General features: G+C 43.2%; 1 protein-coding gene across 3 annotated transcripts; it reads left to right on the forward strand.

The window, feature by feature from the left end:
- The first annotated feature begins 40,874 nt into the window (after nucleotides 1–40,874).
- LOC137518356 (tight junction protein ZO-2-like) lies at nucleotides 40,875–95,336 on the forward strand. Of its 3 annotated transcripts, XM_068236093.1 has the most exons (10): nucleotides 40,875–41,014; nucleotides 41,236–41,346; nucleotides 56,160–56,216; nucleotides 67,428–67,552; nucleotides 75,925–76,027; nucleotides 82,687–83,347; nucleotides 84,534–84,637; nucleotides 90,341–90,494; nucleotides 93,278–93,333; nucleotides 95,201–95,336. In XM_068236093.1, exons 2-9 carry the CDS (start codon nucleotides 41,323–41,325, stop codon nucleotides 93,328–93,330), a joined length of 1,281 nt encoding a protein of 426 aa, XP_068092194.1. In that variant the 5' UTR covers nucleotides 40,875–41,014; nucleotides 41,236–41,322; the 3' UTR covers nucleotides 93,331–93,333; nucleotides 95,201–95,336. The 3 variants fall into 3 exon arrangements, with proteins under 3 accessions (XP_068092194.1, XP_068092203.1, XP_068092185.1); XM_068236102.1 differs by lacking the exon at nucleotides 40,875–41,014 and having other exon boundaries at nucleotides 41,070–41,346; nucleotides 56,163–56,216; XM_068236084.1 differs by lacking the exon at nucleotides 40,875–41,014 and having other exon boundaries at nucleotides 41,071–41,346.
- Nucleotides 95,337–144,179: the final 48,843 nt, after the last annotated feature.

A 144,179-nucleotide genomic window follows, 5' to 3' on the forward strand; every position in this document is an offset into this window, starting at 1 on the left:
TCAAAGGTGTGTTCAACTGCTAATTCCAGGGGAGCTGAATCAGGGGTCATGGCCTTAAAGGGAACCTGAAGGGGGAGGTATATGGAGGCTGCCATATTTATTTCTTTTTAAGCAATACCAGTTACTTGGCAGTCCTGCTGATCCTTTGCCATGCAGCAGATCAGGTGTTTCTGACATTAAAGTCAGATCTGGCAAGATTAGCTGCATGCTTCTTGTTTCTGGTGTGAATTAGCCGCTCCTCTCCTCTATTCATTGCCGATGATCAGCTGTTTTGCACTGACGCACAAGCGCAGTGCAGTAGGACCGGCAAATTTTTATTTAGACCCATTTAAAATAAAATATTTATTCAGCAAATAAAATATTCGCATCTTGACTTGCAACATAAAATTTAAAAAATTTGCCGGTCCTACTGCACTGCGCTTGTGCGTCAGTGCAAAACAGCTGATCATCGGCAATGAATGGAGGAGAGGATCGGCTAATTAGCAGAGCTGCGGCGATAGAGGGCAGAGCGAGGTAGATGTCACACACCGCACGTCATCACTGGTAGACCTGCGGCGAATAGAAGGAGAGGGAGAGCAGCTCATTGCGCAGCAAAGTCTGCACTGACAGCTGCCTCCCTCAGTGCCTGCAGGATGCCTGAGTGCGGGCAGAGGGAAGGGGGCAGGGCCTTATTGGGTAACGGCACATAATGGGGGAAGAAAGACAGCATGTGAGCGTGCAATACACAGTTCTGACAGGGAGAGCTGGGCAAAACCATCTGTTTAATTTTTTTTTCAATAGCTGACAAGCCTCCCCCCTGCTATAAGTTTTTAGTTACAAAAGTCCATCAGCGTTAGTTCAGGGACTGACGGGACACAAGCTACAGTGGTATATGGAAAATTAAAGGGCCATGACAAATATTTAAAAAAAAGACACAGTAAGGCTTCTGCATATGTGATATATCTACTGTGGGGTAATTAAAAATGAAGTAATTCGCGATAGTGGTCCTTTAAAAGGAAACTCCAGTGAAAATAATGTAATAAAAAAGTGCTTCATTTTTACAATAATTGTGTATAAATGATTTACCGGTAGTCAGTGTTTGCCCATTGTAAAAGCTTTCCTCTCCCTGATTTACATTCTGACAGTTATCACATGGTGATATTTTTACTACTGGCAGGTGATGTCAGTGGAACTCGATGGTTGAACTCGATGGACGTATGTCTTTTTTCAACCAAAATAACTATGTAACTATGAAGTAGTTGCTGCTTGCTTTTTTGGCAGTTGGAAATAGTTGTAAACAGCTATTTCCCACAATGCAACGAGGTTCACAGATAGGAAACTTCCAGGACCATGGTCCTTACAGATTCCTGTTGGAGGGTTTTCACCATAATATCAGCCATACAGGGCCCTCTGATGATCAGTTTGTGAAAAGGAAAAGATTTCTCATGGGAAAGCGGGTATCAGCTACTGAATGGGATGAAGTTCAATTCTTGGTCACGGTTTCTCTTTAAAGGAAACTTTTAGGCCTCTTTCACAGTGGGACGTTAAAGTCGCACGTTATAAAAAATTATAACGCAGACTAACGCACAGCAATACAAAGTCTGTGTGACATTTACAGTGCACACATTGTGTTGTGTGCAACGTGTAGCAATATTTCGAAAGTGCTGCATGCTGTGCGTTTAGCAATACATTTGCTGCGTTATGTTTGTTGCACATGCTCAGTAATGTTTTTATTTTAAATGTAACGCATGCGCCGTTTTTGTTCCTTCAGTATGCGACGAAAACGGCGCACCAAGAGACACATAATGCAGTGCAAAATAACGTCCAATTTCATAACCTTCATGCGCTGTGTTAGGGGCACGTTGTGCGACTTTAACGTTGCATCAAACACAACGTCCCACTGTGAAAGAGGCCTTAAGGAAAAAAGAGCCCCAAAAGGTACTCACCTTGGGAGAGGGAAGCTTTCTGATCCTCCAGAGTCTTACCCTGTTCTCCTCCACCGGGCTGTTCCAGCACTGTCAATGATTGTCAATGGCTCACGCATGCTGCCCCTGCACAGTAGCACAGACCCAATCGGGCTCTGCTTTTTCCGCCAAAGTCTGAGTGGATCCGTACTACTACTCAGGCACAGTGTGGCCATGCTTTATGGGTCTCCGCGCTGAAACACACCGGCAAAGGAGGCCGGGGGAAGCCTCTGGTGGGTATAGAGGCTTCCCAGACCAGAGGTAATTATCTAAATGTGTGCTTCACACAGGTTTGCTTAAGGCTGCTTACACACCAAGACGTTACAGGCGCACGTTAGTGCGCCTGTAACGCTCCCCCAACGCACAGCAATGTAACACAAGTGGGCTGTTCACACAGTCCACGTTGCGTTACATGTAACGCTGCACGTTCTGCGCAAAGTGCAGCATGCTACGGCGTTGGAGCGGCTATAGCCGCGTTAGACTGTTTGCACATGCGCAGTGGGGGGCGGAGAGGAGGCGGGGAGAGCCAGCTACAGTAGCCGCGCACATGGCTACTTAATATTCACTGCACTGGCGGGCGCTGATTGGCCGGCGGGACCACGTGATGCGGAGTGTCTCGCTCCGCATCACGTGGTCCCGCTGGCCAATCAGCGCCACTCTGGGAGACATTATAGGAATCGAGCCGCCTAACGCGGCTCACTCTACCGTCGGCTCTTGCAGCACCATACATTGTGTTAGGTGCACGTTATGCGACCTTAACGTGGCACCTAATGCAACGTCTTGGTGTGCAAGAAGCCTTAAAGTAAATTGACTAATTTAGATAAAAAACAAAGTTGCCCATATTCCCTGAGAAATATTTATTTTTGATTATAAGAGATTTATTTCTTTCCCATTCTAATTTGCTTGAGCAATGTAGGTGTTAAAACAGATTTACAACTCTCTGTGCCGTTTCCTTTCTATTTGAGGGAAGCAGTGTGTAAAATTAATGAGGCTTAGCACTAATTATTTCATGTATTTCAATTTAAAGAAAAATGAGAATCAGAGTGGAAGGGCTTTGAACTTTTATATTATAATGAAAAATAGATTACTTTGCTGTTAATGACTAAACTCCAGAGAAGAGCGTCTCTGTCTGTGTCCTTCAGCTGCCAATGCATAATTGCAACAGGCCAGTGCAGGAAGCTGGCGGGCAGAAATTGTGAGCAGTAACAGACCAGACACCAGGATCTCAGCCAAGACAAACTGGCTTTATTCTGTGTGCTACTCCAAATATTCCACACTGTACTGAAGTTTAGTGACAACAAACAATCCAGTGTATATAGTTTGTAGAAAGTATCCAAAATAATAATTATGTACGTGATAAACAATCAGTAGGCACAGGAAAGATTACCCCTAAACAAACTTTTGTGCTATTTCTTCAAATACCCCAATACACACACAAAAAAGAAATTAACTAAATTTAAAGGGAACCTAAACTGAGAAGGATATGGATTTTTCCTTTTAAAATAATACCAGTTGCCTGACTCTCCTGCTGATCCTGTGTCTCTAATACTTTTAGCCACAGCCCCTGAGCAAGCATGCAGATCAGGTGCTCTGACTGAAGTCAGACTGGATTAGCTGCATGCTTGTTTCAGTTGTGTGATTCAGCCACCACTGCAACCAAAGACATCAGCAGGGCTGCCAGGCAACTGGTATTGTTTAAAAGGAAACACCCAAATCCCTCTCAGTTTAGGTTCCCTTTAAGAATGACATCAGACTCAGTTGTGAGGAAAATGTGACTGTTGGAGCTCTGAGAAGAGTCAAGTGATTGTTTGAGCAGCAATGAAAACAATAGGAAGAAGAAGGGAAATGTTATTTACCTCAGAAAGCAGAAGGATGATTGCGTAGTCCTTCTCCAAAACCTCATGACAGGCAGTGACCTTAGCTACAAAAATATGGTCCACACTTGAGGCTTTTTTAGTGTCCCCGTAAACTGTGGCCCTTTAGCTTTGCCTGCCTCTCCTCTGTATTGGAGCTGTGCCCCCTCATTCACAGCTAAAAGGCAAGTGCATTATCTACTCTGCACGCCCTCTTCATGCGTGCTACCCCATTGCTATGTGCAGGAGCCTCGCTTGGGAGCACCCTGAGCACGCATGCTTACAAAGTTTTCCAAACTGCCTATGACCAAAAGGCTCCCAGCTGAAGCACATCAGTTTGAGAGTGCAACTGAAGGGAGTGCATGGAATGGACAGAGGATGTGCCCTGTCCAGTTGAAGCTGTGAACGAGGGCATAGCTCCAACATGGAGGAGAGGGTAGCCAAGCTGGGGGGTCATACAGTTTATGGGGACACTGAGGATGTTCCAGGTATGGCCACTTCATCAATTTAAGGTACCCTTTAAAATAAGAAGTGCATCTATACTGTAGTGTGTTGTAAGCTTACTCTTTGCAGTGAACTATAGTTTAAGTGGTCAGTGCGCTCCTCTGGAATGACCTCCTATTCAGCAATCAGGTGGATCGCTATGCACTATGGGGGGTATTAATACCATATAAGCAATTGTATGTTCTGTGCAGAGCGCTAACACCTAAGTTTGCATAAATAGACCAAGCTCAAAGCAAGCAATTAGAGCCAGCCTAGAAAACATCAATACATGAATAAAAAATGTAAATATAAAAACATATAGTTCATATAAAAGTTCATATATAAGTTCAATCAACTCTGGGTAGGCTCTTCCACAGCCGAACGAACAATATATGCAAGTACGCTCACCAACAGCACAACAAAAAGACAGCAGATATGTCTAAAGCTATGACAAGATGTCAATACATATTATTTTGCTTTCTTTTACCTCCGTTGTCCAGACCAATCACTAGTGATCCATCTGGGCGACTTTTGCATTGCTAGTGGTACAGAAATTCTGCTCGTTCACAATTAAACAACCAGTTCTGTTCTATGGTGGGAGGAGGGGTAGAACGAGTGAACAGCAACTGCTGTGGCAGAACGAAAAATGTGAGACAATAGTGCCGCACTCCCTGCGCACGACAACTTTACCATAATTTAGTGCATCAGGCTCATAGCTTCTTGCCTCTCAGAAATGCTATTTGTCTGGCTGTCATGCTGATATCTTGACTTCAGCACAATCTAAAGCTACGTACACACATGTGAGAATTGTTGTCCATCGGGGATCAGGAAACGATGCTGTACTAACACATCCCTTACCTTGAGGTTAGCGATGTGTTCTGTTGCTATGGAGGGGGCAGAAGGACAACGCATGATGGAGCAGCTTCAATCGGTTGGTGGTGGTGGAAATAGCATTGTGATTAGTAAAGATCCGAGAGGAGGAACCCTCGATTGCCGAGCAATATCAACTGCGTGCTGCTGTATGCACATAACGATTGTCAGCTGAAACGGTCGTTATCGGCCATTTCAGTGGACACTTATCGCATGTGTGTATGTAGCTTGACTCGATAAGCATGCAGCCAGTAGAATCAGAGCTAGAGATGTGAAGGCTTGTTGTGTGTCAGTGATGTAGAGAATCAACACAACAGGCAGATGTGTCCGTTTTTAAAATCAGCGCCAGCACCTTCCATACTCTTCTCTTTTCGGTTTCCTTTGATTTGCTTCCGCTATTTGTTATACAAGCACCATAAAGTGTATGCAAACTAAGTATAGACGCAGGAACTTATTATTATTACAGAAATAAATCAACCATCCTCCTCATAAAACAAAACAGTGTAATTAACTGTCTTACATCTTGCCATGTGTAATACTTCATAAAAATATGCAAAAGGTCTATTTCATACATTGCATGATTAAAATAAAATAGGAATGTGCGATGATCAATTATTATAACGTACTAAATATTATATTGTGCTTGCTTACAGTGGTCATGTGCGTCTCTCCCCCGAGCATCTGCCATCTGCAAAATAAAAACTTAACCGCGAAAGCTGCAAACTTGCTGCAGCTGACCTAGTTTACTAAACATGATGCATTAAAAATTAAGTAATACAAAAGATGGTTTGATATACAGTCCACTACAAACTAACTGTAGGCATCTCAGAAATGCTGACATGAGTCATTTACACCTTCTTCGTCATATCTTGTCTCACTGCTAAGAAATTTAGTAGATTTACAAAGGACAGAGGATAAAAGTGATAAGTAAAATATACTTTTACCTGTATTTACTTTTCTTCCTAGGCTCTATTTCCACTGGCAAGCGCTGTCAGCTTTGCGATTTGACTATTTTATTATTATTTATTGTATTTATAAAGCGCCAACATATTACACAGCGCTTACGGAGCAGCTGCAATCGGTTGGTGGGGGTGGAAATAGCACTAACAATATAGATGCGAATATGCGTTTAACCACTTCACCCCAAACTGTTTTTTACCCTAACGGACAAGAACGATTTTCACCTTTCACTACTCATCCCTTTAATTTGCTAATAGCTTAATCACTACTAATCACAATGAAAATTATCTATATCTTGTTTTTTTCAACACCAATTAGGCTTTTTGGGGTTGATATTTGTTTTCAGTAATTACTTTATTTCCTATGCATTTTAAATAGAAAAACAAGGAAAAAAATGAAAAAATACACAATTTCTCCAATTTCATCCCCTAGTTTTAATATAAACACTGCTACTGTACACAAAACCTACACATTTTATCTGCCTATTTGCCCTGGTTATCACAAGATTTTAATTATGTCCCTAGTACAAAGTATGGTGACAATATAGTATTTGGAAATAAAGGTGTATTTTTTCTACAGTGTTTTTTTCCCACTAATCTCACGTGCACGCGCGGGAGCGTGCACGAGCACAGCGGCAAAAGCACTGTTTGACTTATAAAAACATCCTGGAGCCGTTAAGAGGCTCTAGAAGGACGTTTTTATAAGTCTGCTTGTCATTAAGTGGATAAAATGCGAATTTATAAAAATGCACACATTTTTCTGTGCATTTTTGAATGCAAATATTTGCATCTGTTTCCTGAATAGTCACAGTGATGTCATGTTGCTGTGGAGATAACATAGCAACATGACATCACTGTGACTAATCAGGAAACAGGAAGAAGCAAGTTTAATGGGAAACTTTATAAAATGCATGTTTTTTTGCATCAAAAACACACAAAAAAGCATGTACAATGTGGAACCAATTACTTTCATTGTATGCGAATCCAGGTGGAACACTGCATAATGTGAAAAAAACAGCAAGATATCAATTTCTTTATTCTCTGAACAGATCTGCATCACAAAACAGGTAATGGATACTGTTCTATAGGTTAACAATGCTCACATTTCTCATACGAATTTCCAAAATGTGGATCTACATGCAATGGAAATGGGCCCTAAGTATACCAAAGACAGACAGCATCTGAATAGCATCTCAACCTTGGAGTGATAGTTATATAGTTAATTGGGTTGAAAAAAGACATATATCCATCCAGTTCAACCAGAAAATAAAGTACAGCACTAGCCTGTACCCTCACATACAGTATCTCTGTTGATAGAGAGGAAGGGGAAAAACCCTTACAAGCAGGCCCTGATTTACCTCACAGGAGCCTATACGCACAGATGTCCCAGCACCTTAGACTTTGCCCTCCATGAACCTACAAACCTCGCCAACCTGCACCACAAGTGTGCTGGCTGACCCTGCTGTCACTTCTCCCTTACTTCCCTTGCCCATCACAGGTAGCTATAGGTGGCCCTTAGTATTAGGTAGCCAGATGTACCCACAATATTAAGTAGCCAGGAGTACCCTCAGTATTAGGTAGCTAGAGGTGCCCCTGACTGAAGGGAGATCTCATCAGTGAAGTGCCAAGAGCTGTGTGAGTAACCTCTCATTTACACTCTCATCAAAACTCTCCACAGGGAAGGAGGGATGGAGGTGCTCAGGGAAGGAAATGAGCCTTTCCATCATCAGGTGCCTACAGTGCCTTATAGTAAATCCGGCCCTGCTTACAAGGCATGGGCCAATTAGCCCCACAAGGGGCTGACTCCATATGACAATCAGATAAAATCCTTGGATCAAAACAGTGGAGATGTCTCTATCTCTTTTTGCTTTCACAGTGTTCTGGTTATTAAATGGCAAATGGAAAGACATTGCACATGGAAAGACATAACCAATTGAATGTCTTTCCATGTGCCATATAATAACCAGAACACTGTGAAAACAAAAAGACATATAGACCTCGCCACCATCACTGCAAGGTTGAGATGCTATCCAGATGAATCAGTATATTGATTTTTATAGCGCCATCATCTTTTTTGGTCCTGTAGAAAATAAAAAAGAAACATGGGTGCAAAATGCAAGTTTGGTAAGTAAGAAGAGACTGACAAATACAAGCAGCAATTACAAGAAACAATAGGAAAGAGAACCCTGCCCTTGTAAGTTATGACACAACCAGCTCGGCAGAGCAATTATCAAATGCATCTTGATAGCAATTTGAGTGTAAAGACAAGAGACTGTTAGGTAAAACAACAGCAGACGTATGACAAATATTGGTCATTTTCTGATCACATCCTAATTAGCAGACAAGAGAGTAAGGTAAGACAGATCCATTTTGGGTAAGCACACATCAGAGTGTTTTTTCAACAATATAAGTTGCATATGACAGAAGGTGTTAAATCTGCATTTGGCACTACAGTTAAAAAGCATAGGGTCTCCAAATTCAGTACTAAAAATCTCCTCCCATGTAAACCAGTAATTATGGGTATTGCAGAAAACTAAAATTACATGCACTTCTGTATAATTTCTTTAAATGTTACAGCTGGCTGGATAAAACATAATGAAATCATAGATTTGTTGTCCTGAAACCCATTATTATCTGCGACCCAATATTAGTGCCACGACAGCTATGTTAGCTAGAGATATGCTAGCTTTAGGCTTCTGAATCCCAGCATGAAAATTCTGGGCACAGGAACTTGGCACTGACCACGTGTGAAAATGAAGTGTGAAGGTCACCTAACATAACCTTCAAACCAGGGATGTTATTAGAAATCATCGGGCCACATATTATAATAGGGCACCTGACAAAAAAAGGAATTACACAACAGCATTCTTGTATACATAATAAAACCAGCAACCAAAGCACATGTGTCCAGGCACCCTTTCGAGCATTCACATCCCCCTAACAACAAAAAATACAGCACATTATACCGTTTGCATCCTCCCACAGAGCTCTTCCACAGCCTATAAAATACAAGCTTTACAGCATGTAGATGTCCACAGCCCCCCTGTATCCTTATTTCCTGAGGATCTGCCTAGCCTGCAGCAATGCAAAGAGACAAGGCCCACATCCACAGAACCCACCTTCTCTGAAGACAGCCACTTCAGTCATTTAGAGACCATTCTCTGAAGCCATTTAAAGACTCTTCACTACTCCTGCCTAAGATCATTTCAATTCTTTACATAACAATATATTCTTCTATAGTCAGTTGTCTGTCTAGGGAAAATACCCCCCATGGCAAACGCTGAGACTGGGCCCTAGACAAGTGAGGGGGTGCAGCAGTGTGTAAATTAAGGAGGGAGGGGGTGCAGTGGTATGTGTAAATTAAGGCTGTGTGGCCAGCTCTTCAACTGGGCATGGCTAAGATGAGGCAAGGCCAGTATGAATGAGGTGGAGCAAATGGTCATTTATACAGTGAAATATGAACAGGTCAGCAGTTACATGTTCCTCCAAATAACTATTAGGCAGTATGTTCTCAATATAAAAATAGGCACATTGTAGCCCAAATAGCATAATAAGGAGCAATGTCCCTGCACAACAGGCCCTGGTAGACCTGATACACCTCCCTGACAAATTAGTGATGGTCATGTCAAGGAGAATTCATGGAGAAGCATGTGATCAGTTTGGACAGGTGATAGATATGTAAGTCTCTGATTTGCTAGTCATGATCATGTACTAAAGCAGGATGTAATCACAGCAAATCAGAGCTTTGCAAATCCATCAGCTGATCAAACAAATCACATGCTTCTCCATGATTTCTCCTAGACATGATCATCACAACAAACAATACATGAGAGCCTCCTATCTAAAGGTTAAGTAAATGTGCACTGACATCTGTAAGAGTGTGTGTGGGTGTGTGTAACGATTGTGGGATATCTCCGTGTTCAGCGCACAAAGATGTGCGCTGACACTGCGGAGGTCCTCCACAAGCGTGTCAAGATACTAGAACCCAGCTTTTGGTGCAAGCACCAGTAGAGGGAAAATTCCTGTCGGCAGATGGCGCTGGGGAGTGCAGAGGAACCAATCCTCTGTACCTCCACAAATGCCAGACAGGAATTTGTACGAAGCGCAGAACGCAATCGCAAGAGAGGCGATTGCGAATGAGAACGAGCAAAGGGACAGATTGTATGTGTGTGCGCCAATCTAGTCGCCACCCCGCGACCGCGCATACACAACAGCAGATATGAAATAGGAACGCGATCGCGAGAGGTGCGATCGCCAGACGTGACACAAGGCAGATCAGAACAGAATACGAGGTTAGCAAAGGCACAGCAAATAATACAATGAGAATATACGGAAAATAATAAACGCTAGCTAACCGCGAACACCGCACTCATTCGCAACAGTGCACGCGGTTATGCGCGGTCTCCACGTGATAAGCACAATAGAGACAAACACGCCTAACTAACCATCAACAGACAAACACGAAACAAAGAACGTGAACGCTTGCTTAACGGTTACCTCACCGAGCCTACAGCAAGCGCCCATATCAGACAAGACAGACAAACGAGAAACAGGAACTAGGCAGAAAGGATCCACCGCTCTTCCGCCAGAGCAAGTGTGATCCAAGCAGGAACACAGATCAGAAAGATCCACAGCCGCTAACGCTAGCGGCTAGTGCGATCTAAACAAGACAGATCAGATGAGGTAGCCGGTAGCAACCGCTGCTCCAGCTTACACTCCAGGAACTCAGATCAGAAGGATCCACAGCCGCTACCGCTAGAGGCTAGTGAGATCCAAACAAGACAGAGCGATTCGCTATCAACCGCCGCTGGTGACAGCGCAATCGCGACAGACAAGACAAGACAGAATAGGCAGTACAAATTATACACAAACTGACTGCACTAACTAGGAATGCAAGGAGCACTCCCCAAGAATTAACTATACTAAGATAGCAGTGGCTGACACTCCAGGTGAGTCCAGCAGGAACAAACCTCTATGAGCAGCGAAGCATTGTGGGACACACATACTACTTATAGTACACGCCTCCAATGAATGTGGCCAGGCAATTTGCATGACAACGTATGCAAATTCCTCAGCAAGCACAAGCTGCAAAACTGACAGAAGGTCTACTTTCCAGAGTCCTGCAGCATGCAGACCTGAATAATGATCAAAAGGCTGCCTGCCTGCGCAGGCAGCTGAGCGGATCGTTACAGTACCCCCCCCTCTAGAGACGAATTCCAGACATCTTTCAAAACTGGCGTTACCAAAAAACTCTAACTGAAGACTCATGAAGGTCGGGGCAGCCCGACAAGGTCCAATTCCAGAGTCAGTCCACCCGAAACCGACCTCATCGGAAACAGAAGCCACCGAAACATGCCCATCAGTACTACCAGTCTTAGCGTAACACCCATCAGGACTGTGGATACCAGAGAAAAAGCCATCGACACCCTCCAGACAATACCCACCACCTTCCAAGGAGCGTCCGAAAATACCAAACCTGCCACAATACCTGTTCGAAGTGTCCCTTACAACACAAAAGCCACCATTGATCTTATCCAGGGGACCAAGCAAAATCTCTCCCGGAATCTCCCAGAACCTTTTGAAGCTCCACAGAGATCCCAAGAGGGCAGAACAATCACCAGGCTCACATGGAGAATTACCAAGAACCCCCATGGAACCAATGACAATTCCGGATTCAGAATTACGAGGACACCCATCAAGATCAAGACTTTCAGGGACCACTTCTGGGCATGCAAGCAGGCAGGCTAAATCAGAGCATGTCTCCACCGAGGAAGCATCTGAGTATGCTGGTAACCGAGGCACACTTGGGCTTTCTGGGTCACAGAGCACACTGGGGTACACCAGCACAGGAGAAACCTCAGTACATGTCGGGGAACTGCCAGCCTCAGAGTCCGGCACGACAAGACCAAAACCAGTACCGGACAGAGAATCATCATGAGTGGAGGTCACAGGCACTGGACTTTCACAAGAAGACTCGGATACAAATTCAGAAATTTCTGTGACAATAATATCATCATTGACTACATATGAGTGAAGCTCCATCAGAGCTGAAAAGGTAGCCAGCAAGGCAGCAATGCCTACGGAAGAGGGTAACACCTCAGAAGGACTTGGGGGGCAGGAGACATCTCCTACAAGTTCTGCACCCTTTGGGAGGAACTCGGAGACCTCCAGAACATCTTTTTTCAAGTTTTCTCGGAAGGATTCTGAACTATCCATGTTACAGGGCAAAACTGGAACTTTATTTTGTGGACAGGGCAGATGTCCCAGGAATGGTTCCACCATAACCTGAGACTGGATCTCATCATCATGAGGGGAATGTGCAGGTATATTTACTGGAACACACACTGACTCCCTAAATTCATTCTCACTGTACCCAGAATTCTGTGTGGCAGTCAAACTAGCTTGTAACTCCAAAACTGCAGAAAAACAGGTGAGTATAGTGGCAATACCTAGACGAGCCTCTAGGGACACTGCAGGAGACTCTAAACAAGGCCATCTTAACTCATCCAGAGTACAGGGTGCAGAATCAGCACTTTCCTCAGAACAAGAAAGGGACTCACAAATGTCAGTGTGATTGGACATCATATTGTTATTCATGGTACAGGGCAGGCTCAGAGAAACTTTCTCTGGACCCAGCAGAGATGTTTCAGAGTCAGATTCGCAAAACCGAAGCGCTGTCTCACTCTTAGATTCGGCTAACAATGTCAAATCCGAGGAGCCAGAACGCAAAACCTGCGAATCCAAGATCGCTTTAGGTTGTGAAACTGACGCTTCCATAGCACAAATCTCCGCGATCTGCGGAGCAGACTGCAAGGCATCTAGGGTCGAAACACTGGAGCAATTGTCCCCAGGCAACGGACCCTTACAGGTGTGAACAGGGTGAGACAGAGACTCATCTGCAGAAGAAATAGCGACATCAACAGAATAAACTTTATTAGGCATATTAATTTCACTTTTGATGCTGCATAGTTTAGGAATTTTTCCTATAGCAGGATCATAGATGGAAGATCTTAAAGATCTGTTCTTAGATGACAAGGGATCCCACATCTCTTTGAGAAAACTGGCACATTCATGTTGATCACAATCTGCAGGAACATCTGAGAAACAGGCATTACATCGCATAGATTCAAACTTCACGCAATCAGGAGAGAATCTTTCAAGATTCGCACAAGAATCAACCACAGTAGTGCACCCATTCATGTCAGGTCGCACAATATCTAGACTCACATGCTTTACCCCAGAAAGGCAGGAACAATCATCCGATAACGATGTCTCTTTATTGAAGTCAATTGATTGGTGTGTGTGCAATTCATCCAAAATCGTCTGCCACACATAAGTCACCGGATTCACAAAACATTCATCACACTCATCAGAGTCAATCAAAGCGTACACCGAATCAAGACAAGCATAAAGAATCTCTGCGCTTTTTGCGATGTAAAAATCGCAAAACGCCTTCCAATCAATCTCGAACTCCTCAATTAATGCTCCAATATCCCCTGGAGCAAATGGGGGTTCAAACAACTCTGTTTCCAAGAAACCCTCATAAGGGTTGGGGTCAGGAACATGCAAAGACTTTCTCACTCCTTTAATATAGAAAATAATTCTGCCTATCAAAGGATCCACAAATGCCCTTTCTTGGGGTAATGAAACCTGAGACTGAGAAATTTCAGACTTTACAGACACAATTTTTTTATTTGTAGTTGCTATGGGCAACGGATTTTTCAGCTGAGAAGTCTTCCTTTTTTTCCTGCTTTTAGTCCTTGCTGCTTTAGGTGGCTGCTGTTTAGACACAGGGGAATAGTTACTGCATTCATTTTCAAACTGAATGGTTTTGCATGAAGTAGGTAGAGCAGCTGACTCATTAGCAACTACACACTCATACAGGGCAGGTGGCAAGCAAGGCAACTCAAACCAGTAGGAGAATGTAAATGTAAGAAACTGATATAGATTATCATTCCAAGAATTGTCTTGCAAGATTTCATGAGCCCATACAAACAGATCATCTTTCAAAAGCACATAAGCTAATTGGAGAGCAGACGTGGACGGATCAGTAATTTGAAAAGTAGGATTCAGACAAAATTTTACGCATTCAGAGAGAAAATCCTCTTTCGTCTCTGAATTTAATATTTTGAAACTCTTAAAGACACAGGAACCATACTCAGCAAAATCGTACAAATCAGAAATTCCGTCTACACTGGGGTTTTGGGTTGGGCTGCTCATAATGTAACGATTGTGGGATATCTCCGTGTTCAGCGCACAAAGATGTGCGCTGACACTGCGGAGGTCCTCCACAAGCGTGTCAAGATACTAGAACCCAGCTTTTGGTGCAAGCACCAGTAGAGGGAAAATTCCTGTCGGCAGATGGCGCTGGGGAGTGCAGAGGAACCAATCCTCTGTACCTCCACAAATGCCAGACAGGAATTTGTACGAAGCGCAGAACGCAATCGCAAGAGAGGCGATTGCGAATGAGAACGAGCAAAGGGACAGATTGTATGTGTGTGCGCCAATCTAGTCGCCACCCCGCGACCGCGCATACACAACAGCAGATATGAAATAGGAACGCGATCGCGAGAGGTGCGATCGCCAGACGTGACACAAGGCAGATCAGAACAGAATACGAGGTTAGCAAAGGCACAGCAAATAATACAATGAGAATATACGGAAAATAATAAACGCTAGCTAACCGCGAACACCGCACTCATTCGCAACAGTGCACGCGGTTATGCGCGGTCTCCACGTGATAAGCACAATAGAGACAAACACGCCTAACTAACCATCAACAGACAAACACGAAACAAAGAACGTGAACGCTTGCTTAACGGTTACCTCACCGAGCCTACAGCAAGCGCCCATATCAGACAAGACAGACAAACGAGAAACAGGAACTAGGCAGAAAGGATCCACCGCTCTTCCACCAGAGCAAGTGTGATCCAAGCAGGAACACAGATCAGAAAGATCCACAGCCGCTAACGCTAGCGGCTAGTGCGATCTAAACAAGACAGATCAGATGAGGTAGCCGGTAGCAACCGCTGCTCCAGCTTACACTCCAGGAACTCAGATCAGAAGGATCCACAGCCGCTACCGCTAGAGGCTAGTGAGATCCAAACAAGACAGAGCGATTCGCTATCAACCGCCGCTGGTGACAGCGCAATCGCGACAGACAAGACAAGACAGAATAGGCAGTACAAATTATACACAAACTGACTGCACTAACTAGGAATGCAAGGAGCACTCCCCAAGAATTAACTATACTAAGATAGCAGTGGCTGACACTCCAGGTGAGTCCAGCAGGAACAAACCTCTATGAGCAGCGAAGCATTGTGGGACACACATACTACTTATAGTACACGCCTCCAATGAATGTGGCCAGGCAATTTGCATGACAACGTATGCAAATTCCTCAGCAAGCACAAGCTGCAAAACTGACAGAAGGTCTACTTTCCAGAGTCCTGCAGCATGCAGACCTGAATAATGATCAAAAGGCTGCCTGCCTGCGCAGGCAGCTGAGCGGATCGTTACAGTGTGTGTGTGCGTGCGTGCGTGCGTGTGTCAGTCATTGTTTGTAGCATGGCGTTTCCTGCTGCAGTTTTTATTTTAAACTAATTTTCACTTACAAAATAAACTTAAAACTTAATTTGGTCAGAGGTGTTCAAATATGATATCTGCCAACAAATATTTATGAAATTAAACATCCTGACCAAGAGTACTATAATCTTCTTGCAGTCATAGTGCTGCACAGTTTCCTTCGTTTTTCCACTGACTGTTCAGCTTTACAACACTTAATTATTAGCTGCTATGATAAACACACCCTGTTTTCATAACATTGCTAATAAGAACTGCACTAACAGGTTAATCATGAGCTGGCCTTTGCAGTCTTTGCATATTTTCATGAGATAAATCTCTCAATAGATAAAATCCTGGCAGGTTTATCAAAAGAACATAGCATAAAATAAACAGGCTGTCTGCAACAACTTGGCCAATGTGATCCTTACAGGAAACTTGCACTAAAATATGACAGCTGCTTTTGCTGACCGCCTGAAAATACTGCTTGCCAAGAGCATAACTATTAGTATTAATTAATGTTTGAATTCAGTATTGTAAATTCGAATACCCAAATACTCCCAGCCACCGCTGTTCAGCACCTGAACAAGCAGACAGGGTCGGGGAGGAGGAGCATGAGAAGTTGCCCACTTCTCAGCGTCCGGCGATGGGAGCTTTGTATTAGCTGCGCACCCAGCGTCCTTTTTATAGCTACACGTGTCTCTGACCATTTGACATGCCAGTATGTGCCAACAATGACACCTGTAGGCGTGCAAACAGGATGCTGGACAAGCAGCTAGTAGAGCTTTCCCTTTGCTGGAAGCCGGCAGGTGAATAATATCACACCGCCGGAAGGTACAGGGTGTGCTGCCTAAACCCATGACTATGTGATGGCCTGGGCAACTGCTCAAGTCAAGGGCCATCTCTGGCTATAACTATAGCAGACCAAGCAAATGCTATGGGGCCCAGAAGCAAGACTGCTGGAAAACATCCCACCTTGCTCCATGTGTAGAGTAGGAGACTTCTCATTTACACCAATCCACTGACAGGCAGCAAACCTGAACACTTACCTATTATAGTCTCTGTTACAAACAATGTGAAATAACTTTTTCTCACACGTTTCAGGAGTTAACATATAAGCAGGAATGGTTAATCAGATGCTCATAATACAACTTGCATGCAAATATAATACAAACTGTATGCAGCTGGGAATTGGCTCAACCAAATGTATTTCCTGCCTTATTTGATTGCCCTAGTACCAAGCTGCATACAATTTGAATTTTCTTAGCATTAGTGGAGTTTCACTTCTGTGATCTTAGTAAATTTGGCTCAAAATGTACTGCTTCCTATTGTTTAAACTACAAAATGTGTCCAGAAGACCTTTTGATTCCATGTCATGTTGTTGTCATATGACTAATGATATAAATTCCTGCCATCCTGGCTCTCTTGTTCTCTTCTCTTATCAATAAAATTCCATTGAAGCCACCAGCAAGCAACAACATTTTTTTCAACAGAAGATGAAAAATGATCTCCTAGGAGAGACTTAGGAGAAAAAGTGAACTGGATCAGACCCATTATAGTTTAAGTGTAAGGCTTGGTGGTGTATTCTCCACAGTCAGCATGCAACGCATGAGCTGGCGTGGAGGAGGTACACACACTAGCACCAGGAAACAGGCTATCCCTAGTATAGTGGAGGGGAGGACTGACTCCAATAGGAGATTGTGGCGCACAGGGCCGGTGCAGATCTGACAGCCACAAACAATGCTTTCGTTATAACGTCTCAGCGCAAAGTAGCGCTGAGCGCACAAACCAGAACTGAGGAGATCAGGACAGGTAGACAGAATGAACGCTTGCTAGTTAGCGGCTACTTAGCGATAGCAAGCGTCCAAAACAAGACAGACTGGAATGAGGCAGCCAATGCGATTGCAGCGATGGCGTGCCTCACAAACACAGGACAGGATAGTCAGAAAATAGCAGGATTAAGATAGATGAACGTAACACAGATAAATATACAATAAGTATGTTTTCCTAGCGTATTACAATTACAGCTATCAATGAAACTATTTGTAACGTCTGACTAACATATGTATATATCGGCAATGAACCGATATATGACATAAGCAGGAACGCTGACTAGGAATGGAGTAACACAGGGAACAGGACTCAGAAGGATTCGCTATCTCTTCGCAGAGATGAACGCAATCCACAAACGGTAACAGAACAGGATTCAGAAGGATTCGTTATCTCTTCGCAGAGATGAACGCAATCCACAAACAGAACCAGGAGCAGGGTAACTACCTCAGCACGGGTGGTCACGGTACGCGCAACCTACCAAAACGTGCTGGAAAGCTGACTAACTGCACACAGGATATAAACAGTTCGTGTACGTATACATCAGCGACACTGATGTATCAACGTAACACAAATACAAGGAAAATAATAAACGTGCTGGTATGCATATATATTGGCAATGAACCAATATATGATGCAAAGACCAGCAAAGTATCTTTATAACAAGAAACACGATCGGGGGCTAAAGCGACAGCAAGACTGGCTTAAGCTGAAGCTATGAAAACCCAAGGAAACTCTGCAGGAAGCAGATCTTTATACTGAGGTCATCCAATGGGAGCAGACATGCAGATTTCCACACAGGTGAATGATAATCAGTCACAAGCTGACAGCAGGGAAAGACAGACAAAGCTATGCAGCTTGCATGGAAATAGATCAGAACTGCCTGAGCTGCAGCACTACTACTTCCAGGAATAGCTGCTGCAGCAGCGATCATTACATTAAGGTTTAATAAGGCAAGGTTCACACGTGTATGAGACAAAAATGTGCATTTTTTTTTTGCATACAAATTTTTGGAGACTATGGGTTCGATTCACAAAGGCGGGCTAACTGTTTAGCACAGGTGTGCTAAACAGTTAGCACGTGAAGTGCCGTTCGCGGACTTTTGCGCGCGCAATTCGGCAAATTGCACGCGCAAAAGTCTGTGACCGCGCAAATCGTGGCACTTTGCGCGCGCAAAAGTCCGCGAACTGCACTTCACGTGCTAACTGTTTAGCACACCCGTGCTAAACAGTTAGCACGGCTTTGTGAATCAAGCCCTATGAGCTCTATGAGCTTATACAGCAGTAGCTAATGATTATCACAAAGAAAACACACACAGTGTGAGAGATTATGCTGCAGGTAGTGAGGTTTTTTTTCATGCAAAAAAGGCATACAAGTACGAACTAGTCCATTGATTAACATGGGCTCTCAGTTTAAATGTGCTTTCCTATGTAGAAAACGCATGCAAAAACAAGCAAGTGCAAATCCTGCCTAATCAACAAAAATGAAACACAGTAGGATGTTTATGCTTTGAGAGCGATGGAGCAGATTCCCGCAGCTGGGGGAGCGCTGAGAACAAAGCGATTGTTGCTCATATGACATCAGGGATCGCTAAAAATCCAGCATGTTGGATCTCTAGCAGACGCTGTACACATGCTGCATTGATTAACGATTCTCGGCCGAGGAGGTCTTTATCGTTTGCCGTGGCTGAGTTCAAACCAGCATGTATACATAGCTTTACACATTTCAAGCTTAGCACAAACTATAATTTATAGTGCAGGTCTTACAGTAATCAAATATAAATACAGATTACCAACAGCAGTTAAAGATAGGAGTAATAGTTTGAATAAAATATTTGTCCGGAGTCCGACTTCAAAAAGGAACTGCAGTCATGTTTTTCTTTTGGATCAATTAGGGAGGAGTTAAAACCTCTTCCATACCTTTACTACTGTTCCATGTTCCTTCCTGTCTCTATTAAATGAAAGGAAATGTCTCCAGCAGGTAGATATGCATTAGATGCATGTACCTATGCCCAAGAGACACAACAGAGCTATCGGAACACAGCTTCTGTGTTGCCCTGGGGAGTGGAGGATGCCCAGGGTCGGAACAAAGCGGAAGCACCAAAGGCACTGGATCCAGGTTCTGGAGTGAGGTGGTGAGCAGTGGAGTAGCAATAGGGGATGCAGAAGTAGGGACTACTACACCAGGGCCCCTGGACCAGAGGGGTCCAAAAGGGGCACTCTTTTAACCACTTTATTAGCTCTTAATTTGTGCTAAGCTGTCAATGATCTCCATTGTAACTATTAAAGCACTACTCCAGAAAAAAAGTAAGAAGTTGAAATCTGACAGAACCAACAGGTTTTGGACTAGTCCATCTCCTCATGAGGGATTCTCAGGCATTTCCTTAATGGCAGTTGCAAAGTCTGATAAAATAGTGTGCAAGTGAGTTGGGAGGCTGGCTGGCATCTTACTGTTTTGGCAGTTAAACTACCATTCAGGAAAAGAAAATCCTGAGAATCCCCCATGAGGAGATGGATGAGCCCAAAACTTGTCGGTTCTGTCAGATTTTAACTGCTTACTTATTTCCTATACCTCTCTGACACTGGAGCTGTCCTTGACAGGCTTTGGTGCTCCATATAAATTGTTATATATAGAGCGCTTGAGGGGGCCCAATGTGAGACTTGCACTGGGGTCTAGAGCTTTTAAGCTACGTTATTGGTGGTGAGTATGACAGATCATCGTACTTGAGGATGGAAAATAGCTTTCTGTGGGAGTGTGGTTAAAACGTAGAAAAGGACTGCACAGAAAAAGAGACATGTATAGAAGGTTAATTTATGGGAACCTTTTCAATTGTTTAATCTTATATTTCCCCTTAGTGATGCTTTATTGCAAGCTTGGCATAAACAATCTGGCACTAAATGTCACATACAATAAATGTTTTCTGACCTACTTATATCTTAAAATGAACAAATCCCACACTTATGAAAGATTTATTCTATCTTCTACATTGAGTGCACATGCCGAATGTTCCCAACACAATTAGAATTTAACTATATCAACCCTTATGACTCGGGGGTAGCTACAGTGGCTGTGCAGTAAATATTACTTTTGACTGAAGCACTCAGAGGAACATTAGGCCGGTTTTACACTTATTTTTTGCGTTGAAATGGGGATGCGTTGCTTTTGCCACCTCTCACCAAAGTGCAAAAAATGACAAACATATGACCATGCAGGAGAGTGCCCCAGCTGTGTCATATTCATAGCACCACCCTCGGCTCAGTGATGTCCTCCCTGCTGGGCAGGAAATACATCACTGGGATTCCCAAGCACCGTGCAATAAGTGCAGTGCTTGTGGTAACACGCCGTTGCCTTTGCGTCGGATCGGATTCTTCTGGCGTGCCGCAAGGGACCGCAATAAGTGTGAAAGCCTCCAAAGACTTTCATTGCTTTTGCGGCCCCATTAGGCAAAATAGGGTAACACAATTCAGGTTTAACCTACATGTGTAAAAGGGGCCTCAATCTAAGGCCTCTTTTCCACGGGTGGCTGAGCTGCTCGCTCGTCGGGCAGTTCACTCTCCGGCCACAAGCGGCTTTCGGCTGTAATTGTCTACAGTCAAATGGTAGTGTTTGGTAGCACCACACTGTGGCATTATGCGGTGGCCACAAAAACGTATCATGTCGTATGTGAGGTTGGTAACTCCAGAGGGGGCTGCCAGTCCACTGCCTGTGCTGAACGCAAGCAAGCACCCAGCTGGTGAATTAGAGCAGCTGGCTGGCTGTGAATTCACTGTCTTCAGCTGCCCATGAAAAAAAGGCCTTGCATGATAGTATCAGATTAAAAAATGGAATGTTCATCAAGGAATTCACTACTGCTGTCTATGCTGCCAACAGACAGACTGCCTATTAGGGCTAACATTAAAGGAGTACAATGGAAACTTCACTTTGTTACATAGTTATTTTGGTTGAAAAAAGACATACGTCCATCGAGTTCAACCAGAGAACAAAATACAACACCAGCCTGCTCCCTCACATATCCCTGTTGATCCAGAGGAAGGCGAAAAAACCCTTACAAGGCATGGTCCAATTAGCCCCAAAAGGGGGAAAAAAAATCCTTCCCGACTCCAAATGGCAACCAGATAAAATCAGATAAAATCCCTGGATCAACATCATTAGGCATTACCTAGTAATTGTAGCCATGGATGTCTTTTAATGCAACCTCCTTTAAATGCAGGTATAGAGTTTGCCATAACGACTTCCTGTGGCAATGCATTCCACATCTTAATCACTCTTACTGTAAAGAACCCTTTCCTAAATAAATGGCTAAAACGTTTTTCCTCCATGCGCAGATCATGTCCTCTAGTCCTTTGAGAAGGCCTAGGGACAAAAAGCTCATCCGCCAAGCTATTATATTGCCCTCTGATGTATTTATACATGGTAATTAGATCCCCTCTAAGGCGTCTTTTCTCTAGACTAAATAAACCCAGTTTATCTAACCTTTCTTGGTAAGTGAGACCTTCCATCGCACGTATCAATTTTGTTGCTCGTCTCTGCACCTGCTCTAAAACTGCAATATCTTTTTTGTAATGTGGTGCCGAGAACTGAATTCCATATTCCAGATGTGGCCTTACTAGAGAGTTAAACAGGGGCAATATTATGCTAGCATCTCGAGTTTTCATTTCCCTTTTAATGCATCCCAAAATTTTGTTCGCTTTAGCTGCAGCGGCTTGGCATTGAGTACGATTATTTAACTTGTTGTCAATGAGCACTCCTAAGTCCTTCTCCAAGTTTGATGTCCCCAACTGTATCCCATTTATTTTGTATGGTGCTAGCCCGATTGGTACGACCAAAATGCACGACTTTACATTTTTCAACAATGAATTTCATCTGCCATGTATGTGCCCATATAGCCATCCTATCCAGATCCTGTTGCAATATGACACTGTCTTCCTGAGAGTTGATGATTCTGCACAATTTTGTATCATCTGCAAAAATAGCAACATTGCTTTCTACTGCATTTACTAGTTCAATAATAAATAAATGGAAGTGAAAATTTGGTGAAATTAAACATAGGGTCCATCTGACTGTGCGACAGGTTAATGGTAATTAGTCTATACATCAACTCTACTGCAAAACAGAGCCAGTTCCAAGTACATAATAAGTGATTTAACATTCCCGCAATACTTTCAGCAATATTTGGGAGTGAGGGCCGTCTCCTGTACTATACATAAATTGGAATAGACCTGTATAGGGATTTTAAAATGCTTTATTTATTATGCTCAGTTCTATACTATAAAAAATAGAAAACTTTAGTAAATGATTGTAAACGTTACTCAAAGAGTAATCAGACTGTAAATATATGCGTGAAAGAGCCCTTATTGAAAAGCTCTGTGTTAGAGCTGCAAGAATCGGCGGGTGTCAGTGGCAGTAACTCACATACTCACCTGTAAATCATTGAGTCTAAAACTCCACCTTTCCCCCTCCATTGGCTAGCCTGCTGTGACCATTTTTATCTGAAGTCATCTTATGCCTATGCAGTGTGGCCGTACTTGTTCACGAATGGGAGTGCGGTCACAAGAACCCCTTCAATCAGCTCTTGTCGAGGGGCTCCTAGTGCTGGACTGGCGAAGGGTAAGGGGGCAGGGGAAGTATCTGGATTATCCAGAGGCTTCCCTTTACTGAGGTAAGTATCTATTAATCTATCTATTAATACTTTCACTCACACTTTAAAACAACTTAGAGTGCTAAAAGTAATACTGCAAGGGATGCCTCCGCCGGGGGCCCAGAAGCCACTGGGGGCCCCGTGGGGGGAAGAGTTTGAGAGACTGACAACTAAGGGCATGGAGAGAAAACGTATTCTGCTCTCGTACCATTGTTATATTGACTGCATGTATTCACCACACAGATAAGGAATCATACACACTTTGGAATTTGTACACTGTCCCTGCTCCCTAGGGTTCGTAAAAAACATCTGTCTCACACTGCAGCAAAGTTCTGATGACTTTGTGTACAACGTTACAAACAAAGGAGTCACAGGTTAAAAAAAAGTTGTAGACTGGCCCTCAATCCCTCAGAAGAGATTCTTAGATTCTTATCACACACAGGCTAGTGACCTTATGGTGTCTGATTACCGACACAATGAAGTGGGTAAGATTGATGTTTGACTGTCGCTGCCTCATTGAGAGCTTGTTGTCTCATACTGAGTCCAAGATCCTATAATAACAGTATCAATCAGTGACATTCTAAGTGTTTTGCCAAGGTTACAGTGAATACTATATCTTATGTTCAGTATGTCATTGTTGTTCCTCCATATAGCATGTGCTCTCATGTAGTAAAATAATACGGCTGTGTGTACTGGGAGTGGAGCTGCGACGAGGGACTTGTAGGCTGCAAGGGGCTGGAGGACGCCCCCGGCAAGTAGATCTGGGGGTAGCATAGATTGCCTGACGTTTTCTTTAAGTCTAATTTAGTTAGTTACGCAACTGTTCAGAATGTAACAATGCCAATTTTAGATTTAGTTGGGCTTTAAATGCTTATAAGAATACTTTTGAACTGACTTTGTATATCTGTGTTTGCATCTTTACTCCTTCCGTCTTCTACATTCTAACTTTACTCAATCCCACAGAAATCTGTTCTCTATTATCAGGCAGGATTAAGTACCCCTGCAGGGGCTTGGTGAATTCTTACTTCCATGGATACCTCAGGCTGTACATAGGAATTCATGGCATGCAAGTTCCAGCATTCCATTTGCCAGACCAGCTTGCCTCAACCCCATAAGCAGGGACGGTAAATGAGATGCATATAATTCTGAGTTGATGCCGGATTCACCTCATTTTGTAAGTAAATAAGCAGCTTGAAAATTGACCAATTGAAGTCCACCTCAGCAGTATTTGATTGGTCTATTTTCAAGCTGCATAAATTTGCATTCCAAATTTGCATAATCCCGCATCAATTCAGAATTGTAAGCATGTCATTGACCATCCCTTCCCACAAGACTTATACCACTATAAATATTAATTTATTTACTTATGGCTTCACTTATGCCTCATTCCCCAATGTCAGATAAGGGATCATTCTGGTCTTAGCACGTGCAATTTATAGTAGCTATTTCTCATCCACTATTCCAGGCTTAGTATCACCTTCAGCTTCAGATGGTTGTGAAAATAAAGCTGTGAGAATAGTGAAAAAATGTAATTCTGAAATAAATATGAGTGATTACTTACAAAATGAAAATATTGGTATTTATATAGAGCAGTGATGGCTAACCTTGGCACCCCAGCTGTGGTGGAACTACAAATCCCATGAGGCATTGCAATACTCTGACAGCTCTAAGCATAACTCGGGGAGGCTGAGGCATGATGGGATTGGTAGTTTTGTCACAGCTGGAGTGCCAAGGTTAGCCATCACTGATATAGAGGATATGGTTAGTGGATTTATTTATTCTTTAAATAATATGTAGAGACATTTGATGATGAGGAAATAGACATGAAACGATAATGAGACTCTGAAGAGCTGTAGGGATGTCATGCTGGCCACAAAGAGTCAAGCTCTATGCAGCATAAGGAGAAAGTGGGCAGTGTCAGGTGATTAGCTCTTTGTTCACAGTAAAAGACTGGCTGGTGCACCCATTCAGCCATTCAGCTAATCCCTGACTCTCCTTTTCCGAAGAGGATAGGAGGCGCCCGTGTAGTGTATAGGGTGTTCTCTTTATACAAAGAGACTCCACTTGATAAAAAGTTTAAGAAGGTTTATTAAGCACAATAGACAACGCGTTTCGCGGTCCAAGCCGCTTCCTCAGGTCAGTGACAGGTGCTTTTAAAAAAACAGACAATAGAAATCAAAAAAAGGGCGCTCGGGGTCGTAAAACATAAAACATAAGACCAAAAAACATAAAACCAAACATATCGTTGTATAACATTAACATTATATGTGGGGATTACTGTCACATACCAGTTAGGAACTATGTAGTTTCGCCTTCCATTATGATAATATGCATATATAAGGGAAGTAAATAGTAAAACAATTCACGATGAAGAATAAACAAATAAAAGCAGAATCATAAGACATAAACCTTAAAAAACAATTATAAAAGAAACACACATATGAAATAACAAATATGTGGCAACATGAAAATAATACACTATATGTATAGGTTAGATAGGATCTGTGGGGTCCCACCCTAGGTTGGGGGGTATGTATATGGAAAAATGAGAGGGAGATAGCTTTGGGATAGGATCTTAACAATGCCCTAGTAGTTGTGATAATGGATGTAGATGGAAGTGGAATAGTGTATTGGAGGGGTCTGCATCTATAGTAGGATGGATGCAAGGCTAAAGAATTAGGTAGTACCAGACTGAATTATGTGAGGGGGGACGGGGGGGGGGGGGGGGGCTGGCGGGGGAGGAAAGGAGAGGACTGATAAGCAGTGTAGGTGGGCGCCAGGAGTGGTTAGATCCTGGTGGATTCAAAAAGGACCCAGGAGGGGTCCTAGGTATATAATAGACTAGGGACAATGTGTCCTGAGTGGGAGGGTAACAGAGGAGAGATCATAGCAGGGTCTATGGAAAGGTAGGGTGATAGGAGGAATGGTCCTGGGAGATCATGGAGTCTGGGTGGACCCTATGAGACAATGTGAGGAGGTCTCTTACCTTAGGTTAGAGTCTGGAGAGCCTGAGCGCCAAGCTGAGGGCTCTGCTGAGAGCGGTTTAAATGTACGTGGTTTGCGGAGGTGGGGAGGGCGGGGGTCGTGGGTAATGGAAAGGCCTGTCAGTCGAGGCAGGGGGCGTGGTTGGGGTTTATGCCGCACATCAATAGGCGTACCGGCCAGGAGGAGGGAGTGTATAGCGAGTCAGAGCTCGTATCAATGCGAGAGAGGACGGGGCCTCTGACAATGCGGAACTACGTCAGGGCAGCCGGCGCGCGCATGCGCGTAGGTCCGATTCCGCCATGTTGGTATATGGCAAAGTAGGGAAAAGTAACGAGGGGGGTCGTGGGACACCAGAGGGAGTGGCAAGGTGGGGGGGGGGGAAGAGAACAGATATATCACGACACTGATGGGGGCGCCTAAGTATGTGTTAAACATACTGGAAGACGCAGGATCGTGTATAGGCAGAGGATCAGTGAGATCAGTCGGATCCACTGTATTACTGCCCTCTAGTGGGCGAATAGGGGATTGTGTGCAGAGCCAATACATAGACTCTTGGTTAAGTAGCTAAAGTAAGGATGGCATTAATAATTCAGCAAAGAGGTTATTATATTCCAGTTACATCTGTACCCTATATTGTTGACATAAAAATTACACATATGTAATATGATAGACATCATCATAGATAATTTCCCCATATTGTTTCTGAGATCTGTGGGGTCTGAGCGATCTGCTCTGTGGTTGCGTGCTCATGTACAATTTGGGAGCTGAATGACAAGCTAGAAAATTATCTAGAGGTTGGGTCGTAGGAATAAGGTTAACGGGAAACATCAGTATAGAGGCTATTATCGTGCGCAAGTATAAATTCCACCTATGTTGGAAGCATTATTTGGACTAGATAATATATATGCTACCAAATATATATATGTATATATGTAATATAATTGCACCCAGGGTCAATAGGCTAGAACGATAATGTAATAGATTTAGGTTACAGTCTAATTCTGAATTTCAGTGTCTAGTGAGATCTTATATGTAGCTGTGTTATTGGATTTTTCAGATTTTGTTGTTACTTATTTCTCCTTTCATTTCATCTGGGGGGGGGGGGGGGTGTAGGGGGGTAGGGCGGGGGGGAGGGGGAGGGGGGGAGAGATAGGGAGGGTAAATTGAGGGCCGGGGAAGGGTGTGAAGGATAGGAGAGGTGAGGGAAGGATAGAAGTGCAAAGGATAGGAGAGATGAGAGAGGAGTGGGAACAGGTGGAGAGGGAGGGAGGGAGGGAGGGAAGGATGGGGAAGGAGGGGAGAAGGGTGGAAGGGAAGTCAGGAGGTAGTATTATAAGTTATGTTCGAGGCAGATGTTGAGCCCCTCTGGATGTAAGGTCCTAAGTTTGAAAACCCAGTACATTTCTCGTGATTTTAGTCTTTCTTTCCTATTCGGGATATCTGGGGGTATATGCTCAATCGGACAGACTCTGATTCCTTTATGATCTTGATTGTGCATTTCTTTGCAGTGTCTAGATAGTCCATGTTTAGTGAATCCCTTGTCGATGTTTCGCCGGTGTTGTCCCCATCTTGCTCTCAGCTGTTGTGTAGTTCGCCCTATGTATTGCAGGCCACATCCGCATGTTAGTAGATAGATGATGTAGTCTGATGAGCAGTCCATCCTCTGTGTGATGTTGTAGATATCACCTGTAGCCGTAGATTCAAAAGTTTTTTGGTGGTTGCATATCATCTGGCAGCACAGGCACATCTTTTGTTTACATTTTTGGACACCTGGATTCTCTTGTTGTTTCTGGGGCCCTTTAGATTGTGTGTTTTTGAGTTTGCTTGGGGCCAATTCATTTTTCAGGGTTTTTGCCCTTCTAAAGATGCAATGTGGTTCCTCATCTATTTCCTTCTTGAGATATGGATCGTCTTGTAGTAATGGCCAGTGTTTTTTTAGGATATTTCTCACTGATGTATGGTTATTGGAAAATTTCGTGATGAAATTGGTTTGATTCTGTATCTTTTTTGTGTCTGACGATTTTTCTTTTTCCACTAAAAGCGATGATCTCTCTATATTTCTCGCTCTTTTCCTAGCAGCTGTAATTAGTCTTGTTGGAAAAAGTTTTTCTTTAAATTTGTCTGTGAGTACTTTCGCTTGTGAGTCGAAAGATTTCAGGTCTGTGCAATTCTTACGAATCCTTAGGAACTGCCCAAAGGGAATATTGTTTTTCCATGGTTTGTGGTGATTGCTCTTATAGTTAATGTATGCGTTAGAATCCACCGATTTAAAGTAGTTCATAGATTTTATTTTCTCGTTCTCAGTGTAGAGAGTTACATCCAAGTATGCAATCTTTTTCTCATCGTAATTTGAGGTGAAGGATATTCCCCAATCATTGTTATTTAGATAATTGACAAAATTATCTATAGATGCTTTGTCGCCTCTCCAAATTAGGATCAGATCATCTATGTATCTTCTGTAGTATACAATGTTGGGTGTAAAGGAGTTTTCTTGTTCTATTAATAGAAGTTCCAGGAGGCCCATTGTCAAGTTTGCGTAGCTGGGGGCCATGCTCGATCCCATGGCTGTTCCCCGCCTCTGTATGTATGTGGTATCCATGAATGTAAAATAATTATGTGTTAGTATGAACTTGATGCCTTCAATAAGAAAGATTTTTTGTTTCATCGGAATCTTTTCGTTCATCATCAGAAAGTACCAAACTGCTTTAAGGCCGATTTTATGGTGTATGTTGGAATAAAGGGCTGACACGTCTAAGGTCAGCCACTTATAATCGGTTGTCCAGGGTATCTCCGTGAGTTCTCTGAGTAGTTGTGTAGAGTCCTTTAAGAACGAGGGTAGCTCTCTTACCATTGGTTGCAGATGATGATCTATTAGTTCTGACAGGTGTGAGGATAATGAATTTATGCCGGCTATAATTGGTCTGCCTGGTGGGTTGATGGTGGATTTGTGGATTTTTGGTAAATGATAGAAATGAGCTATTGTAGGATCTTGTATGAGTATGAAGTCTTTTTCGGATTTGTTGAGGATTCCTTCTTCTAGGGCGTCCATCACTAGGTTTTTGAGTTCATTGTTGTAGTTCTCGGTGGGGTCTTGGTCTAGTTTACCATAATATTCCGTGTCCTTCAATATCCTCTCTGCTTCTGTAATATAATCCCCTTTATTCATTACAACGATTCCACCCCCCTTATCTGCTGGTTTCACGATGATTGCGGTGTTGTTCTTGAGGCTTTTTATCGCTTGTTGTTCTTGTTTGGTCAGATTGGATGTGGGGCTCTTTTTGTCCAGTTTCCTGAAGTCTTCTAGAACTTGATTGTAGAAGCCCTCTATATGGGGGCCTCTATACATAGTAGGATAAAAATTCGACTTGTTTTTGAGTTGGGTATGTATATATTTTTCCATTTCCAGTTCTTCCGGGTTATAGAAGAGGTTCGGTGTGTCGTCGTTGTTTAGGATTATTGGTAGTTCTCCATTCTTGTTATGGTCTTTTATGTTTTGACCCTTTGATTTTTTTAGGGCGAAATATCTTTTTAAGGTCAGTTTTCGAGTGAATTGATTCAGATCTATAAATAGCTGTGAATTCACTGTCTTCAGCTGCCCATGAAAAAAAGGCCTTGCATGATAGTATCAGATTAAAAAATGGAATGTTCATCAAGGAATTCACTACTGCTGTCTATGCTGCCAACAGACAGACTGTCTATTAGGGCTAACATTAAAGGAGTACAATGGAAACTTCACTTTGTTACATAGTTATTTTGGTTGAAAAAAGACATACGTCCATCGAGTTCAACCAGAGAACAAAATACAACACCAGCCTGCTCCCTCACATATCCCTGTTGATCCAGAGGAAGGCGAAAAAACCCTTACAAGGCATGGTCCAATTAGCCCCAAAAGGGGGAAAAAAATCCTTCCCGACTCCAAATGGCAACCAGATAAAATCAGATAAAATCCCTGGATCAACATCATTAGGCATTACCTAGTAATTGTAGCCATGGATGTCTTTTAATGCAACCTCCTTTAAATGCAGGTATAGAGTTTGCCATAACGACTTCCTGTGGCAATGCATTCCACATCTTAATCACTCTTACTGTAAAGAACCCTTTCCTAAATAAATGGCTAAAACGTTTTTCCTCCATGCGCAGATCATGTCCTCTAGTCCTTTGAGAAGGCCTAGGGACAAAAAGCTCATCCGCCAAGCTATTATATTGCCCTCTGATGTATTTATACATGGTAATTAGATCCCCTCTAAGGCGTCTTTTCTCTAGACTAAATAAACCCAGTTTATCTAACCTTTCTTGGTAAGTGAGACCTTCCATCGCACGTATCAATTTTGTTGCTCGTCTCTGCACCTGCTCTAAAACTGCAATATCTTTTTTGTAATGTGGTGCCGAGAACTGAATTCCATATTCCAGATGTGGCCTTACTAGAGAGTTAAACAGGGGCAATATTATGCTAGCATCTCGAGTTTTCATTTCCCTTTTAATGCATCCCAAAATTTTGTTCGCTTTAGCTGCAGCGGCTTGGCATTGAGTACGATTATTTAACTTGTTGTCAATGAGCACTCCTAAGTCCTTCTCCAAGTTTGATGTCCCCAACTGTATCCCATTTATTTTGTATGGTGCTAGCCCGATTGGTACGACCAAAATGCACGACTTTACATTTTTCAACAATGAATTTCATCTGCCATGTATGTGCCCATATAGCCATCCTATCCAGATCCTGTTGCAATATGACACTGTCTTCCTGAGAGTTGATGATTCTGCACAATTTTGTATCATCTGCAAAAATAGCAACATTGCTTTCTACTGCATTTACTAGTTCAATAATAAATAAATGGAAGTGAAAATTTGGTGAAATTAAACATAGGGTCCATCTGACTGTGCGACAGGTTAATGGTAATTAGTCTATACATCAACTCTACTGCAAAACAGAGCCAGTTCCAAGTACATAATAAGTGATTTAACATTACCGCAATACTTTCAGCAATATTTGGGAGTGAGGGCCGTCTCCTGTACTATACATAAATTGGAATAGACCTGTATAGGGATTTTAAAATGCTTTATTTATTATGCTCAGTTCTATACTATAAAAAATAGAAAACTTTAGTAAATGATTGTAAACGTTACTCAAAGAGTAATCAGACTGTAAATATATGCGTGAAAGAGCCCTTATTGAAAAGCTCTGTGTTAGAGCTGCAAGAATCGGCGGGTGTCAGTGGCAGTAACTCACATACTCACCTGTAAATCTTTGAGTCTAAAACTCCACCTTTCCCCCTCCATTGGCTAGCCTGCTGTGACCATTTTTATCTGAAGTCATCTTATGCCTATGCAGTGTGGCCGTACTTGTTCACGAATGGGAGTGCGGTCACAAGAACCCCTTCAATCAGCTCTTGTCGAGGGGCTCCTAGTGCTGGACTGGCGAAGGGTAAGGGGGCAGGGGAAGTATCTGGATTATCCAGAGGCTTCCCTTTACTGAGGTAAGTATCTATTAATCTATCTATTAATACTTTCACTCACACTTTAAAACAACTTAGAGTGCTAAAAGTAATACTGCAAGGGATGCCTCCGCCGGGGGCCCAGAAGCCACTGGGGGCCCCGTGGGGGGAAGAGTTTGAGAGACTGACAACTAAGGGCATGGAGAGAAAACGTATTCTGCTCTCGTACCATTGCTATATTGACTGCATGTATTCACCACACAGATAAGGAATCATACACACTTTGGAATTTGTACACTGTCCCTGCTCCCTAGGGTTCGTAAAAAACATCTGTCTCACACTGCAGCAAAGTTCTGATGACTTTGTGTACAACGTTACAAACAAAGGAGTCACAGGTTAAAAAAAAGTTGTAGACTGGCCCTCAATCCCTCAGAAGAGATTCTTAGATTCTTATCACACACAGGCTAGTGACCTTATGGTGTCTGATTACCGACACAATGAAGTGGGTAAGATTGATGTTTGACTGTCGCTGCCTCATTGAGAGCTTGTTGTCTCATACTGAGTCCAAGATCCTATAATAACAGTATCAATCAGTGACATTCTAAGTGTTTTGCCAAGGTTACAGTGAATACTATATCTTATGTTCAGTATGTCATTGTTGTTCCTCCATATAGCATGTGCTCTCATGTAGTAAAATAATACGGCTGTGTGTACTGGGAGTGGAGCTGCGACGAGGGACTTGTAGGCTGCAAGGGGCTGGAGGAAGCCCCCGGCAAGTAGATCTGGGGGTAGCATAGATTGCCTGACGTTTTCTTTAAGTCTAATTTAGTTAGTTACGCAACTGTTCAGAATGTAACAATGCCAATTTTAGATTTAGTTGGGCTTTAAATGCTTATAAGAATACTTTTGAACTGACTTTGTATATCTGTGTTTGCATCTTTACTCCTTCCGTCTTCTACATTCTAACTTTACTCAATCCCACAGAAATCTGTTCTCTATTATCAGGCAGGATTAAGTACCCCTGCAGGGGCTTGGTGAATTCTTACTTCCATGGATACCTCAGGCTGTACATAGGAATTCATGGCATGCAAGTTCCAGCATTCCATTTGCCAGACCAGCTTGCCTCAACCCCATAAGCAGGGACGGTAAATGAGATGCATATAATTCTGAGTTGATGCCGGATTCACCTCATTTTGTAAGTAAATAAGCAGCTTGAAAATTGACCAATTGAAGTCCACCTCAGCAGTATTTGATTGGTCTATTTTCAAGCTGCATAAATTTGCATTCCAAATTTGCATAATCCCGCATCAATTCAGAATTGTAAGCATGTCATTGACCATCCCTTCCCACAAGACTTATACCACTATAAATATTAATTTATTTACTTATGGCTTCACTTATGCCTCATTCCCCAATGTCAGATAAGGGATCATTCTGGTCTTAGCACGTGCAATTTATAGTAGCTATTTCTCATCCACTATTCCAGGCTTAGTATCACCTTCAGCTTCAGATGGTTGTGAAAATAAAGCTGTGAGAATAGTGAAAAAATGTAATTCTGAAATAAATATGAGTGATTACTTACAAAATGAAAATATTGGTATTTATATAGAGCAGTGATGGCTAACCTTGGCACCCCAGCTGTGGTGGAACTACAAATCCCATGAGGCATTGCAATACTCTGACAGCTCTAAGCATAACTCGGGGAGGCTGAGGCATGATGGGATTGGTAGTTTTGTCACAGCTGGAGTGCCAAGGTTAGCCATCACTGATATAGAGGATATGGTTAGTGGATTTATTTATTCTTTAAATAATATGTAGAGACATTTGATGATGAGGAAATAGACATGAAACGATAATGAGACTCTGAAGAGCTGTAGGGATGTCATGCTGGCCACAAAGAGTCAAGCTCTATGCAGCATAAGGAGAAAGTGGGCAGTGTCAGGTGATTAGCTCTTTGTTCACAGTAAAAGACTGGCTGGTGCACCCATTCAGCCATTCAGCTAAGGGCCTGTTTCCACTACACGCAGATTCTGCATGCAGAAAACTGACTCCAATGAATGCCTATGGGCCTGTTTCCACTGAACGCGATTTTTCTGATGCAGATTTCCCATAGGCATTCATTGGAGTCAGTTTTCTGCATGCAGAATCTGCGTGTAGTGGAAACAGGCCCTAATCCCTGACTCTCCTATTTAGGGCATAACTGTACAGGGGAGGAGTATTGAAGGTTCACAGAATGCTGTTCAGGGGAGGAGTATTGAAGGCTCACAGAATGCTGTTCAGGGGAGGAGTATTGAAGGCTCACAGAATGCTGTTCAATCTAAGTCACATCTAATACTGGCACAGGAAGTCTTTTTGCCAGCCAGCCAGCCAGCCAGCAACAACAACAAAAATAATAATGCAATGCAAATAGTTTTGCAAACTTTGTGCTTTGTAAATTATGATATATTCCATACAATGGGCCATATGCAATTCACTTTTTCACCTGACTTTTCTCCCAGGAGATAATTTTTCATCTCTGATTTAAAATAACTTTTCAGCACTTTTCAACTAAAAAAGTACTAAAAAGTTGGTGAAATAGTACTATTAAAATTATTTTGAGTATATTCTTGCTTTCTGGTGGCTTAAAAGGCAATTTATTGACAAGTTTAAAAATATCACCTAGGAGAAAACTCAGGTGAAAAAGTGAATTGCATATGGCCCAATCTGCATTAAAATAACATGACCTAAATCTTGAGTTTTAAGTATGGTAAGTTGTATATATTCCAAGTAGAGATGACCCGAACAGTTCACCGGCGAACGGTTCCTGGCAAACTTCTGTGGTTCGCGTTCGCTGAGAACCGCAAACTTTTCTGGAAGTTTGATTCGCCCCCATAATGCATCATTAGGGTCAACTTTGACCCTCTACATCACAGTCAGCAGTTACATTGTAGCCAATTAGGCTACACTCCCTCCTGGAGCCCCCCCCCCCCCCCCCCCTTATAAAAGGCAGGCAGCGTCAGGCATTGGACTCACTTGTGTGCCTGCAGTAATTAGAGAAGAGAGAGCTGCTGCAGACTCTCATAGGGAAAGCTTAGTTAGGCTCTTGTAGGCTTGTTAGCTTGCTCCTTGCTGATTCTTATTGCTAAAAAAGAACCCCTTAACAACTCTTTTGAGAGCTAATCTTGTTCTTATAATCTATTTTTTTTGTGTGTGTGTGTGGCCCACTTGCATTATATACAGCCCAGTCAGTCAGTCAGTCGCAGCTGGCCTTTGGCCCCTTGGTGGTAATTACTACTGTGCCAGGTGCAGATTTGTAATACCCATCACTGCATATAACTACCTGTTGTTCACAGTGCACCCACCTACCTACGTGAGTGCACGCAGTGTCACTGTGCCTGTCCGGTACCTGTCTGTGTGTGACAGGTGCACATTTGTAATACCAGTCATTGCATAATTGTTCACAGTACCTGTGTGATCGCACGCTGTGTAATATACCACTCCGAGCATACCTGTTTACTGCACCTGTGTGACAGCTGCACATTGTATTGTATTACCAGTCACTGCATACCTTCCACTGCATCTGTGACTGCACATTGTAATATACCTGGCAGTCAGTGCATACCTTTCACTTGAATGGATGGCAGACTTGCCCTTCATAACAGATTCTCATGAAAGGATTTAAAATTGATTCGTCTCATATACAGCAGGGCCTAGAAAGTCCTCCTGTATTGTTATTTTTTGTCACTACCTCGGGACTTGCATGCCATGCCTGCTGCCTTCCTTGGATGTGTGGTGGTAGCCGTTTCTCAGGCTCCAACTCCGGACCGGAATCGAACCCTGACTCCCAGGCCGTACGCTTTCTTTAACAATGGTAGAGGAAGGACCATCGACAGTATGAGCAGCGATGGACTACTGAGTGCGCAGGCTTGACCTGTGGCCAGAGCTGTCACAATTTGCCACCGAACTTCTGTCTTGCCCTGCCTCAAGCATCCTGTCAGAAAGGACCTTCAGCGCAGCAGGAGGCATTGTAACTGAGAAGAGAAGTCGCCTAAGTCACAAAAGTGTTCAGTACCTCACCTTTATTAAAATGAATGAGGCATGGCTCCCGGAGGGCTACTGCCCGCCCGAAGACTAAGTCAGTCCCCACACACAGCATCTCTGCCTGCACGCCGTGTGACTGCCTGCCCCTAGACTAAGTCACTCCCCCTCAGCATCATTGCCTGCAGGCTGCTTGACTGCCTTCTCTGCCACCACCAACAGGGTGGATACCTGATTTTTTTAGACGCTATAATAATTTTTCTGGTGCGTGTACATGCCTGCCTAATTTTTCTGGCTGCACTGCAGCTGCAACAACAACACAAAAGGCATGTACATGTGTCAATTCCCCTTCGTGATCGTTACCTTGCCGTGGTGAAGGGGCTTGCGTATCACAATAAAGCAATTTTTCAAAGTTTTCCTCCCCATTGAAGTCTATTGCGGTTCGCGAAAGTTTGCGCGAACCGAACTTTTGTGAAAGTTTGCGAACCCGGTTTGCGAACCTAAAATCGGAGGTTCGGGCCATCTCTAATTCCGAGAGAATAACGTTTTGATGAGTGAAAAGGATACAATATAAAGGTATAATCTTTGTGTGGAGTATGGTATTTGTCCCTGGACTGGGCATTTTTTTAAGTTAAGTTATAAGTTGTACAGAACGAGCACTGTTAAAACAGCGCAGAAGTTTTGGGCGCAGCCGGCACCACCATACTCCGTAGTAGGAATTGTGACTATAGCTACACTCAGTGAGTAATTTGGGCGCCGTCAAAAGACGGAGCTCAAATTACTTTTAAAACACTGTAATTTGGTCGCCAGCAACAGCTGGAAGCCGAATTACATAATTCCCTACCATCCACGTGGACCTGGAGGGGGAATAGTAATTAATGCCTCCGGGACTTTTGCAGGAGTAGGGTAAGCCGTATATCGGCTGTATCCTGTGCCTAAATCTCCCGGCGGCAGATTCATAGGTATGTGCACACAGAAGTGCTTTCAGAGAGTTTGTCTTGATAAAGCATTCTATAAAGTACAAAACATTCTTTGACCTTGTGGCTCCTCATGTCATTTGGCCAAAGGCAAGTACAGCAATCTCTTATATGCCAGATTTTGTGCAACGATATGTGAATTCTACTGACACCTAAGGAATAAAGGTTAAGTCTTTACTTCTGAAGTGAAGAGTGCTCAACAATCTCTCTCTATGGATGAAAATTACTTTAAAATTACTTCTGGATACTTTATTTAAAGTGAATCTAGATGTTCTTTAAAAACTGATATAACATTCATCAGTGCTACAGAAGTCATTTTGTAATTAAATGACAATAACATTTGACTTTCCATTTCACATGGCAGCCAGTATGTGGTCTGTGTTTGTTATAATGCAAATTCTATAACATTTATCAGTAAGGGCCCGTTTCCACTATCACGAATCCGCATGCGTTGGCCGCATGCGGATTCGCACAGCCAATACAAGTGAATGGGACTGTTTCCACTTGTCAGTTTTCCTGTGCGTTTTTCTGTGCAGGATTTTTCTGCACGGCAGAGCCCTCAGAATTCGCTTGCGTGTGGAATGCAGGCGAATCGCACGCAATGTATTTAATAGGGAAATCGCATGCGTTTTCCCCATGCGTTTTTTGCCGCGAATTCGCATGCGATTTCGAATAGGTACCCATGTTGATTCACACAGGCAGTGACATGGTTAAAATCGCATCACCCTAACCTATGCGAAATTGCATGCGAAATCGCGGCAAAAAACGCATGCGGAACCGCACCCACATGCGATTTCGCCTGTGGTGATTCGCCGGCGATTCCGCAACGCAATAGTGGAAACGGGCCCTAAGAGAGTATTTCACATTGTGCTGATTCAATAAACTGTTGCTACAATCTGTTTGAAAATTCAGGTGAAATATTTTTAAAATAATACTTAAGGTGCCCACTAATGACACAATCTTGATTGTACAATCTTACCACTTTTATGCATGAAGTGCATTCACTCTGTTTACCATTCTACTACACAGATTTGGTAAAATTGTACAAGATTATATCACTAGTGGGCACCTTTACTTCTTCTAAATGATCGACCATACTATTGGATCGTGTGCAGTTAATGGTGCCGATCAATGACAAACAATCATTCTAATTATCATTCCATTGATCCGAGTTTCGAAAAAATGATTTTGTTCTGATTGGATTGCTTTTCATTATCCCCTTGGTTGGTGGGCCAGGATGATTGTTTACGATCTATCACAACACTTGGATTGGAGGGGTGATTGCTCGGGAAAGTGAATCGGCTCGGAGTAGAGACTTGGGAGCGAGCATGGAGAGCAGGGAAGAGGCAGAGGGACAGGCGGGAAAGAGGAGTGAAGAGGGTAAGGTAAGAGGGTTCCTGGCACCGGAGTGGGCGTAGCACAGGGGTTCCTCTCATGCAAAGAAAGCCTCTTTTGTTTTTAAACTACCAAAAAGTTTGCTGTCTGCAATTTCAGGATGAGAATGAAGCGGCCAGGCAGGGCAGAGACCAGCACAGGAAGGGCACAGAGGTATGTAATTAACTAAGCACCATGCCTCTGTGTCCCAATTACTATCAACAGTCTGCCTCCGGTACATTTAAAGCACCCCTGAAGAAACATAAAAAGACAGACACCTAAGAAGAGGGAAGGTATAGAGCCTTCCTGGTCCTCTCTCCATGCTCTTCTTCCACTGCTCTCCCTCATTCAAAATGTGCTCATTTGGGACTCCTCAGCAAGCTTTGGAATCACTTGTGTCCCCAAGTCCATCTGAAGACGTACACATCCATACTGCAAATGCGCAAGCCCAGACTTGCACTACTGCAGTGCTGATCCACTCGTCGTGTGAAGTACCGTACTTGGGGACGTGAGTGCTTCTGAAGCCTACATGAGAAGTCCTACAGAGTTATTCGACCAAGGTGCACAAATAGCTTCACCAGGGACAGCAGTGGAAAGAGGGGACAAAAAAACGACCAGGAAGGCTCTATAGAATCCAGAGCCTTACCTTTTCTTAGCTAAGTATCTAAATCTTTTTTATGTCGCTTCAGGTTTACTTTAGTTCAGCACAAATATGGCATTCTACTAATTTGGATGCAAAGAAGAGAAGTGACACAAGGCGGTAGCTGGAAAGTGCTGTGGCATATAGAGATGGTTTTATAAAAATTATCGATTGTACTGAAAAATTATGATTTTTGAGAAATATGATCGTATTCCACGTTTTTTCCCAATAAAAGTTGATTGGGAGTGGATTTTTTTTTTTGCGCTAATCTACATTTGGTGACCCAGCAGGAATCTCATAGGGAAATTAAACTGATGTGATTGAGTTTTAGGCACCCTTTTCTAGGTTTCCAAAAGGTTGTAGTACACTATGCCCACGCTATTTGGCCAATCAGAAAGCTTTGTGCTGTAGAAGGTACTGTGATTGGTGAACTGTCCTCTATGAGGATCCCGGCTGGGTCCCCTAAAGTAGACTAGCGCTGATTTTTCTGATCAATCTTTATGAAAATTCAGTGGTGTAGGGCAAATTGTCAACTTCTTGATTTAAAGCAGTGGTCCTCAAACTATGGCCCGTGGGCCAAATGCGGCCCCCCAAGGCTTTTTCACTGGCCCCCAAACACAAAATGTATAACTTATAGATGTGGCCAACTGCACCTCTAAATATCGGTGGCACACATATAGAATAGCAGTGCTGGCACCACCCATCCACATACTGTTGACTTCCAATCCAATTCTGCATCAGGTGACACTGCTGTCCAGCTGGATGGCCGGTTGTCACCTGGGTATGCTTCACTGTTTGGTGCACAAAGACGTTCTTCAGGTACCACATGACTGAACAGCTGCTGCTGGGAGTTCTCTCCTGGCATGATTATGGGGAAATCAGTACCTAGATTTCTACATAATTTTATGTATGTTCCTGCCCCCAGCAGTCTGAAGTATGTTGACCCGGCCCTTGACCGAAAACGTTTGGGGACCCCTGATTTAAAGGATACCCGAGGTGACATGTGACATGATGAGATAGACATGGGTATGTACAGTGCCTAGCATACAAATAACTGCTGTGTTCCTTTTTTTTCTTTCTCTGCCTGAAAAAGTTAAATATCAGGTATGTAAGTGGCTGACTCAGTCCTGACTCAGACAGGAAGTGACTACAGTGTGACCCTCACTGATAAGAAATTCCAACTATAAAACACTTTCCTAGCAGAAAATGGCTTCTGAGAGCAGGAAAGAGATAAAAAGGGTCAATAGTTCATAGATTTTAGCTCTGGCATACTTCAGTAAATGTGTCAATGAGCAAAAACAATAAAACAGTTAAAACTTAAAAAGTAGATTCAAAAATAAAATAAAACAGTGGAATATCTAAAAAAAATCATTTTTAGGAGAAGGAAGATAGATACATAAGTTTATTTCATTAGTTTATTTTCGTTCCGGGTGTCCTTTAAAGACGCAAGCAATTTTTTCAATAATTTATTTTCATAATTGGGGAAAAATTTAACACAGGTTTGTGGTACATAAGTCAGAATTTTTCAAAGGTTACAATCTTTAAAAAAAAAAATGATCGTGATTCTTGAATTGAAGAAAAATACAAAAATTGTATGTGGTGTGGCCACCTTCACAGAAACAAATGGCAAAAAATGCACCACTAAATTCAGTTTTGCTGTATAAAATAAAAACACCAGAACTAAGAAAAAACTGCAGATTTTAATGAATCTGTTTCAATGCTTCTGACAGATTTAATTGGATCTCAGATTCAATTCTGAATAACTAAGAATGATCTTTTTGAAATTGATTCTGATATAAATTAATTTATTTCTAGAGACTAATCTTTAAGAATCTCTATAAAAGAACATCACGTGGGAATCCACCCACGTTGGTCCATCTCCGAGTCCCTGTAGTTGGTGATGGCTTCTTTCCTTCCATTCCCATTGGTCGATTTGCAGCATTTATCTGACTAGGAACCACCAGAGAAGCACACAGCCTGCTACTGCTATCACTACACAGCAATATGCATTATGCAGTGTACCACACAAGCCTAGCGCGCTTTATTACTTGCAGAACATTGTATATCCTGACTTCCGTGTCCACACCCAAAGTATCAATGATGTCTCTGTACTACAGTGTACTTGTCCTCAAAACACGGGGCTCCCCGCTCACTAATCACATTTTCCTGAGTGGCTATGCTAATGAGTAAAGTCAGTGAACTGGCAAGGGAGAGGGGCAGGCATGAGATTTGGATGCTTGTGGAGGGGGGGGGGCTGTTATTTGTTGCCTTCTAAGCTGGTTTTCCTGGAATATTTGTGCTGTCTAATAGCACACACACGCAGACTCCCCCCTCCTCCCTGCAGTTTCATTGCTTGACTTCCCACTGCCTCCCCTGGGCTGTTGCTTGTTGTGATGTGTGTGAGCGAGGCAGAGTTTGGTGGGACTGGCTGAGATCATATTACAGCGGAGAGGTGAGCACGTCAGACCTGGCTGGGAGCTGGGCAGGGCAGGGCAGGTGGCGGGTGTCAGCTGCTCCTACACATGAGCAACGGCTGCATGCAGGAGTTCCTGCTATGAGAGGGAGGCACATTGCGATAGGATAGTCTGTCTCATTCTCAGGCACTGCAGGCAGGCAGCTCTCAGCCCCTCTCCACACCCTCTCACAGGTCTCCTGTCTCTTCTATACGTACAGGTGGTGCTCCTCCTGGAAGCAGCTGCTGGACGAGGTTAGGACTGGGTGTTGTTGAGCCCCCCCTTTGCCTGATTTCGTGCTCCTAAAATGGCTGTCAGATCTCACTACCAGGTAAGCCTGAATCTGGGTCACCACTGTGTACTGATTATGATATGTGTGCTTTTACAACCTGGCAGATCAGGGACTACAAAAAGTCTCTATGAAGTCCCAAAAAAATGAGGCTCAGGTGGGCATTTATATACTGCATGTTTCTAGAGTTACTTTTATGTAAGTGGGATCTAGAAATATTCAGAAAAGTTGACTGTTTTAAACTCTCTTCCTAGTTTCAAAAGTAGTTGTGTAACCTATAAAAAAAAACTGGCTGGGAGAAATCCTGTTTATTCCCAATAACTTGTGTTTTGTAATGGTGTTATTGTAGGATCCAGAAGAAAAAGTTCTGATTGATTTTCTCACTGAAACTCTGTAGAAAGGTCCCTCTCGAAACTAGTGCCCTCTTCCAAGAACCTAGAAAAGCTGTGCAATAACACTAGATCACAGAATTGCTTCTGTCCTGGCTGTCCTTGTGTAAAGACATTCAGTACTCCGGAAAGGCAGATTAGATAAAAATTCCATTTAAGGCCATTTATTAGTAGTACATTTTATTTTTCTGTTTTTGCATTTTACTTGCCTCAACATGCATAGAAAAGTAAAACTGACCCATGGAATCTACAGGAATCCTAAACAGAGTGAACTTTAGCCAAGTTTTTTTTTTCCAGCTAACTGGGAAGGGTTAGAGCTTGTCAGATGATTGATGTCTGGGTTCCTGTTAAAGAGATTGTTGCTTCCATAGAGGAAGACAGGAAATGATTGAAAATCTTTAAAGGACAACTGAAGCGAGAGGGATATGGAGGCTGCCATATTTTTTTTCCTTTTAAGCAATACTAGTTGCCTGACAGCCCTGCTGATCCTCTGCCTTTAATATTTTAAGCTATAGACCCTGAACAAGCATGCAGCAGATCAGGTGTTTCTGACATTGTTGTCAGATATGACAAGATTAGCTGCATGCTTGTTTCTGGTCTGATTCAGACAACACTGCAGCCAAATAGATCAGTGCTGCCAGGCAACTGGCATTGTTTTAAAAGTAAATAAATATGGCAGCCTCCTTAGCCCTCTCACTACAGTTGTCTGGTATATGCAGGCTGTCATATTAATTTCCTTTTTAACCACATTTTTTAATAAAATTACCAATTTTTTTAATTTTCTATAATCCCTTCCCTCCGCCAGCAAATCACTGTGATCAGCTGTCATAGGCTTTAGCCTATGACAGCGGATCACCCCAGAGCCTCTGGAGGGGACAGCTGTGTCACACGGCTGACATCCTCCTGCCCCCTGTAGGCCTTAGTATCCCCCCTCTGTCCTCCCGGGACACTCCATTCTTATGTAGTCATCTCTGGTAGATGCCGACTACTGTTCATGCACGGCAGTGGCCGAAGGTGCTCTGCACTTGCGTACTTATGTACTTATAGGCTTAGAGCACACCTGAAGTGAGAGGGATATGGAGGTTGACATTTATTTCCTTTTAAACAATGCAGATTGCCTGGCAGTCCGGATAATCCTGTACCTCCAATACTAATTGCCATATTTAAACTTGTTCAGGGTCTATGGCTGTCTCCATATTCCTCTGTTCAGGTGTATTTTAGCAAACTGCGCGTGCACGGGAGCGCGATCGAGGTCACACGGCTGGTACTGCGTATGCTCAGTGGAGCGTGACTGGGGAATTTACCAGAGAAGACTGCACTAAAACAGAGTGGCCCTGGGAGGACAGCAAGGGAGCTTACGGCCTACAGGGAGCTGGATGAAGCCCCAGGTAAGTATTAATACTTATACTTCTATAATCTACACTTTATAGACTTCTTTCACAGTCATATGTTCTGCTTTTCAGGATGAACTTGCTGAGCTTGGCAAGTTTATAATTATTTAAAATTTCCATTTTATATGTCTTTTAGTCTGGATGCTTAAGCCACGTTTCTGAAGGTAGTCATGCACTATGTTGTAAATGGCTTGATGTGGTTGAACCTGCTGGCTGACAACCTCATAAAGCTCTCTTGATCTAGGAACGGGGATGCCATAAACTTGCATTATATTGCCGAATCAAAATAAATAAATCAATCGAGTTGTTCTCTGGTGATCTTGTCACATGTGTACTTGGTCCACATTTTAGGTATTTGAGGTGAAGCTAAATGGAGGCGTTGTCCACATCTGAAATGTGCATTTGTTGATTTAAGTAACAGTATGTACCACAAACTGGAAATGGTGCAGGATATTTGTTATCTCATTTGTTAACCTCTTCCAGACAGCTCTACATGTTTCCAACTATCCCCTGTGGAGTACTTGCACCGTTCTCGCCAATCTGGCGATGCTGCAGCCTGCTTTCTCTGCTGTCAGTGACAGCAGAGCTCTGTATCACTGTCAGAGCTCCTGCCTCTGTGATTACTGTAATCACTGGCTTATTACATAAAAAGATCTATGTTGAGCTTAAAGGACACCTATCGATTAAAACAACTTTTTTTTTTTTTTCTTAAATACTGTATGCTAGGGTGTACTTTACTACAAGTACTAGGAGCACTTTCTTTCCTCACACAGCTCTGCCTCTCTGCTGTAAAATCATCCCCATGCCTCTAGATACAAAAGGTGTCAGTGTTCTCCCCAGACATTTTTTCGGCCTGGTGGCATGAAAACGTAGCTGGGTGGGGAAATAAGGCCCCTTTCCGCTGTGATCGCGCAACCTACAATTTCCACTATCCGTGATTGGGCCATATAGCTGCAGGGAATGGAGCACGATTGCATGAAAATTGCAATGCGGGAAAAGACGCATGCTAGTGGGAAATGAGCACCACGATTAACATGTTATTGCGGTGCTCATTGTGATCAGCAAACAGCTGGGGTCCGCTTTCTGAAGCCCGACCGGCATGCTGCAAGATGTTGGGCTGACTTGTTCGATCGGTTGCATGCCTTTAACGACTCAGGACGATCGTCGAACGCAACGAAACCCCGCCGCTGTCCCCCCTAATGTTAAATGTCCCTCTGGTGCCCAATGCATGTTAGGTCGCGGACAGGTAATGTATAACCTGCACGGGGGGGTTGGAGACACTTAGGGGAAAGTGTTGACGCAATCGGATGCGCAATCGATTTCAGCATGAGTGATCGTTAATTATCCTGTGATGTATGTGCAGCTGACAGATCTCTCAACAGACTCGATTAGAGTAGATTTGTCTCTTGGTTGAATCTGACCATCATCGCTAGCTTTAGGAGTGAAGGATTATTTTAAAGCAGACAGAGAGAACTGTGGGCATAAATAAAGTGCCACTAGCACTAGTGGTTTTGTGAACCCTAATATAGAGTATTTAAAAAAACAACAAAAAAAAAACAACTTTATCAATAGTTGTCCTTTACAGTATTCTTGTATTGTGTTTAAATACACCCGTGAGTCCCCATTACGTCCACTTTCTTCACTTTGCACTGACATCAGCTGAGTCCTCATACACTTTAAGGCTGGTTTCACAGTGGGAAGTTACAGGCGCACGTTAGAGCAGCCTGTAACGCACCCCACCGCACAGCAATGAAAAATCAATGGGCTGTTCACAGTGTCCACGTTGCGTTACATAGTAACGCTGCGCCACCAGACAACGTACTGCATGCAGTACTTTGTAAGCGGCAGAGCCGCGTTAGACTGTTTGCACATGCTCAGTAACGTTGGGGAGGAGCGGAGAGCGGCCAGGCACATGGCTAATTAATATTCACTGCACTCAGTGACGTGCAGTGTTTACTTCCTGGAGCGGCCGCTCTGTGCAACGATTGGCTGGCGGGACCACGTGATGCCGCATGCGCACAAGAGTACGCATCACAGCATCACGAACGCCAGAGTGAGCTGCACTACGCGGCTCACTCCGACGTCCAAAAGCAGGGAGCACCAGGCGTTGTTAGGGGCACGTTATGCGACCATAACGTCCCCTAAAACGCAACGTCCTGGTGTGAAACCAGCCTAAATTAAACCACTGATGAGGAGAGCCATAGCTGGAGGTAGAGATGAAATCCAGCTGAACCAAGGCTGAAAGCATTTTTTTTTTTTTTTTTATTTTTTTTTTTTTTTTACATTGAGCTCCTACATATTTTTATATCCCACTGACCTGACTTTCATCACACACCATTGCAAACTTAAGCTGTCTGAAAAGCTGCATTATATTGCTTAGCTTTTCTAAACTTGTGTACACACATCCAGTAGGAGTATCTAGCAGACTACAGCATGGCTCTTCTCTCCTAATTATTGTGTGTTCTAATTCCCTCCCCCTCTGCTCTGTCTATATGTTGGAAGAGGACAGTGAAATAAGTTCCACGGTCTTCACAAGGAGATTAAAGGGAAGCAAGCGCCACTTTTTTTTTTTTTATTTTTTATTTTTTTTTTTCCTCTTGATTTCTAAAAACTATAGGAGCTGCCATGTTTCATCTCCCCTTCTAGCTGCCCATTATTTATCTAGGAGAAGGTATGAAGATAGCATCTGTGACTTCTGTAAACTCTTTGGAGCACAGTGTCTAATTTATCTAAATGCACCCCTTTTTATGAATGGGGTTACAGTAGTATCTTAATCACAGCGGAAACAAGCATGCACCTAATCGTGTCAGATCTGACAATAATATCAAACACTTGATCTGCATATGCTTGTTCAGGGTCTATTACAAAAATATTAGAGGCAGAGGATCCTTAGGATAGCCAGGTAACTGGCATTGTTTAAAAGGAAATACTGTAAATATCGCAGCCTCCATATAACTTTCAGTACAGCTGTCTTATAAGGCAGGGTTCACGTTTATCTTTACAAAGAACACCGATTGCGCCCCCCCCCAGGCGCAATAGAAAAGATAGGAAAAACGGTGCACGGAAATATCCTGTCAGTTTCTTTTTCTGCGTGCAAGAAAATGTGTAGAAATGCAGAAAATATGTAAAGAGACAACTGCATATGTAAAGAGACAACTGTGAACCCTTAAAGAGAATCTGTATTGTTAAAATCGCACAAAAGTAAACATACCAGTGCGTTAGGGGACATCTCCTATTACCCTCTGTCACAATTTCGCCTCTCCTCGCCGCATTAAAAGTGGTTAAAAACAGTTTTAAAAAGTTTGTTTGTAAACAAACAAAATGGCCACCAAAACAGGAAGTAGGTTGATGTACAGCATGTCCACACATAGAAAATACATCCATACACAAGCAGGCTGTATACAGCATTCCTTTTGAATCTCAAGAGATCATTTATGTGTTTCTTTCCCCCATGCACTGAAGTTTCAGGCTGCTCTTTTCTTCCTGCAAACAGCTTTGCCCTTGTTTGTAATTCCTCAGCATGTGAAAGCCCAGCCAGCTCAGAGGACGATTTATCCAGCTTGTAAAAGATAAGAGAGAAGAGAGAAGGTGCTCTAATCCTAAATAACACACAGGCAGTGTGCAGAGAGGGGCCTGGAAGGGTGAGTTCATAGCAGAACCACAACACTGAAGAACTTGGCAGTCTTCCAGACACAGGCCGACAAGTCTGACAGGGGAAAGATACATTGGGCTTGATTCACAAAGCGGTGATAACTCAGTTATCACGCCTAAAAGACTTTAGGCGTGATAACCTTTGCACCACTGAGTTATCACCGATTTGTGCTGCTCTTCGCGCGAAGCTACCGCGCGTACGCGCGCGCAAAGTCCCATAGGGCTTAATGGGAGCTTCGCGCGAAGCGCCGGGTGCTGCGTGCGCGCGGAAAACTTTGCGCGTGGAAAATTCGCGCGAGTTTCTTCTTATCACGCCTAAACTGAGTTTAGGCGTGATAAAGGGCTTTTCACCACGGTGCTAACTGTTAGCACCGCTTTGTGAATCAGGCCCATTGATTTATTACAAAGACAGTGATCGTATAAAGTGCTGCAGTTAGCCAGAACACATTAGAATAGCTTTTGGAACTTGTAGGATGATAAAAAAAACAGGATGCAGTTTTTGTTACAGAGTCTCTTTAAGGTGCCCATTAACAATCCAATTTCCTGAATGATCAACTGGTCGATGCGATCGGTTCCTCCCACAAATGGCATGGAAAACTTAACCAATCCGATCATCAGCAGATTAATTGGTCCAAAAAAATGGGTTGATGGAAGGATCGCTAAATCGATAGTTGTAAATCGGTACCATGAGAAAAGCCTTTCTAGATTGCAGTACAAAAAAAAATGTTCAAGAGGACTTCATATGAAATGGATTTTATTTATGTACTGTGCAATGTTTTTACTACATCTAGCATCTAAGCTATTAATATGAATCTAGCTTTACACATTTAGAAAAGTTACAGAACTTCATTGAAGGAACAAAGTAAAAATAACACCTATTTGTGTGTTTTGAAACCATGCATAAAGCTATTGCATAGTTCTTGCATACAGAATGGAGACCTTGATGTTGCCGTTTCAGTGGCTGTTTGCCCTCAGGGCCTGAAGAGCTGGAGATGACAGAATTCTGATTTCTCTAAGGAGATTGGCAACACATTTGATATTTATTTGAATATATTACACTATTCCCTTAAGTGGCTTTTGATGTCTAGATATAATTCCTGCTACAAAGACCATAATTGAGAATTAAAGTAAATTTTAATGGGCTGCTGCTATGCAGAGGTTTCATTTTAAAAATAACCATAATTACTGGTGTCATATATCCGTTTTCATCTGCCTCAATCTTGAACAACACTTAGAGAGACTCCTGTTTGCGATTTATTGTAAATACTATTGTATTAAACATTTTGAAGCAGCATTAGCCACAACATACCATAAGTGCATTAATTTGTGTAAATGCCTTATCAGCCAAACAGGACTGTTTACTGACTATTCAGCCAGCTTGGGGCTAGCACAGAAATGGCCAGTGTCTACTTCCTTTGTGTTCTGAGTGTGTAAAGCCCCATTTACACAATACGATTCTTTGTGTGATTCGATTACAATTCTATTTTCTATTTTGTTTTGCAATGGCAAATCGAATTGAATCGAATCCCGATTCGATCGGACATGTCGGATTTAATCGGATCGTAAGTAGAATTGTAATCGAATCGTATCGTGTAGATTGGGCTTAAAGGTGTATCACTCTCTGCAGTCTTGGTATAGGTAGTGCTGATCTCAAGCTAGATATATATTCTAGATCCTAGGTTCTCAACGTGTGGTACGCGTACCCCAGGGGGTACTTCTGATGGTTCCAGGGGGTACTTGGGCTTGCTATACTTGACCAAATTTAGAGTTTTAGAAAATGATATATCTTATTTAAAAAAAACACCAAATTAGTGTTTTATCTAATTAATAGCAATAGTAAATGCTTGGAAATTGTTTAGAACCAATCATGTAGTACGATTAAATCTATATTTGTCAAGGGGTACTTGTGATGATGTTTACTATGCTAGGGGGTACTTGGTGAGTACAGGGTTTTAAAAGGGGTATATGCCAATAAAATGTTGAGAAACACTGTTTTTGATGACAGTCAGCCAGCATGGCTTTTCAGGACCGTCTCAGCTGAGAATTTAGCATGTGTGCAGGGGTCCCCGGACGTTGCATAAACATCTAGCACATTGGATCTTTTGAGACTCTGACACTCAACCACATAGTTTCCCTCCTCGCCACACCATTGTCACTGTGCTGTTGTCTCTCCTCACATCTTTATAGCAACAAAATGTCTCTAGCATATAGGCTAGCAATGCACCTGTATAGCACTCTGCCCCAAACTGTCACCCAAATCCCTGTCGGTGACTTATTGTGTATGCATCTTTAGAAGGAGCTGTGTTTACTAGAATGAGAAGCACATTCACATAATGGCCCTTATTCAATTCATTTTTTCTCCTACGTTTTTTCCTAGGAGATAATTTTTCATTGTTGGAAATAACATTTCAGCATTCTACAATCGAAAAGTACCAAGTAGGTGTAAAAGTACTGTCTTTCTGGTGGCTTAATGTGTACCTGAGGTGTTTAAAACCGAAGCAGACCGCACCTGGCCAAGGGGGCTCTGTAGGGGTGTGCAATTGGTCAATTTACTGAGGCTTACCACAGGACAATGGAGCAGCGAGGGAGGTCACAGCATGCATGGGGCTGGAGGAAGCCCCAGGTAAGTATAAATGCTGCGGTTTTTAAAGTCTCCAGGCTTCCTTTTGAAAGGCATTTTACTGTGTGAAAAGTGCAAATATCACTTAGGAGAAAAAGTGAATTGAAAAAGGGCCAGTGTGTCTTACTTGCCATCTGCATCAGTTGTATTTGATACAACTGATATTTGTATTTTCTGCTACTGTAACATGTCCACCTCTTAGGGCCGGTTCACACGTTCCCCTGTCATTTTTGCAGATGTTGCTTTTTCTTTACAGAACTGCTTCCATTCAAAATGATTAATCTTACTCCAGACATAAGGTTTTCTTAGAGGAACATTTGCGAAAATCTTAAAATTTAAAACACATGCAAATACTGTATATTCCTGCGTATAAGACTACTTTTTAACCCTTGCAAATCTTCTAAAAAGTTGGGGGCCGTCTTATACGCCGGGTATCATTGATGCCGGGTGATGCCCCCTATCCCGTTACCGTCTCTCAGATCTTGCTGCTGAGGACTGTAGGGAAGCGGCGCAGGCGCACATGTGCGAGATCTGAGAGGCAGAGAAGGAGGTAAATAGGATACAAGGGTGGGCCAGACAGGTGAAAGAGGCGTGTTTTTTATGGGCACAGCGCATTCTATTCCTCCATACCGCTCTGATAAACTGGTAGACAAGGAGAGTTGACCTATCCAACCAGTTAATTGACTATATACTGTTCTATACTGGGTACCACATACAGTACAGCACCAGTATATGATTTTTTTTTTTAAATTTTACTTGGTGTACGTTGGAAGAAGGGGTAGTCTTATACAGTGAGTATATCACAAGCTCTATATTTTAACTGAAAAAGTTGGGGGGTCGTCTTATACACCCAGTCGTCTTATACGCCGGAATATACAGTAAGTACATTTCTCCCAGAGTAAAATGAGCCATACATTACTTTTCTCCTATGTTGCTGTCACTTACAGTAGGTAGTAGAAATCTGACCTTACCGACAGATTTTGGACTAGCCCATCTTCTCATAGGGGAGTTCTCCGGGTTTTCTATATTTTTAAAGCACTTAGTGAATGGCAGTTGCTCCGTCCAACTGCCAAAATAGAGTGCAGGGAGGCTGGCCAGCATTTTTGTATTAGTAATTTTCATGGAATGTCTTTATAAAGAATAAAGGCCATGCTGAGAATCCCCCATGAAGAGATGGACTAGCACAAAATCTGTCGGTAATGTCAGATTTTTTACCTACTGTAAGTGACAACATAGGAGAAAAGTAATTTATGGCTCATTTTACTCTGGGAGAAATGTACTTCTTATTTGTTTTACATTTTTTAAGATTTTCACGATGGTTCCTCTTTAACGCAATACGCTTGCACTGTTAATACTTTCCCATAACTGAGTTTGCTGCACTTGTGAGTGTTTTGCATGGGAGCTGCCATCTTGCTGATAATGTCCGCATGAAGTTGCAAGTCAAGGATAATTCGTAGAATGTTTCAACCTTCTGTGCAGAGTCTCCTCGGCCCATTAGCTGAAACCATCACTACTACCGGTAGTCCTGCAAAAGTGAATACTTCTCTTGATTGTAGCAGTCTGACCTGGATAAATCTGACTGCTAGTTGGGTTTTCCTTATCCACACGACCTTGACTAATGTCACTCTGGACTTCTATAGCTTGTATTTATGATGTAAGGTGTGCTTAAAAGAGGAACTGTAACGCCAAAACGGCCCCTGGGGGGTACTCACCTCGGGTGGGGGAAGCCTCAGGATCCTAATGAGGCTTCCCACGCCGTCCTGCGTCCCTCGGGGGTCTCGCTGTAGCCCTCCGTGCAGTCCGGGCAGCGGTGACGTCATTATCTACCTTCCTGGCTCCTGCGCAGGCGCTCTGATGCCTCTCGGCGCCGAAGTAGGCGGAAATACCCGATCGCCGTCGGGTCTGCTCTACTGCGCAGGCGCAAGTTTCCGGCGCCTGCGCAGTAGAGCGGACCCGACGGAGATCGGGTATTTCCGTCTATTTCCGTGCCGAAAGTCGCCACAGCGCCCCCGCTGGAGCCAGCAAAGGTAAATATTGAACTGACAGTCGGCACAGTCGCCGGCTGTTCGGAGGGCTGCGGCGAGACCCCCGTGGGACAGAGGACGGCGTGGGAAGCCTCGTTAGGATCCGGAGGCTTCCCCCACCCGAGGTGAGTACCCCCCAGGGGAGGTTTTTGTTGTTACAGAGTCTCTTTAAATATGTACTGTACTGAATACTTTTGTTTTGCTATTAAATTCTTTCATCCAAGCTTCCCAAGGTTACATGCTCAAATTTTTATGAAGGACTGTGTAAAGGTGGCCATACACTGATAGATTTGCAGCAGATTCGACCATAAGATTTCTGTCCGATGCTTGTCAGGTCGAATCTGACAGGAATCTTATGTGTGCCACACACTAGTAACAGATTTCCAATAGAAATCGATCTAAATTGGATTAGATCCAATGCAACTCTATGGGCTGGCAGCAGATCGACCTAGATTTTCCATCCTGTCAGATCAAATTGATCGAAATCAGCCACAAAACGATTGATCGTTCAATTGAACATTGATTTGTGATCGATTGCTGAAATTGACCAGTGTATGGGCCCCTTTAGCCTTTCATTTTTAATTGTATTTTTTTGCAGTCCAAATGACCGGGGGAGGAGGGGGCAAATAAATCTAGCATATACTGGCTTTTCTGCTTTGTGGTACATTTCTCTGCTTGGTAAATGCTATGAACTCCAATTTCAGTTTACCTCGGGTACCTCATTTTGTAAAATTATTTTTGGTATGTGTGTGCTATATTGTTTTGTAGTGTGCATATCATAGACTGGTATCATGTGAGATGTTTTAAAGCTGAACTTTAATGGTGGTAAGGAAAATGGACCATCCCTTTTGACTCTAGTCGGCATATGGCTCTACCATATAAAGCTAGATTTTAGGGGGGGGGGGGGGGGGGTAAAGAATTAACTCCTATATTAAAATCTAGCTCTTTAGAGTGGTCAGTGGAGGACGTGCAGCAGGACACTATCCTTCCTCACACACCCCTGGTCTGTAGCCATTGGCATTTGCTAGTAACACAGCACAACGCAGCTGGCACAGCACACTGTTTCACCTTATTCCTCCTGCTTGTACTTTATGCAGGGTAAATGGGAATGCATTTAGGAAAAAGTTCTTATGTTGATTGCACAACCATTGTAAGGGTGCCCATTAATGGTACAATATTTTCTTCAGATGCAACAGAATTTTGTTGATCAGTATATTGGATTTTACAATCTTTTCTGTAAAGAGAGAAAGTGCCCTAATTGACCCGTTTATGGCATTTTCTTCTGATTGCTTAATTGTACTGTTAATGGGCACCTTAAAGTGAACCCATGGTGAGAGTGATATGGAGCAGTGGCGTAGCAATGGGGATAGCAGCCATAGCGTTGCTTTTTTTTTTTTTTTGGGCCGGCCGGGGCCCCCCTCCCTCACCTCGGCGCCCCCGCCCCCCCTCACCTGGGGGGTCCCCCCTCCTTTAATCAGTGGCGAGAGTGCGGCATATACAGAAAGCTCCGGCGGGGGTAATCAGCCGCTAGAGGTTCAGCTGCCTCCGGGCTACGCTGTCTCCTCTGTATTGCTGCTCGCACCACTTCCTGGTTTATTGTGAGCAGCAATACAGAGAAGACACCGTAGCCCGGGAGGCAGCTGAACCTCTAGCGGCTGATTACCCCGCCGGCGCCGGAGCTTCCTGTATATGCCGCTCTCTCGCAGCTGATGGAAGGAGGGGGGACCCCAGGTGAGGCGGGGGGGGGAATAGGAGTCGGGCCTCTACCCCACTAACTGCTCAGCTACCTCCCCTCTCACCCTGGCTACCTAATTGCCCACCCGGCTGCCTAACTGCCCACTACCTAACTGTCCACCCTCCCACCCGGCTACCTAACCTCCCACCCGGCTACCTCACACCCACTGCCCACCGGGCTACCTAACTGCCCACCGGGCTACCTAACTGCCCACCGGGCTACCTAACTGCCCACCGGGCTACCTAACTGCCCACCGGGCTACCTAACTGCCCACCGGGCTACCTAACTGCCCACCGGGCTACCTAACTGCCCACCTGGGCTACCTAACTGCTCACCCTCCCACCCGGGCTACCTAACTGCTCACCCTCCCACCCGGCTACCTATCTGCCTACCCTGCCACCCAGCTACCTAGCTGCCCACCTGGCTACCTAACTGCCCACCCTGCCACCCGGCTACCTAACTGCCCACCCTTCTACCTAACTTCCCACCCGGCTACCTAACTGCCCACCCGTCTACCTATCTGCCTACCCTCCCACCCAGCTACCTAACTGCCTACCCAGTGCAGTGCCTGCACCGCAAATAGTGTGCCAGCCTGCCCAACCACCCTCCCTCCAGGTAATTAATGTTAGCCCACTATAGACCTAACTACATATACTGTATTTTGTGGGGAAATCTGGCGACAATCTGATTGCATTTTGTGGGGAAATCTGCCAATAATCTGGTTGCATATTGTAGGGAAATCTGCCAACAATCTGGTTGCATTTTGTGGGGAAATCTGCTGCCAATCTGGTTGCATTTTGTTAGGAAATCTGCCGACAATCTGGTTGCATATTGTAGGAAAATCTGCCAACAATCTGGTTGCATTTTGTGTGGAAATCTGCCGACAATCTGGTTGCATATTGTAGGGAAATCTGCCGACAATCTGGTTGCATATTGTAGGGAAATCTGCCGACAATCTGGTTGCATATTGTAGGGAAATCTGCCGACAATCTGGTTGCATTTTGTGGGGAAATCAGATTTCCCCACAAAATGTTTGGGTGGGAGGTCCGAGGTCCGTGGGGTTGGAAGGTCGTGGGGGTGGGGGGGGGGGGGGATAGACCCTGAACAAGCATGCAGCAGATCAGGTGTCTCTGACAATATTGTTAGAACTGACAAGATTAGCTGCATGCTTGTTTCTGGTATTGTTCAGACCCTACTGCAGCCAAATAGATCAGCAGGGCTGTCAGTTAACTGGCATTGTTTAAAAGGAAATAAATGTGGCAGCCTCCATATCCCTTATGTTACAGTTGTCCTGTAAGAAGCAGTGGTGCAATCACTCATGATGGCTGCTGTTGTGTAGCATAATGTAAGAATAGGGAAAGCACACTCCAGTGGTGAAATAAAATTATATAATCCTAGGGCTACATAGTGACAGATATTTGTTTCAGAGACACAACCCTCTTTCTCAATTTAGGCAAAAAAAAAAAAAAACTTAGGTTCCATTTTAGGTCACTAATTATATTTTTCAGGCAAAGTAGGCACTGCTTAATTGTAACAAGGCTGTGGAGGGGTACAGTATAGATAGAACATTGGCTACTATTCCAGGCAGAGGAACTGTGTGACTTGAGTAAATTAAATATGGGTAAGCAGATTAGTGTTGACATTTCCAGTGTAGCAAGAGGTCAGATTTTCATTCCTTTTTTTCCTGGAGTTTTAATTAAACTGTCTACTGAAATGTGACTTCTGCACATCTGACTGTTTTCTTCTCTGACAAGGCAGCTGCTTTCTTTAAAAACATAAGGCTTGGGAGTTGCACTTAGTAAGAGGGCATGCATCCCAGGAATTTGCATGTTCTATTACCCAGGACATTTGATAGTTTGTTTTTATCTTGGGAAGTCTTCAGTTATTCTTTTTATTTTATTTTTTTTTCCAAGACCTTGCAGGGCGTTTTTATCTTTTTTTTTTTTTTTTTTACATTATAAAAGGCAACATTTCAGTAGTTTCCTTTCCTGATGGTTTTCTGACTTTTGACACACTGTTGTAAAAGTACCGATACATAACAAATAAAATTGCTAATTTTCCAATTTTGGTTTATAAATCAAAAGAACATAATGAATAAAATTGCTAATTTTACAATATTTGTTTAGAAATTATTAAATCTGTTTTTACTCACTGTAAAATCTTTCCATTCTTTGATTTAACTTTATGTAATGTATTATTACTGGTGGCAAGTGATCTTGGCTGAATGGTCATTTACTGAAAACAGTACAAACACCTAGCTGGTCCCCCAGAATGCTCAGCCATTGGGGGGTGGGGATTCAGCATAATAAACAGCCAAGGATAAGTCTCAGTGGGAGGGTGGGGCTACATGCCACTATAAGGCAATGTATAGCCATAGAAGGTGTTTCTGATGCTGAAACCAGGATAGGTGACATAAGAGTTGGGTATCCTGAATAATTTACTGCATTCTACTATGTTATTACAGTTCCTCTTTAATGTGATTTTAAAGGAAAAGCCCATTGATTGTCACAAGATTGAATGTACTTTTCAGTGAGCTTTTCAGAGTGGTCGTAGACAAAAAAAATTCCACGTGTAGCCATATGCAAATCATACTATCGGTAGAAGAGTATGCAAATTATGTTGCAAATTGTTTTCATAGCATTTTATTTTGACATTGCAGTGTTGTGTAACTGTGTGTGCAATACAGTTGTTTGCTGATATGATTATACTCCACCAGCTTCCTAAAAGTTTGAGTAAAAACGCACACACACACCCTGGTGGGTGGTAATTATAACCGTGTGTGGAATAAGTGCACATGCTAGGGTTTTACAGAATGCAGCTGCAACCACACAGCCTGGAATGGACAGTGAACATGAGAATATAAATTCAGAGATAAAAGCACTTGCCCCCCCAAAATTGAAATAACAATCCAGTAAGCACATACTTGTTGATAGCAAAGGTATCCCACAACAAAACCTACATCTTAATAGCAGAAAAAGTCTTACTGCGTGTACTGAAGGTATTCTCTGTTTTCTGATTGCTCATTAAAATATTATTTTTTCTCAGCAGGGATATGGATTAGAGGACACAGTTTGGGAACAGTACACAGTGACTTTACAGAGGGTGAGGTTCTAAAATTATGTTTTCATGTTTGCATCTGTTTGTTTTTAATGTGTTTTTAGACCTGCTCCTAAATAGAGCTTTCCTGGAATCCCCTACTCTTTGTATGTAAAAAAAAAAAAAAAAAAAAAAGATTGCATATCTGAGGGTTTTTTTGTTTTTGTTTTATACTGTCCGCCAATCTAGCACGTGTATAAATGCTCATCTAAAGACTCGGTGTAATGAAACTGTGACCACCAAGTGCTCTGTTCTCTTTCTCACTTTGCCCACCAGAAGGTACTCAATTGTGCTCTCATCCCTCTTCCCCCTTTATGGAAGACAAACGAATCACTTAGCTATAGCCGAAAACAAATCTGGATGCACTTGGGGCCAAAACTCCTACCCTACAGATTACGGTAAGTCCTGATACCTGAGGGTGACAGGCTGAACTCTGTAAATACTTACAGGGTGCATTTCTCTGTGTTTTCCTTTTGTCCTGTGCAAGAGTTTAGGTCCACTTTAATAGAAGTCCAACTGTCAAAAAAACATAGAAAGCAGTTTATATGCTTGTTTTCTCACTTATAGTCGAGATTAGTATTGAAGTAAACCTCCAACAATGACAGACAGCAGTTAAAAATCTTGTCTTTTTATGGTGAGACAGGTTTTTATTGTTGTGAAACCTGAAACACATTCCTGTCCTAGTGTTATTTACATCAGAAAGTGAGGAACATCAAGTTCTCACCATGTGCAATAAAGTCCTGCCAGAGGTTATATGCCTTCAATAGTCTATCCCAAGTATACATAGTTTTGATACATATAGAACTAAACCTATTGCTAAAGTGTTGTACTTTATTAGCCTGTGGTAGAAGTACGACTATATCAGACACGAGACCTCTCTAAAATAGCTATTTGTTAATTTATCCTTAAATGACAGTACATCAAATTAATATGTACAATCAACGCTAACTGATCCTTTTCAATTAGGCTAAAGTTTCCCAAAGCTCTCCCCAGTTCCCTCATGGTAAAAAAAAAAAAAAAAAAAAAAAAAAAAAAATACATACATACATACATACATACATACTTACTTACTTACTTACTTACTTACTTACTTACTTACATACTTACATACTTACATACTTACATACTTACATACTTTACATACATACTTTACATACATACATACATACATACTTTACATACATACATACATACATACATACATACTTTACATACATACATACTTTACATACATACATACTTACTTACATACATACATACATCTTGCCAGAATAAATGCACTGTATATTTTTTGCTTCCTATGTAGATGTAACTTGCGTTAGATATTGAAATCTGACATTCGTGAACCGCCTACAAACCGGTTTTGGATTAGTCCATATGGTTAAAATTTCCTTTACTACTGTAGTTGCAGGGTGGCTTGTGTTAGAGGAAATAGTCAAAAGTTAGTAAATGCCAGACTAAACAGGTTGCAGTATGGGCTTTAATGCTTCCAAGGATGGAAATATCCTGATTGGGTGTGGCAAGGAGTTCCAAAGTTTAAGCGCAACATGACAGAAGGCCATCGCTCCAAAGATTTTGGGGTGGATTTTTGAGGTGACCAAGGTGTTAGATCCTTTTGATCTAAGATTGTGGGACAACTGATGAAGACAGATTCCTGCTGTGCAATTCATATTGTCGCGTAACAGCTTGATTTACTTAGAGGAACTCCAGTGAAAATAATGTAATAAAGGTGCTTAATTTTTACAATAAGCATGTATATTTCCCACAATGCAACAAGGTTTACAGACTGGAAACTGCCAGGAGTACCATGGTCCTCAGTTTCTTGTGGGAGGGGTTGCACCAAGACAAGACAAATAACATTTATATCGCGCTTTTCTCCTGGCAGACTCAAAGCGCCAGAGCTGCAGCCACTAGGACGCACAGTAGCAGTGTTAGGGAGACTTGCCTAAGGTCTACTACTGAATAGGTGCTGGTTTACTGAACAGGCAGAGCCAAGATTCGAACCCTGGTCTCCTGTGTCAGAGGCAGAGCCCTTGACCATTACACCATCCAGCCACCACAATATCAGCCATACAGAGCCCCCTGATGATCAGTATGTAAAAAGGAATAGATTTCTCATGTAAAAGGGGGTATCAGCTACTGATTGGGATGACGTTTAAGATGAAGTTTAATTCTTGGTCACAGTTTATCTTTAAAGCAAACTTGTGAATTCACAAAACATGAAAAAAGAGGAAGAGAAAGAAAAACATATTTGAATTATGTCAATTTTCAGACCCAATCTCTTGTTTTAGATGCTCCTTGCAGCTTTTTTTTTTTTTTTCCTTCCTCTAAAATTTTATAAAATTTGTGCTTCCCTGATGTGCATTTTTAAACTGTTTTTTAAAATAGTTTTATGTTGCCCACCAAAAGGTTATGTAGCATCCCTTTGATGTTTCACAAATGGCCCTCACCCACCTTGCCCTGAAAACCAAAATTTCTGCACTTTTCAAAGCCATGTCAAAAGCTGCATGGAGACAAGTTCTTAAAGGACCACTTTCGTGAAAAATGTTAAAATTTTAAGTACATGAAAACCCATAAGTAAAAAGTACATTTCTTCCAGAGTAGAATGCGCTATTAATTACTTTTCTCCTACATACACTCACCTAAAGGATTATTAAGAACACAATACTAATACGGTGTTTGACCCCCTTTCGCCTTCAGAACTGCCTTAATTCTACGTGGCATTGATTCAACAAGGTGCTGAAAGCATTCTTTAGAAATGTTGGCCCATATTGATAGGATAGCAGCTTTCAGTTGATGGAGATTTGTGGGGTGCACATCCAGGAAAAGAAGCTCCCATTCCATCACATCCCAAAGATGCTCTATTAGGTTGAGACCTGGTGACTGTGAGGGCCATTTTAGTACAGTGAACTCATTATCATGTTCAAGAAACCAATTTGAAATGATTCAAGCTTTGTGAAATGATGCATTATCCTGCTGGAAGTAGCCATCAGAGGATGGGTACATGGTGGTCATGAAGGGATGGACATGGTCAGAAACAATACTCACCCCGTGGCATTTAAACGATGCCCAATTGGCACTAAGAGGCCTAAAGTGTGCCAAGTAAACATCCCCCCCCACCCCACACCATTATACCGCCTCTACCACATGCCTGCACAGTGGTAACAGGGCATGATGGATCCATGTTCTCATTCTGTTTACGCCAAATTCTGACTGTATCGAGACTCATCGGACCAAGCAACATTTTCCAGTCTTCGTGCAAATTGTAGCCTCTTTTTTTCCTATTTGTAGTGGAGATGAGTGGTACCTGGTGGAGTCTTCTGCTGTTGTAACCCATCCGCCTCAAGGTTGTGCATGTTGTGGCTTTACAAATGTTTTGCTGCATTCCTCGGTTGTAACTAGTGGTTATTTCAGTCAAAGTTGCTCTTCTATCAGCTTGAATCAATCGGCCCATTCTCCTCTGACCTCTAGCATCAACAAGGCATTTTCGCCCACAGGACTGCCGCATACTGGATGTTTTTCCCTTTTCACACCATTCTTTGTAAACCCTAGAAATGGTTGTGCGTGAAAATCCCAGTAACTGAGCAGATTGTGAAATACTCAGACCGGCCTGTCTGGCACCAACAACCATGCCACGCACAAAATTACTTAAATCACCTTTCTTTCCCATTCTGACATTCAATTTGGAGTTCAGGAGATTGCCTTGACCAGGACCACACCCCTAAATGCATTGAAGCAACTGCCATGTGATTGGTTGATTAGATAACTGCATTAATGAGAAATTGAACCGGTGTTCCTAATAATCCTTTAGGTGAGTGTATGTTGCTGCCACTTACAATAGGTAGTAGAAATATGACAGAATTGCCAGGTTTTAGACCAGCCTACCTACTCATGGTGGATTCTCTGTTTTCTCATTTTCAAAAGCACTTGAATGGCAGTTGTTCAGTCCAACTGCCAGAATCGTGTGCAAGCAGGTGTGTGGGCAGGCTACATATTTATAAAAGCACTCCCTGGAAAGGATATATGCATTAAGTTCTGAGAATCCCTCATGAAAAGATGGACTAGTTAAAAACCTTTCAGTTATGTCAGATTAAGTGACAGCAACATAGAAGAAAAGTAGAATGGTTTTCTGTGGAAGAAATATATATTATCTGTATGGGTGTACATGTATTTTTTATATTTTACTATTTTTTGCGATAGTGGTCCTTTAAGCAGCTTTCATGTTTTGAAATGCAGCTGCTAACTGCTATGGCATGCGTGCAGCAACTAGTTGCTCTGGCTTACTATAGTTGCTAGCAGCTGCATTGGATAACATTAGCAGTAACCGCTTAGCAACTTGTCAGAACAACAAAGTCTGTCTGCAATGACTCTTAGTGATGCATAATCCTATTCTCTATCTATGCCAGTATGTACAGATTGAGAACAACCTCCCTTCTCCTAAACATTACCTCTCCCTCTACCTGGGAATGCCTTCTCTGGGGTTGTCTGACATCCTGGACAAGGAATGTGTTCATTGAGATACTAATTATTCAGAGTCAATGCAAATTTATGCATAAAAATGGACCAATAAGATACTGCTAAGGTGGAATCTGATTGGTCCGTTATCAAGCTGCTTAAATTTGCATTCAGAATTTGCATAATCCTGAATTATCTCAGAATGATTTGCATTGCATTGACCCTCCCTAGTACACACTGATGACACGAAGTGTAATCCTTTGACGATCCAAAATGCCACATTTTGTCAGCTACATTAAGCCTTGTAATAATGATTTGTTGTTTTTACTGTTCTGTATTATACCCAGATGTTCATGTGTTTACAATCCAGTACTAGTTCCCATGAACTGAGTGACCCCGACAGCTAATCCTAATGCAATTTTTGATACTGTAGTGTAAAAATATGATGCTTAAGTACCGGTATTCAAACTTTTTACATTCTGTTTAAAAATACAGTTCCATATATTCAGTTTGGTTGCTGCTCAGTCACCTTATGCCTGGTACCTACCATTCAATTTCCCATCAAATAGATGGGTCGATAGATAATTTCCAAGAAATCAGATCGGATTTCTGATCATTTTTGATAACTTCTATGCAAATCGGTCAGAAAAACGATCGGAAATCAGATCAGATCTGTCGGAGATTATCTATTCGACCAATCTGACGGGAAATTACATGGTGTGTACCAGGCTTTATAGCTATTTTTTCATGCTTGCTGTTTGATTTCATATACAGGGAGTGCAGAATTATTAGGCAAATTAGTATTTTGACCACATCTTCCTCTTTATGCATGTTGTCTTACTCCAAGCTGTATAGACTCGAAACCCTACTACCAAATAAGCATATTAGGTGATGTGCATCTCTGTAATGAGAAGGGGTGTGGTCTAATGACATCAACACCCTATATCAGGTGTGCATAATTATTAGGCAACTTCCTTTCCTTTGGCAAAATAGGTCAAAAGAAGGACTTGACAGGCTCAGAAAAGTCAAAAATAGTGAGATATCTTGCAAAGGGATGCAGCACTCTTAAAATTGCAAAGCTTCTGAAGCGCGATCTTTGAACAATCAATCGTTTCATTCAAAATAGTCAACAAGGTCGCAGGAAGCGTGTGGAAAAACCAAGGCGCAAAATAACTGCCCATGAACTGAGAAAAGTCAAGCGTGCAGCTGCCAAGATGCCACTTGCCACCAGTTTGGCCATATTTCAGAGCTGCAACATCACTGGAGTGCCCAAAAGCACAAGGTGTGCAATACTCAGAGACATGGCCAAGGTAAGAAAGGCTGAAAGACTACCACCACTGAACAAGACACACAAGCTGAAACGTCAAGACTGGGCCAAGAAATATCTCAAGACTGATTTTTCTAAGGTTTTATGGACTGATGAAATGAGTGAGTCTTGATGGGCCAGATGGATGGGCCCGTGGCTGGATTGGTAAAGGGCAGAGAGCTCCAGTCCGACTCAGACGCCAGCAAGGTGGAGGTGGGAGTACTGGTTTGGACTGGTATCTTCAAAGATGAGCTTGTGGGGCCTTTTCGGGTTGAGGATGGAGTCAAGCTCAACTCCCAGTCCTACTGCCAGTTTCTGGAAGACACCTTCTTCAAGCAGTGGTACAGGAAGAAGTCTGCAACATTCAAGAAAAACATGATTTTCATGCAGGACAATGCTCCATCACACGCGTCCAAGTACTCCACAGCGTGGCCGGCACGAAAGGGTATAAAAGAAGAAAAACTAATGACATGGCCTCCTTGTTCACCTGATCTGAACCCCATTGAGAACCTGTGGTCCATCATAAAATTTGAGATTTACAAGGAGGGAAAACAGTACACCTCTCTGAACAGTGTCTGGGATGCTGTGGTTGCTGCTGCACGCAATGTTGATGGCGAACAGATCAAAACACTGACATACTCCATGGATGGCAGGCTTTTGAGTGTCCTTGCAAAGAAAGGTGACTATATTGGTCACTGATTTGTTTTTGAATGTCAAATGTATATTTGTGAATGTTGAGATGTTATATTGGTTTCACTGGTAAAAATAATTGAAATGGGTATATATTTGTTTTTTGTTAAGTTGCCTAATAATTATGCACAGTAAAAGTCACCTGCACACACAGATATCCCCCTAAAATAGCTAAAACTAAAAACAAACTAAAAACTACTTTCAAAAATATTCAGATTTGATATTAATGAGTTTTTTGGGTTCATTGAGACCATGGTTGTTGTTCAATAATAAAATTATTCCTCAAAAATACAACTTGCCTAATAATTCTGCACTCCCTGTAGCTGGGAAAAGGTAGTCATACATTTTATGGTACACTGTACAGATGTATCTGTTGTCAGAATCTGACCCAATTAAGGCTTATATTCACACCCCAACAATCTGTCCAACTATCTTCTAAACTTGGTCTGTTGAAAGATAGCTGGGCGTGTGTATGGCTGGCAAACAAGATGACTAACTGATACCAGATTGTTTGCCAGATCCAACCGGCGGATCAACCTGCACAACTACCATGCAGGTTGCAACATGTGTACTTGTGTCTTTTAAACAACTTTATTTTTTTTTTAAGGCAGAAATGTTGTGGAGTTTTTCATTTAGCTTACACGCATAGTATTTACCGTGAGTTGGTTGTTTAGTTGGTTGGCATGTGCGTACGTACTTGTCATGTAAACAACTTGTTGGACGTGTGTATGAGCCTTTATAGCTGAAGTTTAAATGACCACGGCAATATTGATGAGTGGGTTTTCAGTACTGAAGTTGTCTGAAACCACATGTTAACACTAAGGTCTTGACATTGGAAGTCTGCATCTCAGCACTGTAATGGATAGCGGAGATACTGCCGCAACAGCAAGCGGTATGGCGGCTATCTCCGCGTCCCAGCCAGCGGTCTCCGCCGCGCAGTTACATGCTGGTGCTTTGCCTGGTCCTTCTGTTGCTCATAGACGAAGGGCTACACGCGACAGGACCTTTATGCAACTAGAAGGGGTCAGCTGATCAGTCGGTCAGCTGACTCCAGCTATGCTCCGGATTGGCTGAGTGACTGGGGCGGCGCTGTGGAGCGCTTGCAGTATATATAGGACAGGTCATTCAGTTGCTCCGCGTCTGCTGTTGCAAATGCTACGTGTTAGCACTCAGACCTAGTCAGATCCCAAAGTGTGCTAGAACCAGCAGGAGCTGGGGATCCACACTTAGCCAGTTTCTGTTGATAGCTTAAAGTAATAATTGAATTGTATTATTTGTTATGACCCTCTGCTAGCTTGACTACTCTTCTGTTTACTGATCCTGTACCTTTGCCTATCTGATATAGTTGCTGACTCTGCCTGAAACACTACTCTGAACTAGCTTTCTGTCTCTGTACCGTATCTGTCCGCTCGTTGCCAAATCTGCTTGTCTGACTCTCCTGTCCTCACCAGTGAGCCTAGTCACTGGTGAGGGATTCTCTGCTAGCATCGCCTGCTTCACTTGTGACTACTAGCTGCAGTACTATCTGAATCACCTGCTCCTCAGGTGGTCAGTAGCTGCAGTACAGTCTGAATTACCTGCTCCTCAGGTGATTACTAGCTGTAGTACTATCTGAATTACCTGCTCCTCAGGTGATCAGTAGCTGCATTACTGTCTTTATCACCTGCTCCTCAGGTGAATAGTCACTACAGTACTATCCTCTCTACCTGATCCTCAGGTGATAATGGGTACACTACAGTCTGAATCACCCGCGCCTTGGGTGATCAGTACACTTGTTTAAACATATTTCTACCTCTCCTCGGGTGAACTTTCTCACTATTGTCTGCATCTCCAGCTCGCTGGAGTTTGTACTCCTGCGTTATATAGAGATATTCCTCTCTCCCAGCTCCTCTGGGAAAGTGAGTATCTCTATCATTACTGTTGCACCAAACACCTACCCTTACATTGGTTGTCCTGTTTCTGGCTATACCAGTATTATTGGTGAATCTGCAGATCACACATAATCAGGTATAGCGTCTGTATTATTGGTGATACTGCAGATCACCAATAATCAGAGAAATCTGTTCTCGCTGACACCAATCGTTACACTCCCCCTTTAAATTTGTAAACCTTAGTTCAGTTTCAGCTTGAAAATTGGCACTGCTTCAACTCCCTCCAGTGGTGGTCCATAAAATTTATCTTTTTTTTCTTCACATAGTTGACCTAATGACTTTTTATGCATTTACACAAGTTGAGCTTTGCTATTTTAATTGTAGCTTTGTTGTACCTGCCACATCCTCAGATCAGCAGGATCAATTAATCATGAAAAATCCACCCTACCACTAAATATTGCACTAAAATGCTATGAGTCCTCTTAAAGAACAATGCTTTTGCAATGCTGCAGTTGGGTAGGAAATGGTGTTTTGAATTGAATTTCTAGTCTTTTTGTTTAATTTGATCAATACTATATGAGCACTGCACTGCGTGTCATAGGAGGTCGGCTGTGTCAATCTAAAATCATGAGTTCTTTTGGGTTATGTGGAGTAACAGTTCTGAGGCAGGGGACATACAGTCCTGGACATGGTATGATCTGCAAAGCAAGTACTGCTAGATGTATCTATGCCATGGAGATGAAAATTTGAAGTGCATGTCTATTCTAGAAGTTTAACTTGGGGGTTGGGCCTCATGATCTGGTTTCAAATATATATACACACTTTATTCTGCAAGCACTCTTGAGTACAGTGGTGTGCCCATAGGCATTTGTTATAGAACATACAGAGAAATTTAGAGCCAGATGATAAATTGCTCCATATGTCAACCTACAAAAACAACAATAATACCCTAGTCTCTGCATGTGCTTAATTCAATTTCATTTATTGGTAACATACAAAAATTCCCCAGTGTTCTGTGTAGCCTTAACCCCCCCCCCCCCCCCCCCCAAAAACAATTAAAACCATAGGTCAAGACACGTGCAATCAATTTCCCAATGTCCCTGTGAGGGTAGTCTCCGTATTTTTGGTCGCTCAGCTCTCGCCTATGCAAAGCATCAATGAACTCCCAATCACATCTGGACATCTGTGGACCCTCCACCCGGCGCACACCCTGAGGCCTCCATGCACACACTAAGCTCAGATTGTTAGTCCATGCCATGTACTGCAACCAACTGCTGTAATGCTTCCATCTGTGGTTTCTCTTATAACTTTCTATGTACGTCTACCACTGGAGTCACTTTTGAGGTTCTTAATGTCCCATATGTAGCATATGCTATTATTTATACTTCAACTCGTTGGGCCCTCTGTGAATAAAGATCTTCTTGCACACAGCCTGCACCTTAAAACAGTCTATTAGTGGTGAGAGTATCCTGCAGGATTGCAATAATAGACTGTTTTAAGGTGCAGGCTGTGTGCAAGAAGATCTTTATTCACAGAGGGCCCAACGAGTTGAAGTATAAATAATAGCATATGCTACATAAGGGACATTAAGAACCTCAAAAGTGACTCCAGTGGTAGACGTACATAGAAAGATAGAGGAGAAACCACAGATGGAAGCATTACAGCAGTTGCAGTACATGGCATGGACTAACAATCTGAGCTCAGTGTGTGCATGGAGGCCTCAGGGTGTGCGCCGGGTGGAGGGTCCACAGATGTCCAGATGTGATTGGGAGACCGATGATGTTTTGCATAGGCGAGAGCTGGGCGACCAAAAATACGGAGTCTACCCTCACAGGGACATTGGGAAATTGATTACACGTGTCATGACCTATGATTTTAATTGTTTTAGGGGGGTTAAGGCTACACGGAACGCTGGGGAACTTTTGTATGTTACCATTAAATGAAATTGAATTAAGCACATGCAGAGACTGAGGGTATTATTGTTGTTTTTTTTAGGTTAACCAAAGTCTCTCTCCTCCACAACGGAGTAGTGCTAAATTGAGGCAATTGACCACCTGATTTTTGAGTTTATTTTTGCTCCATAGCTCAGTTTATTCATTACTTAATTCTTGGAGGCAGCCTGAATTTAAAGAGGAACTTTAGCGAAAAGGGAAACCAATAAATCAATACATTACAAAGTGAGAAGTTAAAAAATGAAGTAGACTTAAAGACTTACAAAATGTGTCTGAAATCCAAGGATGTTGACAAAGATATTGAGACAGCTTGTAAGGCCTCGTTCACATCAGGGCCGTTTCTGTGCGCTTTTTACAGCGCACTGCCCTGTGCGATCAGCAAGGTATTTACTTTCCCATGTAACTAAATGTAGCTGGTTCACATCTATGCGCTGCGCTGAGCAGCGTTACAGAAACGTAGGGTTGCATGCATTTCTGTGCGTTGAGCTGGAAAGCGCACATCAATGCAAGGGAATGGGTGTGCTTTTTTTAGCGCATAGAAGCGCATGCGTTTTTTACCCCTAATTGGAGAAAAACATACATTTACATACAAAAACAAAGTTTTATTGACAACTGTAGCTGGTACAACAAGCAAAACGTGCTTTAAAGAAGCGCAGCGCAACGCACAGAAACGAGCACTAAAGCGCGCACGAGCGCAAGCGTTTTTTACCACGCGCTTTCACACATTTTTCAGCGCAGCAGATGTGAACGAGGCCTAATAAGCAGCCAGTGATCTCTGGATGGCAGACAAGTCTGGAGGAGCTTTTTGGTATTCTTTTAACATGCAAAGATATCATAAGGATTAGTGGGAATATAGACCGTTAGATCATAAATCTTTGGTTTCTGGTTTATAATTCCACCGATAATACTAGATGTTGTTTTTTTTTTCCCCTCTGTCCCTTAGGATCCAAAAAAAGGATTTGGCATTGCGGTTTCTGGAGGGAGAGACAATCCACATTTTAACAGTGGGGACAATTCCATTGTGATTTCCGATGTACTCCTAGGAGGACCTGCAGATGGTCGCTTACAGTAAGCGTGTCTACATTTATTTTTTTTTTCCCCTGATGTTAAAGCAGCAACTTTTGATTTTAACAAGTAAGGGCCCATTCACACCAGCAATCGCAAAACTGCGCAGGTGATTTTACCATGATTATTGCAGTAAAATCATTTTTTTAAGCACTATATCGCGATCACTCTACAGTTGCGGAAAAATGCTGCAAGCATCGCGTTTTGCAATTGCCGCTAATTGCAAATCACCTGCGATCGGCGGCAGTGACGTCACTGCCTTGAGGTTTGTATTGCACTAGCGCTTCGGCGATTAGTAAGAATCACCCGCTAATCGCCCAAGTGAGAACGGGCCCTAAATGTTTTCGTATCCATCTGTAATATATGATTTGAGCTACACAGCGGCAGAGAACCATTTTTAGATCACCACGAATACCTTACTAAAATAAACACTTTAATTTCATGGGAAATATCCTTATCCTGTCATTTCTTTTTTTTTTTTTTTTTTTTTTTTTTTTTTTTCTGAATTGTTACAAATTATTTTAACACATCTTTCCTAATTTTAACTCCTTTTATTGCCATTATGTTGAGCAAAGTGTAAAAATTTCTCAAGGAAACAAAATCAGCAGAAAAAAACAAGCAATTCAGATTATGGAAGTGTAAAATGTGGCTCCTGACATTTCTATAGAAATGATTTTACTTAGCAAGAAGTGGGCAAATATTGTACAGTATTTAACATTTAAGTTGTAAACCACTTAATTGGTGGTATAATAAAACTCTTTCTGTTATCAAATTAAAAGGGGCCTGGATGCTTGCTTTGCATTGAAGTACATCCACATCTATTACTAGGTGTAGCATGGTGATATTTTGAGCCATACAGGAAAAAACCTCTACCCTTATGGCTTTTCCTTTATCGAGATACACGGAACTCAATGGGAAACCATGCCAGGACAATTGTATAATCCAGTTTGATGCCTCCATACCCTGTACTCCACACTATCCTCCTCTGCTGAAGTTCTGTCTGGATGCATTCCATAAAGACTGCAGATACATCTGGCTGGTATAAAGGGCATGAGTGCACTGCAGTTATTGTTGGCACAAAGAAGCAGACGAACGCACCTTCCTACATATGTTGCAATGTGAATACAGTAAGGGACAGTGGGCACTGTAATTTGTAAGCTATTTAAAAAAAAGTATATCTATATATCACTATAAATGGGGGAGAAATGATCCCTATAATTGTGTGTGTGGGGGGGGGGGGGAGAGGGGGAGAGACTACTGTATATAATAGCACCAGGAGCGACACATAAAATGTGAACATGTAATAACTATATTGGAGGGATGAGACAATGGGATTGGTGTTATGACAGTGTAACTGCTGTTTAGCCAACTCCCACTAACCACACCCACTGATCACCACCACCTCTACTTTCTACCATAGTTAAAGAGAAACCGTGACCAAGAATTGAACTTCATCCCAATCAGTAACTGATACCCGCTTTCCCACGAGAAATCTTTTTTCCTTTTCACGAACTGATCATCAGTGGGCTCTGTATGGCTGATATTGTGGTGAACACCCCCCCCCCCCCCCCCCCCCAAGTCCTGACAGGTTCCTATTTTTGAGCCTCATTGTATTGTGGGAAATAGCAGCTGTCTACAGCTGTTTCCAACTGCCAGAAAAGCAAGCCGCATCGCCTTCCACTGACATCACCTGCAAGCAGTAAAAATGTCACCATGTAATAAATGTCAGAATGTAAATCAGGGAGAGGAAAGATTTTACAATGGGAAAACACTGACTAAATCATTTACACATAATTTTTGTAAAAATGAAGTACTTTTTATTACATTTTCACTGGAGTTCCTCTTTACCTCTTCTTCCTCCTATTATTATTTTGTTTTTTCTTAATCAATTTTTTTTTTATTCTTGTATGCTATCATTACTAAATGATAATGGTGGGTGAAACCAGAGAAAATGTGTATTACATATTATTTTTTAAGTTCTTCCTTTTAAAACCTATAGAAAATACAATTTTGGGAAAAATAGTACCATAAGAAGTGAAGAAGTCAAAACTGTGCTAGTCAATAACATGACAGACACGTCAGATATGACTCTTTATTTTTCCAGTAACCTCCAGGACAGGTCCACCATGAGACGACATAGGCTCCTCCCAGGAACAGGAAACGCCCCACTTGAGCACTCTATAAATTTTAAACTGACCCCACTAACCTCAGTTGACGTTTCCTGTTCCAGGAAAGAGTACTCTATGTCGCTCGCCGGTCCGTCTAGCCAGGTGTGCTGGGGACCTTTGGTTGGCGACGCATGGTGGACCGGCCTGGAGAGGAGTGGAGTCCGATGGGAGAAGGTTGCGCTGGTTACCTTCTACTGAGCGTTATGGCTGCCCGGGTGGTGGTGGTTCCGAGGACGCGAGCGGCGTCCATGATTCACTCGTGGCGGAGGCTGTGGCGCGCCGGAAGTGACGTGGGCCAATCCTGGGCGTCCGGAGGGACTGGCAGTGGGGTTGCCCTCAATGGCGGCGATCGGAGTGCGTACTTCCGCCCATACGCGACGTCACTTCCGGTCGGCATGAGTGAAGAGACGCCGGATACCTGCATGGCTCGGCATTTCGTTTTGCGAGTGGAGCAGGATGGACGCTAAGCAGGAGCCGGGAAAGGTAAGATGGGCGGAAGGCTTGGTGACCTTTATGGTATGAGCCGAGGAGCCCCTATGCCGCGTCTATACTGAGGTCTGATTTAATGGTAGACCTTAAGACACATGGCATGATTCTGCTTAAAGCGTTTGATCGGAGGTCTCTTGCGGGGCAGAAGTTACTTATCTATGTATATATTGAGTCTGTCTGAGGTTTGAATTCATACAAATGGTATATATATATACACATATATATATTTTGCGCATCTGGCTGTCATTTTGGTCGCTATTTCATTCATATGGCTTATTTTGATTTCAAATCATGTTGTTTTCGGAATATATTGTATATTTCCTTCCCAGAGTACCTCAGTTAGGGTCTATGTATTGTTTATTGATATACATGTACCTTTTTAATTTTTTGGTGTACGGACGGTCACTCTAATCACACTTTCAGTTCTTTATGCACCTGGGTGTCCTTATAGCTACAATTAGGGCACAGGATTGACATTTGGTCTTGTTTGTGTTTTATTATAGGGCACAGAGTCTGCTGACCCTTCAAAGCCCAGGAGGCGTTGCCCGCTCTGTGACACAAAACTTGCCCATACGTACACTAAACAATTTTGCCAACCCTGTTTTGTTAAATTGATTCAAGAACAATCAGGGGGTTTAAAAGAGGAAATTATGACAGCAGTTAAACAAGAAATGTCTGATACAATTAAATCTTTAAAGGAGGTTTTTTCTGCTGCTATGGTCCCACCTACAGATACGTCTAGTGCGGGAGCTAGTACGGCTGCACTGACATCCCCAGTACCTGGTACAGGTGAGACAGGGTCTGAACAGCCGGCAAAAAGTAAAAGTAAGAGTAAATCCTCCACTAAAAGACCTATTATTTCTTCCTCTGAAGATGAAGACATTGAGGAAAGGGAGGAAGAGGATGATAATGAATCTGAAATATCTTCAGCCAAGAGTATGGAGAGTATATCAGAGATAAAGAAGGTGTCTAGATTCAGATTTCCGGCTGATGAGACTGATCAACTTATATTGGCGATCAATAATACTTTAAAGATTGAGCCAAAGAAATCTGAACAACTATCATTACATGACAGATTGTATCAGGGAATGGAACCGGAGGAGCCACTTACATTTCCGGTACATAAATCTACAAAGAATACTATTCTGAGTCAATGGAGATACCCAGATAGGAAACTGTTTATGTCTAAGGGATTTATGAAAAGATTTCCATTTGCTGAGGAGGATGCCAAAGTATGGGATCGATGTCCAAGACTTGATGCAGCATTCTCTCAAGTCAATAAAGATAATGAATTAGCTTTTGAGGATCTGGGATATCTTAAGGATCCACAGGATAAGAAGGTGGAGTTTGCCCTTAAGAAAGCATGGACTTCAGCAGGAGCAAATTTTCAACCAGCAGCCGCAACAACATGTGTATCCAGGGTATTAGCCTTATGGGTAAAGGATGTTGAAGAGAAAGTACAGAGAGGAGCGTCTAAAGAGGAAATCCTAGAGTCATTAGAGGTGGTGTCAAAAGCTACGGATTACATAACGGACGCTGCAGCAGAAAACATAAGAGTGAATGCTAGAACATCTGCCTTAATTAATTCCGCTAGACGTAATGTATGGATAAAGAATTGGGAGGGCAGTCAGGCCTCAAAAGCAAGGGTTTGTAACATACCCTTTGATGGAGACCTGTTATTTGGGGCCCAGTTGGATGAAATTCTAGAAAGAACAGGAGATAGAAAGAAGGGATTCCCAAAGAAAAAGAAATTTATACAGAACAAGAGGTTCTTTAGAAAGAATAGACAGGAGGTCAGGGATAAGCCTCAGCAGAAGAGGAAGCCCTGGGCCATCAATAGAGAAGGAGTGAAGAGGAATTTTCCTTTTCGGAACCCAGAAAGACAGGAAAAGAAGTGACGCCAAAGAAAGAGTTGGGGGTCGTCTAACACAATTCTATACCCAGTGGACGGAGATAAGCAGAAACGATTTCATCCTCAATCTGGTAAATCAAGGGTACAAGATTCAATTTCAATCACTTCCAGGAAACAGGTTTGTTTCCACTCCTCTGCCAGGGGAAAAACAAAAGCGTCAGGCTTTACAATGCATCATAAAGAATATGATAGAGGAGAAAGTGGTTGTTCCGGTCCCGTGCGATCAACATCGCAAGGGATTTTACTCTACGATTTTTCTAGTAAAGAAACCGACGGGCAAGTTCAGGCTAATCTTGAACCTAAAACCTTTAAACCCGTTTGTGACTTATCAAAGATTCAGGATGGAATCGATTTTCTCTGTGAGAAACTTATTAACCCCCAACTGCGTCATGACGAATATAGATCTAAGGGACGCTTACTGGCATATCCCAATAAGAGACTCATCACAGAAGTTCCTCAGATTTGCGGTAAAACAGAAAGATTCAATTCAGCACCTTCAGTTCAGAGTCCTGCCATTCGGCATTTCATCAGCACCCCGCATATTTACGAAAGTAATGGGGGAAGTGATAAAGGACTTTCACGTGAAAGGAATTCTGGTAATTCCCTATCTAGACGACCTACTAGTAGTAGCAGACTCTTATCAGCAAGGAAAGGAGAACACGAAGAAGGTGCTAGATCAGCTTCAGGCTCTTGGTTGGCTGATAAATTGGGAGAAGTCGGTACTGAAACCGACATCAGAGATACAGTTTCTAGGAGTAGTCATAAACTCAGAAAAAGAAAGGATGTACTTAACAGAAGAAAAGAGGACAAAATTAAAGAGGATAGTACAGGATTGTATAGCATATCCAAGCCTAACAATAAGAGAAGTCATGCGAATACTAGGATTTCTGACCTCAACATCTCCTGCAATCCAGTGGGCATTATTGCACACAAGACAGCTCCAATATTGGATGATGGAAGTCTGGAGCAAGAAGCAGGACGATTTGGAAAGAGAGGTAACATGTCCAGAGACAGTATTAAAATCATTGGAATGGTGGATGTCAGAAAGAATCCTAACCGAGGGAAGATTATGGATAATCCCAACACAGAGTTATATTACCATGGATGCAAGTCTCCTAGGATGGGGAGCTCATCTAGACGGGAAGATGTTCCAGGGAATCTGGCCAAGACTAATAAGACACCAGTCATCAAATTACAGAGAACTAAGAGCAGTAAAAGAGACATTACTACGAACAGTACAGTTACTGAAGGGACAGCATGTACAGATCAGGACAGACAATACGACGGCAGTAGCTTACATAAACCGCCAGGGCGGGACAAGATCAAAAAAGCTTCTAGACCTGACAATAGAAATCCTAGCAATAGCGGAAGAAAATTTCCTATCCTTATCAGCAGCCCACCTAAAGGGTTCCTTAAACAGCATGGCGGACTTTCTGAGCCGACACAGACTTTCGAATTCCGAGATGGAAATATCCAAGAAGGTCTTCAGAACCTTAGTCAGGAGATGGGGTCGGCCTCAGCTGGACATATTTGCGAACAGAAGAAACACAAAATGCAGAAGATTTTATTCCTTAAATCCAAGAGAGGGGGCGGAGGCAGTGGACGCGCTCAGCCAAAATTGGACCTTCGAGAAGGCATATGCGTTCCCACCAATCCAGCTGATACCCCGAGTGTTGCAGAAATTAATGCAGACCAGAGCAACATTAATCTTGATAGCTCCAGACTGGCCAGGGAGAAGCTGGTATCCAATTCTCCTGAAGATGAGGCTGGAGGGACCAGTGAGACTCCCGCACGGAAGGGTACTGTCCCAGGTGCAGACAGGAAGTGTAAATTACATACCAAATCTAAACCTGTCTGCCTGGCTTCTGAGAGGTCTCCTTTAAGGAAAAGAGGGGTTTCAGAAAGAGTTATCACTACACTTCTGGACTGTAGAAAGAAGATAACCAGGAAGATATACTTGAAATACTGGAAGACTTTCAACATGTGGAAGGAACAATCAGGGTTTTCTGGAGGAATAATACCCACAGTGTTAGAATTTCTACAGGACGGAGTAGAGAAGAACATCGCTCTCAGTACATTGAAGGTACAGGTGACAGCAATATCTACTTATCTGGACAAAAAATTATCAAACGATCCCCTTATCATTCAGTTCTTTAGGTCTATAGAAAGAAAGAAGCCTATAATCAATAGGAGAGTTCCTTCTTGGGACCTATCCTTAGTATTAAAAGTTTTAAAGGGAGACCAATTTGAACCAATAACGGAGATTCCGTTAAGACAATTAACAATGAAGGTTATCTTTTTAGTAGCTATTACTTCGGCCAGAAGAGTGAGCGAGCTGGAGGCCTTATGCTGTGACGAACCCTTTTGTCTAATGTTTAAGGACAAGGTGATATTAAAGACATGTGAGGAATTCCTTCCTAAAGTAGCTACTAAATTTCATAGATCACAGGAAATTGTACTACCATCATTCAAGGAAGAGCCATCCTTGGATGTCAGAAGGTCCCTTATAGCTTATTTGGATAGAGTAGCAGATTTCAGAGAATCAAGAGCTCTATTTATCAATACCACAGGAGCTACAAAGGGTAGAAAGATGTCTAAAAGAACTATAGCCAAATGGATAAAGATATGTATAGAAGAGGCCTATAGGTTAGCAGGATCTACACTGCTAGGTACAGTTAGGGCTCACTCAACTAGGGCAGCTGCCACAGCATGGGCCTACAGAGCGGGTGCTACGCCAGAAGAAATTTGTAGAGCCGCTACGTGGTCAAGTATGGGCACCTTCTCAAGACATTACAGGGTGAATCTGATGACTGCAAGACAACAATCCTTTGGGGAGAAAGTTCTACAGGCAGTCGGCCCACCCTAGAATTGGTAAGATCTACTTGCTCATCTTCTCATGGTGGACCTGTCCTGGAGGTTACTGGAAAAACCAGTGTTAGTTACCTGGTAACATCCTTTTTAGTAACCTCCAGGACAGGTCCGTAACCCACCCAGATAACGGGATATATATAAAGGTGTATATATAGATATATGTATGGAGATGTATATAGTTATCTATGTATGTAGTTAAGTTTTAGGTACATTGTTGAATGACCCTCTTTCTGGTTAACAGTTCTTGTGGTTGACTGAGGTTAGTGGGGTCAGTTTAAAATTTATAGAGTGCTCAAGTGGGGCGTTTCCTGTTCCTGGGAGGAGCCTATGTCGTCTCATGGTGGACCTGTCCTGGAGGTTACTAAAAAGGATGTTACCAGGTAACTAACACTGGTTTCAGCCTCTTTTGTGTGTGTTTATTTTGTTGTATGCAAATTAAACCATTTGCATTAATTAGCAATACAAATGAAATACAAAAAATGGAAATATAGATGAGATCTTGCAAATAATTGACAGCTTCTAAAAGTTAAGAAAACTGAAGCTGTACTATCTTTAAGTATCTTTAGCTAGAAATTACATGAACAATTATTTCTACATTTGAATAGATTTTATGCATATTATGTGTAGATTTTATGCATATGAATGTAAAGTTTTGTTTTTTTGTTTTAGCATGAAGACATTCTAACACAGTAAAATTTAGTTTGTCGTCACTGCAGACAAGGAAATTGCCACATGACAAAGCTGTCTTTGTCTTGTAGAGGTGGAGCTGTGAGTCAGCAAAGTGATGCGAGGTTTGATGCCTTAGCTATGCGGAGCAGTAGAACACTACGTGTTTATATGCTAATCAACAATTCATTCTCATGCTAGAATACAATAGATTCTTAAAACCTTTCCTTTGAACAACTTGTTTATCTTCTGGAATTTCTGTGTTTCAGAGAAAATGACCGTGTTCTTCTGGTAAATGGAACCCCTTTGGATAATGTGCCACATTCCTTTGCGGTTCAGCAACTCAGAAAATGTGGGAAAACAGCTGTTCTGGTGAATACAATAATTCATTTTTCATTGATGTTTAAAGTGCTGTGTAATCATTGGTTGTCATTCTGTACTACAAAAAAAAAATGTGCATTTCTTTACACCAACTCCTGCATCCTGGATACTGCTTCTGGTATGAAGTCTTTAGTCTGTGTCCTGCACTGCATACTATTGTAGAAATCTCCCATATATTTCTATGGTGATCAAATAATGGGGCCTTGCAGCACAGGGCCTGGATGTGCACAGATTCCTGATTATAAGAAAAAGCAGACTTCAGAGTAGGCTATCTGCTGAACACGGCTATAGAGTTAAATATAAGTTACTGGATGTACTACAACTCACTTAAACCTTGCTGTAACGTGGTCTGCATCAACATAGCCATAAAGGACCCTTTAAAAAAAATAAAAAATTAAATGCTCCCCTATTAAGGGGGAACAAGATTTTATATTGGTAGAAAGAAAGATTATTTGTAGGTTATTCCCACATCCAGATATACATTTATGTGAACAGATAAGGCTAAGTGGGACTTTAAGGGCCCGTTTCTACTAACTGAGCCGAATCCGCAGAGTTTCCCCACAGGCAAATTGCTCGGGGAAACTCTGCCATAGGAAATAATGGCGCCGCCAGCTGAATCGCTTGCCCTAGCGATTCGGCCGACATTGCCATCAGTTTTCATGCGGGAGGCAGTGAATCCCATAGCCCTGCATGGCATGGCTTCTGGGATTCGTCTGCGTAGCCGCAGACCCTGAAGTGCCGCCACGCATCTTGCAGCCGCGTGCGGTGGCTAGTGGAAACGAGCCCTAAAGGGGCTATTGTCAATGTGCCTTTTTTAACGAGTTAATTGGAGAATGCAGAGGACAGTTCAAACAACGGTAACTTAAAATCATTGCTTTAGTGACAAATTTAACAAAAACATCACGCATGACAGTCTTTGTCATGTGTGATGTTTTTTGTTAATTTGTTATATTTGTTGTTAAAGCAAACGATTTTAAGTTCCAATGTAAAAAAGGCACATTGACAATAGCTCCTTTAAGGTCCCACTTAGCCTTCTAAGTTCACATTGCTGTAATATGGTGGTGGGTAAAATTCTTCATTAGATTAGAAATTCTTCAGTAGACCTCAATAAATGTTTGCAGACAGAGGAAACATTCTGGTATATGGTATAAGGCATTAACCTGTGCCGCTCAATAGGGTGATCTATATTGCAGAACAAAGACAAAACCGCATACTCTGTATTAAATGGTAATATTTGTATCTTTATAAAAATCACCTGGTATAATAGCTAGTGAGTTGGGTAGGTTTCCTATCACATAAATGTGTAACCATCTCGGGCTGGAAACTAGTATTGTGCAGCTTCCTCCTATTTACTTCTTGAAGTTCTTGTTCTTCGGTCTTGCAAGGAATTATCCAACTGGTGGAAAGATGGAGAAGATTACACAGAAAGATTACAGGTGACTGATCCAGGGAAGAATGAGGGCTAAGTATGGAATTATGCATAGGTAAATAAATGTGTGTTACACAGGTTGCAGTGTGTTTCATTGGGGCACATCTTCCCAACTTCCTCTGGAGCTTTCTGTGAGCCTCTCTATCCTTTACGCAGTCGGATGATGATTTGTTTTACTAGACCAGAGATCCAAGACAGTAATGTGGAAGTCCAAGAAGCTGCATAAGCCTGGTCCTTAGTTCAAGAATGGCACACAGGCTACTCAACATACAAATACCAGGCTCTCTGAGTATTCTCCTCAATGTTGTAGAAGCAGGCACTCCACAGGCTCAAACTTGCATCTAAATTTTATTGAGCAACACATTGCTCATTAAGTAGTTCACCTTTGTGCAAAATCCCCATTTTATCATTTGCATTTAATACTCTATTCTAGTTATTCAATCACTGGCTTTAGCAGCACCAAAGACTTATTAGCTCCTGTCTAGTACCACTAACATTTAGGGCTTGTTCACACTGCAGGCGTTTTTTTTATTTTTTTGAAGTGCGGATGATTTTTCACAATCGCCCTGAAAGCGCTTACACAATGATTCTCTATGAGATTGTTCATATCTAAGTGGTTCGTTTCCGATCCGTTTAGATAAGCGGTGCTTAAGCCATTTTTGAGGCAATTCTGGCTCAATGGAAGGTATAGGAAAAATGCAAAACGCTCACAAAAACACTTTGTGGAGCGATTGCATTTGCCTTTTTAAGAATAAATACATTGTATTTATTATTTTACGGATCAAAAAGTTCACTTCTTGACTTGCGTCAGGGAGTGAATTACCAAAACTCTCGGGAAAAACTCGTCGGAAACCGCTAACCACAAAAAAGAATCGCCCACCCAAGCGCCGGGAATCAAACAACTGCGGACGGACACGAGAGCGAAACGCAATGTGAACAAGTGGTCCTGAAGTAAACCTGAGAAAAACGATCAAGTGATGCTAAAATATATAATCCGAGGTTATCTACAGTGAAAACTGCATGTCTGAATTTTCACAAGGTGCAGAGAGCAAAAGATATAAAAGTCACAATGAACAAAACTTGCAAAGCTTTCCTTTTCAACAGTTAAACACTGAAGCGAAAAAAAAAAATTATGATATTATGATTTGTATGTGTAGTACAGCTAAGAAATAAAACATTAAGATCAGATACACCAGTCTAATTGTTTCCAGTACAGGAAGATTTAAGAAACTCCAGTTGTTATCTCTATACAAAAAAGCCATTAAGCTCTACGACTTTCAAAGTCGTGGAGAGGGCTGTTTTCTGACTTTTATTATCTCAACTGTTAGTTAATTTTTTTCTTTTCCTTTGCCAGAGGAGAGGTCATTCATTCAGACTGCTCTGAAAGAATCATTTTGAATGCTGAGTGTTGTGTAATCTGCACATATTAGAGAATGATGCAATGTTAGAAAAAACTATACCTGAAAATAAAAGTATGAGAATATTTCCTTTGCTGCTAATCTTCTAGTAATTATTCATAGTACATAACCAATTCATTATATCATATATATTTTTTTTCGCTTCAGTGTCTCTTTAAGCCACATGTTCTAGTAACACCCTAATAAGCAGGTCTGAAAAGTCAAAGGGAAGGAATTTTTGTTCTGGCGCTCATAAAGAGAAATTATACTATTACGTGGAAATACCAGTTTCTAAAATCCTCCCCAGTTACCTGCCTGGTCTCTGTGCAGACCACAGTGCACAGCTTCGGTGTACCCATGTGACCCATCCACAATCCAGCAGCAGAATTCTTGCATTACGTACAAGCATGATGTCATTGGCACCTGGGTCTGTACACTTTTAGGGCTGGTGCACACCGAGCGGCTTTTTCAGTGTTTCTGCAGCCACTTGCGGCTGCGGATCCGCTTGGTCAATGTATCTCAATGGGGTGGTGCACACCAGAGTGGGAGGCATTTTGCAGAAACGAATCCTGTCGGGGTGAGGCATTTTTTGGATTTCGGATGCGTTTCTGCCTCATTGTTAAGTATAGGGAAAAACGCAAACCGCTCTGAAAAACGCCTGTTCAGAGCGGTTTTGCCGGCGTTTTTTGTTACAGAAGCTGTTCAGTAACAGCTTTACTGTAACAATATATGAAATCTACTACACCAAAACCGCTACACAAAACCGCAAAACGCTAGCTGAAACGCTACAGAAAAATAAGAAAAAGCGTTTCAAAATCTGCTAGCATTTTGCGGATCTGCTAGCGGTTTTTGGTGTGCACCAGGGCTTACTCCTGCGTGTGATAAAGATGGGCACTGTGTGGCGTAATAAAGGTGAATTCTTATGCTGGGACTACACAGTTAGTTTTTTTAGATGGTTCGATCTCACTTTCGATTGTTTTGCCGCTCGATTTCTAATAGAAGTGAATGGAAAAAGATAAGAAAAACAAGAGTAGGATGAGAATTGAGAGCTGAAATCGAGCGGCAAAAACGATCGAGAGCAAAAACGCACGGTAGAAATGAACCGTGTATTTCCAGCATGAGTCTAAGGGCTGGTTCAGACGGACGTCTGCGTAGCATCGCGTCTGGGGGCGTTGCGGCGGCTGCGCGGTCAGGCTTTCAGTAGCCTTCGGTCGCGTTCTGATGCGGTCGTGTTTTTCTTTTCCCCTAGGGGAACATTAGTCGTAGCGGTTGGCCGCTCCCTGGAAGCTACGTGTTGCTTCCAGGGGCAGCTCGAACACTCGCGAAAATCGGGACCCGAACGCCGCATTCGGGTAAAAGCGTGCAAAAGCTCGGTGTAAACTCTCCTATTCACTTGAATGGGAGCGTTTACCGCGACGTTCCAACGCTTGCGGTAAACGCTCTGCAAGCGTCCGTCTGAACCAGCCCTTAAAGGAGTACTATCGATTGAAACGACTTTTTTTTTTAATACTCTATATTAGTGTACACATTACCACTAGTGCTAGGGGCACTTTATTTATTCACCCAGGTCTCTCTCTCACTATCCCTGCTTAAAAATTCATTTCTCACACAGCTCATAGTAGTTTGGGTCACCCTGAGCTGCTTGGTTACTCTGTCACACAGCTCACAAATATATTTCACTGTGTCACTCACAGCATGCAGCAGACATGAGGAGAAATGGGCTGATCTGAGGTGGTAACGGGTAACTAAATGAGCTGGAATATTGCTGGAATATAACTAGCTATACCAGGAGTCTGTGTTTACACTCAGACTGGCTGCCTGCTTGAGGCGATTCACTCCAGGCTGCATCCACTTTACAAGCTGCTGAGAGGGGCAGACCACTGTCTACAATTAGCATTATTAGTATCTTTATCAGTAAAGAGAAGCAAAGATAAACACACATTGCTAGAATCTTTAACCCCTTACCACCATATCAACAAGATTCTTTCAGCAAGGTGATAATTAAACTATAAACTGAGGAGTTGATAGCATCTCCCCTTTGCAGAGACATGGTCTAGCCCTCTGGGAGCTCAGTATTAGATACATTTTGTATCCAACACTGACGCCAAAACTGACGGAGGATTTTACAGCTGAGAGGAACAGCTGTGTGACGAATCAAATGGCTCCTAGTACTTGCCCTAATGTGTGCTACAACATACAGCATTTAAAAATAAATGCATACATCGATAGTATTCCTTTAAGTAGTTTACTGAAGATTTTCTAGATAATGGTATGCTATTATTAGGCTTTGGCTTAGTCCAGCAATCTTCTGTTGGCTGGATTTACAGCCTAGCACTAAGTTTTTTTTTTTTTTTTTTTTTTTTTTTTTTTATCGGGTTTTAGCAGAAATGTATTCAATTGGAACTCCGCCACCACTAGCTTTGTATGAACTGATGTTGCACATAGCTATGCGGCCACCAATCCCTTGCCACACCCAATGCACCTGATTGGTAAATTAATCTTTCCCAATTGTGTTTCAACTGATATTTCAATTAATCTTTCCCAATTGTGTTTCAACTGATATTTCAATCAAAAAAATGTAAAGTGCATCCTTGTATTTCATTGTTGATCAGTTTGGTGTTTTTAGCAAAATGAAAGATCTTACTGATTTAAAGAGGTTGCATAGTGTATAGCTAGCTTTTAGTGTAGTCCTGTTCTATTTCTAATTGGTTGAATACAGTCCCAAGTATCCTCTGCAATGTTCGGGAGCCTGAGATCTCCCTAAGACTGCCACTCTATACTGCACATGCGTGCTCTTGTGCGCACTAATGCATGTGCAGTAAGGAGCCACCCAGGAGCACTTGGGCTCCCAAAGGCTCCCGTCGCGGCAGATTTGATTGGGAGTGATATCACTGGAAAGAGGGGACTATGAGATGAACTGGCAGGCTCTTATTAGATCCATAGCCTTCTCTCTCCATAGGTAAGTATCTGACTTTTTTTTTTCATTTCACTTTACATTTGCTTTAACAAAAATAAATTTATTCAGCTTCTAAGGTGAATACCCTTTTAGAGTTCAGCTCTAGGAAATATTTTAGGCTTCTAAGTGTCCCAATTAGACAGATTGTTTTTTTTTTTTTCTTCCCCTTCGCTTATCTCTGGGACTTGCACTGTTTTAATAGAGAGGCATTGGAAATTGGGGACAATAACAAACTTTTATAGGGTCTTAACCTGTCCCTACTCTGGGGGGAAAAGTGACTTTTTTATCAGCTGGAGAAATCTATTTACTCATGACAGGTACAGGTTGCTAGGAGGAATAAGGTTTCTCCCAGAAGAAGACACAAATTGTATAAGGGGTTATAAACATTATCCAAAAAAAAAAACTTTCCTTTTTTTTATTCCTGGAGTTGGGCTTTGACACATACCGGTATATAAACTCCAGGATGCAACATTAAACATTTTCTGGAGGAAGGTATACTACAAAACTCTTAAGACTGTAAAATGGATGCTTGTGTATCAAGCAGGCTAAGCCAAATACTGAGGCTGTGAAAAGAAAAAGACATACCCGTAGGATGAGTGAATCCTCAGTTAATGTGCAAACTCTGTACAGCAGGTTTCTTATGATATGGACTGTGGCAGGGGGCAGAAGTGAATGGAAGCAAACCTCTATGCAATAAATGCCAGTTGTAAGGGTGTTCTGCCTGAAGACTTATGCTGTTTAAATCCCAACATGCTAAAGCTAATTAAAAAAATCCTTGTTCTGTAACGAGGCTGTAATTGAAGACTGACATCAATACTGCTTAAATAAGATACTGACTTGCTAAATTTTTAACCAATGTTTGTTACAGGTAGTGAGAAGACCACGAAGAGTTCAAGCAATGGGTATTCCAAGCAAATCTGAACCTGCTTTGGATCTAATGGATGATTACACAGAATTTGAGAATAGAACAGCTTATAGTGCATACAGTGATAGGAGTGGATATGGCGGCTCAAGTCCAGGCTACAGAAGAGACCAAGAAAGGGGTCATTATTATGAAAGAGACCAAAGAGGCTACGGAGCCCGTGCACGAAGTGTTGACCAAGATCTTAATGTGGGTTATGAACTTAGACCAGGAAATAGTCGTGGAAGAAGTATAGATCGAGGTCTAGATGATGAACAGAACTATAGGAGAGATCAGAGTCGTGGCAGAAGCATAGACCGCGGTCTGGATGAGGATATGGGGTACAAAAGAGACAGAAGCCGTGGCAGGAGTCTTGACCGTGACTTGGATGATCCAAGAAGCTATAAAAGGGATGGCAGTCGTGGAAGGACCTTGGAGAGAGAAGAATTCAGTGACAGAAAAGCGCAGTATAGCCCAGACAGAGATTATGGAAGAAGAGCTTCACCTGAAAGGAGATATGAAAAAGAAATTCAGAAAAGTCGTAGTAGAGATAAACTTCAGTCCCGCAGCCCATCTCCTTCAGATACAACTACAAGCGTACTCTTAACCAAAAAAAAGTCAAATGAAGGCAAGATTTACTATTAATACTAGTTTATTTTACTTTACATTGTTTTGTATAGTGCCGCTATATTCCATAGTGCTGTGCCATATAGCTGAGAATGGGTGCTTTAAATAAAGGTAGATCAACAGAAGTATGACACCTACTACCAATGCTCCATTAAATATTCAGCTGTTACAAGAAACAAACTGGGAGGGAACTCTGCCTTTGCAAGCTTACAATCTAGGAGGATAGGGAGGGGAGGAAACACAAGGTGGGGCAGTGCAGTGAGCAAGCTGTACATTTATTGTTGATACATTTCACATTCTGAGGAAGAAATATATGGTCAGGGTGTGCTTTCAGCTAACGTATATGCTTGCTTGAAAAGGAGAGTTTTAAGACTACGTTAACCAATTGGGGACCTACATTAAAACAACACTTTAGGACCAGAGCAGTTTGCCTGGTTTAGGTGTCTCCAGTTTAGATAGCCAGGCATAGGTATTCCCAGTATAGATACAGGCATGGGTGTCCTCAGTATAGGTGGCAGCCATTACTCATCTCCCAAGATCCAGAAAGAAGCAGCTCTCCCCGCCTCCTCTCTCACTGACATCCAGGATCGCACTGCTGCTAAGTTCAGGGTCCAGGCTTGATGGCGTTATCAAGCCGGAACCCGACACTAGAGGTAGAATGAGGCTGGATGCCGGGCAGAGCAGAGGGGAAGTGACGATCACCAGAGGAACGTCAGGAGAGGTGGGTCAGGTCCTTTTTCCTCTTCAGCCGCCGCTGCGCTTCAGTGATCACTACAATCGGCCGTCGATCGTAGTGATCAGGAACCAATCGCTATGACTCCGGATTAGTGAGGGGAGATGTCAGCTGTCATATGACAGCTGAATCTCCCGTCTTGGTGCGTCCGATCATGTAGGGAGCGGCGGGACTTCAAGGCCATTACAGTTACGTCCTATGGGCCACAGGCAGCCACACAGAGGACGTAACTGTAATGTCTTTGGTACATAAGGGGTTGAAATGACTCAAGTTAGAGAGTGGCAAATGTATTGTGGGAGGGAGTTCCAGAGGAGGGGAAAGGCCTTTGAGGAGTCTTCTATATGTGAAGGTGAGGAGGCAATTCTAGTGGAGGATAGAAGTTGTTTGCCGAACGAAGGATGCTTCTGTGGTGGTACTTGGATTATTTTGGTATCATCATATTTTTGTATTTCAGAGTACGGTCTGCGGCTTGGAAGTCAAATTTACATTAAGGGATTGACGAGTACTGGATTGGCCGCAAAAGACGGGAGTTTGCATGAAGGGGATATTGTTCTCAAGGTTTGTTGGTGCATCTTTTGTATTCTATAAATGGATGAGGAGATGAAAAATCTGCAATGACTTGCATGTTATCCTTAGCATTTTCTAAGGACAAGCAGAAGCTTCATGAGGTGTACATGGCTACTTGCTTCACAAAGCAGTATGACTGTCTTGTTATTTTGAGACCTTGTTGAATGGGCTACTTCTCCCCTTCTGCAGAGTAGAGCAGTGTAGCAGTTTAATATTTACATGCTCTAGCACTGCTTTGGTTTTACTCTGATCTGACAGCCACACGCTCCTGAGACAGGTCACGTGATCTTGAGAAGGTGTGGGAACATAGTGCGTGTGACTTCCAGGAAGAACAGAAGCGACCCAATAGATCGCTGGAGCAGGTAAATATTACACTGCTCTGCTGCACTACTGGATGTGGCAAAATGTGTGCTACTGCTCTTTTACTGCTTACAATGATGCACATTTGAAGCTCTCAAATGGTACATAAAATGGCAAGGAGAGCTGCATTTGTCCCGTGGGCCTTTTGTTTGACATCCGTGTTGTAAAGGTTCAGGTTATGGTAAACTGGTTATCGCTTCACAGGTAATTAGGGAAAGATGCCTAAAGACCCGTACCCACCTCGCGATTTTTCCGATGAGTTTCCTAACTACTTTTTTTTTTTGAGTGCGAGCGGACGTTTTCGCAATCTTGCGATGTCTGTACAGGTGTGCAATCATGCGAATGCTGTTGAGCATCACAGGGCGATACCAATCCCTGCGGATCGCATCTTTAAGATTCCCAACAACTCCCGCACAACGTACCACAATCGCTTGAAGTCTAGTTCACACCCATTGTGTACTGCACATACCTGCCTGCAGGAAGATAGATCTGGGAGCGCTCGTCGTCGTGGGACATTGCTGTGATCCATCTTTCTTTATCATGAGGTGAGTATACAGCTTTAGTATATTGTATATGTACTCTGATTACAGTGTAAGGCAGTGCTTGTTTTAATCATATCACTAATTAAACTGGGGAGACAGGTCAACTTAAAGCGGACCCAAACCAAACAATTTTTATAATTAAAAATATTTAGTTGCACCACTCTGACACATACAAAGATAAACACTCCTTCAAGCTTATGAGGATTTCAGTGCATGCTTTTCACCCTTCTCTTTTCATAACTAGGGTTATACAGGTGGCAGCCATTAGCAATTCCTCCATTGCTGGACACCACCTACTCCACCAGTTTGCCGGATTATGTCCCGGCAATATGAAAGGAAGGGAGGGGTTCCTCCAATAAATGTAAAATATTTTAAATTTGTCATCATGCAGCTGAAAAAAAAGCTGCTATTTATTATAATTTAGAAAATAGATTTTATTTCTGAAATCTTGTATTTTTAATTTGGGTCCACTTTAACAACAACTGGAGATGACTGCTAGCTTTTTGCAGCCATTATCTAACTTTTTAAATTACATTTTATAATGCATTTGCAGCCAGCCAACATGGTTAATTACTCATATATAAGTGAATTTGGCTTGCTGCTTAAGTCACTGGGAGACGACGTTTTATTTTTATAGGATTCATGACTGGCAGTTAGAACTATTAGGCCCCGTTTACACATAATCAGTTGCTTTCAGTTATAACAGAACGAAAACTGATTTTCAAAGTAATGCCCGTGTTTTCCTATGGCAACTTTCACACTTAAAAAGAATTTGTACTCTAAAATTCTTAAAATAAAAAGCATATGTAACGATCGGTGAAGCACAGAGATGTCTGATTACCGGTGATCTGCAGTATCACGGGGAATACAGACGTATACCAGATTATAAGTGATCTGCAGTCTCACCGATAATCCAATATACTAGCTAACCTCTGTTCACCTGAGTAGAGTGTGGTGTTTGGTGTAACAGTAACACTTAGAGGACAAGGCCTCAGTGCAGCAAGGAGTACTGCACAGATTCCTTCCGCAGACCTGAGCTCTCCGAGACGGGAGGAGTCAGACTGACAGTAGGAAGGATAGTCTGAGAGTGACACTCAGGAGGAGATGTCACTGACAGGACGAGGAACCGCCTCCAAGTGTAAGGTCGGTTCTCGAGGTCGGACAAGCCAGGTCGTACACACACGGACAGACAAAGTACAAGATCATAAGGCAGAGGCAGAGTCTAGGTACAGGCAGAGTTTGGCAACAGGGTATCAGAAATATCGAGGTACACGATCAGGAGGCAGAAGCAGAGTCTAAGGACGAGCCGGGGTTCGGCAACAGAGTATTAGAAATATCGAGGTACAAGATCAGAGTTCAGGAGGATAGTCAGGCAAGCAGGAAGTCATAACAGATAATCACAATCAAACTAGTACTTTAGCTATCAACAGAATCTAGCTAAGTGTAGGATTACAGCTCCAGCTGGTCCCGGCACACTTACGGATCTGACTACGGATCTGGGTGCTCCCACATGTGTGATCGCACGCCAGACAAGGAACAAGTGAACAGCCAGTAGTATATATACTCAAGGACCTTTCCAGGACCTCCCTAATTGCTGGACCAATGAAAGTTGTGGAAAATGTCAGCTGACCAGCCTGGTCAGCTGACTACTTCTGGCTGTTATATAAGCTCTGTCTCTGTGCGCGCGCGTGTCACTCTGAATCCTGGTGGACTATCAGTCCCAGCCACACCAGAACTGTCTTGCAATGTATCTTGGGCACCGCGTGTGGGGGCCGCTTCCAATGCGGATTCCGCCGTTTTCAATGCGGATTCCGCCGCTCTGCCTAAGCGGCATGCGGCGGTTTTTCCGCGTTGTGATGCCCTGCTGGACAGCCGCCTCACTTTGAGAGACAGCGGCTTTTCCGCGTTTCATCACAGCATACCATTCTATTCATTATGTTCTCTTGGGCCCCTCTGTGCTGTTTCTACCACTCACTGCTGCAATCCTGGCTTGTAATTGCCAGTTTTAGGCAGTGTTTACAAACCAAAAACATGGCTTCTAACCATAGTGAGAACAGCTCACTGTGTGACTCATGCAGAGCTTGGAGAGGGTGTGTAAAGCTTCTGCCAATGACGAGCAGTGCTGCACATTCCACACATTCCAGCATGAGCCCGGCAGAGCCGACAGAGGAAAGATACCATATATACTCGCATATAAGCCGAGGTACCCACTTTTCCCTCATAAACCAGGAAAAAGTGATTGACTTGCATATAAGCCCCCTACCCAGTATAGCTTCCTCCACAGTAGCTTGATGTGCCCCCAGTGCAAGTCAGCCCCTCTCCCCATAGCCAGATGTGTCCCAAGAATGATAAAGCTGTGTCCCTGTTCAATGCACCGCTGACACGTTGCTGGCATGCTCCGCTCCAAAAGCCAAGGGACGCAGGTAGTCTTGAGCAGCACGCTCTGCACACCATGTTGCAGGAGATGGGGAGCACAGAAACAGCAGGGAGCCAGCTGGCAAAAGCAGGATCACTAGTACATGATCCTTTACGCTCCTCTGCCAGTAACAAAACCTGCTCACCCATCCGTTCTGCTCCACTGACTCACATATAAGCCGAGGGGGTAATTTTTAAGCACATTTTTGTGCTGAAAAATTAGGCTTATATGCGAGTATATACAGTAAGATTTATTACAGAGACAGTGCAACTAGAAATGCTGCAGTAAGACAGACCACATTAGAACCGGTATAGGAACTTGTAGGATAGAAGAAATAGGGCTTAGAAATAACTTTTTGTTACAGAATCTCTTTAACGTGTTTTAACTGAAATCTTTTTCACAATGCACTGCTATGGGAAAAATGGGCACCAATGGGTACTAAAGTACACCAACTGATTAAGGCCCCCGATTACACTTAATCAGTTGGTGTGCGTTGGTACGTGGTTTTTCCATAGCAGTGCATTGTGAAAAAGATTTCAAACGCGTTAAGTGTGAAAAGTGCCATAGGAAAACATGGGCATTGCTTTGAAAATCCGTTTTCTTTCGGTTATAACTGAGAGCAACTGATTAAGTTTTTAAAAAGGCCCTAAGTGTAAATGGGCCTATTATACAGCCAATTTGCTTTCCCATGCAGGAGAATAGAGACATGGTCTGGTCTTTCTGCTGTGTAGCAAAGCCAATTATTCACTGTAAATTGCCAAATTGCAAAGAAATTAGAAAATGTCTCTAGGTATTAGGTTTTCAACACGTAGAATACCAACCCTTGGTGGTACTTTAGTTTGACTCAGGGGGTACATGAATTTGCCATAGTCATTGTAGCAAGTTTTAAGATTTAAAAAAATGGTACATTTTATATAAACAAACTTGAATGCCCACAGCAGGAGATATTTGGCCAACATGGTCCATAATAAACGGATACATGCTATGTTGTTATATTTATTAAACACTGCTGTAGGTAATGCTGTGATCCAATTGTGCAACTGAATAATATTGAATATGGATTAAATTTATTTTTTCTCTGAAGTTTTCTCCTACTGTAGGTGGTATTTTCACACTTTGTCAATAAAATGCCTTTCAAGCAAGATAATAATAGTAAATATATGTGTATTATTATTTTGAAAGCTCCTTTTCACCTACTTTTTATTCAGTTGCAGAGTGCTGAAGGGCTTGTTCACACCTAGAGTGTTTTGGGGATTTTTTTTAAGAGCCAGCGATTTTGAAAATCTCCCTAAAAGGCATCACATAAGTGGTTCGACTCTGATCCGCTCACCAAAGCGCTTCTGGGCGATTTGCTTATAATGAAAGGTATAAGGAAATCGCAAAGCACTTGAAAAAGTGCTATGTATAGCGATTTTCCAAGCGCTTTCATTAATTAATATATTGTATTTATTCATTTACGTCAGGAAGTGAAAAAAGAAAAAAACCCTCTGCAAAAGCGCTGAACCACTTAAGGACCATGGTCTTAAACCCCCCTAGTGACCAGGCTATTTTTTACAATTAAGGCCACTGCAGCTTTACGGCCTCGCTGCAGGGCCGTACCACTCAGCACACAAGTGATTTCCCCCTCCTTTTCTGCCCACCAACAGAGCTTTCTGTTGGTGGGCTATGATCACTCCCAGGATATTTATTTTTTTTATAAATATTTATTGTATTTTTTTTCAATAAATGGCACTTTTTTATTTTTTTATTTTTTTTATTGGCCTGCCCTCCCTCCCCCCGCCAGCCAGTCACTGTGAACCACTGTCTTAGGCATCAGCCTATGACAGCCGATCACTCCTGTGTCTCCAAGGGGGACAGCGCTGGCGTAGATCGCAGAGCTGTACTATGTAAATAGACGGCGGTTTCGCCATCTAACAGTCTCCTAGTGGCAATTGCTGCTGGGAGGCTGATGACTGAGCTCCGTGCACATTGGTGCGCGATCCCCTGCAATCTCTGCCTCTAGCACTTCACTCCAATTGGCATGGCGTGATCCTGGGGCTGCCGCTGCTTCACACCAATCTGCGTGGAGCGGTCAGCAAGCATTTATAAAAAGTGCGTTATACAGCGCAGGGAAAGGCTATTGTAAAAATCGATTAATGATGTGAACAAGGCCGAAAAAGTTATTTTAAACAGAAAATAAAAAAAGAATCTCCGCAAACCCAGATGAGGTAAATTGAATAAGGTCCTTGGTGGTTAGCTGCATATGGGATTAACCTATTTGCTGGTTTGTGAGTATTAATATATTTATTGTTGGATATTTGTATTTTGGCTTGGATTACTTGCAGGTTCAATGTAAAATATATTAAGCTTTGCATTCCAATCTTTTAACATTTCTAGATCAATGGTATTTTGACTGAAAATATGTCGCTAGGTGAAGCCCAAGCTTTGATAGAGAAATCGCGTGGGAAGCTGCAGCTGGTGGTCCTGAGAGACAAAAGACAAACTTTAATCAACTTGCCTTATGTTGAAGACAGTGATTCAGAAATGGAAGGTGAGAGGACGCTGATCATATAGGATTGCCTACCACATGCAGGTATTTACTATAGGTGATCCAGCCAAGTTTAAAGGGGAACTGAAGAGAGAGGTATATGGAGGCTGTCATGTTTATTTCCTTTTAATCAATACCAGTTGCCTGGCAGCCCTGCTGGTCTATTTCTCTGCAGTAGTATCTGATGAAAACCAGAAACAAGCATGCAGCTAGTCTTGTCAGATCAGACTTATAAGTCTGAACCACTGAAACACCTGATCTGCTGCATGCTTGTTCAGGGGCTATGGCTAATAGTATTAGGGGCAGAGGATCAGCAGGGCTGCCAGGCAACTGGTGTTGTCTAAAAGGAAATAAACATGACAGCCTCCATATACCTCTCTCTTCAGTTCCCCTTTAATCTAAGTGATAAATCTTATGGACACCACTTTCCATCCCTGATGCTCAATGCCTGTGTTCACTTTCTTTTAGGAGTTTTAAAGAGTAACTGTCAGGCAAAAACAACTAATTTAAATCTATGTTCACCTGTGTTAAACAGTGTGGAAGGAAGCCAAATGGCAATACTGAAGTTAAAAAGCTCTCTTACTTTATTGTTGGCTGAATAGCAGCCTTCCTTATCTCCAGGCTGTTTAAGGAGGCCGCATAAGACTGAGAAGGCCGCAAGCAGCCTGCAGAGCATGATTGGAAGGGTTTCTTTCCTCTCCACTGCCCTCCCTGCACCAACCCTTAATTTCCCTAGCCCGCCCTAATCACATGCTGCATGTGCCTCATTGGCTGCTCCCTCTCTCCTTCCTTCCCCATCCAGACACCCCTGACAGCCACGATGGGCGGCACAACCCCCCCCCCCCCCCCCGGGTTGACAGCCGGGATCGGCGGCACCACAACTCCCCCAACACCCCTGACCGCCCCGCCCCCCCCCCCCCCCTCGAGTGACTGCCGCGATCAGCGGTACCCCAAACCTGCGAGTGACAGCCGCGATCGTCGACACAACCACCACCACCCCGCGAGTGACAGCCGCGATCGCCGGCACCCCACGCAAACCCCTCCCCATCCCGCAATCACAAGCAAAACGACTGACATCGCAATCGGCAGCAAAACGACCGACATCGCAAGCAAAACGACCGACATCGCAACAGCCTGCAAATTGAATGACATCGCAATCACCCGCCCCCCACCCCCCCCGCGGCTGACAACGCAATCGCTCGCACGGCTCCTCCCACCCCAACTGACAGCGAGATCGCGTGCAATAACACCCCCCCCCCCCCCTGACATGGTCGCTCTCCGCTAAATGACAGACAATAAATATGCCCCCGTTATGCCTAATACACACGATGCGTTTTCCTGCTCGATACGCGGGTCGATCGGGATCGATTAGATTATTTCCAACATGCTTGATTCTGATTTCGATCGTTCCTGGCGTCGATTTGGCATAATTAACATGCAAATCGGCGGCAGGAACGATCAAAATCCGAATCGGGCATGTTGGAAATAATCGAATCGATCCCGATCGACCCATGGATCGAGCGGGAAACCGCATCTTGTGTACCGAGCATAAGACCAGAGACTAGTAGGAGTGTCTGAGGGCTGGGACTTGGGAGGGCTAATGAATAATTAGGAAGCAGGATAAGGGAGGATATGACATCACAATTGGCTTCAGACAAGACAGTCAAAGATGGAAGCTGCCATGAAATGGCAGGAGCATCAATCTCTGCATATAATATATAAAAATTCTGTGAAATCCAAACGTGGAGAGTGAAATGCATATGTAATGTAAGTACAGCCAGTATTTAGCTACTGATATGTGTGTTTTGTCTCTGAGACCTTATACCTAACAGCTCCTCTTTAAAGTACATACATATGCAGAAATACTGTCAGCCGCAAGGATCTGGACTTATGTCCTCTGGTGACAGTTTGCTGCCAAGTGCTGCACTGATGTGACACTATCCTACAGGCTAGAGATGTGTTCTGTTGCTATGGAGGAGGTATGGAGCAGGAAGGAGAACAATCCAGCACTCCAGATCTCTCAGTGATGCATTGGGGAGGATCTGGTCCACAGTATACATACCGATGCTCAACAGAGACAGCCCCGACTGGCTGCCTTTGATGTCAACCATCTAGTGTGTGCCTGTATATGAGGCTTTAGCAACTTTGTAGCCATTCCTCCTACTTTTTTGCAGCTAATCTGAAACTGTGCCAAGCTATGGGTAAACAATACAAATTAATGCCCACATGCCTTTATAGTATTAAGATATTAGTAGGGAGCTGCAAGATCAAAAGGCCCCACACACAATATAACAATACAAGACATATAACATTTATATTGTGCTTTTCTCCTGGCGGACTCAAAGCGATTCAGAGTTGCAGCCACTTGGGGTGCTTTTCATGAGCAACTAGGAGCCTTGCCCAAAGACTCCGTACTGTTTTGAGCCAGGATTCAATCCTTGGTCAAAGATTTAAACTGCATCTAAGGCAACACCCTAAACCAGTATGCTATCCAGCTGCTACACTTTAACCGTAATAGTTCTATGCACTTCATTTCTTGATCTGAAAATACGTAGCCTATATAAAATTTCTATCACATCGCTACTAGTTCATCTCAAGCACGCAAAATCACAGATGACTACCAGTCTAAAAAGTAAAAAGACTGAATTAAAAAGTAATCATTCTAAGTTGTGCCAGAATGCAGTTTAAATTATCACTTGTTTAAGAGGAAGAAGCAAAAATAGATGGCACGCCACACGACTTAACAAACTGTTTTTATTTAGTTAAAGTTAACTTTTGTTTTCCAGATGATCCTCCTTATTCAAACAAGAGAAGAAATCCAAGATCCAAAGAACAGTAAATGGTGGGCAAAACAATTTTGTCTGTCTGCAGACCTACATTAAATCTATATTAAAGCTCAAGTTCATCTCCCATATTTTTCCATTGCTAGTATAGGGGACCATGCCATGAATCACTATTTCCATATGTATTGCAGCCATTCCAGATAAATACTCTTTGCAAAGTCAACGTGACCCATGCCCTTCTAGAAAACAAGGATCTGGTGGAGGAGTAGGTGTTCCCCAAATGGTGAACATTCGCTCGCTCACTCAGCTCAGCTTAATACCTCATCTGTGGGTGATGGCAAGAGTCTGGACAGCTTTTTCTCTAGTAAAATTGCATTGTCAGCCATTGACCTTGTGCTTTGCTAATTAATGCTGGCATTTTCAGTAAAAATAGACGGCTTGATTAGGGCTTTTATTGCACTTCATAAGTAATGTTCAGTGCTAACCACACTGTGCAGGGGAAAAGGATTTTTACATTCAGTAAAACATGAAATCCCTGATAGTTTACATTCATTATTTGAGTAAAGAATGTTAAGCTGTTGGATCCTGAGATCTGGCAAGTTTCTATGCTGGCCACACACTGACAGATAGGAACTGAGAAATCACAGAATTCACCAACAGTAGAGTTGGTTACTGAAGGAAATATGCTATGATGGCATGACTTTGTGCTGTGAAAAGTTTAACCTGCTGCCAGCAGAAGTGATTTCTTTGTTCTCAGCACTTGATTGTCTGTTGGTAATAAACACCATAAAGCTTAATTTATACATTTGCTTCAGGAAACCACCTGGGCTGTAGGCATAGTCTGTGATCTGGAAGATCTCTCAAATCAAATCTTCCAGCATGTGGCCAGGATGACAGGACTGACTTACAACTTGTTTTTGATACTTGACTACCCGAAACTTGAATACCACTTGAGTATAAAGGTCATAATCCTTATAAGCGCAGATGATGTACAATGTGTTATCAGCTGGTCTGAACACATGGCAGAATAATCAAACACTATTCACATGGGTGAACACACTTGTTTTGTGTACCAGTAGTAGTAGTACAGTTGTTCCTGACAGCTGATATCCTGAAGTTCCTGCAGAGAACAAATCACTGTGCTCCAATAAAAGAGTGCGCTGCATGGCTGGAGTTCAAGGCAGTATATGTAGGAAGGGCGCCTCTTCACCTTTATCCTCTTCTTGCTGGGAGCCCTGCACTCTGTGCTGACAAAATGATCAGGAGCTGAAGGATGTCTGCATAGAGTGCAGGGCTGTCAGCAAGAGGAGGAGACCAGAGACAGTGAGGACTCCATAAATAGAACAGTGCCCTCTGCACTAGAGGGGAAGGGAGGAAGAGTGGCTCCCTATAGCCCCCGGGTTGTGGGGGCTGTTACAACACTGATCTTGGGTTGCCTCTTTCATTGAAATGTGGTCTTCGCACTAGTATAGAGCATTGTTAGTTAAAGATGTTGCAGTTTTTATGTGGTCCTGATTATGGGTTTGGTTTGCTTTCTGACGGTACTGTCTTAACTTTCTAGTTTTTAGCATAAAATGGTGAATGGTTTCTGAGTTAATGCAAATTTTCACCTAAATAGTTTCACAAAATTGCCATTTGTCATTATTTATAATGATGTATTCCGTACTGTGAATTCTAAGTTGGAATATTTTAACCTACATATAACGAAGGGGTCTAAATGAGGAATCCTCTGTGAATATACACTGTAGGTTGCCAACAAAATTATGACTGTTTAACTGCATTCATTACAGTTCTTGCTATTTAAAGCTCTTTTCCACGCCAGAAGTCTTGAGTCTTAATGACTGCATTTGTACATGTAGGATATGTAATTTTTATTTTTCTTGCTGTTACACATTGTTAAAATGTTTCCTTCTCGTTAATTTGCAGATCCCTGTGGTGGAATCAAGTTCCAGATCAAATGTTCTGTTTTGTTAACCAAAGATGTACATGTAATTGAGAGCACACAAAATATTTGTATTTTGTATTCCATTAAAGACTAATTCGTAACAAAACAAAATACAAATTATGATCGGTTTTATTGGAGTAAATGCTCACCTACTTGGGGCTTTCACTGCCACAAAATGTATAAATCCTACATGTCCCCATTCTGGTCTACTGTTACTAAGAAAAGGCAAGCTTAACTGTAATCTGACAGCAAATAGAGGTTAAATGTCTCTAACTCAAAAGAGAAATGCTAAATATATTCAGGTCTTGTGTTAAAGGTTCAGATAATACAGCAAACTGTATACAGAATTTTCTGGGCTTAACTTTGCAGATGATGTATATCCAAAATTTCGGCTTGCAGCTGGGACTGCGGCAGTGACTACAGCCGGAGTTTAGATATTGTTAGCTGAACTCTGGTTACCAGGTGACTTTGGCCAGTGTTCAACTAATGGAGTAATGGTAAGTGTTAGGCTTGGGTAGGTAGGAGGTAGGTTCGTGTTGGGCATAGGTGGGGGCAGGTTAGTGTTAGGCTTATAGGGGGGGGGGGGGTGTTTAAATTGAGGATAATCTTTTACCCATTTTACTTTGTGGCGCTTTTCAGTGTATTTACGCCTGGAGGGCCACTCCGCTTCTAATAGCGCCCAGCCCCACGGGGTAGGGGTGCTACCTGGACTGCCAGAGAGACTAGGACCTGCATGGAGAATATTACTGCTGTACTAAACCTTGTGATGAAACAAGGCAGTAACTGTTTTGCTTTTTTTTCTTAACATTTCACTGACAACATTCATCTCAAACATAATACAGTTACATCGTGCCAGGCTATTCTTTTTACAATTCAGCACACTTGCAGCTTTAACAGTTTACAGCACGGCCATACCACTTAGCAGCCAAATGAATCTTGCCTCCATTTCTGCCCAACAACAGAGCTTTCTGTTGGTGGGATCTAATTGCTGCTGTGTTTTTTTATTATTATTATTAATTTTTATCAATTTGTTTTTTTTAAATAAAAAAAGGATTTGTTTTTATTAAGAAATTCCCTTCCACCTTCCCTCCCCGAGATCCAATCTTTGTGATCAGCTCTCATAGGCATCATCCTATGAGAGGGATGGCGTGTGAGCCACTACAAGGGACAACCAAGTGTACAGGGCTGACCCCAGTACAGCGCTGTGCTAGATCGCACCACTGTACAAATGAAAATGACGGCAGTTTCCATACCTAACAGCCTGCCAGCTCCGATCGTGACTGGCAGGCAGTTTACAGAGCGGAGCTACATAACTCGGGATGCGTGATACCCGCTAATCTCCGCCTACAGCACCTAACACCAATGGGCATTAGGTGATCGGGAGGGGGTTAAACTGAGTCCACACGGTACAATTTTCCGTCAGATCAACGGATCTACAAATTTTCGATCGAATTGCGAACTATTTTGGATACCTGTCAATGCAAAATCGATCCGAAACAATTTGAATGTCTACACACGTTGCAATTTCTTATCAGATTACTGGTCAGTCTGATGGGAAATTGTACTGTGTGTATGAGGCTTGAGACAGGTCATAGCTGTGCAGAAAATATAAAATTCAAAAGGTCTCACAAACTTTCAAGCACCACTGTAGCAATGCTATTCTGATTGTGGTGATGTGATAATTAGGTGTTTATCAGATACATTGATAACCGTTATCCCTATGGAAGTTTGCTATTCCTCATACTTATGAGCTGGTGTATGTTATCTTTAAAAGCGTAAAAGTGCTATTTTGATTATGATAATGAAAATGGTTATGATTACATCATACTGCAATGGTAATTTAGTTGTCAAAATGAATATTTTACATGTCCCTTGATAGCCTTTGCATCCATCATTCAAACATCAGCTGACAGTAGCCACTTTCCATTTATCTAGCTTTCAACATGCTTCACTCTATTGGTATTCCTAAAGTGTGCTTTTACGCTACTGTTCTTATGGAAATAGCTGACAAGTGGCTATCAAGGCAAATTGCATTATAGTTCAGCAATTTAAAAATTGTAATGCGGCATACATTAAGGGATAAATATATTACTTAAAGGGTGTCTAGACTTCCATGGAAGGGAAAAAAGTTTCTTGCAAGACCGTATGCATCGCAATGATTTCAGCAATCCTTATTGCACTGCCTTCCCTCTGTCTATAGAGACAGAAAGATGAGATGACATTTATGTGAGACAGGATACATCGCTAATTACCTAGGTGTGTCCACACATAATGTGAGTAGTTTAGGGTTTGTGAAATGAAAATTTTGGTTTGATTTTTCATCAAACTGCGCACTTGCTATTGTAGCACAGAGGAATATTTTAACTATTTAAGAGCTAAAAATAGTAGTTGGTTATAGCGCTTATATTAACATATATAAGAAAAGAACACAGGTGCTATGAGAATCACAAGAGGACTCCAACTCTTGTCAAAAGAATACCAAAGAATAAAAATAACTCCTGTGCTTCAGTCTGTTTAATAACACACAATATGTTAAGAATAACTTGTTTTTTTATTGGTACACTTATTGTGTGTTATTAACCACTTAAGGACCATGGGCTTAAACTCCCTTAGTGACCAGGCCATTTTTCACTAATTAGGCCACTGCAGCTTTAACGGGAACCTAAACTGAGAAGGATATCAATTTTTCCTTTTAAAAGAGTACCAGTTGCCTGGCTCTCCTGCTGATCTTGTTTCTAATAGTTTTAGCCACAACCCCTCAACAAGCATGCAGCTCAGGTGCTCTGACTGAGGTCAGACTGGATTAGCTGTATGCTTGTTTCAGGTGTGCAATTCAGCCACTGCTGCGGCTAAAGAGCTCAGCAGGACTTCCTCGCAACTGGTATTGTTTAAAAGGAAACCTCCTCATCCCTCTGTTTAGGTTCCCTTTAAGGGCTCGCTGCAGGACCGTACAACTCAGCTCACAAGTGATTTGTATCGTTTCTCCCCCCCCCCCCTCCCTTTTCTGCCCACCAACAGAGCATTCTGTTGGTGGGCGAAGATCGCTCCAAGGATGATTTTTTTTTTTTAATCTTATATATTATTATTATTTTTTATTATATATATATATATATATATATATATATATATATATATATATATATATATATATATATATATATATATATATATATATATATATATATATAATTTTGCTTCCCTCCCTCCCACACTCAGCCAATGACAGTGATCAGCCTATGACAGTAGATCGCTCCTGCGAGTTTTGGGGGAAAACAGTGTCACACGGCTGTCCCCCGTACAGCGCTGCTGTAGATCGCAGCGCTGTACTATGTAAATGGCAGTTTCGCTGTCTGTCTCCTAGCGGTGATCACCGCAGGGAGACTGATGGCGGAGCTCCATCAGCGCGCGAGATCTCCTGCAAAATGCCTCCGTGGAGAACTCTTTAAGAAGTTAAACAGAATTATTTATACTGAAGAGTAACGGTAGTAAAAGTTGCATCATTAATTATTAACAGTATCCAATTACCATATTTTATATTTTTCAGATATGATGCACTTTTTCTTCCCGAAAATGGGGGGGGGGGTGCCATAAGTTGGAGCGTCTTTTCAAATCTAATCCTTGTTTTCCAACACACACAATAGCCATAATGGCCTCTATTCATAAAGCATTCCCGCATGCGGTAATGCTCAAAACAGCTGACTTTACCGACCATTTAGCAAAGTGTCAATTCATAAAAGCTGTTTCCACATGAAAAGCTACAATTCCTGAGCAGTGCAGGGAAATGACCGCTTTATGCGGTGATTATCTCAACACATTTCACTACATGTCAATTCATACAGAGAGCAGGCGGAATTGGGAAGGAGAATACCGTCTGTTTAGAAAAGGTGATAAGGATGCAGATAACAGCCAAGCTAATGGGGACAGATCTCCCAGGCAGCAGCAGAGAGGAGGGAACAAAAAAGGCTTTCCGGAATACCCAGGCTGTGTTTTTAACCTCTTTGGTACCTGGTTTCAGATAAATTTCACATCAGAAAGCCTGCATGGGTAACATTTCTTGAAGTTCTTCTAAGCTGTGGCAATGAAATAGATTGTTTAAAAATACTAAAAGACAAATTCAGCACAGAGGCAGTTAAAAAAAAAAATGCACATTTAACCGCTTGCCGCCCGCGTCACGCCACTGGGCGTGGCTGCGGCGGCAGCCCCAGGACCAGCTAACGCCAATTGGCGGAAAGTCCTGGGGCAGCAGTTTACAGGAGATCGCGCGCACGCATCTCCCGCTTGGTGGGCGGAGCTGAGCTCCGCCTTCAGTCTCCGAGCGGCAATTGCCGCTCGGGAGACTGTTACATGGCGAAACCGCCGTGTATTTACATGTGCAGCAGCGCTGCACTGGGGACAGCCGTGTGACACGGCTGTCCCTCTGGGGGACAAGAGAGCGATCGGCTCTCATAGGCAGAAGCCTATGACAGCCGATCGCCGTGATTGGCCGGCTGGGGGGAGGGAGGGGATTTAGAAAAAAAAAATATTTAAAAACAAAACAAATATTTATAAAAAAATAAAATAAACACGGGGGGGGGGGCGCAATCAGACCTCCCCAACAGAGAGCTCTGTTGGTGGGGAGAAAATGGGGGGGGGAATCACTTGTGTGCAGAGGTATACGGCCCTGCAGCTTGGCCTTAAAGCTGCAGTGGCCAATTAAGGAAAAATTAGGCTGGTCACTAGGGGGTTTACCACCATGGTCCTCAAGAGGTTAAAGGGAAGTTGGGGCTGCCTCCTTTTTTTTTTTTTTTTTTTTTTTTTTACTGTAAGGCTGTCTGCACGGAGAAAAGCACACAAGTCTAAAATACCGATGCAGTGTTTTCCTTCAAGATTTTTTTTTTCCAGTTTTCTGCACAAAATTGCCTTATTTCAACATTGGCAGGGAGGCAAAAAAAGCCTCCGCACCGGTTTTTTGTTTTTTTTAAAGTGAGCCCGAGGTGAAAGTGATATGGAGGCTTCCATATTGATTTCCTTTTAAACAATACTAGTTGCCTGGCAGTCCTGCTGATCTATTTGGCTGCAGTAGTGAACTGAATTACACCAGAAATCAGCATGCAGCTGATCTTGTCAGTTTTGACAATATTGTCCGAAAAACCTGACCTGCTGCATGCTTGTTTAGGGTCTATGGTTGAAATTATTAGAGGCCGAGGACAAGCAGGGCAGCCCAGCAACTGGTATTACTTAATAGTAAATGGATATGGCAGCCTCCATATTATTCTCACCTCAGGTTCCCTTTAACAACCCCAAAATTTAAAGAGAACCTGAGACTAATTAAAATAAAAAAATGAGATACTTTCCTAAGAAAATGGAAGCCCTTTGGGTCCTCCAGAGGCTTCCCACATCTTCCTTGAGATCTCTGCCTGGAACCCTCTTTATGTTCAGGGATTCACGCATTGGCAAGGTCCAGGACGACGTGGGAAGCTTCTGCAGGATTCAGAGGCTTCCATCTTCTTAGGTAAATATCTATTTTTTTTTTTTATTTTACTCCACCTCTTGTACACCTCAAAGATGCATAATCAAAATCTTAAAACCTATTTTTCAGGCAAAAGCATCCTGGCTTTTACCACCAGCTTGGATCCATGCTACAACACAAACCTGGTCATTGCTTAGTTTTGCACTACTCACATGAATAGTGGCCAAAAACATATTTTTAAATATTAATTGCAGTGAAATGAACTTAAAAGGGTAAAGGCAGACTAAAAAAGTGGGTACAGCATTGGGTTTGGGGAAAGTTTAGATTACCACTATTTCAGTCCTATACCATTATATCTCACTGAGATCTAATATAGATTGAAATAACAATGTTCTCTTGAAGAGGGTAAACGCAGGATATAACATCTAGTAAAGATTAAGTGAAAGCATAAAAGCAGTGCAACACCAGCTAAAAGCGAACCTATATTTCTGTATGTAAAAGGTAACACAAGCACGAGAAGTCAACATGTGTGTCACGCTGCAACTCCCTAGGCAAATCACATATCTGATATGCAATGCTATAAGAAGGACATAAGGGAAATGTATTTGTTCTTGCAATGGTGAAGTCATGCTGAATAACAAGGAGAGTAGTAGAACTGGTCTTTCTTTACTTAAGAAAAATTCCCAAGAGCTATTCTTGCCATATTTTATCTGTGAACATTCATATTTATCTATGCCATGGTCTATCAAAAAAGAAAAATGGCTTTAGCTGGATGCTTTCTTTATTCTTGTAAACATTTAATCAAAACAAAGGGACTTCATCTGTTCAAATGAGGTGAAGGAATACCCCAAAATGCATACGTGAGATGAATATTTACCCCAGCTGTAGAAAGTCTAGCTGAAAATAGATTTACCGTAGATTAGTCACCTCTGTAAATACGTGAAAAATAACTCCGGTCAGTGCACAATGATAATCATTCAACTAAACTAAAGGAGAGATAACATGTCTGGGTAAAGATGTAAAAATTACATTGGTTGCTGCTTCATGAGGTTGATGGCCACCACTACTGTTTAAAGGGAACTCCTATGTGAGAGGGATAAGGAGGCTGCCATATTTATTTCCTTGTAAACAATGCCAGTTGCCTGTCAGCGCTGTTGATCTTCTGGCATAATTAGTGTTTAAGTCAAAACCCTGGAACAAGCATATGGCTAATCCAGTAAGACCGGAGTCAGCTGTGTCAAACGCCTGATCTGCTGCATGCTTAGTTGGGGTTTATGGCTAAAAGTATTAGAGACACAGGATCAGCAGGATAGCCAGGTAACTGGTATTGTTTAAAAGGAAATCGATATGGCAGCCTCCATCTCCCTCTCACCTATGGGTTCCCTTTAAAGGGGAACTGAAGAGAGAGGCTACCATATTTATTTCCTTTTAATCAATACCAGTTGCCTGGCAGCCCTGCTGGTCTATTTCTCTGCAGTAGTATCTGATTAAAACCAGAAACAAGCATGCAGCTAGTCTTGTCAGATCAGACTTATAAGTCTGAACCACTGAAACACCTGATCTGCTGCATGCTTGTTCAGGGGCTATGGCTAATAGTATTAGAGGCAGAGGATAAGCAGGGCTGCCAGGCAACTGGTATTGTCTAAAAGGAAATAAACATGACAGACTCCATATACCTCTCTCTTCAGTTCCCCTTTAAAGACAACTAATATAGATTGCCTCTTTCATGTTTCTTGTGAACTAGTTTTGCTCTCTGACCGAAATCTGCTTTTCACATTACTCAAAAAGCATTCAAGGATAACTGTAGGGAGAGGTATATGGAGGCTGCCATATTAACCTTCTATTAAACAATACTAGTTGCCTGGCGATCCTCCTAATAATCTGCCACTAATACTGTTAGCCATAGACCCTGAACAAGCATAGAGCAGACCAGGTGTTTCTTGACATTGTCAGATCTGACAAGATTAGCTGCATGCATCTTTCTGGTCTGCTTTAGACACTACTGCAGTCAAAAAGACCAGCAGGGCTGCCAGGCAACTAGTATAGTTTATAAGCAAATATATATGGCAGCCTCCATATTTCTCTCACTCAGAACCCTGACCTGCACTTCTGTCTTTGTCCTAGTCTACTCAAGCATTCCCCAGTGAGACTGATGGTGATAAGACAGTTACCCAACCCTGTCCTCAAGGCCCATCAACAGTACATGTTTTGCAGAAAACCACAAATATGCACAGGTGGGGTAATTAGTGTCTTGCAGAGCTGATTAACTACCTCTGTGGATTTCCACAAAACATGCACTGTTGGTGGGCCTTGAGGCAGGTTTGGATATTTCTGCTTACTGGGTGTGGTGATAATTTACACTTCTGCACAGAGAAAACCTTACCAAGGCTATAAAAAAATTCTGTATGGATAGCCTCAAAATATGAACCTTTGGTGGGACTATTGGGATGATCTGACAAATACAACCAGGTATATAGTCCCAGATCTCACAAGACAACTAAATGTGCAGGAAGTATCGGTCCTCTGCTGCAGCTTGTACTGTATAAGCAGCACACTAGCACAGACAATGTAAAATGAAGAAGTGATTTGCTTACTTGAATTCGTTTTACTACTACTGTATATACTGTGCATTAACTTCCTACATAGGTGTCAAGTTTCATGACCTTTGTTGGGAGATAAAATGCACTGGTGAAAGTTGCCGATGTATGCTGGCTCAGTTGTATGCCCAACCAATAAATAGTTGGATACATATTTTTGACAACTATTGGTAAATCACAAAGGTGGTCTACATAGTTGATCAATCTCCACAATTGCATACAGAATATGAGCAATCAATTACCAACATATGTACTGTACATTAGGTAAAAATAAAAAAAAGTTAACACAAAACTACTCAGTACTACACTAAAACAAAACAATTTTAATAAAACATGCTAAATATCTTAAAATTATTGCTAATTTCATTATATATCGATCAAAAAGTGGTTTGTATTGATATTGTTTTTATGTGCAATTTGCTGAAAAGTATTTGTGATAAAACGCGGAAAAGTCGCCGCGTGTACTGGCGGCAAGGCGGCTGATTCTGTGTCCAGCGCGGCGGTTTGCACGCAGCAGCCTGTTAGTTCACACAGGCTGAGGAATACGCGTGCGCTGAGAGGCAGAACCTTTATGACAAACAAGGAGGGATCAGCTGACCTCAGAGCAAGTGGCTATTGGTTGATCGCTGATGGGTGGCGCCGGAGAGTGCCGAGCTATATATAGTCACTGCTGGTCAGTCTCAAGTTGTCTGCCGTTGCGAACACTACGTGGAAGCACTCAGACCTTAGTCAGATCCTACAGTGTGTTAGAACCAGGAGGACCTGGGAATTCACACTGAGCCAGATTACTTCTGATATCATTGTGTTATACTTCAGACTAGTTCCAGGGTGTCGAGACCACGGACCTCACACCCAAGATTAGGGACTTTGTGTTATCATTCTGTTATACTTCAGACCACTTCCAGGATGTCGAGACCATGGACCTCACACCCAAGACTAGGGATACTGTGTACCATCATATTCTACTTTAGACTAGTTCCAGGGTGTAGAGACCACGGACCTCACACCCAAGACTAGGCATTGTTTGATATCTGTTATGACCTACTGCTTTTCTGACTATCCCTCTGCTTTCTGCTTTCCCTCACCTTTCAGGTGTCACTCACTGGTCTTTCCTAATTTCAGCCTGGGACTCCACCCCTTTGGAGGTCTCAGGCTGCTGGAAGTTTTTTGCACTTCTCAGAAGGCAGTATCGCCCTCACTGCCAAAGACCACCTGCTCCTCGGGTGGTCTTACTCAAAGTCTTTACTGTTGCACCAAACACTCACATTATAAAGGTGTCCAGAGGTTAGTTATATTTAGATTATCGGTGATTCTGCAGATCATCAATAATCAGGTATAATCTGTATTCTTGGTGATACTGCAGATCACCAATAATCAGATTCTCTCTGTGTGCTGACACCGATCGTTACAGTATTCAGTTCAAATATCAGATTTCTTTTTCTTTATTTTCTGATTTTTTTATTTTTTTTATTTTTTTTTTTTAAATATAAAATTCTCTTGCTATATTTTTTTATAACCCGTTGGATCCCTAACAGTTTAATCCCTAGCAGCTTAAAGAAAACCTGTACTGAAAATAAAAGTCAAAATAAGCATACACAAGTCATACTTACCTTCCATGTAGTCTACTCCTCAGTGTCTTTCTCCTGTCCCGCGTCCAATTTGTTCACTGTGATCAAGGGAATTTTCCGTCCTCCATTTTGAAAATGGCCATTACCCATAACAGCTTTCTGGTCAGCACACAGTTAAACTGTAACATTGCCCACTTGAGCCATAGGGAAACATGGACATTACCTGGTACATCCGTTTTCCTCTCAGCTATAACTGACAGCAACTGATATTTTACTGACAGCAACTGATATATTTCAGATCTGACAAAATATTGTCAGAACTGGATGGGATTATTGTCAGAAGAAAATGGTGCGCTTCTGAGAGGAACTGATGGCAAGGTAACTCTGTAATGTACATTTGAATTTACCTCATGTGTTTATTTTAAATATTTTTACTCAGTACAGGTTCTCTTTAATACCTTCAGCAAGCAGTGAGTTACCATAACACTACACGTTACAATGCAACGCTAATGTTGCACTGTGAACGTCCCATATGATTAGCAGTGCAGTAAGCTGCATTATTAGAGTTTATAACATTTACCAACGACCAATCCCCTTTATGTTTGAGAAACATAGGAACCCTGCCACATCGTCTATGGTACTGTCCAATTACATTACCACTTTAGAAACAAACATTCTCCATTAAATCTAAATTAGAAGGATATTAAGTCCCTCTTGATCCTGCCCTAGCCATTCTGCATCTAAACCTAGACGATTTTGAACAACATAACAGGCCTACTATCTCACATCTCCTTTTTGCAACAAGACAACTCATATTAAGCTATTGCTGCCCTGCTGTCTGGTCTACCTATGACCTGAACAGCCCCACTGCAGTCCATCATGAATGCGGCAGCCAGAATTATCCACTCCTCCCATCGCTCCCCCATGGCGGATCCCCTCCTTGAATCCCTCCACTGGCTTCCTATCCAGACCAGAATCAAATTCAAGATACTGTGTCTGACCTACAAATCTGTCCACAAAACCTGTTCTTCCTACATTTCCGATCTTACTCAGAGGTACACACCTAGCTTCTCACTCCTCTCTTCCAATGAACTTGGCCTAACCGCCCCCCGCATCACCCAGTCCCATGCACGCCTCCAGGACTTCTCAAGAGCTGCTCCAACACTATGGAACTCCCTACCTCCACCCATTAGGACAGCCCCCTCCTTCAACATCTTCAAGAAAGCCCTCAAAACTCACCTTTTCACTCTGGCCTACTACCCCTCACAAGTGCTCTAAACCCACAGCTGAACTCTGGTCCCCTACCTTCCGTGTCCTTACCTCTCCCTCTATATTGTAAGCCTTTGGGCAGGGTCCTCCTCCTTTTGTGTCCTACCTGATCATGCACCTCCATTACTGTGAACCCATGCTATGCATCTGAGTGAACCTAACTTGCCTAATCTCCATGCTCCCCCTCCAGTGACTGACTAAGCATTACCTTGTACTCATACTGTGCTGCATGATCTGGTCTTTCTTGTATTCAGGCATTGTCATTTTGCTGTATGTCACCCCTAAATATTGTATGTATCCCTATTTATTGTCCAGCGCTGCGTAATATGTTGGCGCTTTATAAAAACAATAAATAAATATTGGACATCCCAAGAACTACCCATGATTCTTCATATAATAGCTTTTACCAATGCTAATATAGCCATAGAAAACAACTTAGCTGCCAGAGTTAAAAGCACACCCTATAATATTCCCACTATTTAAGATATTTAGCCCTTGGCCCACAATTCAGATAAATCCACAATTTAGACCCTACTATCTGACACCCCTCTAGCTACCTATGACAGGTAAGGGAGAAGTGACATCTAGGACAGCCAGCACACTTGTGGTGCAGTTTGGTGGAGGTTTGTAGGTTCATGGAGGGCAAAGTCTAGGGTGCCAGAACATCTGTGCCTATAGGCTCCTGTGATGTAAATCCGGGTCTGCATCCACCCATAATCTAAGTGGCCCCTCAGTATCTTTTTCCTCTGCACCCAGGTTGCAAGCATCCACCAAAGTTTGTGTAGACGCTCCTCATGCACTATGAGTGCTGCAATCAAGGATGCTTTGCAACGTCCAAACACAATCAAAAAGTGGTCAGCACACCAAGCTGTATTTGCATGTTTATTGCCTCTGCAACAGACAGACCAACAAATGTTTTGGGGCAATAGATTCACCTTTTTATCAAGACATGTCAACAGTGAGATGTCTTGATAAAGGGGTGAATCTATCATTCCAAAACAATTATCGGTTTATCTGTTGGTGGTGGAGGCAATAAATAGAGCTTGAAATACAGCTTGGTGTTCTGACCAGTCTTTGGATTTTATGTATGGGTCGCAGCTTTGGCGCATGCTCTGTCCCGTCTGTGCACCTCCTTTATTGCACTCCCAAGTGGTTGTGCATAGCAGCTGTGCCTGGAATACTGATACTGAGGGGCCACTTACATTGTGAGGGGCTGGAAGAAGCCCTGGGTATAGCCAATTCTTGATTTTTAGTCTGATTGAACAAGGGTCTGTTTCCCATTTTCCCCAAGAAAAAGGTGTAATAATAGTATAGGTGACTTATTGTGGAATCTGAAAACCCTCTCTAATAATAAGTGTACACCCCCCCCCCCCCTTTCAAATCTAGGCTAATATGTAAAAGATGTCTTATTTAACCATTTAAGCTTTCTGGACGTAGTAGCTACGTCCAGAAGGCCATGTGCGCTCCTGCGTGCTCCCGGCCGTGGATCGTTAGCCCAGGAATCAATGAATCGAGCCATGGTGCCCGATCACGGATTCCTCTCCCCCGCAGAAAAAGCGACTGCTTCTCTCGGAAGCCTTTTCTGCCTCCTACGTCCCCCTAAGCGTACATGTTACACTTAGTGACGTCATGTAAACAAACCTAAGGTTGCCATCTTGTGGCCAAAAAGTAAAACTACATCTACATAAAAAATAAACATATATTTACATTTAAAAAATTACTATTTACATCCCACCCTCCCAAAAATACCCAAATAAATGTTTAATAATAATAAAAAAAAAATACAATAAAAAAACAAATATTTACCTAAGGGTCTAAACTTTTTAAATATCTATGTAAAGATGAAATATTTCTATTTTTTTTTTTATTATAAGCTTGTAAATAGTGATGGATGCAAAACGGAAAAAATGCACTTTTATTTCCAAATAAAATATTGTCGCCATACATTGTGATAGGGACATAATTTAAATGGTGTAATAACCGGGACAAATGGGCAAATACAATACGTGGGTTTTAATTATGGATGCATGTATTATTTTAAAACTATAATGGAGAAATAATGATTTTTTTCAGTTTTTTTCTAATTCTTCCTGTTAAAATGCATTTACAGTAAGGTATCTCTTAGCAAAATGTACCACCCAAAGAAAGCCTAATTGGTGGCGGAAAAAACAAGATATAGATCAGTTCATTGTGATAACGTTATAGGCTAATGAATGGGAGGTGAACATTGCTCGGATGCATAAAGTGAAAACGACTGAAGGCTGAAGTGGTTAAAGAACAACCGAGGTGACATGATACATGATGAGATAGACATGTGTATGTGTACAGTGCCAAGCACACATAACTAGGCTGTGTTCCTTTTTTACTTTCTCTGCCTGAAAGAGTTAAACAGCAGGTATGCAAGTGGCAGCTTCTATCTGAGTCGTGACTGGGTTGACTGTAGCATAACGCTCACTGGTAAGTAATTGCAGCCATTAAATACTTTCCTGTCAGGAAATGAAAGTTTCATTGAAGGTTTTACTGAGCAGAGACAATGCAACAGTAAAAAGTTAAAAACCAGATTTAACCTTGTTCACGTTCCACATTTTTTACCCCGTAAGGTTTGTGACATTTTTGGCACATTAGCTGTGCCGTATTGATACAGCTGTGACTTTTTAATTACTTATGCCACCTTAGTGATATATATCTTGTTTTTTTTTTTCAGTACAATCTAGGCTTTCTTTTGGTAATATTTTTTTCCCAAACCTAATTTATAGTCATGTTATGGGGAAAAATTGGGCATAAATGCAGAAAATACCAATTTTTTTTTTCATTTTTCACCCTTCCTAATTTTTATAAGACACATCCCGCAGTTATAGAACACATAGAAATAATTTGGCCCTTCCAGATTAAAACGATACTCCATATGCCATATTTTACTTCTAGGTGAATATATGGCAGACCGTTATGCCCAGCCTATGTGTCTGTGGCGATCAAATGCGTTCGCTAGGGCGACAGTTCAAGGGCCATAGAGCTGTACAGATGCATCGCTAGGCAATGGCAGAGCATTACATCTGTAGGGCATTGGGGCCCAAAACTTTCACCCTAGCGATTGCTACTGGAGGCAGACATTAAAAGTTTATAAACGGCTATAGGTATTGCAGGGGCTAATAATGGGTTAATAGACTAGGCTAGGGTTAAAAATGAAATGGGGATTAAAAAAACAAAACACTTTATTTTATTTGGACATGGCACCTTAATTTTTTTCTTTTATCCCTAACTTTATTGAATGATTGTTGCTATTAGCTAGCAACAATCATTCACAAGACTGCATTTGCACGAGCTCGGTCATGTGCACCCGCAGGAGTGTGCACGATCACATGAACGCGCAGTAGTAGGCAGCAGATTTTAGTGCAAGACATAGATTCTACATCCTGGAACACACAGCAGCACTAATCAGGACGTAGAATCTACGCCCTGGAACAGGAACTAATTAAATATAGAATAATACTGGGGGATATCGAAAAAAAAGTCATTTTAACGAGACGGAGGATAGATACAATTGTTTTTCTCATCAGTTTTAATCTTCGGATGTCCTTTAAGATATTTTACTAATTTATCACAAATAAAAACAAACATTCCCACACAATGAAAAATATTCTAATCAAATAAACACACCTGATTTTGAAAATCCTTTATAAAAATCCACTTCTGTTTCACATTTTTTTTTTAATTGTATTATTGCTTTGTACTTCTAGCTGGCTGGCTTGCATTGTCCTCTCCCATCACTTCCTTGGCACAAACTAACCAGGAGATCTGGCATTAGACTACAGTGGCATCAATTCACGGAGCATTATCAAACGTTTATCAAACACTTTATCAAACGTTTGATAATTTACCTCATGGGTAAAATCTCATTTTAAATTCACTGAGGTGTTATATATTTATCAAATGTTTTGCCGATAAAACGTTCAACAAATATATAACACCTTAGTGAATTCAAAATGAGATTTTACCCATGAGGTAAATTATCAAACGTTTGATAAAGTGTTTGATAAACATTTGATAATGCTCCGTGAATTAAGGCCAGTATATGAATTGCCTGCCAGTGTGATAGTTGTCTTCTAGGCTTTGTCCTTCACATACACTTTACTTTGGCTTTCTCTGTGACGATAGTATTTGCAAAGCACAGTACAGTTATGTTTTCAGAGGCAAGATTCAATGGGCCTGTTCCAATTCACTTTTTCTTCTAAGTTTTCTCCTAAGAGGTAATTTTTATCATCTGATTTAAATAACTTTTCAGCACTCTGCAACTAAAAAACTATTAAAAAGTGGCTGAAAACTTTCAATATTATTCTGAATATTTTCTTGCTGGTGGCTTTTACAGGAATGTTTATTAATAGATGTGAAAAAATCACTTTGGAGAGAAAGTGAATTGGATCTGGATCTTTTGTATTCAGAATTAGTAAAATGGCTTTAATTCACAATTGCAGTACTCATAAAATGTTAAAATAAAAGGTCAAATTTGGTGCATAAATTACACTGAGCAAAAATATAAACGCAGCACTTTGGGATTTTGCTCCCATTTGGCATGAGCTGAACTCAAAGATCTGAAGCTTTTCTAAATACAAAATACACAGAGCTGCACAATACAGGTGGGGCCCCAGACACTCACACCGCCTGGGACCCCACTCTACAAAACACACGCCGGGGAGGAGGCAGGAGCAGCGCAGACAGACCCCAATGCTCTCACCACCTGGGGGGACCATCCACGACTGCCCTCACAACCAAGCAGATTCCCCACAAAACCTCCTCCTCAATTCATATAAAAAATTCCTTGGTGGTGGGGGTGAGGGGGCTGTCATTGATGGTCCCTCCTGTCTGCGCTGCTCCTGCACCCCCCTCCCCCCGGGGTATTATGCAGAGCGGGGTTTGTACAGGTGTGAGTACACTGCCTGTATTGTGCACCTTTGTATATATATTTTTAAATCCATGTACTGTGCACCTCTGTGTATTTTTAAAATAAGTAAGTTGGCTTCTAAGTCAAATATTAGTGGTAGGACCCCTTTTGGGGTCCCCTTTTGAGTGGGAACTCAGTGAGGTGAAAGGGTTTAGTACGGAATGCCTTTGCATGCAAAACCATTTTGGGAGCAAACATCCTCCATTAGTGCAACTGAATGCAGATAGTGCAACTGAAGGTAAATTTCATGCAAGTTGTTTTTATCAATACTAGAGTTCAACCTTATCTACAGTAGGTTGCAAAAGTATTCGGCCTCCTTGAAGTTTTTCACATTTTGTCACATTACTGCCACAAACATGCATCAATTTTATTGGAATTCCACTTGAAAGACCAATACAAAGTGGTGTACATGTGAAGTGGATCAAAAATCATACATCATTCCAAACATTTTTTACGAATAAATAACTGCAAAGTGGGGTATGCGTCAATACTTTGTAGAACCACCTTTTGCTGCAATTACAGCTGCCAGTCTTTTAGGGTATATCTCTACCAGCTTTGCACATCTAGAGACTGAAATCCTTGCCCACTCTTCTTTGCAAAAAAGCTCCAGCTCAGTCAGTTAGGTGTACAGCATTTGTGAACAGCAGTTTTCAGATCTTGCCACAGATTCTCGATTGGATTTAGATCTGGACTTTGACTGGGCCATTCTAACACATAGATATGTTTTGTTTTAAACCATTCCATTGTTGCCCTGGCTTTATGTTTAAGGTCATTGTCCTGCTGGAAGGTGAACATCCGCCCCAGTCTCAAGTCTTTTGCAGTCTCCGGCCTGGTGCACACCAAAACCCGCTAGCAGATCCGCAAAATGCTAGCAGATTTTGAAACGCTTTTTCTTATTTTTCTGTAGCGTTTCAGCTAGCGTTTTGCGGTTTTGTGTAGCGGTTTTGTGTAGCGGTTTTGGTGTAGTAGATTTCATATATTGTTACAGTAAAGCTGTTACTGAACAGCTTCTGTAACAAAAACGCCGGCAAAACCGCTCTGAACAGGCGTTTTTCAGAGCGGTTTGCGTTTTTCCTATACTTAACATTGAGGCAGAACCGCATCCGCAATCCAAAAAATGCCTCACCCCGGGAGTATGCGTTTCTGCAAAATGCCTCCCGCTCTGGTGTGAACCACCCCATTGAGATACATTGACCAAGCGTATCCGCAGCCGCAAGCGGCTGCACAAACGCTGAAAAAGCCGCTCGGTGTGCACCAGCCCTCCAAGACGTTTTCTTCCCAGTTTGCCCTGTATTTGGCTCCATCCATCTTCTCATCAACTCTGACCAGCTTCCCTGTCCCTGCTGAAGAGATGCACCCCCCGAGCATGATGCTGCCACCACCATATTTGACAGTGGGGATGGTGTGTTCAGAGTGATGTGCAGTGTTAGTTTTCCGCCACACATAGCGTTTTGCATTTTGGGCAAAAAGTTCCATTTTGGTCTCATCTGACCAGAGCACCTTCTTCCACATGGTTGCTGTGTGTCCCCCACATGGCTTGTGGCAAACTGCAAACTGGACTTCTTATGCTTTCTGTTAACAATACCTTTCTTCTTGCCACTCTTCCATAAAGGCCAACTTTGTACAGTGCATGATTAATAGTTGTCCTATGGACAGAGTCTCCCACCTGAGCTGTAGATCTCTGCAGCTCGTCCAGAGTCACCATGGGCCTCTTGACTACATTTCTGATCAGCGCTCTCCTTGTTCGGCCTGTGAGTTTAGGTGGATGGCCTTGTCTTGGTAGGTTTACAGTTGTGCCATACTCCTTCCATTTCTCAATGATCGCTTGAACAGTGCTCCGTGGGATGTTCAAGGCTTTGTAAATCTTTTTGTAGCCTAAGCCTGCTTTAAATTTCTCAATAACTTGATCCCTGACTTGTCTTGTGTGTTCTTTGGACTTCATGGTGTTGTTGCTCCCAATATTCTCTTAGACAACCTCTGAGGCCCTCACAGAGCAGCTGTATTTGTACTGAAATGAAAGTGATGCAAAATGCGCCCACCAGTAACCAATTCAACCTCCACACTATTCAAAAACCTTTGAGAAAATTCAAACAATTTTCAAACCCAGTCCGGAGTATTCGCTATCATCAGTCCACACTGAGTTTTAAAGTCTATAATGTGACAGCGCTCCTCTTCTCATAAGCTAGCACCTGTAAAATCAAAGAGACCTAAACATAGTGCATTACTGCTATATTTGCAAGATTTGCATTCACAATCACCCAGGTGCAAAATCAGTGCTCCACTCGTGTGTTCACTCCTGGTGCTAATCCACTCGCTCCCCTTAAGAAATAAAGGCTCACCAGATGTACTCCACCTGACAGGTGGGTCTATCGCATAAATCACACAGCCAGCGTCTGTAGTAGTAAACTTTCATCGGCTTTAATCCAAGTAACACTCCTCCAAGTAGACACACAACGACTGTAGTAAAGACAGTCAATATATTTTATATATGAACTCCAAATATGCAACACGGTTCGCAGGTTTGATCCCGCTTCATCAGGCAATAACAACGGAGCAATAGCATATGTGGTCAGTAGAAGAGCCAGGCACCTCTGTATTTGTACTGACATTAGATTACACACAGGTGCACTTTATTTAGTCATTAGCACTCATCAGGCAATGTCTATAGGCAACTGACTGCACTCAGATCAAAGGGGGCCAAATAATTATGCACACACCAATTTGCAGTTATTTATTTGTAAAAAAAATGTTTGGAATCATGTATGATTTTCATTCCACTTCTCATGTGTACACCACTTTGTATTGGTCTTTCATGTGGAATTCCAATAAAATTGATTCATGTTTGTGGCAGTAATATGACAAAATGTGGAAAACTTCAAGGGGGCCGAATACTTTTGCAACCCACTGTATGTAGTTGAGGGCCTCCCTTAAAGGGATACTTAAGTAAAAAAAAAAAAAAAAAAAAAGATTTTTTTACTCACCTGGGGCATCCCTCAGCCCCCTGTAGCTGTATGGTGCCCTCGCAGCCTTGCTCCGATCCTTCTGTCCCCGCCGGCGGCTACTTCCTGGTTCGGCGACAGCCGACATATAAGCTATAGCAGCATAGAGGGTGATATAGCGGCTGGGAACGCGGAGAATCACTCGCGTTCCCAGCCTGTCGGCGGCTGTCGCTGAACCCGGAAGTAGCCGCCGGCGGGGACAGGAGGATCGGAGCGAGGCTGCGAGGGCACCATACAGCTTCAGGGGGCTGAGGGATGCCCCAGGTGAGTAAAAAGCATTTTTTTTTACTTAAGTATCCCTTTAATTTTGAGGTGTTTATCGGAGGCAGTTCAGCCCTTGCATAATTTGGTACTGCAGTTTGAATGCACGCAATGAGCCTCTAATTTACTGATGGGCTTCTGCAGACCATTTATGAGGTATGTGCTGCTTGGAAGTACTCTTGCCTACTGTTTTTTTAGTTAGCACCTTTCCTTTGCCAAGATAATCCATCCTCCCTCACGGGTTTGACTTATCAAGGTGCTTATTAGTCCACATGGAGGGAGGGGTGGGGGGGGGGGGGGAGTAGAAAAACAGTCAATATCTAGTGTGGCCACCATTTGCCTCACACAGTGCAACACATCTCCATTGCATAGAGTTGATCAGGTTGTTGAATGTGGCCTGTGGAATATTGGTTTACTCCTCTTCAATAGCGGTGTGAAGTTACTGAATATTGGAAGGACCTGGAACAAGCTGTCATATACGCTGATCCAGAGCATCCTACACATGCTCAATGGGTGACATGTCCGGTGAGTATACTGGCCACGCAAGAACTGGGATGTTAGAGGAAAACCCTTGAGGCTGCTGTTTTCTAATCACTGGTTCAAAAGAGGTGTCTTTAGGGTCCATACTTAATCAATTGCTGTCAGTTATTACTGAATAAACAACTGATGTGCAGCCATACTTTCCTATGGTTCAGGAACAACTGATCAGTTAAAACGCATCTGTTATTCAGTGTTCAGTGTGAAAGAGGTCTTAGAGCAGGGGCCCCCAAACATTTTGGGTCGAGGGTCGGGTCACCATACTTCAGACCGCTGGGGGGCCGAAGTATACATAAAATGACGTAGAAGTCTTTGCAGGCCAGACAGTGAAGCATACCAATGTGACAACCAGCAGTCCAATTGGACAGCAGTGTCACCTGATGTGGAATTTGATTGGAAACCAGTAAATTACTGCTTTCTGGATCCATGTGGATGGGTGGTGCCAGCACTGCTATTCTATATGTGGACAAACAATATTTAAAGATGTAGCTGACCGCATGTATAAGTAATACATTTTGTGTGTGTATGGGGGGGGGGGGGGCAGTAAAAAGGGCCTCGGGGCCGCATAAGGCCTTTGGGCCTTAGTTTGACGACCACTGTCTTAGAGGATCTAACTATACTGTGAATTGGAGAAAAGTTTAATGCAGGCTTCTAACTTTCACCTTTGTGTGTGTGTGTGTGTGTGTGTGTGTGTGTGTGTGTGTGTGTGTGTTGGTATATAACTCACATTATAGCCAAGGCATCCCATTGGGATGCCATTGATGGGCTTACTGCCTCCCTAGCTAGGTACCCCAGGAATGTTAAAAGACTTGTGGGTTGGCTGGCTACACAGGGTGGTACACACTTACTGCATGCTTTTCCTACTGCTTACTAACACACACACACGGCTGGTCATTGGGCTTATTGGTATATCTAATGATCTGATGATGGTTGGGGAGGGCTACATTATTGTTCTATTTTAAACTCAGATATATTTTGTAATGATATATTTGTAGTGATTTTTTTTCTTGTATCCTCCCTCCCCCCCTCACCTACTGCTCTCTGGCTAAACAAACAGTGGGGCTCTCTGGCTACCTTATTGGGGGGACACTCTGGCTACCTTACTGCTTTGCTTTGCGCTATGGTGAACCTGATTTCAATTCTTAAAGAGTTAAAGTCAATAGGAATTTATAAAAAAAAAACAAATTAAAAAAAAAAACAAGGAAAATACTTACCTAAGGAGAGGGAAGCTCTGGGTCCTGTAGAGCCTTCCTGCTCCTCTGTCTGTGCCCTCGTTACAGCGGCAACTCCCCCATTTGAATCCCCTGCCACGGTGGACTTTGGAAGTCTTCGGGAGCCGAGTCCTCCTGAAGACAGGCAGCTCCATACTGCGCACGAGAGAGGGCACTCAGGCGTACACAGTATGGAGTGGCCCATCTTCGGGAGCACTTGGGCGAGGGATTAACCACCCTGGCGTTCTATTAAGATCACCAGGGCGGCTGCGGGAGGGGTTTTTTTAAATAAAAAAAAAAAAACTATTTCATGCAGCCAACTGAAAGTTGGCTGCATGAAAGCCCACTAGAGGGCGCTCCGGAGGCGTTCTTCCGATCGCCTCCGGCGCCCAGAATATTGCTTACATCGTCGCCATATCGACGAGCGGAGTGACGTCATGGACGTCAGCCGACGTCCTGACGTCAGCCGCCTCCTATCCAGCCCTTAGCGCTGGCCGGAACTTTTTGTTCCGGCTACGCTGGGCTCAGGCGGCTGGGGGGACCCTCTTTCGCCGCTGCTCGCGGCGGATCGCCGCAGAGCGGCGGCGATCAGGCAGCACACGTGGCTGGCAAAGTGCCGGCTGCGTGTGCTGCTCTTTATTTGATGAAAATCGGCCCAGCAGGGCCTGAGCGGCAGCCTCCGGCGGTGATGGACGAGCTGAGCTCGTCCATACCGCCCGGCTGGTTAATGGAGTATTTGACCAAAATGTTTGAATACTGCTACCCCGGAGAATACTGAATACTGAGGAATGCTGCTAACCGGCGCTGAAATGGGGACCAAGAGAGGAGTGGGAAGGCTCTATAGGACCCAGCGCCTTCCCTCTCCATAGGTAAGTATCTGGCTTTTTTTTTTTTTTTTTTTTTTTTATACCTGGCTCCCATTTACTTTAAAGGACATCTGAGGGGACATGTGACATTATGAGATAGACATGTGTTTGTACAATGCCAATCACACAAATGACTATGCTGTGTTCGTTTTCCTTTCTTTCTCTGTCTGAAAAAAAGTTAAACATTCAGTATTTTGACATTTGACAGTTTCTGTCCTGCTCGGGACTGGGTCAGGCTATAGTGTAACTCTCACTGATAAGGTATTAAGCCATAAAACACTTTACTGGCAGTAAATGGCTTCTGAGAGCAGGAAAGAGATAAAAAAGGTCAATATTTCATAGATTTTAGCTATGGCATTCTCCAATGCACGTGTCAAAGAGCAGAGACAATAAACCAGTAAAAACTTACAAAGTAGATTTAAATACCCTCCTTCCCCAAAATTAAGACATCCCCCAAAAGTTAGCCCTAGCACGAATGTCGAGCATGCTTTTGACATATAAGCCCTGCCCAGAAAGTAAGCCCTAGTGGCAGTAAGCAGAAAAAATATGGCACCTTGTGTTATTAATGGAGCCCAGAAACACAAGTTGCCGTACCTCTTCCCCATTGGCTGTAACTCAGGGACACAGCTGCTTGGAGCTGGGGGGGGGGGGGGGGGGGAGAGAGGATGCAGGGGGATATCGAAAGACATGGGGGACAGCACAGCAGAGAGTTGGTGGTAAGAGGACATGGGATACAGGAGGATGGGATAGAGGAGGACACGAGTGCAGAGGGGGACACAGGACACTAAAGGTACAAGGGTGACACAGAGGCACACAAGAGGTGGATCCAGCAGAGGAAAAAGCGGGACAGTGGAGATGGCAGAAGGACACACAGTACAGGGACTTGTGAGTTCATAGAAATATAAGCCATCCCCTGAAAATAAGGCCTAACATCTTTTGGTGCAAAAATGTATATGACACCATCTTATTATTTTTAGGGAAACGCGGCATTATTATTATTTATATAGTGCCAACAGCTTCTGCAGCGCTGTACAGAGTATATATAGTCTTGTCACTAACTGTCCCTTAAAGGAGCTCACAATCTAGTCCCTACCATAGTCATATGTATATATTGTGTAGAGTATGTATTGTAGTCTAGGGCCAATTTCAGGAGGAAGCCAATTAACTTATCTGTATGTTTTTGGGATGTGGGAGGAAACCCACGCAGACACGGGGAGAACACACAAACTCCTTGCAGATGTTGACCTGGCTGGGATTGAAACTGGGGACCCAGCGATGCAAGTGCTAACCACTATGCCACCGTGCTGCCCAACACAGTAGAAAAGAGAACTGTGGGATACCTTCAAAAATAATTTTTAGGAGAAGTAGGATTGATACAATTGTTTCTCATCAGTTTATTTTCACCTCAGATGTCCTTTAAGAAGTGCTGCAGAGTGTAAAAAGGACAAAAACATAATTTTCCTAAGTATGTCCTCAATACAATCTAATGTCAAACATGACTAAAGGTGCATTAAATATAAAGGCCTGTAGATGTCAGTGTTACCTTTATTTTGAAATAAAAACAAAGCTGCAAAAAGAGTTCCATTTCTTTTCAGATTTCATTTTAATATAGAAATAGTATAAAAGACAAACAAGAGCTATTGTAAAAATTACTGTTTTTACTGGGAAAAAAATGCATAATTTACAGTGCACTGTACCTGCAAATATGAGCTGTTATGACTTTGTGTTAAGCATGGTTTTACATTTATTTACACTTATGCGTTGCGATGTGGATGCAATGCTCCTGCCACATCCCTCTGCAACGCAAAAAATGACAAGTATATGACCCTGCGGTCGAGTGCACCAACATCGCGCCACCCCCCACTCGGTGCTGTACTCCCTGCTGGGCTTCTTTTCTCTAGTCTGCACCACATTGGGATCCCTCTAGCCCCAGTTGCAGCCTTATCTCTATGACGCCTGTAGTGGTGCACGTGATGAGAGATGCCACTAGATGGCATCATAGAAGTGTGACTGTGGCTGATAAGTAAAGAGGAATCTTGGCAGTGTGGATCAGTGAGCAGAAGCTGCAGGATCCGGTCTCCTCATGCCATGTGGACACTTATGGGGCACACAGGAATCAGGTATGCATGCTGCATGCCACTCAGTTCTGGAGGGGAGGGCAGGGGGCACAGGCCACACAGCCATCACTGAATCCACCTGCACAACACTGCACTTGCTATGCTATGCTACTATAGTCAAGAAAAGCAGAGATCAGCAGCACCACATACTGTAGATGTATTTAAAGCACTGTATTGTATAAAAGAGATGAAGCCCAGGGACAGCGACAGACGCTGTTTTGGAGAAAACTCCTTCTTCAAGCTGTATAGACTTATTCAAAAGGAAAAACAAACACACAGGCATTTATATACCATCCCAATAAGGTCACATGGACCAATCAAACAAGTGTAGATACCAACATCCAATCGCAAAGCAGAGAATAATGAGGACCTGATGGGAAACAGGTATGTAAATCACCAGCCGTTAGCCCAGTGAAATTTTGAAAAACATCACACCCAAACTGGCCAATCAGCACCCACCAGCCAGAGAGGACCAACTTAGCACACGTTTACCATCATTGGAGTGCCTATCAACCTTGCTTAACATGCTATGCTACTATTGCATTAGCATGTGGAGTGGTTGTCACTACCATCACATGACTCGAGTATAAGCCGAGAGGTCTCAAAAACTCGGCTTATACTGGAGTATATATGGTATATTGTTTATTTTCTGGACAATCTAGGCTTTCTTTGGAGTATATTTTTTCCAAGAATAGTTTACAGACATTTTGCAGTGCTGTACAGATTCATTGCTAAGCAAAAGCACAGTAGGGCCGTTTCTAGCCGTTTTGTCACTCCAGGCAAGAAAACCTGTGCCCCCTGCACACACATTACCATCACATGACTCGAGTAAAAACCGAGACCCCCACTGTTGGGACACTTTTTTTAGTCTCAAAAACTCTGCTTATACTCAAGTATATACGGTATATTGGGTTTTCTTTTCAGGACAATCTGCGCTTTCTTTGGGGCATATTTTTTTCCAAGAATTATTTAATTTTATAGCTGCTTAGCAGTGCTGTACCGATGCATTTCTAGGCAAAAGCACAGTAGGGCCATTTCTAGTTGTTTGTCACTCCAGGCAAGAAAACCTGTGCCCCCCCCCCCCCACACACACACACACTATATGTTATAATAATAAAGTTCCACATTTTATATAATTTCCATGTACTTTTTATATGCTATGAAAACATTGTCGGACCTTCAAATAAATACTTTCAAGGTTTATATCTTCAGTAAGAGACAGATACATGATGTGCTTTGAACAATAACTTCAGAATAATTAAATATACTGCACAAATGAATAAATAAATTTAAAACTGAACATGCCTGGACTAAATCATTAATAACATCATCAAATGATATATTCTCAGACACGTCTCTATTAACCTCCTTGCCGGTTATCCCGAGCTCAGCTCGGGGTAACCTGCGCAGGAGGATTCCTCAGGCCCCGCTGGGCTGATTTGCATAATTTTTTTTCCTACACGCAGCTAGCACTTTGCTAGCTGCGTGTAGTACGCGATCGCCGCCGCTCGCCGCCGATTCGCCGCTACACGCCGCGCCGCCCCCCCCCACCCCAGACCCCTGCGCAGCCTGGCCAATCAGTGCCAGGCAGCGCTGAGGGGCGGTTCGGGATTCCCTGTGACGTCCTCCCGGCGACCGGGGAAGCCCTGCAGGAAATCCCGTTCTCAACGGGATTTCCTGCATACGCTGATCGCCGAAGGCGATCGGCGTGGGTGGGGGGATGCCGCCGCTCAGCAGCTATCATGTAGCGAGCCCTGGGCTCGCTACATGATTTAAAAAATTTTTTTTTTTAAAGTGCGGCGCTGCCTCCTTGCCGAATTTTTTAGACTGGCAAGGAGGTTAATTGCTCATCATAGCCAGGCCATTGAGACGTTCCTGTGACATGGTTGGCCTCAAACAGGTTTCTATTCGCTAGTTTTGGAAAACTTCTCTCTGCTGAAGTGACAATTATGGGAGTAGTTGCTGCAATTCTGAGGGCTAGCCACATGTTAGGATATACTGTATCTCAGTATTAACCACTTTGTCCTTCAATACAGTATATCTACGTCAGCTGTGGCTCTCTCCAAGCAACAGTGACGTAGATATACTGACCTGCTTGCAGCCCTGTTGTGCAGGAACAGGTGCGCTTCAGAGCGCACCTCCCGGCACTAACAGCTGCAATACTAATTGGTGAAAGGGAAAATGTTCCCTTGTAGCCAATTAGTAACCACCCCGCGGATGAACGATCACCGCTGTAGCAAACAGCATGATCATTCATCTCTCCCCTCCGTGGTCGGATCTGCTAAAAGAAAAGGATCAGAAAGCAGCCTGACTCACCTTTTCCTGTTCCAGCGACCAGCCTGCAGCCCAAGCCTCCGATCGCCGCTCTGCATGCAGCCCTGTGATGCTGAATAGCCGAGTCCCGGCTTGATGACGTCATCAAGCCGGGACCCGGTAACCGGCATCACAGGGCTGCGTGCAGAGCGGCGATCGGAGGCTTGGGCTGCAGGCTGGTCGCTGGAACGAGATAAGGTGAGTCAGGCTGCTTTCTAATCCTTTTTTTTAACAGATCTGGCCACCGAGGGGGCTGCCTAGGTGAGGGGTGGGGGATCTGGCTGGCTCCTATGGGGGTGCGTGGACCCCTGGTGGGGGGTGGGGGGTAAAATGTGCAGCTGGGGGGGGGAAACAATAAAATAAGAGGGGGTACAATTTTAATTTATGTGTATAATTTTATACTGGGGGCAGATCTGGCTATAATGGTGGGGGGCCCTAATCCAGGGTGCACCCGCTAATCCTGAGGGTGCATCTGGCTATAATGGGGGACCACTATTCCTGGGGACACATATGGACACATGAGGGGCAGCAATCCTGGGGATACATCTATCTATCTATGCTGGGAGGTGCCAAACACAGAGGACACATCGGGCTATACTGGGGGTGACTGATATTGGGGACACATCTGGCTATAAGGTGGGGTCTGATACTCGGGACACATTTTGCTATCTATACTGGGGGACAGAATACTGGTGACATGTTTTTATCTTCTGTGGCACTTTTTATTTTTAAACTGGAATTGATAAAAACTGAGCAAAAATGCATTTTTTTCATTTTCCCCTCTTTTTCCCATTAAAATGCATAGAAAACTTTTTTGGTCTAGGGACAAAATACCCGCCAATGAAAGTCTAGTTTGTCCTGAAAAAAAACGATACCTAGATCATTTAGGTGTCGTGAGTAGGGATAAAGTTATGGCTGATTAAAAAGGGACACCGCTAAAGCGTCAAAACTGCTCTGGTCAATAAGGGGAAAACAAGGTCTGGATGCGAAGTGGTTAATCGTTTTTCCTGTTAAACTGCCAACAGTCCAAAGGCAGTCATGTTGGATTTAGGCAAATGTGGGAAAACTTGTAGTTCTTGTGTTAATACTTTCCCATCCAGGTCACAATGTCCATTGTAGTTCAGGCTATCACAGAGCTTTGTACATTGGTCATCCATCTTGTGCAGTTGAAAGCTTATGAAAGCTTGTAAGCAGGGCCGAATTTACAGCCCAGGAGCCTATAGGCACATAAGCTCTGGCGCCCTAAACTCCACCCCTTAACATAGACCACACCCTCTAATGTCACGCTCCCCTTGTCTTATGTAATAAAACCACACAATGTAATGTAGATATCCAGATAGGCAGGTGGGAGAGCCCAGCAGGTAGGTATAGAGGGCACAGAAAAAAGTCAGTGGGGGTAGGTAGGTGGGAAAATACAGTAGGTAGGTATAGACAGCAAAGAGAACTCAGTGGGGATAGTTAGGTGCAGGGGTGGCGCAACTAGTAATGGGGCAGCGTTTCACTATAAAATAATTGTAATGGGGCAGCTTTTCACCATAAAATAATCATAATGCAGCAATGTTTCACCATAAAATAATCAATCATAATGTGTGCAGAATGTCACCATAATCGTAATGCCGAAATGTTTCACCAGAAAATAATAATGTGTGCAGAATGTCACCATAAAATAATTGTAATGCCGCAATGTTTTACCAGAAAATAATTGCAATGAGGGCTGCATTTCACCAGAAAATAATCGCAAGTGCTACGGGAAGATGGCACCCTAAGCCCAGTACTGGAGACACAAATAGTCTTCAGTGCAGGGCTTCGGACGCCATCTTCCCGTAGCCCTGCTCTGCTTCCTGGAAGAGTCCCGCAGGCTGAGGTGAGCTGCGGGTAGCTGGGAAAAAACTGGTGCAGCGTCTAATAGACACCATGGCCAGTTCAACACTTTAGGGGTCCCTCAAACTGGCGGCAGTGCTCCCCCTGCAAATAGCGCTTTTGCTGCTGGTAAAGAGAGCAGATGCAGAGAGCAGTCAGTGGAAGGGTTAAAGCAGACCTGAACACAGAACTTCCGCTTTGCTCTAAAAGATACACAACAGCATCAGGGCTGTGAAGTTGGAGTCAGAGTCGAGGAGACGGAGCAATTTTGGGTACCTGGAGTCAGAGGTTGTATAAACTGAGGAGTCGGAAGATTTTTGTACTAAATCCACAGTCCTGAATAGCATAATAACCTTTAAAGATCCGTTACAGCTGATACAAATCCTGCAATAAATCTGCATTGTGTCTACTTCCTTCTTTCATGGAAGCAGACATAGGCTTAACATCCTGTGCTTTCAAATGAGCTTAAAGGAGTCATCAAACAGATAATGCTACCCCTAGTACTACTTACCCAGGGCTTCCTTCAGACCCTCACAGCTGCTATGTCCGTCGCCGCAGCTCCGCACTTCGCCGCTGGCTCCCGGTCCCTGACGGTGCCTCGCCAGTGTCCTCTACTGTGCCACTGTCAATCACCTCCTCATTGTCCGGAGCGTACTGCGCAGGCGCAAAACTACTGGGCCTGCACGGTACACCCCGGACCACGTGGAGGTGAATGACAGCGGCGCTTGCACAGGTGCAGTTGAGGATGACCTGGAGGTCTGGGAGCGGGGGCCAGCGACAGAGAGTGGAGCTGCAGCGAGGGACATAGCGGCTGTGAGGGGCAGGAGGAAGCCCTGGGTAAGTAATACTGGTGGTAGCATTATCTGTTTGACTCCTTTAAGTACAGTGGCAGGTGACACGGGAAAAATAACATTTGTGATTAGACACAGATTTGCGGGAATTAGACTAAACTCTCTAATACATACGGTGCACTTCTACTTGTTTTCCTTCTGTCGTGTGCACGAATTCAGATACAGGCAGGCAGTCGGAGGGGGCAGAGCCTCAGGGGGCGGAGCCCCAGAAACTTCAAGTCCCTCTTCTCCCAAGTATGCCGCGTGGCTCCGGACAGCGGCTGAGGGGAACTTGGGGGTAGAAGAAGGCCATGCAGAGGAGAGCAAATGGGATCCGGAGGAGCGGCGGCCGCCCAAGTCTTCCCCTCGGCGGTACGCCGGTAACAGGAACGATGCTCTCTCCTCCATGCGTTCCAGGCAGCTAATGTCACTCCTGAGCAGTGTGACATGGAGAGGATGCAGGGGGCGCTGCTGAGGAGTGACATCAGCGCTGGGTCTGGAACGCAGGAAACATCATTTAAATGCGCCGATGCCTGCTGCGCTGCCATATTATTTTTAACAACTACAGGGAGGCAGGGAGAAAGAGGCATAGTGGGTAGTGATCCGCCCGCCCCTCACAAACGGCTCCGCCCCAGGCACGTGCCTACAGTGCGTAGTGGTAAATCCGGCCCTGCTTGTAAGGACTCCAAGGCCCATATGCAATTAACTTTTTCTCCTGTGTTTTCTCCTAGGAGATAATTTTTCATCTTCTATTTCAAATAACTTTCATCACTCTGCAATTCAAAAGTTACCAAAAAGTACTATGAAAATTATTTTGAGTATTTTCCTGCTTGCTGGTGATTTAAAATGCATTTTATTCACAAGTTTAAAAATATCACAGAAAAAAAGAGGAAAAGAGAGGAGTGCTCTCTGGTGTATTAACTTTTTTAATATAGCCTCTTAAGCAAGGTAGAATAAAACTCACAATGTATCAATAAGAGCAAAACATATCACACATAATAGTGTATATCACTGCGTCCTGCTGATGGAAGTATCCGATCTGGTCGCCTCAACACTGTGGCCAGTAGTGATGGGAATCCGGAAGACCGGTAGCGCCAGCCGAGTGAGGAACACTGAGAGGTGTCGGCAGCTGCCCTGCGCCTATTGCGTCATGACGCGTTTCGGCGTTCCACGCCTTTGACAGATCCTATGAGAAAACTCAGGTGAAAAAGTAAATTGCATATGGGCCCAAATTTCTTTTCAATTTCACCTATTGTTAGAAATCTCTCTTGCAATGATGCATTTGAAGCATCCAAAACCCTATTAAAGAAAGAGGCTTCCAATTGTCTAAGTGCATCTTCGATAAGCTTGTTGTGTTGGGTGGCTCATAGGAGAAATTAAACTTGTTTTTTTCTCAGGCTCTTTTGCTTTAGCACAGGTTCCATGTTTATCACCTCATCTTTTGCAGAGATCTTTGCAAAAAGAAAGTCAGTACCTCCATAATTTATTTATTAAAGTATTTATATAGCACTGATATATTACACAGCACTGTACAGAGTATATTGTCTTGTCACTAACTGTCCCTCAGAGGGGCTCACAATCTAGTCCCTACTATAGTCATACATCTATGTATGTATTATGACCCGCCGGATCGATTCCCTGCTCAAACCCCGCGGGCGGACAATAGCGGGGAATCGAGTGGAAGTTAAGGAAGCGACCGCGGGGACGAGTGGGAATCGATCCGGATGGCCGCAGGGACGCGGCGGGAGTCGATCCGGTGGTTAATCGAGCGCTGGATCGACTCATGTATGCCCAGAAGTAGTGGAAACAGACTTTTTGCTTTTACAGCATAAGGGCTCATTCACATCATAGGCACTTCGGTGCGCATTTTGGCAGCACATATGATGTGCAACACGCAAGAATGGCAGAAGTGCATAGACAGCACTCCTGGCATTCACATCATATGCGCTGCACAGCAGTGTGATGCACTATCACACTGCTGCATGCATTTTTTAGGAATCACAGCACTGATCTCATTAACTTTGATCGTACGCTTTGCATCCAGATAGCACAACCAGTCTGCATCAATGATGTGAATGAGCCCTTAAGCTATGTTCCCACCTGCTGCCGGATCACGTGTAGTTAGCGGGAGCAGACAGTGCAATGACCTCTCCAATGGTCCACTGTGATCTGGCTATAGTCCAGGGTAGATAGGCTCCCCCACTCGCGCAGAATGCTCCAGGACACGGGAGCGTGATGAGGGCACATGCACAGAAGCCCAGCAGAATAGTGAGATATAGTGACAGAATGGAGGGGTCGAAGAGGATGGCTAGGGAGGCCATGGGGCTTGAGGAAGCCCCAGGTAAGTATAAATAGGGGCTAGTGAACCATCTCAGGTTCACTTTAAAGAACAACTGAAGTGAGAGGTCTATGGAGGCTGCCATATTAATTTCCTTTTAAGCAATACCGGTTGCCTGGCAGCCCTGCTGATCCTCTGCCTCTAATACTTTTTGCCATAGTTGTTATTGGCATTATTAAAACACTTCTGCAGACCAGCAGGGCTGCCGGGCAACTGGTATTGTTTAAAAGGTAATGAATATGGCAGCATCCATATCCCTCTCACTTCAGTTGCCCTTTAAGGTTAATAGCTATGTGTGGTATGTCCTGTTACAGCAGGGGCATAACTGTATAACCAAGGGCTCCTTATCAAACTAATCTTAAGGCCTGTACACACACCAGATGAAACTTGTCCAAGGAGGCTGATAACAACCACCTTTGGTAAAAAGCGTGTATACGTCAGCACCCGATGCCCCATGACTGCTTGGCCAGCGAACCACTTTGGCAGATCACATTGGGCAAGTGACAGCAGAAAGCATTGTTCTCCCTACTTAATACCCCTGCTGCACGACGTCACTCCACCATCGCCCCCCAACATAGAACAGAATTCGTAGTTTCCTTCCAAGCAAGTGACATGTCTGCACAGCCTTTGCCCTGCAATGTCGCTCGAGGAATTGGGTCCCAATAGCCGTTGAGTGAAATTGAGCATATGAATGGACCTTTAGAGCTTTCTTAGCTTGTAAGACTTCATCTTGAATGTTTCTTAAAGTACCCCTGAACCAGGGTAAAATCTATTGAAGGATGCCCATTGTGGGATAGATTACCTTCATAGAAGTGTCCTGGCACTGCTCGTTATCCTCAGGGTTACCCCTATTAATCCACCAACCCCCAGCTATTCTTAACTGCCAGGCGTGGGGTTTGATCAACACAATAAGACAATGCTTGTGAACTTGCTTTCTCTGTGTTTGCACCATCTGGAACTTACACCAGCGCAGTTCTGATCCACGCTCCATCGCTAGGGGGAGCCTCCTAGATTTCATATTTGACTGGAGGATTCAGTCAAATATGAAGGGGAACAGGGGGACCTCAAGGACAATGAGCAGGACCAGGACACTTCTACAAGGGTAATCTAATCCACAATGAGCTTCAATCATTTTTTTTTATCCTCAGTTCAGGGGTTCTTTAAGTTAAGGAAAGACCTTTTTAAGGTAAAAGAATCTTGTAATTATGAAAAATATGTCACTGCTATAAAAGCCACTTACTGAAACAGCTGACTGACTGCAATAAGTAAAAAATATTATTTTGATGATTCACTGCATTTCTCCCTTGGGCAAAATTGCAGGACTGAGGCTGTACAAATGCGTCACTAACCTGTAGGCTAATGATGCATTTTGTTGCTATGGGCTCTATTCATAAAACTTCTGAGTCGGAAAAACTCCTGGAGGGAAAATACCGCAGCGGTATTTTACACTTCTGGGTGATCATTCATAGAAATCTTGCCAGCTGCGATGCAAGAGCGGAGATCTCCCGCTGAAGGCTGGCGGTAAGCTGTCGGAAGGCATGCGGAAACACTTCAGCCGGCAGAGTCCCTCCGTGCACTGCTCTCTCTGGGAGGTCTGTCCCATTCACTTGTATGTAATCCGCAAACTTCGAGGAAGCGGTATTTCCCGTCCACATACCGCTTCCTCTAATCTTTATGAATGGTCATTTTGTTACTTTTTTCTAGATAAATCTAGAAAAACACTGCAGAAGGCGGAAATTTCTCGCTCTGCTGGGGGCTTGTAGATTTTCATGCGGGAACAGCTTTTATGAATGCCCACTTTGCTAAATGGTCGGGAAAGTCCGCTGTTTTGAGCGGAAAACTTGCGGTAACAGTTTATGAATAGAGCCCTATGCAGGAGGCCCAGATGCAAACTAAGAATGTCGGGACAAACCACTCCCACTTTTAGGCCACACCCCCAGACCACGCCCACAAGCCGGTATTTTCCCCCCTAAAAGGTGGCAACCCTAATTGTGTAGTGTATGTATTGTAGTCTAGGGCCAATTTAGGGGGAAGCCAATTAACTTATCTGTATGTTTTTTTGAATGTGGGAGGAAACCAGAGTGCCCAGAGGAAACCCACACAGACACAGGGAGAACATACAAACTCCTGCAGATGTTGACCTGGTTAGGATTTGAACCAGGGACCCAGAACTGCACGGCAAGAGCACTAACCACTACACCACCATGCTGCCCAAATCAATTAAGGAGGCTTTTATTTTTATTCAGATGGTCTACAGCAACATCCAGCTGCATGGATTCTGACTGCATCAATTTGCTCACAATTTGGATTTTGTGAAAGATTTTATACATCAGTACAGTTAAAAGATTAAAGATTGTGCTTCTGCTTGCACTCCAGGGTCAGAAGATGTTTCCCTCACTTGAAGAAGAGACTCCCTAATATTTGAAGCTTCTACAGCTTCTACCCTGTCCACCTAACTCTCACATCTGGTCTCAGACCAAGCTTTTAGTGTGATGTTGATCTTGCTTTATAAATAGTTAATCTCTGAGTAGATGCTGAGAACATTTTTGAAAAGATTTTGTAGGTAACCAAAATATGCATTGGCATCAGGAGAGTTTTTAGCTGCATCAGTAACCACTAGATTTAATGTGTGTGCTCCACTGGGCACAAAAATGTCCTTGGATTGATTTTTTTTTTTTTTTTATCATACAAATGTCCTACACCGCCTTCAAAAGAGATATTGAGTTCTTAAAGTTGCGTCAGAATGAGAAATGCCAGTAGTTTCTTCAGCTTCAAGGAAACCCATAAAGTTCAGTTAGATTTGAAGACTTTCAAGGGCCACAATTTGAATAAATCTGACATCTGCTCCTTGTGTCTCACATTAGGTGCACAATCCAAAATTATTGCATAATATCTACAATCATTTCTTTCTTTCACAATGGCATCTGTAATTTCCCAGAACGTCATTTCGGACAGCACCCCTGGATGAGACTTGTCTCCCTCCCCACTGTGGACAGGAAACTGTTAAAAGAAGAAATTGCATAAGCAATAGGCAGCCACATATAAGATACTACACCTGCCACAGTACCTCAGTTTAGTTTCCTGTCCCGGACGGGATGCATGGGAGAGGTCTCCAGGAGTGCCATCCATGTCAGGCGGCAGGGGCAGCGTTTTCCAGGGCTCCAAGCAGCGCTGTTCAGTGAACAGTCGGAGCCCTGCAGCGTGGAGGAGGCTTCTCCATTGGAGGCAGCAACTTTATGTGCGCAGGTGCGTGCATTTGAGAGTTCACTTCCGGTTGAACCGAAGGTAGTCACGCGCTGGTGTCCCGCGTGATCTGAAGTCTGAGCCGGGCGGCAGGGGCAGCGGCGGTGATTAGGAATCAGCATACAGCTGATTCCTTAAGGTAAGAAGCTGATTAAGCATATGCTTAGCCGGCAGGGGCTGCATGCATAATTAGATCAGCTGCATCAAATCAGCAGCACAGGTATAAGTTTGTAGAGTCCATGATGCACTCTGGTTTGTGGCTGAGATCATGGAGGACGCCTCTGGGTCAGCTCCTGCACAATCTGCTAAATCTGCCCAGAATCCCTCTCTGGCAAGTAGATGTGGTTATGTTTCTTCTGCTTGGCTGGATGTATGTTATGTATAGAGGGATTTGTCTAATGGCTGGCTATCGTTTATTATGTTTTATACCCCAAAAGACATAAGACTGAGAAGGTTGAAAAGTCTGAAAAATCTTCTACTCAGTCCAGTCAGCATGGATTGGCAACTCTGAATGGAAATTGTGCCAGTATTGTACAGAGAAGGTCCACAGCAATAGGAAATGAAAGATTCTGCTATTGCTTCTACCGCCTCAGCTGCTTCAGATAGGCCTGGGACTAGTACTGCTATGGCTTATCTGCCTGTTATAGCTAATCCATCATCTCCTATGTTGTCTGCACCTCCAACTATGCCTCCTGCTTTCAAGAGACATAGGCCTCTATTCATAGAGCATTCCCACATGCGGTAATGCTCAAAACAGCTGACTTTACCCACCATTTAGCAAAGTGTGCATTCATAAAACCTGTGTCCGCATGAAAATCTATAATTCCTGAGCAGGTGCGGAAAATTACCGCCTTGTGCGGAGATTATCACAACACATGTCACTGAAGTTTAATTCATAAAAATTAGAGCAGAGAAACCCTGGCTGTTTAGAGAAGGCGATAAGCCAGCAATAACAGGCAAGCTAATGGAGAGACAGACCTCCCAGGCAGCTGCAGTGAGAGCAGAACAAAAACTGCATCCCAGAATACCCAGGCTGTGTTTTTAACCCCTTGGGTACCTGTTTTCAGATACATTTCACATCAGAAAGCCTGCATGTGTAACATTCTTGAAGTTCTTCTAAGCTGCAGCAATTAAATAGATTGTTTAGAAGAACTAGACAGATTCAGGGCAAGGAGAGGCAATTTAAACAAAAATGCACATGTAAAGGAATGCTGGGGCTGCCTCCTTTATAATAACTCTGTCTCTGCACAGAGCAAATGTATCAAACTAGGAGGAAGATAAGGGCCTTTTTTTCACTACCCTGCGAGTTACGATTTGATTCTGATCGCGAGGTTCGTTAAACTAATGGAAACTGCAGCAGCAATTTCCATTAGTGCAATCTGATTGCGATGCGATTTGGACAAAGCACAATCGTCATCCTCCTGCGTTGTATGCGATTGAGCTGTACTATAAGTATAGTAGAGCAATTGCATAGTGGAAATTGAAGTGCGATTGGGATCGCAAATGCGGTTGCGATCGCATTTCATAGTGGAAATGAGCCCTAACCGAAATGTTTTTTCCTGAATTAATGAAAGACTTATGGCTATGCATGAGACAATGGGTATTAAGTCTGAGCAGAAATCTTTGACACCTTTGGATCAAATGTAAGAGAGTTTGGCGGATCCTCATTGTCGGGTTATTCCAGTCCAGGCTACTCTTAAGATTAGGATTAAGAAGGAGTGGGATAATCTAGGAAAAGGGATTTTTGGCCCAGATCATTATCTAAATGTTATCTTTCTCCTGAAGATCAGGGTTTTGGGGAACCCCGCCTAAATTAGATCCATAGTTTTCAAGGGTATCAAACAAAACTGACCTACTTTTTTGAGGATTTCTGGGAAATTTTGAATTATTTCCCTGAAGTTTGGAATGCTTCCAATTATCTAGTGTACGCTTCAGATGATACGGTTAAACTTACGGCCAGAACTACGGCATTAGTTAATTCAGCCAGAAGAGGTGTATGGGTAAAAACTTGGAATGATGACAATTCTTCAAAATCAAGTTATGTGGTGTACCTTGTGAAGGGGGTCTGCTGTTTGAGTCAGACGACCCTCTAGACAGAACGGCAGACACACACACATATATATATATATATATATATATATATATATATATATATATATATATATATATATATATAAAAAAGTATTCCTATTAAAGGAATACTGTCGATTCACATACACATACATTTTAGTAGCAACCTCTTTGTTTACTGTTATCAGAATACTTTCAAACTTTACTGACAAAACTGACTCTGAGCCATGAGGAGAGGGGAAATTCCCCTCACACTTGATCAGTTAACTCTGTGTAACTCTGTGTGTGACAGAGAGAACAGCTGCAGCTTCTGTGTCCTGTGTTTCGGACTGAAGTGTCTGTAGAGAGCAGAGAAAATGTAACTAATTGTCACAGCTTTTCATACTGTTTTTTTGCTTTCAGAGTTTGTTTGATATTTGCTTTCTGTAGTCCGATATGCAACTCTGGCTGTGCATTGAAGCAGACACCCCTTCTGCAACTGATTTGTCCCAATATAGCTAATCCTACCCTCAATAAATTACAGCTTTTGCCTCTGATATTTAACATGAAAGGTAGGAAAATGTTTACACAGCAACTTAGACATTATTTGTACATTGTCATTTTAGAACACTTGGGTATTGATAGTATTCCTTTAAGAAAGGACCTTTTCAAAGTAAACGGTCCTTTCGTCCCTCTTCTAAGAATGAGTCAGATCCCTAGTCCTCTAAGGGCAGGAGATGGGCTCCCTACAAGTCACAGAAGCCTAAGTCCAACTTTACTTATTCCAGTGAGATGGAGAATTGCAAATTTCAAAACATGGCAACTACAGTGCACAAAATATTGGTTATTTAGGCTTCTTTCACAGTGGGACGTTACAGGCACACGTTAGAGCAGCTTGTAACGCAGCCCAGCTCACAGTAATGAAAAATCAATGGGCTGTTCAGTGTCCACGTTGTGTTACAGTGTAACGCTGGACGTTTAAAGAAAGTTCATCATGCTGTGCGTTATACACGGTTTTAGCTGCATTAGACTGTTTGCATATGCTCAATAATGTGTGTTTTTGTTTTTTCTTGCAGGAGAGGAGGGGAGAGTCCGCTGTTGTGGCCAGCCACATGACTAATTAATATGCACTGCAGTGTTAACTTCCTGGAGCGGCCGCTTATTGGCTGGCAGTACCACGTGATGCGGAGTTTATCCGATCGAGTGCTCTCCACAGTCTTTTGCCGCATGCGCCGTTTTCGTCCGATAGTATGCGTCAAAAAGAACGCATCACAGACGCATCAAGAGACGCATAACGTGGCTCTAAATAGCGTCCAACTTCAAAGCTCACATGCGTTGCGTTGGGGGCACGTTATGTGGCCTTAGTGTCGCATCTAACGCAACGTCTTAGTGGGAAAGAGCCCTTAATGTGTTTTTTTTTTTTTTTTTTTTTTTTTTTGGAGGGATACAGAATAGAGTTCAGCCAGCCTCCTTTTCAGAACTTTTGCATTACTCCCCGCTTGCAGGACCAAGTAAAGTTTTCAGCCCTTCAATCGGAAGTCCTTTCCCTGTTTAGAAAAAAAAAAAGGGTAATTCGAGAAGTACCGAAATGTCAGAGGACAGGGATTCTATTGCCCTGTGTTTTTCTAGTAAAGGAGCTACAGGGAAATTATCGGTTCATACTAAATTTAAAGAGTCTAAACCAGAAGGTAAAATACAGGAAATTCAGGATTAATTTGATCTATTATTCATCTCTTACAGAAGGACGATGTCCTAGCCTTTCTAGATTGAAAAGATGCGTATCTTCAATTACCGATACATCTGTCTTCTCAATAATACTTAAGGTTTGCCATCCAGATGGAGGAAGAGGTAAGAATGTATCCGTTTAATGCTTTGCCCTTCGGATTATCCTCAGCTCCAGGGTTGTTTATGAAGGTAATGTCTGGGGTTCTGGCTACACTTAGACAGAGAAAAGTTAACATTTTGGGTTACCTTGATGATTTTCAGTTTTGGTGGACATCTCCCGATTCGGTAAGAGATCAGATTGTTACGACAATAGTCTTACTACAAGATCTAGGTTGGATCATTAATTGGGAGAAATTTTCCTTAACCACCCTGGCGTTCTGATTAAATCGCCAGGGTGGCTGCGGGAGGGTTTTTTTTAAATAAAAAAAAAACTATTTCATGCAGCCAACTGAAAGTTGGCTGCATGAAAGCCCACTAGAGGGCGCTCTGGAGGCGTTCTTCCGATCGCCTCCGGCGGCCAGAAGTAACACAGAAGGCCGCAATAAGCGGCCTTCCGTGTTTCGCTTACCTCGTCGCCATGCCGACGAGCGGAGTGACGTCATGGGACGTCAGCCGACGTCCTGACGTCAGCCGCCTCCGATCCAGCCCTTAGCGCTGGCCGGAACTGTTTGTTCCGGCTACGCTGGGCTAGGGCGGCTGGGGGGACCCTCTTTCGCCGCTGCACGCGGCGGATCACCGCGCTGCAGCGGCGATCAGGCAGCACATGCGGCTGGCAAAGTGCCGGCTGCGTGTGCTGCTTTTTATTTGGTGAAAATCGGCCCAGCAGGGCCTGGGCGGTGTTGGACACACTCAGATGTGCCTCCATGAGAGAGCCGCCTCTTCATGTGTTGCGTTTTAAAGTGTTTAATGCTTTTCAACTGACTTTAAGTAACTTCCTTTTATACCCTACACACACTGGCATATGCACAACTGCATGCAGCACTTTGTTGTTAATAACGCATGTGCGGTTGCAAACATATTGTAAACTAATCCATTAAAGTGGACCTGAACTCTTGGACGGGGCAGAGGGTGAGATACACATGTGACGGATATGAATTGTATGTATGGATTAGATTGCTGTTCACATCCCATCTGATCTATAAAGTTACATTTGAGCCGCTGGAGTTACCCTCGGGCCTCTGGAAGTACTGGAGGTAACTTTGGGTCAGAATAATATGTTTGTTACATTGCAGTTCCATCTTTATCTTGTTCTAACTGGTTTTATTTGGTTTTGTACAATATGTTTTCATATTAATGAAGGCCGAAGCCATGGCCTGTTCACGAGGTGTTCACACTCGGCTGTGTTGTATTGTGCAAAAGCGGATATCATAGATTTGTACTGTGATCACACGCCTACGACAGCGACTGTATATGCGCTTGTGTGTGTTATGGTTTAGGGTGTATAATTGGGTTGGGAAAATGCCTGGACACCGGGACTTTGCTGAGACCAACAGACGTGATGGACTGTGTTGCCAGGTGTTTTCCCCAACGGAGGATTGACGGAGTCCCCACTTCCTTGGGTGATATTCTTGGTAAAGAAATGTTGATGCATGCTTACTAGTAATTACTAACCCTTAAACTATGATTCTGCAAGCCTAGATAATTACTATAACAGGATTGTAGCTCTATAAATATTATTGAATATTTTCTCATGTTTTGCTGATATTCAATTTACCCACTACAGTGGTGAGCGAAGTTAGAGGGTTTAAAAACCCTTCCCATGAGGCAAAACAGAGGGAAAACATATAGAAATCCACCCTGTATGTACTTAGAGAGTTTAGCCTGTTTACTGGTAATTCCCCCTCATCTGTGACTAAGCACAAATTGTAATTTGATCCCTCAGCTGTATCAGACAACTGCCATGGCAGAGAGCTCATTTGTAAACACAGGATGTTAACAATATGTCTGCTTTTATGTAAGCATAAAGTAGATAACCTGCAGATTTATAGCAGGATTTTTTTAGCTGTAATAAAATAAATTATTTCTTTAAAGGTTATTATGCTGTTGCTTATCTTAGAGCAGAGAGGAAGTTCTGAGTTCAGGTCTGCTTTAAAGAATTTATAAGCCAAATAATGCTGCATCCTGCTCTACTTACCCGGGGGTTCCTCCAGGCCTTTGCAGCCGACACATCGCACGCCTCAGCTCCGCTCCCAGACGCCGGCCCGGGCTCCCCAACAGTGCAGAGGCCAACCTCAAAGTCGTCCTTTGTTAATCAAGTCCTTGTTGTCCGGAGTGTACTGCGCAGGTGCAGAACTACTACACTTCTGCTGTTCTTGCATGTTGCACACCATACACGCTGACGAAATGCGCACAGCAGGGCGTATGATGTGAACGAGCCCTTAGTGTTAGGCAATGGGAGGAGAGGTTAGTGTTAGGTATTACGTTCCTATAGCCTAATTTGGACAAGACTGAGCTTCGATATTTCCGACCCGCACAACTGCAACCCTCCTAGATATGCATTTCTTTATTGACAACATGTAACGTTTGTGGGATATCTCCGTGGTCAGCGCACAAGATGTGCGCTGACACTGCGGAAGTCCTCCACAAGAGTGTCAAAATAATAGAACCCAGCTTTTGGTGCAAGCACCAGTAGAGGGGAATTTCCACCAGCAGATGGAGCTGTGGAGTGCAGAGGAATAAACCCTCTGCTCTGCCACAAATGCCAGATGGAAATTGTACGAAGAGAAGCAACACAAGGCAAGATAGCCCCCAAAGAGAGAGAGCAAAGAGACAGAATCAATGTGTGTCCACCAAACTAGTCGCCACCCAGCGACGGTGAACACACAACGGCGGAAATGAAGTGGGAACGTAATCGCAAGAATGGCGATTGCCAAATAGTGACACCAGACTGAGCAGGACAGAGCACGAGAGTAGCAAAGGCACAGCAAACAACAATAAAAGATAAGGAAAATAACAAACGCTAGCTAAACGCGAACACCGCACTCATTCGCAACAGCGAACGCGTTTACACCGCGGTCTCCGCACGAAAAGCGCAACAGAGACAAGCTCGCCACCCTAACTAGCCACAAGTAACACAAATGAGCACAAACAGACAAGACAGACAAATGAGGTAGCCAGTAGCAACCGCTGCTCCAGCTTACACTCCAGGAACTCAGATCAGAAGGATCCACAGCTGCTATCGCTAGAAGCTAGTGCGATCCAAACAAGACAGACAGATGAGGTAGCCAGTAGCAACCGCTGCTCCAGCTTACACTCTGGGAACTCAGATCAGAAGGATCCACAGCCGCTACCACTAGAGGCTAGTGCGATCCAAACAAGACACAGCAATTCGATATCAACCGCCGCTGGCGACAGTGCAATCGCGACAGACAAGACAGGACAGAATAGGCAGTACAAATATACACAAACTGACTGCACTAACTAGGAATGCAAGGAGCACTCCCCAAGAATTAACTATACTAAGATAGCAGTGGCTGACACTCCAGGTGAGTCCAGCAGGAACAAACCTCTATGAGCAGCAAAGGATTCTGGGATCACATGGTATTTATACTGCAAGCCTTCCAAGGAGCCAGCTAGGCCGTTTGCATGACAAGTGTATGCAAATTGCTCAGCAGCAGAACAGGTCAGATACTTGCAAAGCACAGGCAGGTCTCTTTTCCAGAGACCTGCAGCCCTCAGACTTAGGAATGGACAAACAGCTGTCTGCCTGTGCAGACCGCTGAGCAGATCGTTACAGTACCCCCCCCCCCCCCTCTAGGGACGGATTCCAGACATTTCTCAAAACTGACGTTTCCAAAAAAATCTAATTGAAGACTCATGAAGGTCAGGTCAGCCCGACAAGGCCCAATTTGAGAGTCAATCCTCCCGAAACCGAGCTCGTCGGAAACAGAAACCACCGAAACATGCCCATCAGTACTACAAGTCTCAGCGTAACACCCATCAGAACTGTGAATGCCAGAGAACAAGCCATCAACACCCTCCAGGCAATACCCACCACCTTCCAGGGAGCATCCAAAAATACCAAACCTGCCACAATACCTATTCGAAGTGTTCCTTTCAACAGAGAAGCCACTGTTGGTCCCATCCAGGTCACCAAAATTTTTTTCTCCCAGAACACTTTGAAGCTACGCAGAGATCCCAAGAGGCCAGAACGCTCACCAGGCTCACATGGAGAACTACCAAAGAACCACTATGGAACCTATGATTATTCCGGATTCAAGATTACCAGGACAACCATCAAGATCAGGGCTGTCAGGGACCACTTCTGGGCATGCAGGCAGGCAACATCAGAACATGTCTCCACCGGGAAAGCATCTGAGCATGCTGGCAACCGAGGCACATTTGGGCTTTCTGGGTCACAGAGCACATCGGGGTACACTAGCACAAGAGAAACCTCAGGACATGTCGAGGAACTGCCAACCTCAGAGTCCGTCACGACAAGATCAAAACCAAAACCGGGCAAATAATCATCACGAGTAGTGGTCACAAGCACTGGACTTTCAAAAGAAGACTCGGACTCAGACTCAGAAGCGTCTGTGACTATAATTGTATCTAACCAAAACTCATCATTGACCACGCATGACTGAAGCTCCACAAGAGCTGCAAAAGTGGTCAGTATAGCAGCGATGCCTACTGAAGTGGGCAATACCTCAGATGGCCCTGCGGGGCAGGAGGCACCTCCTAAAAGTTCTGCACCCTTTGGGAGGAACTTGGAGACCTCCAGAACATCAGATAAAAACTCACGAGCATCGTTTCCCAAGTTTTCTTACACAGAAATCAAGGATTCTGAACTATCCATGTTACAGGGCAAAACATCAAATACTCTCTGCGGACAAGCAAATGTCCCAGGGATGGTTCTACAATCCGCTGAGACTGAGTTTCATCTTCATGAACAGAATGCACAGGAATATCTACGGGGACACACACTGACTCCCTAACTCTAATCTCACTGCACGCAGAATTCTGCATAGCAGTCGAACTAGACTGCAATTCAAAAATAGCAGAAAAACAGGTGAGAATAGTAGCGATACCTAGACGAGCCTCTAGGGTCACTGCAGAAGATTTTATGCAAGGCAATATTGACTCATCCAGAGTACAGGGTGGAGAGTCACTACTATCTTCAAAGCAAGAAAGGGACTCACAAATGTCAGTGCAAATGGGCCTCATGTTTTTATTCATGGTACAGGGCAGGCTCAGAGAAACATCTGGACACAGCAAAGATGCTTCAGTATCAGATTTGCAAAACCAAAGCGCTGTCTCACTCTTAGACTCGGCTAACGATGTCAAATCCGAGGAGTCAGAACGCGCAATTTGCGAATCCAAGATCGCAATCGACTGCGAAACTGGACAATTTGAAGACAGGGATTCTGAGGTCTCCAGGCTGGATTGCTGGATCTTAGAAACGCCAGCTGACAATGTACTTTTATAAACATCAACTGAGTGAAGTACACGTTGTTCATTCAGGATTATTTTCCACATACAAATCAGAGGACTCACAAAGTCATATTCACACACCTTTTCTTTTATTAAGGCGGAAGCAGAAGTTATGCATGCTCTCACGACAGACTCACTTCTAGCAATGTAGTACTCACAAAACGACTTTGAATCGTTCTCCAATTCACACACCAGCGCTTCGAGCTGTTTTTTCTAGAACGGGGGCTCCCATTCACACCTGGCTAGGTCTGAACATTCATATTGAACAATATTTGTAGAAGAAGTTGTGACAACACCATGAGAAATTTTATTCATCATATTAACCTTACTTTTGAAACTGCATAGTTTGGGAATTTTCCCCATAGCAAGATCATAGATGGAAGATCTTAAAGTAGTAATGGAAGGAGGAGATCTGTTTTTACATGACAAGGGATCCCACATCTCATTGACAAAACTGACAAATTCATGTTGATCACCATCTGCAGGAACATCTGAGAAACAGGCTTTACATCGCATAGATTCAAACTTCACACAATCAGGAAAGAATCTTTAACGATTCGCACAGGAATCAAGCACAGTGGTACACCCATTCATTTCAGGTCGCACAATATCCAGACTCACGTGCTTTACCCCAGAAAGGCAGGAACAATCATCCGATAACGATGTCTCTTTATTGAAGTCAATTGATTGGTATGTGTGCAATTCATCCAAAATCGTCTGCCACACACAAATCACCGGATCCACAAAACATTCATCACACTCATCAGAGTCAATCAAAGCGTACACCGAATCAAGACAAGCATAAAGAATCTCTTCGCTTTTTGCGATGTAAAAATCGCAAAAAGCCTTCTGATCAAATTCAAATTCTTCCATCAAGGCCCCAATGTCCCATGAGGCAAATAGAGGCTCAAACAAGCCTGTATCAAGGTAGGATTCATATGGATCGGGATAAGGAATATGTACACGGGGTAAGCCGCCTCGGAGGATATCTCAGCCCCTTTCTGCAAAGTGCTGTACGCGCAGCTAGCAGTTTGCTAGCCACGCGTACAGCTTGATCGGCGGCGCCGCACGGCGATCGGCCGCACGCAGCGGCGGAAGAGGGCCCTACGCCAGAGCCCTGCGCAGCCCGGACCAATTACTCCAGGGCAGCGCAAAGGGCTGGATCGGGTGCGCCTGACGTCAGGACATCGGCTGACGTCATTCCGATCGTTGCCATGGCAACAGGAGAAGCCAAACAGGAGATCGCGTTCTGTACGCAATCTCCTGTTTGCTGTTGTTGCCGGCGGCGATCGGACTAGAGGGACACATGCGCCCTCTAGTGGTGTTTCATGTAGCTACCACTCGGGTAGCTACATGAGACGAAAAAAAAATAAAATTACAAAAAAAGTGTAATGCAGCCTCCTTGGCGAAAAAATTGAACCGCCAAGGAGGTTAATATACCAAATAATTCTGCCTATCATAGGCTCCACATAGGCTTTTGCTTGGGGTAACAAAACCTGAGACTGAGAAGCCTCTAAGGGTTCATCACATTCAAGACTTTATGGAAATAATATCTTTATTTGTAGTTGCTATGGGCAACAGATTTTCCAGCTGGGAAACTTTTCTAGGCACAGACTGAACAACAACAGTGTCAATATCCATAGGGAGTTTTTTTATTCAGATGCTTGCGTTTTTTAGATGGTTTTTTTTAGCAACCTTGGTTGACTGCTGTTTAAATGCTAGAGAGATATCAAAGCATTCCTTTTGCACCTGCTTAGAACCTGAAGTGGCAATAGAAACATTGAACTGATTATCACCAGGAAGAGTTTTGCATGGAAGGGACAAAACAGCTGACTCATTAGCAACTACACATTCATACAGGGCAGTTGGCAAGCAAGGCAGCTCAAACCAGTGGGAGAATATCAATGTAAGAAACTGATACAGATTATTATTCCAAGAATTGTCTTGCAAAATCTCATGAGCCCACACAAACAGATTTCCTTGCAACAGCACATAAGCTAATTGGAGAGCAGACGTGGACGGATCAGTAGTTTGAAAGGTAGGATTCAGACAAAATTTTACACATTCAGAGAGAAAATCCTCTTTCGTCTCTGGATTTAATATTTTGAAACTCCTAAAGACATAGGAACCATACTCAGCAAAATCGTACAAATCGGAAATTCCCTCTACACTGGGAATTTCGGTTGGGCTGCTCATAATGTAACGATTGTGGGATATCTTGTGCGCTGACACTGCGGAATTCCTCCACAAGCGTGTCAAAATAATAGAATCCAGCTTTTGGTGCAAGCACCAGTAGAGGGGAATTTCCACCGGCAAATGGAGCTGTGGAGTGCAGAGGAATAAACCCTCTGCACTGCCACAAATGCCAGATGGAAATTGTACGAAGAGAAGCAACACAAGGCAAGATAGCCCCCAGAGAGAGAGAGCAAAGAGACAGAATCAATGTGTGTCCACCAAACTAGTCGCCACCCAGCGACGGTGAACACACAACGGCGGAAACGAAGTGGGAACGCAATCGCAATAATGGTGACAGAGCACGAGAGTAGCAAAGGCACAGCAAACAACAATAAAAGATAAGGAAAATAACAAACACTAGCTAAACGCGAACACCGCACTCATTCGCAACAGCGAACTCGTTTACACCGCGGTCTCCGCACGAAAAGCGCAACAGAGACAAGCACGCCACCCTAACTAGCCACAAGTAACACAAATGAGCACAAACAGACAAGACAGACAAATGAGGTAGCCAGTAGCAACCGCTGCTCCAGCTTACACTCCAGGAACTCAGATCAGAAGGATCCACAGCCGCTACCGCTAGAGGCTAGTGCAATCCAAACAAGACAGAGCGATTCGCTATCAGCCGCCGCTGGCGACAGCGCAATCGCGACAGACAAGACAGGACAGAATAGGCAGTACAAATATACACAAACTGACTGCACTAACTAGGAATGCAAGGAGCACTCCCCAAGAATTAACTATACTAAGATAGCAGTGGCTGACACTCCAGGTGAGTCCAGCAGGAACAAACCTCTATGAGCAGCAAAGGATTCTGGGATCACATGGTATTTATACTGCAAGCCTACCAAGGAGGCAGCTAGGCCGTTTGCATGACAAGTTGTGAGAAAACGCGGAAAAGCCGCCGCGGGTGCTCAGAGCAAGGCGGCTGTTTCCGTGTCCAATGTGGCGGATTCCGCATCTGACGCGGCGGTTTGCACACATAGGCCTACATCTGTCAGCATGGCTGAACACGGAGAAACCGCCGCATGCTCGGATAGCGGTGCGGCTGGTTCAGCGCCCTGCACAATGGATACATTGCAACACATGTCTGGTGTGGCTGGGACTGATAGTCCACACAGATTCAGGACGCGCGCGCGCGTGGAGAGGCAGAACTTTTATGACAGCCAGAAGGGTGTCAGCTAACCAAGCCGGTCAGCTGACAATTCAACCATTTCTGATTGGTCCAGCACTTAGGGGAGGCGCTGGAGAGCGCTATAGTATATATACTGGGTGCTGGTCATTTCTCTGATGTCTGCCGTTGCGATCACTACGTGGTAGCACTCAGACCTTTTTGTCAGTATCTGTGTATTGTTATTCTGTTATACTTCAGACTAGTTCCAGGGTTTTGATGATCAAGGAACTCACACCCAAGACTAGGGAACTGTATTACCATTCTGTTATACTTCAGACTAGTTCCAGGGTGTTGATGATCAAGGAACTCACACCCAAGACTAGGGAACTGTATTACCACTCTGTTATATATCAGACTAGTTCCAGGGTGTTGATGATCACGGAGCTTTTACTCCATCAGATTCGCACCATCTAAAATCTTTTTATTAGGCAATCTTCTTTAAAAGTTACAGCATGTTAAAAGTCCACATGTGGGTGTGCCCCATAGGAGACGCACAGGCGTTTCGGGCCGTCTTCGGTCCTTTCTCAAATCCTGACAGACCCACACTACCACCAGATTGCTGATCTCAGTTATATAAGGTCCAAAAGAGGACCACATAGAGAACTACTGCTTAACATAAATACATATTCATGAAAAATGAATCCACCAATCAGGGACCAAGTCCCATATACCGATAGCAAATGCGCCTTATAATACTCGTAGTGTCACCCATACTGCACATACATAATCTACACACTGTGGACACTCACCAATAACGTCCCACTTGTATAAAAATACCGGGGAACATCGTTAATCTGAGGCTCACCATGCCCACATTCTATCACTGTGCTACAAGTAGAGATGACCAATCCAGGCAGAGCCTACAAAGTCCGTGCAGGAACTGATCCTGGTTGCGGCCAATCAGGAGCGCCCATCCACGTCGCCAGCGTCCTCATTGGATCCTGCCTTACATGAAAACTCGCGTTAAGGCCAAAGCTGCCGTCTCCACTGGCCCCATCAAGGAACCAATAGACACAGCGCCGACAACGTCCGCTCATTCCGCAGTCTTACGGAAAGGGACACGTGAGCACATCACGTGTGCCTCCCCTACGCGGAATCCCAGTAGCGTCTATACGGAACCTTTACGCAATGACGTACGTCATCTAAGTGACATACAAGCCAATCAGGAACCCGCCGACTGCGTCCGCTCCAGCGCACCCAGATGCGGTGGAGCTTTCCAGCCAATCAGGGATCCGCCGACAGCGTCCGCCCTAAACCCGCCGGGAAGAATAGCGGAGACAGCGCATCAATAGTTGCGCAGCATCCACAACAGTTTATATATGCAGATTAGCCATGCGGACGCAGAGCAACCCGAATAGGCATCCCAGAGTGGCCGCATACATAGCTGGCAGAGGATGCAGGGCCGGGTGGACGACCAACAAACAAATTATATATAAAAAAACACCATAAATAAAGGATCACACAGTATATTATCTCACCCCTCCGGCCCCAGATCCTCCGCCACCCCTCAATCTCATTACCTGTGAAAAGAGAAGGCACAATTACTCACAGTAGACCAATTGTTATTCACATCAATGCAGTTAAATCATAGTCTCTATTAAGACCCTTTGGTACAAGGGTATCAAGCTTATTAATCCAGTAATTTTCCCTTAGAGCTAAAAGTTTGTCTGTCCCCCCCTCTTCGTGGGATTGGTATCCCCTCAATTACCTGAACCCTCAACTGTGCTAGAGAATGTTGTTTCGTACAAAAATGTTCAGACACGGATAACTCTTGATTCCTATTTCTGATATTCGATTTGTGTGATGCTATGCGGTCTCTCAGGGGTTGAGTTGTCTTACCCACATAACCCAGTCCGCAGGGACACTTTAATAAATATACGACAAATCTAGAGTCGCAACTAAACTGGCCCTTAATGACATACTTCGTCCCTCGACTGGGATGGGTAA

The sequence above is a fragment of the Hyperolius riggenbachi genome, chromosome 1 (genome assembly GCF_040937935.1).
Source record: "Hyperolius riggenbachi isolate aHypRig1 chromosome 1, aHypRig1.pri, whole genome shotgun sequence".
NCBI lineage: Eukaryota > Metazoa > Chordata > Amphibia > Anura > Hyperoliidae > Hyperolius > Hyperolius riggenbachi.

Bases quoted from the DNA above. Each gene is read 5' to 3' on its own strand.
- LOC137518356 (XM_068236093.1), top strand. From the start codon at position 41,323: ATGGCTGTCAGATCTCACTACCAG. The intron at 56,217-67,427 runs GTGAGGTTCTAA...TCTGTCCCTTAG, and splicing joins ACACAGTGACTTTACAGAGG to GATCCAAAAAAAGGATTTGG. The intron at 76,028-82,686 runs GTGAATACAATA...TGTTTGTTACAG, and splicing joins GTGGGAAAACAGCTGTTCTG to GTAGTGAGAAGACCACGAAG.